Here is a 121,896-nt window from a genome sequence, read left to right as displayed (position 1 = left end):
TGAGTATAGGAATTTATGAATCACCTCCGATCTCTGCTGTTGTGGGCGCTTGCAGCCCGACGTAACGGACTTCCTTTCTCAGGTATCTGGGAGATTTCGCCCTGCGGCAGGTCTGTGCTTCCATGTCCAGGTGAATGTGGCCGTTGCTTCCTACTCACAGCGACCCGTGCAAGTTTAAGACAGGTGATGCTAATGAAGGAACGGGGCTGGACACCTGTCTGTGCAACTCTAAAACGTAGAAGTTTCAGCGCTCTGGAAATTAGCGGAGACCTCTGACCACAGCTAGGGCTGAGTGTTGGGGGTGAACAAGCCCGAAGGCCGGTGAGGGATGGACACTTGAGAGCCGGGCACCAACCGCAACAACACAGCAAGTAGCTAGCGCTGCCTTAGATCAGGTGAGGTCTTGGCAACCTCCGGCCTGGTGCCTCTGGGCCATGATCTACGAGTCCAGTAGGGTTGCCCAGTGAGACGTCTGCCATGGCTTTACTACAGAAGAGGCGCCGCCTTCAACTGTTCTCTAGAGCAGACCAACGTTTAGCGGTAACTGCTCTGCGGAGTTTAATAGCTATCAAAAGGACACCAAGCTTTCTTACGTACTCAAAGCGAGGGGGGGGGGGGGGGGGGGTCACAATACACAGTCTACATCATCCACTCAATTTGTGAAGATGACAAAACTATCACAAAATATTTTGATAGCTATTAAAGCTGGTGGGTGATATTCCACAAACACTCTGGCTCCATCAAATTGTACTTTGCAGAAGACAAGAATGATTTATCAATTCATTGTCACTCATTTTAACTCACCAATAAAACCCAATGCAGAGACTGCTACTCTATAAATATATTAAATACTTATAACAATAGAAGTTATAATGTTTCAGTTTCTAAAAAATACTACCGAAACCCATGTTTTAGTGCTGTAATAAAATAATTGTTAAAAGCAGATAGGGAGGAGTTTTGTCAGGTAGCTTCTCTTGCCGTCTCACTCTGGTCATTTAAAGGGAGTGTAGAGTTCCGAAGAAATGTCTGCTTCCAGGCCATGTGTGTCAGTCACCGTGATAAGTGACGGTGCTGACATCAGTGGCTCGGCATCCATGCGTGAGGCCTGGAAGTAGATGCTCAATACCCCAATAAAAACAGTCACTGCCCCCTTCAACGCCACCACATCCCATTATCCCCTGCAGTACGCCAAGCGCTCGGTCGCCTGCCTGTGGTCCTGTCCTCTTTCTGCTTTCTCAGGCCAGGAAGGCATGGTGGGGAGGGAACCCTCACTCCTGGAAAACTTGCTCGGGCTTTGATATCAAAAGATAGAAAATCTAAGACATTTTCTGAGTCACTGAAGTGAAGAGATCCTACCCGTCTCCCTGCCGGAGGACCCCGGGGCGCTGTGCCCCTGGATATCCCATTAGAAGGCCATTGCTCGTGCAGAGAGTAAAAGAGCACCAGTGAAAGGTTTGGAACAGCACAAGATGCCCACTGGGTGCTTTTTGTGAAATGCAGCAAACTGTTCCTCCTCATCTGAGGCAAAGTTCTCTGACCTGATCAACTGCCTGCTGCTACCTGGACCCACCCTGAAGACAATCTCCATACCTCGTTACAAACTGGTTCCACTTCTGATGAAAAATGTAAGACCCAGCACTTCTCTTTTCCACTTTAAATGTTTCAGTGTGGTGACAATACGCAAAGAGGGTGCCAATATCATGTGCTGAGAAAATAGTGATCAAACCATATACCAATGACATTTTATTGCTTAAAACAACTCCGGCCTCAAACCTGCAGCCCATAGGAGTCCACAGCACAGCAGGTGCACAGAACAAGCTTCTGTATTTCTGAAGCAACCTCTAAAAGTTCAAATATTTACAATATAAAAGCAGCTGTTTAAAATGGTGTGGCAACACCTCCATGTTCTGAACGAAGCAGAACGCTCCTTCACACCAAAGTTTGCATTTCAGCTCCACCTGTGGAGTCGGAATGGGCTACGGGTCACAGAAAGACACACTCACATGTACCACGGTTTACATGGCATCCACACCAGTGGCAAATGCAACTCTCTATGCAGGAAAGGCAGACTGATAATGTGAAGGAAGCGAGGTGAGTCAAAGCTGAGAAGCCTGGGAGCTGGAGAGACAGGATGAGTGATACCACCAACTGAGGCCTTGTCACCGAGCTCGGTGGCATCGCCCGTGTTAGGGTTAACCTCTCCTGGAGGACTTCCTCCGTAGTCTCCGCGCACAGCCAGCAAAGCCTGGCACCTGCACCTGGGATTAAACCAACAAGGACTCAGGTTAGGAAATTCGCCCTCAAATCTCAAACATGATCACCACATAAAACATCACATTTAAGAACAGGGCAGACAGTGAGCTGTACACACCGAAGGACTCTGACCTCTATTATTATATCCTACAGTAGTATGACTACACTGCTTGTGCTGCCCACCTGCTCTTCTGCCCCATGTGAGCAGAGTGTTCCTGGGTCACTGTGTTGTGAACGGGGGCACTGCATTGTTGGCACTGGCTGCAGTGGCACTGGCAATGGAAAAGCCTGTAGGGGGTGCCGTGGAGCTGTGGCTGGGCTGCACGTCCTTGGGGATGCCACTGTGCGAGGTCAGCTGGTGGCCAAAGGCAGCGCTGAACTGAGGGAGCTGAAGCTTGGGCTGGGTGGAGGTCAGGAGGTCGTGCTGAGAGGAAGAGGATGCAGCTGAAGAGGAGGAGGAGGAGGTAGGGGCAGGGGCAGTCAGACCTGTCAGGGCACTTGGGGGCAGTGCTGAGAGCACCACGGTGGGTTGGATGGTTACAGAGTGTGTGGTGGAAGGGGGTGTGGACAAGGAGGTGGACATGAGGTGGCCCTCAGGACCAATCAGGTTACCAAACTGAGCAGGGTCCGTCAGGGAGAGCGGGAGGCTGTTCCAGGGGGACCGTGGGGGGCACGGGACCCCGCTAAGGGGAACCTCCAGTAACATCTGAGGCTCTGTCTGGAAGGAGCTAGGGTGTGGTGAGGAGATGTGGTCGCTGTATGGCGACGGAACGTGCTCGCTGCCGTAGTGGCTGCTGTGTGGTGAGGAGTGGGCCGTCTCCACCTTGGCCAGGGGGTGGGGCCGAAACGTCCGCTCCGTCAGGGCACTCTGCGCGAGGAGGGTACTGGAGGAGGGTGGGGTGACTGAGGTCAGGTTAGTCCCTGAGGGGGCAGGAGGGGGTGGAGGGAAGGGCCCTCCTGTGGAGTGCAGCAGGTTGTCATCCAGATCCAGGCCAGAGAAATTCTCCGTGGGGATACGGCCATTCAGGAGGTCCCCCATGGCACCGCTCTGGACCCCAGGGCCAGAGAAGACAGCCATTGAACGGTGGTCTACGCCGTCGGGCTGAGGAAGCTCCCCCATGGTGCCCAGGCACGCCAGTGTGTCTGGGTATGAGCCCATGGCCTGAAGCGCTCGCACCAGTTCCTCTGCCTCCTCCGTGGTGGGCAGCAGGTCCCCGTTCTTACCTACACACATGTACGCGCACACGCACACACACACTTTAGATCACAGCCAATGACAAACCACATATTACTCCAGTACATAAAGTCGCATAACTACTGAAACACCCAATTATTTACACCCATGATGGGGGCATGGTGGCATAGCAAGTAGCACTGTTGTCTCACAGCACCTGGGTGGTGCGAAAGGACGTGGGCTCAATCCCCACTCAGTCTATGTGGAATTTGCAAGTTCTCCCCGTCTGCGCGGGTTTCCTCCAGGTGCTCCAGTTTCTTCCCACAGTCTAAAGACATGCTGTTCCCCGCATAGTGTGTGAGTGACAGAGAGAGTGTGTGTGTTCCACAGATGTACAGATGAGTGACCCAGTGTAAGTAGCGTATCTAGCATCGTAAGCCACCTTGGTGAATAAGGTGTGTGGGCTGATAACACTACATAGTTCGTTGGAAGTCACTTTGGAGAAAAGCGTCTGACAAATAATTGTAAATGTAAATTTATGAGACAAAGCAGACAAAAAAAGAAGAATCTTTCAGCTCACTTTACCAGCCTTGTAATTTAAACCAGGAGTCACATTAAATCAACAGAAAGTTCTCAGTTAAGACATTCATCTAATAGTTCAATCTGTGCAAAACATTGAATCAAAGTAATGAAGAGCTCTGCTAGTATAAAACTCTTGCTCTACATAGGCTACGGGAGCCAAGACCCCAGTCCCTAGGAATTTAAAGTGAGTAATTAAAACTTAATTTTGCTGCTGCCACGGAGGAAAACCACAAGTTACCTTCAAACAAGTCAAAGTCCTGCAAGTCGTCTGGAAGCCGAGGCAACACATCCGAGAAATCCTCCTGGTTCAGCTCAAGGTCATTTGGAATGTCTGAGATGTCATTGGTGATGTCATCAGGAAGCTCATCTGTGCTGAGGTCTGGAGTTGAAGGACTCCTACCAGAGACAAGGAACACCGTAGAACAAACCAAAGCAACTGAACCCAGCATGGCAAAACTAGTACTAAGAGACCTTGGAGACCACAACTCTGGGAAATGAAACAATAAACCACAAGCAGAAGACATGGCACACCTGATACTGGCAGAAGCAGTGGGCAGCACCAGACTGGAGGGCATGGCCAGGTTTCCCTGTGGCACCGCTGGGGGTATGGGCTTCTGGGGCCGCCGTGGACCCCTCCGCCGCTTCTTCTTGTGTTTCTTGGTGAGGGCCGGGGGCTTCGTCTTCCTCCGAGGCTTGCGCTGCTGCTGTTGGAGTTGGTGCTGCTGCTGCTGCACCCGCCGGTTACTGTCCCCCCGCAGGAAATTATCCTGGAACATGAGATCCCATAAACATGAGCAGAAACCACATTGAGCTGTGTACCATAATGAGGAGCTACTATGGAACACTGGGTACCAGGGTAATACCTCAGTACCATGGAAAAGCATCACACACCTAATAAGAAATAAGAAATTAGGCAACTAATTCTGCAACTTCGTCCTCCTTAGGGAAGGCAGGGGGGTGGCTTACCATCTTTTTGGCATGCTCTTCACAGAGCGGTGTCTGGTGCGTGATGTCAAACACGGGAATGGAACACTGCTGTCCGTCTGCAAACTTGGCCGTGCAGCTGGAGAAGAGCTGCTGAGAGCGATTTAGCAGGATGTCTGTAGTCAACCATTAAGGAAAGCTTTGGGAGCAGATCACAGGAACTAGAGAAATGCACTGGTGGACACTCATTTTCCAGCAGAAGCACCGCTGATCTTGGTGTGACCTTGTTGACAAAAGTTGGTTGTAGCAAAGTTTCACCATTTGTTTCTGCATCAACGTGCTCCCAGCAGAGATGACAAGTGCCCCAGTACACATACAGCGCAACAGAGTGGAAGAAAAGGATACGTTGGAAGCAGTAGCCGGTGTAGGGTAGTGCACGGCTGATGCAGGCCTGCCCGTTGCTGCTGCCCGTACAGCGTCCCGACTCCGTGTTCTTTGGCACCGGTGACTTTGCACTGCAGGCACACAGACAATCACTCAGCACACATGCACATTAATTGCCGTTCTGTCACAATAACTTCCTCACCTCTCTGCAAGAAACTGAAAAATCAAAGGCACGGCTACTCTGAAAATAGTCTCAACAGAACGCCTTACTCAAGGCGTGTCCGCGTCCGTTGGGGTTCATTCAGGCATACCTGGGAGACATGGTGGAGGCCATGCGTAACTCCTGCATCAAGTGTCCTGCGCAGTCAGGATCCTTGCTGGCTGCATGTAGCAGGGCTTTGCGGAAGGCATAGCGGTACTTCTTTTGACGCATGGCCGCCCGTTCCTGCCTGCACAGGTGCTTGTACTTCTGCCGGAGATAAGTGCACAGCCGGAGTAGCCTGGTGCTGCGTGGACAGTCTGCGTCTTCATCTGAGCTGTGGGCCACAGCAGGAGAGAAAGACTTCAGAACACAATGAAGTTGACATCCTGGGGATACTGAAACATGGCACGAACAATCATCTGCAGATCAGATGCTCTATACTAGGAGCAACACACCAAGGTGATAACAGATCAGTGCAACATACTTGTCCAGCTGGTGTCTTTCATGCAGCCTCCAGGCATAAGGATATGAAGGTATGCTCTCCGTCTCGTCGTCGTCATCATCATCTGCACTGTCCTCTGACCAGTCCAGCCCTATTCGGCACAACACACCACAGTCCATACTGGGCAAACACACAGTGAAACTGTACACATCAGGCTATTTCACGGTTTATTCTTTCACGATTATTTATATTAAAAATCGGTAACAACGCTCAGTCTGTCACCCACTGGGAGTTCTCTTTTTCACTGTTATGGAAAAACTTGCAATCACGATTTTCTATAATAGGTTTTGACGCAGCTGAGACTAATTCAACAGGGTTAAGCTACACAAAAGATAGCGAGGCGCTCTACTCATCATCTCTGAGTGTCACAGTACAGTTCTATACGCTGCATCTGAGCTGGCTGTCAGTTGTGAATCACAAAAGAATTTAATAATACCTCAGGTTACAACTGTAAAACAAAGTATTTCCTAGAAACTCTACGATAAAATGAAAATCTAGAAAAAGACAGTTGCTGTTTTAAACAGAGGAATCTTAGGTATGGTTAATAAAAATGAAATGGCAGTGAGATAGAAAAGTGGGAAAGTGGATGTCTTTACATACCTAGATGGGGAAAAAGGTCTCCATGCTGCTGGTGTCGCTGGGAGCAGAGCTGCACTAAACGCCGCAATCGCACCCGACACGTAGAGGGTGGGGAGAAAGCTGCCGGATGCATTATCACTACACAGCGCTGTGGGCTCTCCTGACTGCCAGAAGACAGGGGTGTAGCCATGGGTGGGACTTTCCTGGAGGGGGTGGGGCCAGAGGGATGTGCTGGGCTTGAGATGGCACTCAGAGGTGGACCAGGGGGTGGTGGGGCATTATTCTGAGGTGGTGCTGGCTTGCATAATAAACCCTGCGGCATGACAGGGAGACCTGGGGCAATTAGGAAGGGGTGTGGGAGCTGTGGAACGAGTCCTGGCTGCTGCGTAGGGAGGGCAGAACGAAGTGGGGAAGATGGCCGTTGGCTTGGGAGAGGAGAGGGGTTAAAGTGCTCTGGCAGGGGCTTGAGGAGGTCAGCGTCACCCAAACGCAGCCTCTGGTTCAGTGCCAGTCGGTTCTGTAGCTTCTTCTTGACGGCAGAAGCCTTTCGGAGTGTGCCTTCCTCCCCGTCCATTTCATCCTCATGGAAGGCAAATGGGTCGAGTAGCTCCACTTCAGGAGGGGGCAGCACCCTGGGGTGAGTGGGTGAGGGTGGAAGCTCATCCAGACCATTGGGTGTCTTCAAGGCAAGAGGTGGCACCATGATGTTGAGGGCCACTGACTCCAGGTGGGACCGAGCTCGCATCTCGTCTAGCACATCGTGCTTCTTCTTGCGCTCCTTCTTGGGGATGAAACCGAGAACCTGCAGGTGGCTGTTACAATACCTGTAGCAAAGCAGACCAAGCGTCACACAAAGCAGACCAAAACATGACTGACAGTCAGAATATTAGTGATGGGAAAGGCAGAGTGACAGTAGAAAAATTGCTTGCAAAGAGTAGTGTCCAAGTGTCCCGATTTTCACCTAATGTCAGTCCTAAGTGGTTTGACCAATGCCATTATTCAGAAATTGCAGGCAAAGCCCTAGATCAATAAAAGCTCTAAAGCTAACAAACCGTGACCATCGGGTACCAAAATGTTCTACCCCAGTGGAGTTTAGCAAAAATGCACACACACAGGATGAGGCAAATGACTTGTTGAATGACCCCAGACTAGATCAGATGGCCTCAGGATCATCCAACCTGTCACCCACCTGCGATCCTCTGACTTTGGGATGGGGTTGGTGCACCGCTGGCTGTTGTACTTGGCCACATATTCACATTGCTTGAAGGGAGCGGTCCTGTCCTCCAGGACATGGCGGATACAGAAGGCATAGCCGTTGAGCCTGCGCTGCTTGCAGAGCTTGGGGCTGTACGAGCACAACGGCTTGTTGTCCACCTCCGAGAAGTGTATGTGTTTGCCTTCATACATCACGTGACTCTGGTCCTTGAGAACATCAGCTGATGAAAAGAAAAGAAAAAGGTCAGCTCCTGACCATGCTGGCCAGGAAAACAAGCTGAACTCGGAACAATCAAAGTACAGGACATACGGTCGAGTATGTGAAAATCGAGTAGTCTCCTCGATTTTCAGAAGACTACATCATTACTGATTCACAAAGTTTTTCCCCTGCTTGGAAACTTATTATAAATTTGAAATTAATTTAAATACACTCCTGTCTAAAAGTCTTTATCTAGAGCCCAATTTTAGAAACCAGAAGGAAACTTCAAGATGAACAGTTATCAGGTCACATGTTGCTTTCCGAGAATGATTAATACTAAACTTGAAAGAGTCCTTAATGTTTAAGCAAAATCACAAGACACAGTAAATGTTTAGCTCTCTGCTAGGGGACTTTTTTGCATATTTCCTTTGCTGGACAGCAAGTCATTTTTTAGCTGGCCTGAAGTAAAATTTCAAATTTCCCTTTGAAACAGGACTAAGTTAAACCACATACTTAACTTAGCTAATATTTTTTTAGTCAACTCAAACTTCCTTCTAGGAGCACCAGCTAAGAAAAATACTTCCAACAATGCATAACTTTGATATCTAATGTTAACATGTTTATTTCACATCAGATTTTGCTTTTCAAAGTGTATTACTGTATTTGTAATCATTTACTTATTTTTCTGAGATGTATGTTGCTTTGGAGAAAAGCATCTGCTAAATGAATAAATGCAGATATTAAAAAAAACCCCACACACAAACCACAAAACTGATAACACTAACATTTCAAAATCAAAAACTTGCACAACTTTCCACACCACTGACACAATTGTAGCTCACACTACAATTACATTTTGATTCACTTCTGTAACTCAAACAGGAAAAAATGTTTCCAGAATTTTTAAAGAGTTTTAAGGAAACATGTGCCAGCTAAACAAGGCTCTTAAAAGCAATGTTAAATTCCTGAATAATTGTTTTTCACAAACGCTGTATATCAGAACACGGATGCACTTGAACAGAGGAACGTGAGGATAACCCACAGCTCGTCTACAGATGCATAAGTAATATAAGGTCATGAAAGAGGACTTGATTTTGCGGATGCTCACCATCACAAAGGAACAATAGCGCAAAATCTTTAGCTCATGAGTGGGCTTGTGTAAGGAATGTATGTAGACCTAAGACAAAATTAAAAATAGCATTAAAGTTGAAACTGGAAAACACAACAGTGTAAACCAGTTCATCACCAGTGGAACTGAACATTATGATATAATGCTTTAGAAAATAAGTAGGAAATTGAGTTCTGCTCTACTTTGTACGGTACATCTTACTTATTGTCACAACACACTCAATATACTTCAACACCGCAAATAAAGTGAAATAAGAAAGCAACCATTTCCAGCATCTTCAGCGCTCATCCACTGACACTGCTTACCGACCTGAACAGGCGGCTCATTTGCTTTCTCATCACGTCTTTCACCTTAGATTTGGTGCATCTGGAGAGAGTCTACTGTACATAACCATGGACAGAGCCCATACAGGGTGAATGGTGCCAATTCTTAAAGTCTGGATGAGTGAAAGTGTGCATAAAGAGGGAACAGTGTCTTCATACAAAACAGGAAAAGTTAGAAGTTGTCGAATTTCCTTTCAACCATTACCTTCTGAAAATTCGAACACCAAAACACTATGACCCAAGTCAAGCACCTTAACCACTAGGCCAAAGAGTCCCAACATACTAAAATGTAACTGTATAACCTTATTACTATTAGGTGACAGCTCACAAAAATGTTGATTTTTCTAATTAAAAAATTACAACAACTACTCTGTACTGCAACTCTGCACAAGCTTCCTATAGCTGCCCAGAACAAATTTAAGACCCTGATTATTGCCTACAAAAGCATCAACAGAACTGCTCCTAGCTATTTACAAGACTTGATCAAGCACTACACCCTAACCAGACCCCTTCGCTCATCTACTTCTGCTCGCTTGGTGGTCCCGCGCACCAAAGGTAAAGCGCGGAGGTTCTCTGTTCTGGCACCGCTGTGGCGGAATGACGTACCCCTCTCACTCAGAACTGCTGAAACTCTGTCCGCATTTAAGAAAGGTCTGAAAACTCACCTCTTCTGGACTCACTTAGCCCATCATCTCTCAAGCTCATGTATGGTGTAAATGTTCATGCACCATAACTTTATGATCATGCCCAGATAAGCCTTTATACAGCCACTACTCCTGAACTGTATTGTACGTAAATGTTTGTGTACCTGTAATAATAATTTTTTAAAAAATGTAGGAAGGTGATCTGGATTCGTCTATCCTGAGTTTTGCGCACCTACTCGTGCGATGAACATCGGTGAATAGAGTGGAAAGAAACAACCTAAGCTTACTTAAGAATCACATGTCTACAACTATGTTTATCTTTTTCCTAAAGTAATGTACGAATTTTGCTTTCTCTGAAATGTACGTCGCTTTGAAGAAAAGTGTCTGCTAAATGAATAAATGTCAATGTAAATGTAAACTTGAAGCAAAAGGAGATGCCACTAACACTCATAAGTATACTGGTTATGTCATGGACTAATGCAACCCTTACATCTAGCCCTATATTCCATCATTATTGTTATTTAACTGACACCTTTGCTTAGGCAGCTTAACAGGGATCCATGAATACTCGTGTTTGCATTTATTCATTAGCAGATGCTTTTCTCCAAAGAGATGTAAAATTACTAATATACAGCATTCAACTCCCACCTTTGTCCAAGGTGACCTACAAATGCCTTCATTAAACTCCCTACAATCATTTACCCACTTACTTAGCACAGAAATGTAACACATACACACTACAGGAAATCAAGAGTGACCAACTGACCAGAAGCACGCGTCTCTGAACCGTGGGAGGAGAAAGTGGAGCACCTGGAGGAAACCCACGCAGACTGAAGAGAACATGCAAACTCCACACAGATTGAGCAGGGATCGAACACACATCCCGTCACACTGTCCCAGTGCGGTGAGACACCACCACTGTTCGCTGCCTCACCCTGCTGCCCCAGGAACTATTATGTCACATCTACACATTACGCCAATTTTAACAACCGTCAACCAACTAATCATGAAGTCATACAGTTATTTAACTTAAAACCACATTATTGAAATAACTCAGATTGCACTAGCTGTGTATCCATGTTGCACAGACAGCACATGTTCCACGGCATCAGGCAGACTCTGGTGGACTGTGAAGATTAAACGCAACAGCGTAACCATCAATAAATCAATACAATCATCAATGCAACAAAATCCCAGTCTATCACGTGTCCATAACCAGGGTAACCACCACCACCTACCCCAATCCACCAGTGTAACAGTCAACGTTAGATTCAATAAGTAGTGTAACAATGTAAACACTAGTGTATCCATGAAGGCATCAGTGTATCATCTGTGTAACAGCCATGAGCGTATCAGTGTATCCATCAGTATCAGTGTATCCGTCAGTGTAAGAACCACCACAGTAACTACGAACATATCAGTGTGCACAACAGTGTAAATCATGTATCTATCAGATACACTGTACACTGTTGTGCACGCTGATATGTTGTATGTTGTACCGATATGTGTACATTGCTGTGACTCAGTGTAACGACCACCACTTAGTTTAACCATGAATGTATGAGTGTGTAAACAAGAAATCACCTTCAAATTAGGCATCACTGTATGAATGAGTTGTTAGTGAGGAGCAGCAGTGTAGGAAGAGCAGGGTATGCAGCCATATACTACTAGTATTACTAGTGTATGGGCACTGACTATTACACTTGTAGCTAGGGGGCCTGCAGGGCAGCCCAGCGAACACCGTTAACACTTTACACAGCACAACCGCGCTTTCCTGGCCTGTTTATTTCACACACGCGAATATTGTAACAATATTTAACGTCGAGTCGTTCTTCTTCGCTAACACGCTGTTTTGTCGCGGTGTTTAAAAGACACGAAAACACGAGCCCGTCGGGGAAACGGAAACGGGGGAATTCATCTCTTTTACCAGTTACATTCGTTTTTATTACATTTTATTAAGTCAAAATACAAGAAGTACTTCTTTAGCAATTTTAAAATCATGCCGGTTCTGCGTTCCCATAAGCATGTTTTATTCTTAAAAGCGTATCAAACAAAGGGAAATCGGAAGGCCCACGCATAGGGCCTTTAAGCATAACAAACGCGTTCCGTTTGTTATAAACTGTTCCTAAGTAATTGTAAAATGTACTTTGATATTTATAGAACACTCGTTGCACACAAAATCCGGAAGAGAAAGTAAAATAAACCCGAGAGAACGAACGCTGAAAACGGCCTACCACACCTTATAATCCCCGAGCCTCAGGTAGCAGCAGCGACGGCCTCGTCCTGCAAAACAGCCCGCGTTCGTTCTCCACTCGAGCCCGAGGCTTCGCGGCCGATCGGCTTACCTTGAGCTGGTATGCGCGGTACACAATATTCACTCCGGACGGAGCCTGCAAACGCCAATTATAAACAACCGGGCTCTGTACGTTCGGAATTTCGGTGTTTTTCCCTTAAATTAGCCTTTTCCTATCCGTACATATTTTTGTTAGAGTCCATGATACAAATAAATGTAGTTTATCTGGAATAAAAAAATAGCAGTATAGAGCTGTCGGGGGTTTTAGTTCAGTCATGGGCAGAGTCTCCTTACAGCACCACTACCGGCACTGCGGGGACATGACAAGAGCCCGCGCTCGACAACAACCTCTCCTACCATATTGGAAATGTAACTTTATATGCAGCCGATGAAGGAGGCTCCGTGTGCGGGGGAACAAAAGGGACCAAGGGAGCGGTGTGGAGCAGCTCGGAGCAGCTCAGCGCAGCTGCACCGCACTTACATCTGCGTAGGGATCGCGTCCCTACGCGGGAAGGTGCGCGCTGTCTTGTCTGTCACACAAGTTGTGTGAGGAGCTGGAGAGGACGTGTTCACTCTGCTCTCTGCTCTTCACTGATCCTCACTCCTCCTTCCTCCTTCCTCCTCCTCCTCCGCCTGCTGCCCTGTGCTCATCCCCAGCCGCCTCGCTACTCCACCTTTACTCATCACTTACAGGTCCAGAGCAGCGCTGGCTGCGCCTTGAGCCCTCGCACAAGTCAGATGTGATAATATTTCCAGTTGCCCACACAGAACCTCTTAGTTATCAAATATCAATACTGATTTTTCTTTTTTTTTTTTTTTTACGGTTTTAATCCCAAATTCCAAACTATTTTAAAATTTACTAACAATTTAACTTTGTCTGCTCATTCCCTCAGATTAAAGCACCTTTTCTCTCTGCACAGGATTTACTGTAGAACCACAAGTCAAAGCCTGAGGTTTTTAATTTTAAGTGGAATTTTGATCCCCCCCCAAAACAAAGTGTATTTTAACTTAGTGATTCACACAACAGCAAAACAGTAATCCAGCAATTGAAAACTTTGAAAAACCCTGCTTATGTTCAATTTTCTGTCATTTTCTTTCTTGACTATATGTTAAAATACAAAAAGAAAAATCTCTACTGTTACAAAGCAGGTAATTTGAGAGAGAGTGTTTGGTAATTTAGTTTTATATACCTGAAACATTTCTAAAGACAAAAATTTTGGAAAAGCAAAATACCTTGCAATACATTTTATTTTTATTCGTAGCCACATTTTAAGCTTTCAGTTACAAATATTCTCCCCAGTTTTCAATCTGAAAAGGTTGTCTTTACAGCAGTACACTAATCACATGAAGAAAATTCACGCGGTACAGATTTGTGCTACAGATTAGGTTTAAGGTACAATGCATGGCGATAAACCGTAATAAGCCTGTGTACAGTTTTCTAGAGGGCTCGGAGGTGGAGAGGTGTAACCCGTGCAGGAACACTAGTAAGTAACTCTCAGAGTACAAACAGGGTCTTCAACAGATGGATGGCTCCTCCACAGCCTGTGCTCCTTCTGTCACAGCTTTCACACACTTGGCCATGGTCTGGGAGGCCCTGCTGATGGGGTCTGAAGACAAGGGTTTAAGCACAGAGGTGAGAATGACATACAGAAGGAAGGAATTTCCAGCACTTAAGCCTAACATGAACTGGACAGTCCCCTCTGTTCTGTAATTACTTGCCATGTTCTCACATTTTTAAGGGTCTGGAATTTATCGGTGGTGATACTGTATTTACCTGTCATGTAGAAATCTCTCACTGTGAGCTGTGGAGGAACCAAAGGCTCAGAGAGGAGTGTCTGATTCACAGCCTGCGGATGATGGAGGAGACAGCATGAGGAAAAAATGGTCCTACTGACTTACTTTCTATACCCAAGAGAGTAAATACTTAGCCAAAACAAACTAGAGCTTAGATTAACCAAGAACCCTGTATTCTAGATTAACAAACAAAAATAAATAAACGGTAAGACTTTTAAAGTTGTAATTTATCTGCTCATTCTTGGTTTACACATTAAAAATCACTGCATATTATTAGGTCATTGCATAATATGTTGCAAAAATAAGAGGTTTCTATAACAGTAGCATAAGTGTTATTGCTCCAATTATGTGAAATTTACTAAAAGCTTAATTAAAGGGCCTATTAAGTCATGAGAAATACATTTAAAACCCGGACAAATTATAATGCTCTAAGGAGACAATGTTCGTGGTGGGGTACATGGTATAGCGCTGACCTTAGACAGTTCGTTCGCTTGTTTGAAGTAGTTGGCCTCCTCCACATCATCATAACGCACCAGGTTTGGTGCCACCTCCGCCAGCCGGTTTCGCACCTCATCCAACGTGTCATAGGGAAGTGTAATGCCAGCCAGCTAAAAATAGTAAAATCATTGTGAACTACAAGTGAAAAACTCGATCACACGTTGCAGAGAAGGGAAGGTACTTGAGGAAGTGGGCATACTTCAGAAATGGCTCTGATGATCTTCCAGTCCTCTCGAGCCATGCCTGGCGAAGTCACTGCCACTCTTGTCTGCTGAGCACGACCTTCCGTGTTCACGTAAGTGCCGCATTTCTCTGTATAAGCTGCCCCAGGCAGGATTATATCAGCCATGGGGGCACCGATGTCTCCATGGTGGCCTGGGAATAGAAACAAAGACAAGTCACATTTGCAACCTAGACTTCAGCCTGGGAAATGTGTAGATAGCTTCTTTGTATATTCCTGGACTGGATGTTTGGATGAGTGCGAGTAATACATCTCGCCAGAAAGTCAGCTGGGTGTGTCGATAATTTGAATTATCTAGATTTATTCCTTTACCTGATGCTTTTCTTCAAAGCAACTTACAACATTAAGGTTCTTACAATGATTTACTGCTTTTCTTCATAGCACTACACTATCTGCTGCCTTCATGATGAAATAAAATTAGGCTCTTATAATTCTGAAAAATATTCTGTGTGTATCTTCATTATGTGGTTGATGACAAATTAAGAGGGCCAACTGGTATAATTCTCTACTCCTGTTTAAGGTGTAAAAGTCAGAGAAACTCGGAAAAATAATATTTATTCTTCAGAAGTTTTTGTGTTGACACTTGGGAGTGATCAGTTTCTTTTAAACAAAACACAAGAAGATCCCTAAACAGGTCTCAAAAAATACAGTGCTTTGTAATTTGATAGCATTCAGAAATTTTCTAAGGTTAATCCTGAAATCCTCAGACTAAAGGAGAGTAGAGTCGGAGCATAACTGACCTTGATATATGATCAAGCTGTTCTTTGGCAGGTCTTGTCGGGTGACACAGCCTCCATCTGCCCCAAGTAGAAATAGCACCTTGGGTGGGTTATTCCTGATGGCCTCCACACCAGCTTTGTAGCCCAAGTCCAGAGCAGCCACCTGACTGGCCACCCTGCAGACACAGCCCAAGCAAACACAAACAAATCTTAAAGGTCTCATCCTACCAGAGGTCATGAGCAACGAGGAATTCTCTGGAACTGGATGCATAAACAGTATCCTCAGATACCATCCCTAAGAGATAATTTTTCCCTCTTCTTAAGACATAAAACCAGTTTAAAGTGTATTACCTGTGGAGGACATTGAGAACTTTCCAGCTGTCCTGCACACCACTGGTGACACGGACATTCTGGGCAATGGTGGACACCAGGGAGTGTACTGCAGCTCCATCGTCTCTCTGCAGACATGCACTGCCCAGCACCACCACTGGGTGCTTGGCCTGGGCCAAGTTCTGTTAAAGCACAAAAAAAAAAAACAGTTCCTACTTGAGAGTTCAGCTGTGGTTGCGTTGTATGGCACTGGTGATCCTTCGTAAAGTGACAATCCCCCCATGTAGCATCTGCACATTACCTTGCAGAACGGATGTGTCCCAGCTACAATCTCCTGGAGTACCTGGGCAGACTCCCCAAGGTGCTCATAGGTGTAGCTCAGGTCTACCTTCCGTCCTACTAGTGCCACCTGCAGGTCATTGTGGAGCCAGCTGTGACAATTTCAATTTTTTCATTAGACCCGCGTAAAGAAGTTGATACTTTTACTCATACGGCTGAAAGCATTCTGCATGAGGGCTTCGGGTAAAGTACTATTACAAAGGGTTGAGCACAGAGTCTCTCCTTGGCACATAGCTTGACAACATTCAAATCACAAGACTATTTCCTTAACCACCACAGCACCTGCTGTTTTAGTTAATCCTAATTATTCCCAATCCCCAAAAACCTGTGTGGTACCAATGCAATCTCTCATACAGGTGACCTACCCTTGTGTACCTTGCAATTGCAAATTATAATTGCAATCTGGTTTTATCAACACAAGCCCCCTTGAACAGACTATAATACACAGCAGCAATCCCACATATCTCATCTGAGAACTTTTACCTCTTCCTAACACGAGCACTGAAAAGAGGTGCCTCATAGCGTGGGTTGGTGCCCACCAGAAGAAGCAGATCAGCCTCTTCGATGCCACTGATGCGAGTGTTCAACAGGTAGTTTGAGCGAAGGTCAGTCCTGGTGATAGATTTGATACCTTGTTCAGTATTGTTGTAACTAAGCTTCTGCTCTCTCTAATTATAATGAAAGTCTCACTTAAATTTCCCATTACACCCTTGTAATTTTTTTTTTTTTTACCCAGCTCCAGCCATGGGGAAAACCTCCTCAGTGCACAGATTGTCACTGTTCAGCTGGTTCAGCAGGTCTTTCAAAGCAATCAGTGCCTCTGCATCCACCAGGCCGCCCACAATTGCTGCCACATCCTTCCCCTGCGCACCCTGGAGCTGTGGAAGAGAGAAAACACTGATGGCACACAAGTATGGCCAAGATATTCCCACAGAGCATGATGTCCTCACACAATGTAAAACCAGGGCATTCTTTATGGATTTTTATTTTATTTATTTATTTATTTATTTATTTATTTTTAAAAACAAAACTCAGTATGATGCCCAACACTGCTAAGATACATACTGCTCCAGCCACTCGTGTCAATACATCCTCCCAGGAGGTAGGCACCAGCTGCCCTGAGATATCCTTCACCATGGGCTGAGTTAACCGCTGTCGCTTCAGCCCATCATAAGCAAACCTGGAGTCAGGTAAAGATTGGCCTTTAGTGAGAGAATGGCAGAAGTGCAAACTAGCACCCCCCTCCCCAAAAAACACACTTACCTGGTCTTGTCTGAGATCCACTCCTCGTTGACATCCTCGTTGAGTCGTGGAAGGATCCTCATGACCTCACCCCCTCTTGTGCTCACCACAATGTTACTTCCCACAGCATCCAGTACATCAATGGATTCAGTCTTTCTGTGTGAACAGAAACCTTATCGTTAACCAACTGAAACCATAAAGGTAGCAGGAACACATATGGTCATGAAAACAGCTCATCTGAGACCCAGCTTGATCCCATCACAGAGTTCATTACCACAGCTAATCTGTTCTTTATTTTTTATCCCAGGAATCCATCTTTTTTGCCATTCAAGCAAGGTGTTGACTTACCTGGTTTCCCAGGGCCGGGCAGTAAAGGCATAGGGCTTGGATGTCAGTGCACCGACAGGACAGATGTCAATCACGTTCCCTGACAACTCGGACATGAACATCTTTTCCACATATGTGCCCACTTGCATCTCATTGCCCCTACCAGTGGTGCCCAGGTCATCCACTCCTGCAATTTCACTAGCGAACCTTCAACACAAAGACCAACTTAGTGAATGCTGGTTGTCTTCCTCTGGTAATATATGTATGTGGCACTTCCTGCTATCTCAGAAATTGGTGTTTACAGCATGAATTTTACTGGGAAACATTATAATTATTGCCTTTGTTTTTGTTTGCAAAAGCAGGATGCCTCAAATCTCTATTTCACTTGCCACTCCTATGAATATAAACATATAAAGCCCCACCAGGAGGCACCACCCACCGAATGCAACGTGTGCACTGGATACAGCGAGTCATGATGGTTTTAATAAGGGGTCCAATGTTCTTATCCTCAACAGCTCTCTTCCCTTCTGTGAAGCGGCTCCTATCACTGCCAAACATCATGGACTGGTCCTGGGCAACAGAAAGACTGAATAACATGATTTCAGAACACAAACAACCTTTGCAAAGACAGGACATGTGACTTCAACTTTATTCCACAAATTTACCAGACCCTAGCCTTCTATAGGAGGGAGGTCAGACAGTGAAGGTATTTGTTTGTTTTCAGTCTACATTTGCTGGAATTCTTAATTAAACTATTTTAATAGTACATAAACAAAGTGTTTTAGGTGGAAATAAGGAAGCAAGAATTTTTCTTCCTTCAGGTTTGCAGCCACACAGTGGCGCAGCGGGTTTGGCCAGGACCTGCTCTCTGACGGGTCTGGGGTTCGAGTCCTGCTCGGGGTGCCTTGTGACGGACTGGCATCCCGTCCAGGGTGTGTCCCCTCCCCCTTCCAGCCGTGCACCGTGTTGCTGGGTTAGGCTCCAGTTTGCCGCAACCCCGCTTGGGATGAGCGGTTTCAGACAGTGCGTGTGGTTTTGCAGCCACTCGTTTCTATATATTACAGTCCGGTCTCACTGTGGTCATGGGTACCTGAAGATCGCACTCCCCTCCCTGGTCACAGATGGGGCAGTCCAGGGGATGATTGGCCAGCAGGAACTCCATCACACCCTCTCTGACATCACAGACATAAAGCAAAATTTGGAATAAATAAATGTTGCATTCTTAATATAAAAAAAATTTCTAGAAATTGTTAAAAAATCTTAAATCATGGTTTGCTGTTTAGTTCAGGGGAAAAGGGAAAAAAAAAATAATAAAATCAGCTATTAGCATCAGGGATGGCACCTCTATAGGATGGCATCCCACTTTATCCCAGTGCACACCTGGCTTTCTTGGTTTTCTCCGAGTTGGTCAGAATGTTCCAGCCCTTCATGACAGGCATGGCACAGGCAGCCACTGGCTACAGGTGAAGAACATTCTCTCATGTCACCACATATATGGGAAATTACACTGTCCTGTCACCACACTTAAACATAACATTTTATACTTTTATTTTCTCCACTGCCATGCACAGTTAATGGTTAAATTAAGGCAAAATTATCAGAATCATTTCAACCTTTAAAACTGGAACCATCAGAGTGCATTTCGAAAAAAACTCAACAGCACAAAAATAAGAGAACTTATTACAAATGCACCACATGCACATGTGAATGTGTTTATTGAAGACCTTCCCACACTGGCTTTACTATATTTCTGCCACACTGGTCTTATATGAGGCCACAAGGAGAAACAAGGCTAATTAGATAACATACAACTCAACTATGTTCTGAAGGGCACAACAGGATTTAGATCTTCTAACACCATTACAGCAAGCCAAAGGAGCCAGTGTGTGCTCTTGCCAACTGAATTTATATTAAGTACCTTAGGAGCCTTCTCTATCTCCACCAAACACATGCGGCAGTTCCCTGCCACTGACAGACGTTCATGGTAACAGAACCGTGGGATCTGCACCCCCACCTTCTCACAAGCCTGTCAAAGGACAGGGGAGAGAGATCAATAAAGCACAAAATTTACGCCATTTAAATTCAAAGCATTTTTTCAGTTTTAATACATCCCATCAAACCTGGATTAAATGTATTTTTAATGTAGTAAAAATTGGCTATGTCTATATTTAAAAACTGAACAAGTTAGAAAATTCTTGCAGTAGACAAGATTACCTGTAACACTGTGGTTCCTGGTTCTACCAGGACTGGCTTCCCATCAACAAACACCTCCACAAGGTTGCTGGCTGTTGTGGCAGCTGTGCGAACTGCTGACACACAAGAAAAATTCTCAGTCTTTTACAAGTTTGCCACTGGTCTCCGCTTCCAGTCTAACACAGTACCATTACTGTGTAATGAAGTTACATATATAGATATAGATATATATATACACGCACATATATAAACATAACATGTACAAATATACACAGTATACTTTCACAACAAATGTACAGTATACTCCTTTCAAATTTCGTGCTAAGCACTTTCAGACATTGATCCAGCCAATGCCCATCTCCTAACCATAGCTGGTACCTGGCAACTTACTGTAATCCTGCACACAATACACAGCACAGCAGGGCCATAAGGACACCATTTAAAGCTCCTGTGACTGCTGTGCTTCATTGGGCTCCCTGGTACCTCATCGACAAGGATCAAGGAGGCACAAAATGTGAGACGCAAACATATGCAGAGGACACACAGGAGGACATACATACCATTCCCAGCGGCAGCTCCATATCCTTTGGTGTGGGCGACCCCGGAAAGCGCGCGGCTAACGACGGGCAATCGCAGCATGTCGCGGGCTGGGCAGAAAGGACACGACACTGAGCATCAGGCACTGGCGCAATCTCATTGCAAAATCACATCAAGGCTAAAAAGTCTCTCCTGTTTCTAGCCCTGTACGGCCACAGCATGCATCATATCCATACCAGCTCATGGATGTTGAGCGGGTATAGAAGAACGCGCTGTAGTGTTTTTCCAGCTTCGCTGTCGCCAGCCACCAGAGCTCTGCACTTGTGGATGTTCCTAACTGCCCCGTTTTTAGGGAATAAGCCGATTAGGTAACCAGCTTGCAAATGAACACCCTGCAGTAACAGGTCAATTATCCCTGTGACGACCTAAGAAGATAACACTAAGTGAGAAAACTTTTTACTTTCAAACAAAAACGAACCACACGTTCTCGAATCGTATGAACCCAACTTAGTTAAGTGCATCCGTTTCAAACTTTCCAGGTGCCTTTCGTCTACACACACACAGGTCCACATCCTCCATCAATAATAAATAAACTGGCCAGTTCTTCACACTAAAAGAACACAGGACAGCTCGGCATGATAAACAAGTCAGTCCGCTGTGTTTTAGACCACACAGACTATTGACTGAAAGTGTGCATTTCTTTGTTTTTTTTTTTTTTTTTTTTTTTTTTTTAATTAAAATTCACATTTAATTGGAAGCAAAAGCAAGCAGTGAGTGAGGGACAGGAGGAGAATGATTTTTTCTGTCAGGAGGAAGTACCCATGGCATCACTGTACACATGATGATGATACTACAACTCAGATCTCACACTGCCGCCTTACACATGTGTATTAAGTAAGTTAGGGACAAAATTATTTTTTATTCCCATTGGTAATAAAAATGAAGCTCCGTTTGCACATTTTCACTCTGACATCATTGTTACTCGTTAGCTTAGCCAGCTAGCATGTCAGTCAAGGACAGAGAGAGAGCGAACAATGATTGTCTATTATGTTCACTTCTTTTTGTGACCTTGCCAGTTAGAAAAACAAATAAAAAAATTCTATTAACGCTTAAAACAGGCACGAAAGCTACTGAAAATAAAACTAAGCTTTAACACAAAATAGATAAAGCCGAATGCAACACTACCTTGTCGCTACTTGGCCTTCCAGATTAGAGCAGCAACACGACGTCACACAGTAATGGCGGCTTCGGTTTTAGCCGTCAAGCGTACGGAAACGCACGAGCCGGTTGCCGATGTGACGTCACACAGTTACGGCAGCTTCGGTGAGTACAGTCTGAACGACGGAAAGAACTGAGAATATAAACGGCTTTCTCTACAAATTTAGAACAAAACAAAAGACGAAATACATATTAATTAAGTCGAATAAAATATACTGTACTACTTATGCATTTTTTTAAAATGTATCTTAAATACTTTTTCGCAATTGACCTTTAACCTTGTTTTTCGTAACTTCCTGCTGCCTTTGAAAAGATGCACGTGACGTGATGTGAGGCGTCCCTTGTAGTAACAGAAAAGTTGTGGTTTGTGTTTCTGTACGTGGTGAAGTCGACTAGTAAAAAAAAAAAAAAAAAAAAAAAAAAAACTCTTTCACATTTGTGTGATGCGTGAATGTTGCTTGTCTGATAATATAATTGCTGTATCACGGCCATTCCTTTGTCGGCTATTACATAGTGTGTGAGTGAGTGACACTCACCGCCGCGCATGGAAGTGAGTCGTAATTCAGTGTGAAAATGTTCGGTATAAATCATGATATTTTATTCCCAGGTTGTGCGCAACAAAACCATGACAGGCTGTTTGTTTCTTGGACGAGGAGGAGGTGGAGGTGGAGTCAGTCCTTAGTCCACAGTATAAATTCGCCACGTGTGGGAAAAGTCGCTCTCTTGCGTCACGTGCTGTTCCCGCCGGAGCGCACGAGGAGAGCCCGGCACGTGTGTCCACGATGGAGAATGATGTTCCGAAAATCATGTACTCGCTGCATTCAGAATCTGCCGCCTTTTCCTCGGTTATACAAAATAAATCAGACAGTTCAGTTGTGCCGGATGCTTCATTGGATTGGGTTCCTGTATTTCGACTAGTGTAACACCCTGATGTTCTCACTGCAGACGAAGTGCGCCAGAGAAAATAATATCCATGCTGTAGAGTGTTTTCAGAGCGCTTTTGAGGCCCCTGTTCACCACAACAAGGTGAGGTAAGTGCTGCCTAATTTTCCTGTGTGCCAGACTGCTTTGTTTGCACAACTTAAGTCTTTGGATTTGAAGGCTAAGTGATGATCCTTTTCACCATCTTTCGCCTGAGCGCATGATGCACAGCTTTGTAAACCCTGACTGGCCTAAACTGAGTACTTCTGAAGACACCAAAGTAGTGTGCATCTTTCTGACCACCTATTCTCTCCTTACAGCATCCAAGGTGCTTCTTGGACCAAGATCCATGATCTTCTGTCAATAGTGTAAAGTATCTCTTTCCTTACTGTAACCATGTTAGTCTTGTGGGGTTTAGTTAATTTTTTTTTTTTTTTTTTTTTTTTTAATTTTGTGAGACCCAAAGGTTGCAGGTTCAAATCCAAACTCTGGATGTACTACTTTTGAGCAAGGTACTTACTCTAAATTGCTCCAGTAAAAAATTACCCAGTTGTATGGATAAGTGTAGATAGATTAACACTGTAAGTTTCTTTGGGGGGGGGGGGTGTCAGCGAAACAAAGACATGTAAAGGTGTACAGATCTTGCACCCATAACAGATCAGCATGGCAGTGTTAACTGGTGCTGTGATTACATTTGCAGCGTTTTGGCTGAGCTGTGATCGACATGGTTTGATCTGATCGCTGCTAGCTCTGTATAACCACACAATATTCATTAAACAAAGTGATCTTACTGTTCTTGGTTCCAGAATCTACATTTATTTCTCAGTGGTCCAACAGTGGATGACTGTTGGAGATGTGTACAGTCTGAGTAGCTTGTCTATAACTGAAGGAGGTAGTGTGTGATAAATGCAATAATACAGTCCTTTTAACTTTACAATTTTATTTGGTGCATAGATGGATAACATTAATTTGACCATGCCTGCAATATTTGCAACCTGTTCATTTGATGAACCATCATGCTTATTATACTGTATTTTCAATAAAGTACCAACAACTTTAAGTTTTGCCTCTTTCTTCATGACTTCAGTTAATGCTTTGAAGGCACCATTACTAGTGCAGTGGTTGAGTGTCATATTTCAATGGCAAAATATCCAGTATCCAGATACTGCTCACAGCATCAGCATTGATGTCCGTTGCTGTCTTAGACGGAAGATTTGCTTTGCGTCCCCCCTACCACACTTCGGTCCTTCCCCTTTAAATCCTCGCGCTGGAAGCGGGCACGTCACGTCACCGCTGCTGTGCGCGAGAGCTGCCAGTGGAAACTTCCGACGCGGATGGCGGCGCGCGGGTGAGTGCGAGCGCGCGAGGGGGAGCGGCGTGAGCCAGCGGGACGATTCGCGTCGCCGTGTCGGTAGGTTTCCGTGCAGACGCGTTAATGCGATCAGTTCGCTTCTGCGGTGTTTACATTTCGTGGACTAGTAGTGGTGCAGGCGCGACGGACGGGCCTCGCGGGGCTCACTATACATAGTACTCGACAAGCAGCTCCGACACGAGCCCTCTCTCGTCTCGCCGTGACGGCCGTGCAGGTGCAGAGTTAGGACTTGCACCAAAGCTAGTGTACGTTGTGTCCGTACTTCTCTATGTCTGGGAAAGACTGTGTTCACGATGCTTGCGACAGTAGGTTGTGTTTGTGGCCCGCATTAGCCGTTAGCCTAGCTCACGCCGTGCGCCAGCCAATGAGCGCACTGGGCCCGATCACGTGCAGCAGGAGTTTGAAAGACAAACCGCCCTGTCAGGTGTTTCTGGTTCCTTAATCTCATCTAAAAAGAAAAAACTCATCTAATTATCTGATTTTACTAGTGTGTGGAACGGGTGCGCTATTCTATTGGTTTGCAGGTGAGTGAAGGTTAATAAATTGTGTGCCATGAACATATTTGGGATGGGATTGCGTTTGTTTGTGTGATATGCGTGATCATGAGGGGGTGTAGCGGGAAGCGCTCGTGTCGCAGTGCCTGGACGGTGCTCTTGGACATGGGTTCGATCTGCGCTCTGTCTCATTCAGTGTCTGTTTTCTCCGTGTACAGCCCTCAGATGTGTGTTTCAGGTGAACCTGTCACTGCCAGCAGCCCTTTGTGTGTGTGTGTGCTGAGCGGATACGTGTTGGATGGTTTTGAGCGCTCAGTCACATTCACTGGATCATGAAGGAATGTAGTGTGTAGCTTTGGAGAAAAGTGCCTGCTGAATGAGTAAATGTTGCCTGAATTAGTTGGAATTATTTAGTGCTATTGAGTCACTTCTCAATTCTGACATGTGAGTTAACTTTAAGAATTTCTTAAATCATTTTCCTTTCACTTTTGTCCAAGCCAACACCACCACAAATTACCCAATTTACAAAGCAGGTTATTCGTATTTGCTCATGGTAAGTGGTGTGATTCACAACTGTGGCAGCAGGAGTGGGATCTGAACCTGCAACCTTCTGATTGCATAGCTACAGCCTTAACCACTCCAGTGCCTGCTGCCTTGAAGTTTTTTTAAAAAGGGATGGAATACGTGTAACTTCTCTAGGACTAAACAGAAATTGACAGTTAAGTCTAATATAACACATTAGTTTGGAAAATTGTTGATTTGCTCTAGCTGACAGCATTAAACTATATTGGTATTACATACTACAGTGCAGAACAGTAAAGCATGCTTAATACCATTGTTTAAGATGTTTTCCTTTTTATAAGGATTGGTGTAGTGGTTAGAGCTACTGTCTTTAGACCCAAAGGTCACAGGTTTGAATCCTACCTCCAGCTGTAGTACCATTGAGCAATGCACTTATTCTAAATTGCTCTAGTAAAATTACCCTGCTTTATAAATGGGTAAATAATTGCTGTTGTCAGTCGATTTGCAGAATGTCAGCTAAATGAATAAATGTAATGGGGAATAAAAAAATGATGTAATCTTCTGTGGAGCTTTGTCCTGGTGGTCTGCTTCTTGTGTGGATATTATTGAAGAGCAGCTCAATGAAACTCTTTCTGAATTAAAAATTATAATTCAGCCAGGCAGCATTATTGCATGCAATAAAGAAGTTTAAATAGCTTCTGAAAAAGCGGTAAACATCTCAAGCCTATATACCAAAGCAGGAGGGAGATCTTCACGCACATGTACCATCATCCAATAATACTACAATATGGGTATGTGAAGACAGTGATGTACTGGTTGGCAGAATGTGGCCACCGAATTTGGCTGTTTGTCGATGTTCCACAAAAGCTGACGTATATTTAAAACCTGCATTTAAAGTTTAGCGCTTAAACAGGATAAAAATGGGAAAACTTTGTGTGTTCACAGGCTAGAACAGAACACCTCCGCCAAGTAAATGGATGTCGTGTCTTTAGATTGGGACGCTCTGAGAAGCATTTCGAAGTGGACGGCCGTGTCCTGAAATGACTTGTACCACTTGAGCTGGGCCTTAAGCAACTTAAGCTGGGACATAGAAGAGGTACATTTTCCATTATGCCACGTTTCCCCAATGAGCGTTTGCAGCATTCATGGACGACCTCTGTTGGATGAGGACCTCGAGCTGTTTTCTGCAGATTTATGTTAACGTGTAAATCCTGAGAGCACGTTTTCTGTTTTCGGTAGATGTGGCACCAACGCTGGCTGTGATGATGGCTGGTGACCGTGGATAGTTCACTGTCATGTCCCTGCATACGGTCACCTGACTTGTCTTGATTTCTGTACTGCTTCCGGGCATGTAAGTATTTGTCCCATACTGTCTTTATCTCAGTGTTACCCGGCTTGTAGAAAGTGTACCTTTTAGAAGACTTTTAGAGATATGCAGGATGTCTCCGGGGGAGTATAGCTTGCATTTGCAACCTTTAGTCTGATGTCTTAACATTGGTCAAGAACCCATCTTATCAACCCTGTTATTTTTGTTTATGGACATGCTGTTTTATTATTTGTTACCACTTGTTTTTTCTATGTGAGTTGTGTGTATGTGATGTGCACATCCGTACTACCGTGGTATTTGTCAGTTGTGTTATTTGTATATCCTTTCTTCCCCCCAGACATGCGATAAGACTATGCCTGCTGAGGAGCACTCTGCACCCTCTGCTCAAGGTGAGAGTTGGAACAGAATGGCAAATGGCAGCAACTTTGGGAAGTATGGATAAATTACTTTGGCTAAAGTTGCTGACTCCTGAGCAGGAAGCTTCCTTTTTTTTTCTGTTTCAGATCAATGTCAGAGTTCTTTCTAAATGTGCATTGTAAGAATTGAGTTGGCTGCTGATGAGATTAAAGGTCTGCTTACTCTCGATGTTACAGCAGATGCAGAACATGGGCAGACTGAGACTCCCAGTAAACTGGAACCGCTAAGCAGGTGAGTCCGAGCAGCGGCCGCCAAGCGGAGAGCATGAAACAACACATGGAACACTGATTTGGGAGTTGCACTGAGATTGAGTGGCTACTTCTTGGGCCTTGTGATGGTTTAACTCACACCAGTGCTGTATTCTCATGGTCCACAGGAGCAGTGTGACTGACCAGCCCATCCCAGGGCCATCCAGCACTCCTCAGAGGCAGGGCTTCTGCAGCTGCTGTCAGGTCATCTACAGCAGTGTGGAGCAGGTAATTTTAAAGAAACTGGCAAAGTAGTTTTCTTCAAGGATCCTTCATATCTGTGTGCAGAATAAAAACACGTTACAAATTCAGATACACTGGTTCTTCACCTTAACGCAACTGGTACTTGTTTGCAAATCCAGAGTCACTGACACAATCAGTAAAAAGTGAAGAATACAGACACTTTCAGGTTACATTTTATTGAAACCTTAGATAAAGCTGTAATTAAAAAAAAAAAAAAAAAAAAAACGTATAACTTTAAACATAAAGTAATCAAAAATACCTTTTATGTGGTTTTACTATCTACAATTTATTTGGGGTTGGTCGCTGACTGTTTACCATAAAATCTTCATAATAAAGGTGTACATCAGTTAATTTACATAAGTTCTGTAAAAGCCTTGAATGTTGCTATTATAGTCTAAAAATACTTTGTAAAACTCAAATATTTCTATTAAAAATGAATTTTAATTAAAAATGTTGTCTCCACAAACTCCAGTGCTGCTTGTTGACTAATTTGTCCTGTAAACGTGTCTTGTTATTGATCAACCGCATTCAGGAACACCAGGCGTGACATGTGAACACTGTGGAACTGAGCTGCATGCGTTTTATTGCCATTTGTCATCTAGGCATGAAAATACATTTATGCATTCATAACTTTATGAATATTCCATTATAAATGCATAAATGTATTTTTTCCAAACCGATAACTGGAGGAGCCGCTGTATCTAGTTGGTATGAAGGTACTCTGTGCAGGACATGAAGTGTTTAAGTAAATTAAATTTAGACCAAAAGATGATCAGACCAGTATGTAAGCAAAGTAATTTCTTGCTGCTTAATTAAACTTACCTGGAAAATATGCAAAAGCTTCTTATTACAGGGATTTAGAAGATACCTCACTGGCTTTGTGCGGATCTGACTTTTTTAATGGGTAACTGTCACCTCTTGTGGTCTTTTCTGTAGCATATCCTGAGCACCAGGCACCGGCAGGTGGTCAGCGGTGCTCGGACGCACACAACATCCGGCAGCCTTATGGAAAGATTCCTTCAGGATGTCATACAGCACCATCCGCACCGCTACAACGACACCAGGTGAGTATCCGGGCAATTATTAGCACCACTTGGAAGGAATCCATGTACTATTTAAGGGAACAATAACGACAAGCTGGGATCTGTAAGGTGACAGGCTCAAGTCCATACCATTCTACAGCACCAGTCATACTACCTCTCCCACGCAGCCACATTACACAAGTCCCCACTTGTATTACCACAACTAAAAGTGACATGAAATGATTTGAGGTGGCACAGCAGCTAGTTTCCGGTTTCTTCCCACAGTCCAAATATATGCATTTTTGGTGAACTGGCGACTATAAATTGCCCTTTGTATGTTTATGTATGTGTGTGGCCACCCTGCGAAGGCCTGGCGTCCCGTTCAGGGTGTACCTCCCTCAGCCTTGTACCCAGTGCCTCCAGGATAAGCTCCAGTTTGCCATGGCCCTGTTCAAAAATGGTTATTGAAATGGGATGGATCAACGAATTGGTGTAACCTTGTTTTTATTTATTGATTAATTTTAGGGAATTTGATTTTCACCGAGACATAAGGAACATTACACCGTGAGTTATGACAAAGGAAGATCTGACAATGGAGCCAAAGTCACACGTTTTGATTGACGCAGTATATGTGTCCATCTGTTTCAGGTGCCAAGGGAGACATTCAGTTCAGTTAGACTTGCTGTGAGTTTTGCCAGTCAAAAAATTGCCCCACGTCAGAAAGCACTTAATGATACTAGAACAACAAAGTCAGTCCTTTTAGTAATTTCTTTAGTAAATTCAGGAGAAGGACATATTAAAATTAAAGGCATTTTTGGGAAATTGGTAAGTTTTATTGTAAGGTGAGTATCTTAGTGGTGATGGCAGAAATTAACCTGAAATTAGAACTCCTCTGCTTAAGAAATACAGGGGTCAGGAGTAACTGTGAAGAATGTGCGACCTGCTGATGGTGACTGGTTGTTCTTACATGGTGAAATGTTACTGACGTCATTTGACTAACTTATTTATTTAGTTAAAAATTACTGACAATGTTCATCTATTTACATTCATTTACCCCTGTATCCAGCTAGGTTTTTTTTTTTTTTACTGGAGCATTTCCCAGCTAGTATCTTCTTTGAGGGTATCGCAGCAGCAGCAGAATTCAAACCAAGGCCTTTCAGGTGGAAGGTAATGGCTTAAACCACTATGCTGCTCACTGGTTGCTTCCAGACCATTAAGTAGTGCTGTGTCTCTGCCCTTACAGACCCACCCATGCTGACCTCCCTTCTCTGAGCACACCCTTAGTTCCAAAGGAAGTGCTCTCTGATGTGTGCTGCACAGAGGAGGATGATGGCGACACTGTGGGCACCCGGGAGGAGATGCTCGGCTCCGATGAGGGCTCCTGCCTCTCAGTCTTTGTGGAGGATGTAGGTGCTTCCCGCAGAGAAGGTCTTCAGGAATGCAGGACAGGAGGTGCTCAGGACGTTCGTTCAAAAACAAGTAGCTCATCAGATGGAAACAGGGTCAAGATGCGTAAGAACCAAACATTTGAGGATACAGACTCTCCGATGCAGGGCTTGTTTCACAGGACTAGTGGCAGGTATGCCTCAGCCCAAGTTCATCCTTGCAGCCCTCAAGGTTCATCCTCTGGCAAGCAGTTAAGGCCACCTGTCCAACTTCATCGAAAAGCTCACCGGAAGACAGATCGCCGGAGAAACAAAACTGACTCCGATTCCTCCAGTTCGATGGCTCTGAAGGATACGAACACAAGACCGGCTGCCCCTCTTGTGCGGCCTTCGCTGCAGGATGTTCACAGGGTCCAGGCTCCCTCCAGCAAACTCTCTGAAACAGTTGCAGATGTGATAGAGGAGGTTATCGAAAAATACTGTTACGGACCAATCTCTGCTGAGAGACAGGATGACGAGGACAGTTTCCATTTGAGCCTTGGCTCAATCACCAAGCCTTACTTCTCAGACTCTGGGCCAAGTCTACAACTGGACATTCCAGACCAAGATTTATCAGAAGGCCCTAAACCGGCAGTCAAAGATCTTGGTTGTCTCATGGAAGTGCATCTAAATCTAGAGGATCAGAAGTACAGAAGTCAACTACATAGTGCGCTGAACCTGACCCCTGGATTGGAGGAGAACTGTACTGTGGGAGCAGTGAGAGCAAGAGAAGAGGCCCATGAGGAGGTCCTGCCTGCACTGCCACATGTACCTCCATCTTTTGTTGGAAAGACATGGGCCCAGGTCATGCATGAAGATGACCTGAAGATTGAGGCAATGGTGCGGGAGTTTAGGGAAGGGCGCTTCCGATGCTACTTTGAAAGTGAGTCCCTGGCAGCGTTTGGAAAGAGGAGTGATAAACGAAAGAGGAAGGGTGGCTTGGCACAGAAGGAGGAGTGGGAAGGTGAGCATGTTCTGCCCCTAACAGATCACCCAGAGGATGACTCTGTTTGCGGTAGGGTGTTACGGAAGAGTGCAGGGCGCAGGACGTGGAGACTGGCCTCCCGCTGCCAGGTGGTAAAGGTTAGCCACAGCACCCAGACCACCTTGCTGACCAGCCCTGTTGTCAGGCCCAGGGCCCTGGAGAAGTCCTCCTTTCCCGCTGAAGATTTTGAACCTCAGCAAGACCCTGCCATGGAGAGAACACCTGACATGAAGACTAGGCTGTGCCCTCTGAAACTGCCTGAGGCATATTGGAAAATCATGACCCCTCTGCAACCAAAAACGGTGGTCTATGTGTTGTCCTCCCCTGACTCTGTAGAAGTTCCCTCGAAGCCCATCACCATCAGAAAGGCCGGAAGGAAACGAAAGTCCTCTGATGACAGTGTATTAAAATATAAGTACAAGAAAACCCCCCTTAAGTATTATGATCCACAGTCCAATAGGATCCTCAAGACTCCGCCCAAGGGAGTGGCAGTTGGCAAGCCCAGCTCGCTTCATCACGTCCGTCAGCTCTTCCGGAGTCTCAGTCCGGACATCAACAAGGAGAAGCAGTTTGTCGAGCAGAGGGATACACGGAGCTCTTCGAAGCGACGGGGAAGCAGCATCGCGGAGCTCTGTGCCTCCACTTCAGGCTCGTGCCTAGAGAGCGCAGGAGCTTCTGAGCTGGGCTCCTCGGTCTCCAGCAGGAAGGTGCTTTTCAGCCGCTCTTCCATTTCCAGCAGTGGTTGCTTCCTGCCAGGGTCCCGCACTCCCACCCCTTCCTGTACGGACAGCACCAAGAGGACTCTGCCCGCCGAGTCCAGCGACGTCGTCCGAACCAGGGCAAGGAGAAGCCCCAAGATTGGTAGGCAGGGCGCCCAGGTGGAGTGCCTGAAAGAGAAAGGACCCTCCCCTCCCTACAAGCCCAGGAAGATGCCTGCCAGGTTGACAGCTAAGAGAGGTCGGCACAGACTAGAATTCCCTGCGAAGTCCTGCGGTCGGGGTCGGCTGCCCAAAACGATGGACCACGGGAAAGATTCCACTCAGGGTTTCCTACCCAAAGTGAAGGCCAAGAGCACCCCCCCGCACCAGGCGGTGTCACAGAAATCTCCTGTTAGAATGTCCCCCAAGTCAAAAAGCTCTGTGAGGGCTTCCTCTCAACCTCCAAGTCTGCAGAAAAGGAGGTCAGGAGCACCAACCAGGTCGTCCAACAGACATGCCCCTGCTTCCCTGGTCACGCACAAACTGAGGAAGAGAGTGAAGAGATAGAGATGGAACCGTGACCAGTGGTCAGCTGTCATCTTTCCCCAAGGGGAACAGTACTACTTGATGCACTAATGTCCCGTGTTTTGCCCCCTTTTGGGGTACTGTGGAATCATTGTCTGAGCCAGGGAGGAAGGAAAAACATTAGAAGGTAGATGTTAAGCGCGGTAATGATTTGCACAGAATATGGCTCCAGAGGAAAACGTTTTGTTCTTTTTACAGTTTAATCAGGTTAATTTTTTTAAGTTTGTAATAAATATTTTTCTCCAAGATTTGTCTATTTAATTATTGTAAGTTTAATTAAAAGTTTTCCATGATGCAAATTGACTATCGTGTGTATTTATACCTGCAGGGTATTGTATATAAACTGTAATAGTTTATGTAAAGTAGATGGGAGAGTACAGCAGATAGCACTGGTGCCTCATCTCTAGCGGTTCCTTCCCACAGTTCAGAGATGTGTTTCGGCTTAATCAGTGATTCGAAATTTTGTGTGAGAGTGTGAGAGAGAGGAATTGCTCTTTTTACCTTGCCCTTATACCTTATGTTTCCAGGACAGGCCCTGAATCACTGCAGCCCTATGTTTAATAAATGGTTATTAATAATGAATGTATGGCTATAAAGTATATTATGGGCTCATATTTATTTCCCATCAGGGAACAAGAGGGCTTAGTTCGTACAGTTTTTCAGCTTTAGTTTGTTCCTTTAACTCTCAATTTCTGTTCACATAACTATTTGTTCCATTTTTCTTCATTTTACTATATTTTTCATGGACAGTGATTCAGTAACATTTATTCATTTAGCTGATGCTTTTCTCCTAAGTGACTTACAATTATTTACACATTTATACAGCTGGGTAATTTTTTACTGGAGCAATTTATGGTAACCTTGTTAACCTTAACCTTGTTCAAGGGTACTACAGCTGGAGGCAAGACTCAAACCTCTGACCTTTGGGTCCAAAGGCAGCAACAGCTCTAACCACTACTTTACCAGCTGCCCCTGTTCATGTCCTTTCCACGTTCTACCTTGACTCACCTTAGAGAAGCAGAGCCGGTTCATCAGCTCTTTTTCATCAGGGATCCCGTGTGTGTGTGTCTTGTAGAAATGTATTCAGGTGAACAGGGTGACTTGTTCCGGAAGCCGCAAGTATTATTTCTATTATATTAAAACTGAAGAAAAACATCCCTCAGCTGGTCAGTGCTGCAGAAAGGCAGTGCCACAGCACCTACGGTACGCGCTCTCGTCAACCTTTGCTTTTTAAAGCCCAGGCGCATTTGTCCCTTTATTCCAGGGATCAGAGCGCAGGTGTTTCACGCATGTATGTGTACACGCTACGAGGCCAGCGCTGCTGTGTGTGGCGATGAAGCGGTGTGGGGAAATGGAAGAGAGCCAAGAGTGAAGAGGTGAGGATGGGGATGGGAGCGGCGGGGTGACGGGTGTCTGCGCAGGGCTTTCTGCTATAGCGACAAAAGTGTCGGCGTGAGCAGGAAGCGCTGCCCACCGCTGTGGTTTTTGTGCTGAAGCAGGAGATGTGAGAATGCTGCTCTGGCACCTTGCTGGAAGCCAGAACGCATTGCTGACTCCCACGGCCCGAGTGTGCAAACGAGTCCAGGCAGACGTCTCCTGCATCCCCAGTGTGGCGCCCGCATGCCTGAGTGTTGTTAGCTTGTATTATTTTTATTGACCTTCATTTATCTGACACAAGGGGGTGTGGTGGCACGGTGGGTCTGGGGTTCAAGTCCCGCTCGGGGTGCACAGTGGTGGGCACTAACCCTCCAGCCTTACGCCCTGTGTTGCTGGGTTAGGCTCCGGTTCACCGCGACCCCGCTTGGGACAAGCAGCTTCAGACAACGTGTGTGTGTGTGTGTGTGTGTGTGTGTGTGTGTGTGTGTTATCTGACACGTTTGTTCAAGGAGACGCTGAGTGTTTGATCATCAGTTTGCAGAAGATCATTTTACCCATTGATTCTTGCTGTACCAGTTCAAGCCGGTAAGTACCTTGATCAAGGGTACAACAGCAGGAATGGGACTTGAACTGGGGACCTTAAGGCAGGCAAATCATAAGTTTATGATGAGCTCCATAACCATAATAATATAAAGCAGTGGGCAGAGCACAAATGTTACACTGTGCTTTGCACATACAGTTTACTTTGAGAAGTGAGCATTGGAGGTTCTCAAAAAGTACATTTACTCACTTGCAGATGCTTTTCTCCAAAGTGACTTCCAATGAGCTCTATGCAGTGTTATGAGCCCACACACCTTATTCACCGCGGTGACTTCACCTGCTAGATACACTACTTACACTGGGTCACTCATCCATACATCAGTGGAACACACACACTATGGGGGAACCTGAACAGCATATCTTTGGGAGGAAACCGGAGCACCGGGAAAACACGCGAACTCCACACAGACCGAGTGGGGATCGAACCCACATCCTCTTGCGCCACCCACGCGCTGGGAGACAGCAGCGCTACTTGCCGTGCCGCCGTACAGAGCTACAAATACACGCCTCTCCATTCGTGCGCCGAGCCACACGGTTTGGGGCGCAGCCGCAATTTCCACTTACGCTATAGCGTATCGGCACGCGCGCAGCGTGTGTTTGCGGGAGCCGCAGCTCAGCTGGGGGCGGAGCTGGTGGAGGAAGAGGAGGGCGGGGTCCCGGAGCGAGATGCAGCACGAGGACCGCGTTCGGTGATCGCGGTGACAAAGTCGCCTCCCCCACCCCGCCCGCCATCCTTCCCTCCCTCTTACGCGCCGAGGACGCGGGAGGACTTTCACATCCACAGCTTCTCTCTGCCTCCAAGATGGGCCTCTCGCTCTCGCCTGCGTGGACACGTTAACGCGGAGATTTTTCTAGCCGTCAAATATGAATCATGCTTCTGACCCTGCTTGCAAATCTGCTCGCGAGCTTCGTCGCGTGCCGGCTGCCTTCGTTCGCCTCCGCTTCCGCCGGTACGTGTAATGAGTGTATCGTTATGTGTGTGTGTGTGTGTGTGTGTGTGTGTGTGTGTGTGTGGCGCGTGCCTCCCCCCCCCCAACGGTTCTTCCCGTGTGATCGTTACATCCCTGCAAAGTTACATGTCGCATTTTTGGGCACGGGTGTGTCACACACCGTACCCAAACCATCACACAGGAGTATTACTGTGCTTTCCCACTCAGAGTGGGAAAGCACAGTAATACTCCTGTGTGAGACGAATCCTTTACCACGTTCTCAAAATTGCACCTGTGTCACGTACTTCGAAATGATGTGTATGTCTGTAACCTTCGCTTGAACGTGTCATTTCACTTTCCTTCCGACCTCCTTCGCTCGGCCGACTCGCCTGATTCACCCGATGCTCCGCTCGCGGTGTGACAGTAGGTGGAATAAGGGCTGTCAGGTGTTTGCGATGCGTGGCAAGGCGCCCTGCAGGCCTGGGGAAGCTGCAGCGGCTGGCAGAATATGATCCGCTGCCGTCGGAACGGAAGGGCTCTTTGAAGGAGATCTCCCTCCTTTCCTGCAGATCACGAGGTGCTGAGCGATGCTGTGCTGAGGGGCCCGGGTCGGAGTGCTGCGAGGGGCAGCGACGACAGCACGCGGCCCGAGGTCGCCTACCCCTCCCGGCTCATCTACTACCTGAACGAGGACACGGAGAGCACCTACCGCGACCTGGACACCAGGACGAGGCACCGCCCCGACGGGGGCAAGGTGAGCCGTCGGGGGAGGGCGCTCCGGAGCCGGAGGGCAGGGGGATGCGGCCGGGAAGACGACGCGTGGTTCGGTGGGGCTGCGGGTGCAGCGGTCGGAGGGTGAGGGCAGCAGAGGAGAAACTGCTGATTGGCTGTTTCCCCCAACATCCCAGCATTGTCGCACCTGTCGGATGAGAAATTAACGTAGGCGACGGTTTGCTTCAAGATGTACTGTGCCTTGCAATTTCACTAAAATACCTATTTGGGTAGTGAAATGAGGATGTACTGTATTTCACGTGGAAGCGTTACTCTACAGTGAGCCGACTCCAGGCCAGTGTTGTCCACTCATTCAGTCTTTAATAGATGAGCATATGGCGCGGAAGCCTTGTGTCTCGTGCCTGGCTGGGAGTTGCTCAGTGTTCCCTGATTGCACTTGGTTTGGGAAATAGTGGCCCTGTAGAATGGAAAAGATCACGAGGACAGTAAACGGACCCTGATGGACTGATTTGTGCTTGTATATACCGTGGTATCTCACACACACACACGCACGCACTGGCTGAAACCGCTTGTCCCATACAGGCTCGCAGGGAGCCGGAGCCTAACCCGGCAACACAGGGCGTGGGGCTTGCAGGGGGGGGGGACGCCAGTCCGTCACAAAGCACCCCAAGCGGGACTCGAACCCCAGACCCTCCAGACAGCGGGACCCGGCCAAACCTGCTGCGCCACTGTACCCCTCTATCTTGGTATCTTTAAGACCCAGTGTTAATCAGCACAGATGTTTCTCAACTTATGAAACTTTTGTGTAAAATAAGGTCAAGTTCCTTAAGTGTCCAAGAACGGAATCACTTGTTTTCACGATTACCTTCAGATGCTTCACTTCCCTTTCCAGGTGGTCCACCTCGCCCAGGCCAGCTTCCAGCTAGAGGCCTTTGGATCCAGATTCATTCTGGATCTGACGCTGAACAAGTAAGTTTGGTTTTGTGTTTGCGTCTAGTTGTGTGTTCGCATCTTTGTGCTTGGAGTTGGATATATTTGCATTTCTAGTAAGGGTCATGAATGTGTGCCCTTTTTACTGCTGCTCTCTAAAGGTGTTGCATTATGTTGCAGTGTTTTAAGGGAGGGGGGCGTGGTGGCGCAGTGGGTTGGACCGGGTCCTGCTCTCCAGTGGGTCTGGGGTTCGAGTCCTGCTTAGGGTGCCTTGCAGCGGACTGGTGTCCCATCCTGGATGTGTCCCCTCCCTCTCTGGCCTTACGCCCTGTGTTACCGGGTAGGCTCCGGTTCCCCGCGACCCCGTATGGGACAAGCGGTTCAGAAAGTGTGTGTGTGTGTGTGTGTGTGTGTGTGTGTGTGTGTGTGTGTGTGTGTTTTAAGGGACCGTCTTCGTTGTCTGCAATAGTGGGTTAGAGTAAAATCGCTGATGTAATTGGATGGAGTTAGAATGAGGACTATGGTGTACATATCTCCAGAGTAAACGGTGGATTTCACCCAAAACCAGCTGTTCCATGTACCCGTGTCTTTTAGTACACTTAGTACTCTGCATATTTTGAAGCAGTCCACCTAACCTAAAGTATGAATTTTCATATCGGTGAGAATTTTCTTCAGAACTGACAAAATCACACACACACCCACACACACTGGCTGAAGCCGCTTGTCCCGAGCGGGGTCGCGATGAGCCAGAGCCTAACCCGTCAACACAAGGCGTAAGGCTGGATGGGGAGGGGGCACACCCAGGGCGGGACGCCAGTCCATCACAAGGCACCCCAACCCACTAGAGAGCAGGACTTGGCCAAACCCGCTGCGCCACCGCACCCCCTGAGGGGTTAATGTATGGAGGTAATTCTGATTGTACAGTAATACCTCGCCCTACGTCGTTAATTGGTTCCAAAGGACGCGACTTAAGCCGAAAAACGGCGGAAAACGAAATAACCCCTATAAAACCGATTTAGACCCCCTATAAACCCCTAATAAGCATTCCCCTTAAGTGTATGCACTTCAATTAACGCTAAAGTAAAGAGGAAAAAAAAAAAAGGCAGGTAAATAAGACAATTTTTTTAAGCATTTAATTGATTTATAGATTACAATATATTTTATATATTTTAACGTTTATTTTTATTTGATTTTACACTTTTTTTATTGTTTTTAGGTGATTTTTAAGTTAACAATTTTTAGTATTTTCAGCCGACCGACGTAAAGTCGCGTCAGCCGACCGAAGACGAATTGTATTTTTCCATGTATATTTAACAGAAAACGGACGTAAAGTCGAAATCGACGCAACACGAAACGACGTAGGGCGAGGTATTACTGTACTTGTAAACAGTGAGATTCAGTAATCAGTACCTTCTCATCCAGTCATCACAACGATCTGGTGTCCATCATGGGACACACATGATGTAAGAAAAAGAGCACTAACAACAAGCCAGTCCTTCGCAGTGCACTCCCACAGTTACGCTAAAAGTGAGGAGGACTGAGTCAAACCGGGGAAGGAAAAAAAAATCACATCTGATGACCCGAGCCGCCCACTGTACTTAGTCCCACAGTGCAGATGGTTGGCACAGGCGAGAAGATTTCGACTGGTTTCGAAGCCCCGGGCGGGGCAGCGAACAGTGCTACCTGCTAGTGAAGAAAGCAGTTGTTCTCCTGGGCCCTGTAGGAGGTGTGGAAGTAAACATGTATGCTTTTCTATGTGTGTGTTCCAGCCCAACCCTGTCCACAGCACATCAACTATTGCAGCACCATTGAGTCAGTTTCTTTCGTAATTGTTGGGCTCAAATCGATCATCTTCATGTTTACCCAACTGTTTGTGTCCTGGGGGGGGGGGGCGCAGTGGCGCAGTGGATTGGACCGGACCGGGTCCTGCTCCCCGGTGGGTCTGGGGTTCGAGTCCTGCTTGGGGTGCCTTGCGATGGACTGGTGTCCCATCCTGGGTGTGCCCCCTCCCCCTCCAGCCTTGCACCCTGTGTTGCTGGGTTAGGTTTCAGCTCCCCGTGACCCCGTATGGGACAAGCGGTTCGGACAATGTGTGTGTGTGTGTGTGTGTGTGTGTGTGTGTGTGTGTGTGTGTGTGTCCGTCCGTCCATGTCCCGCAGCCGGAGTTACTTATTGCAGTTCGTTTCTGGATCTGCTGATAATCTTAAAGACCTGTGTGTTAATCCAGCAACAGAAGACTTGCACTAACAACAAACACAAGAGTTAATAAAAGGAGTGTTTATATTTTGCAGCACTAAAACATACATTCAGTGGAATTCTCTATTATATAGTCTATACTGGTCTCGAGGCAGTTTTCTGTAAAAAAAAAAAAAAAAAAAGTGTTCCCCTGTATAAGTGTAGGAAGTTTTTTGTTTGTTGTTTTTGTTTTTTTTTTTTTTTTTTTTTTTTTCCCCATGAGGATTTCTGAAATGGGAAATATAAAGGGTGATCCAGGAGACCCTTCCCACATCCTCCTACATGTATAGACAGGAATACTTCAATAAAGCATGAACCTCTAGTTTTTCGTATGGCACAAATGATCTGTTGCGCAAAGAAGAAACAGCTGTCCTAACCATAAGCCCAGTAAAAGTGAGAGCCTGAGAAATATGTTCATAGCCTCTTGGGCAGTATGAGACGCGGTTCTTCGGTCACGAACCCCCTGGAGCGAAAGCATGAACGACAGCCTATGGTTAAAGCAGCAGATGCACGTGCCGTAAGCGTTGACGCTCGGCCCAGGCAGAGGATGCCCTTAATCACCATCATTGCAGATGGAAGATGTGAATTAGTTGCAGCGTCAAAGGGGTGTTTTGTAACGGGGTTATAATCTGAACGACACCTGGACGCCATTGGACACATCAGCAAGATGGACACGTGAACAGGGTGATGCAACCACACAGACTCTCTTAAACCTGTCAACATGCATGAAGAAACACACTTATATACTATATGAAGGATCGGCTACTTTGCGTCTGAATTACATTTTCAAGTTGTGTTATTTAGATTTGAATGTCCCTCTTTCTCACACACACACACAGTGTCTGAAATTGCTTCTCCCATGTGGGGTCGCGGCGAACCGGAGCCTAACCCGGCAACACAGGGTGTAAAGCTGGAGGGGGAGGGGACACACCCAGGATGGGATGCCAGTCCATCACAAGGCACCCCAAGCAGGGATCGAACCCCAGACCCACCCAAGAGCAGGACCTGATCAAGCCAGCTGCTCCTCCGCGTCCCCTCATGTCTCTCTCTCTTGAATTGTGATTTCACAGTATGGTTGTACAGTAGGGTGACATCGTGGTGCAGCGTGTAGTGCTGGTGTCTCCTGGCCTCTAGGCTGTGGTTTGCATGAGTTTGAGTCTGGCTCCATCCCTCTGGAGTTTCCATGTTCTCTCCAGATGCAAAATATTTGCGCTACATATTGACTTTAACGCATTCACCTTGGAATTGTATTGTATACGTGCAAAATGTAGAATTTTGCAACACATTTTGTCATAAATTTTTAATGATACATTTAGCTGTCCCTTCTTCCAAAGCAACTTACAATTATTTACCCATTTATACAGCTGGGTAACGTTAGAGGAGCAACTTAGAATGAGTACCTTGCTCAAGGGAACGATAGCTAGAGGGGCGATTTGAACCTGTTACCTTTTGGATCCAAAAATTATCAGCTTTAGCCACTGTATTACCAGCTGCCCTATACAGTATTGCCTGCTGAGTAAATGACTTGGCACTGATATTGTTTAGGGGGGATGTGTCTATTAAAATGAAATTTTGGTACATCTGCTATTTTGTGAGTCCCATGATCCCAAGGCAGCGTGGAGGACTTGTGTTTTTTAAAATGCACAGCAGGCAGCATCTCTGGGGCAGCAGATGCTGTAATAGTTTGAAACGCCCCCTTGCAATCCAGGAACCCAGGTCTGAATCCCTATACCTGCTGTAGGACCCTTGAGTAAGGTACTTACCCTGAACTGATCATTTTTATAGTATCTGGCTCTATAAATGGGTAAATAATTGTAAGTACGCACACGCACATTTTCTGAAACGCTTGTCCCATATGGGGTCGCGGGGAACCGGAGCCTAACCCAGCAACACAGGGCGTAAGGCCGGAGGGGGATGGGACGCCGGGCCATCGCAAGGCACTCCAAGTGGGACTTGAACCCCAGACGCACCGGAGAGCAGGACCCGGTCCAACCCACTGCACCACCACGCCCCCTAATTGTAAGTAGCTTAGTGTAAAAAATGTAGAGTTGTAAATTGCTTTGGAGAAAAGCATAACCTAAATGAGTTCATAACTTAAAGATTTTTGCGGAGCAAATATGACCGTTGAGTCTTTTCCACTTGAAAGCAAGTGTATTTGGGTCAGATCCTGAACAAGAGTCTCTAAGAGTCCCCATCACCAAACCACCACAGGGGTTCATCATAAAATCGGGAGCTCTGAGGACCTGGATACACGACCAGAATTGTTTGAGTTCAAGCCTCATGGAGGGGGCTGCACGCCTTGTGCAGGGCAGTGAAGTCAAAATTTTTTTTTACCAAATACTTACATGTCAAACTGAGTATTTTGTACATTATGTCACTCACTATGATTTACATCATATGGAAAGAAATAAACTGGCTGACAGCGGACTTCAGTTGCAGATTACATCGTCTTCACACCCTTCAAACATTGTGAAAATGCACTGCTGCAATTTTTGACAATTCTACAAAAACGCACGTGAACACGCACCGCAATGCTTCTGTCTCCACCTCCCTTTGCCCTGGAGGAACATCCGTCTCAATACACACATGCACTTTCATACTGCAGTACGATGTTCTCCACCTCGCTGCCCCTTACATCCTCACATCCCCCCCCCCCCCCACTCCCCTCGTCTTCCCTGCCTCAACCACGATGCTAAAAATAGCTGCTTTCCCAGGAGCCTCTTCCAGACAGTGCGCAGCTCCTCAGACTCCCCTTGCTGCACTTGGCTTTCAGCGTTTAGCGCTTCAGCCCCACTCTAGCGAGACGCTTAATGCCGTGCCATATTTCCAGGATCGTGGCTTTCCGCGTCAGCCGCGTGGCTCGCTCAGGCTGCGGTGATCCCTGGGAGTCGGGACTGCGGGGTTACACCGCTGCCTGATGAGAAGCCGCTCGCTATGTGGTGAATACCGCCCTGTAGGGCGTAATTTTCCCCAACGAGTGGCCCGATGGAGAACCCGGCTGGATCGCATGCAGAACTCCTGCAGATGAGGGTCGCATCCCTTCCCTCCATCCGTCAGGCACAATTGACTTTGATCTGTGCTTTGTGGAGGACATCCTTCTCCAACCCTGAGGGTGTGTGTGTGTGTGTGTCTCTTTGTGTTCAGTTCTATTTTTATCCTGTTCCTACCTCTGCCAGCTGTTCTCCATCTCCCCCCTCTCCCCTCAGCTCTCTCTCGCTATCCTTTCCTTGGTCTCTTTATCTCCTCCCCTCCTTCCCCCTCATCCACATCTACCTACTTCTTTGTCTTCGCCAAAGTCTGTCCCATGGTGCCAGATGCAGCGGCTGTATTTTTGTATCCTTGTTCTTCTGCGTACCGTTCATCTCCCTGCTTTATCTTACGAATGTGGGATTGTGTCGCGACCTGACTCTGGGCTGAGGGTGATACCGCTAGAACATTGTTTTTTGTGTCCCGGGTATCGTTGTGGTGAAGGACACAAGCTTTTTTTTTAACCTGAAGGTTGCATATTCGGTTCCGTGGAGGCGCCCTCTTGTCCTGTATCCCTGAGCAAGTACTTAACCTGAATAGCTCCAGCTGAATAAAGGGGTCAAACTGAGTTGCTTTGAATAGCAGTTGTTCAGCTGCCCGCTTTAGTAAAGGCTCACAGTAGCAACTGTGATATGAGTCCATGAAGAGAGTCCTTTCTGTTTCTCTCCCTTTGTCATCAAACATCTGTCCAATCCAGGGTCCCGTAGTCCCTATCAGGGAAACGTGGTATGTGAAGCAGGGTACACACTGTATTGGACCAGTCCATCACAGGACAGAAACACAGACTCGTACACATAGTCTGAAACTGCTTGTCCCAAGTGGGGTTGCAGCAGGCCGGAGCCTAACCTGACAACACAGGGCATAAGGCTGGAGGTGGAGGGGAAGGGGACATACCCAGGACAGGATGCCAGTCCATCACAAGGCATCCCAAGCAAGACTCGAACCCCAGACCCACCAGAAAGCAGGCACAGGCCAAACCCACTGCACCACCACAGCCCTTCTGACTGACTCACTCAGCTGCTGTATTCACACTAAGGACAATTAAGAGTCACCAGATCATCTGAAACACGTCTTTGGGAGGAAACTGGAACGCCTGGAAGGAACACAGAGAAAATACGGAAACTCCATACAGACTGAGCCAGATTCAGATCTGCACCTGAACCCAGAGCCGAGGAGTTGTGAGGCACCAGCCCTACCCCTACGCCAACCCCAAGTTTGATCTTCTACATTGAAAAACCAGATGTCATTAGGAGTGATTTTTCTGTTTTCTTTTGCCTTCCAGTGACTTGCTGTCTTCTAATTATGTGGAGATCCACTATGAGGATGGCAAACCTGTTCAATCAAAGGTAGGGTGTTCATAACTCTTTACAGCGCTGGCTCTCAACCCCGGTCCTGATGGGACTGACTGTGTTCAGAATTTTTGGCTCCCTGATCCTTTAAATATTGGACTGAACAACATATTACCGTGAGTGAAGTAATGTAACATCTGCTGAGTTTGTTAGCGATTCTGTGGTCTGCCTGCACCAGGGTTGAAAACCCTTGCTTTGTGATGAACATACTCTGTAATGGTTTGCATTAAATTCCAGTGTCATTTTGTTATATGAAGGTGTAAGTATGGGCACGAAAGGCCGCGAAAGTGTATTTGTGCACGTTTGTGAATAATGTCTGCAAATAGGATGATGTGTGTCTGTGCTCTTTCTTCTGGTTTGGATGAAGGTGGAGTTGCATGTACTCATTATGGAATTAAATTAAGGAATGCTTTCTTGAGTTGTGACACTTTGTTGGTGGATCTCTCTCGTATGATTACGTACACAGTTCAGCGCTGTATGACAGCCTCGTGGATTTTGTCTGGTCTTTTCTAGACTACTCTAGAATGATGGGCCATCATACCAAGTGCCAGGCAAGGTTAAGACAGGATGAGCTCTGAATTGGTTTAACAGGCTTTCTGCAGCCTTGTATCAGCTCTCATCACAATAGTCCTCACATCATCAGCTGAGCTGCACCCACTACATCTTGTGGTTTGTCTTTTGGACCATGCACTTTTTCTACTCTTTAAGAACATTATATGCATAATATTAATTTTTGTTATATTTTATATTTATTTTTCTTTTTATGTTTCATGATAAGGGGGTGTTATTTGCCACTAGTAAGCTCTTAGGGGTTACGTAAAGGTTTCATAACCTTGCTCTGTGCCACAATAACCTATAATAAAAGTTTTCAGTGTCCACAAGTGTATTTCCAGGTATTGTGAATCCAGTGAGGGGGGTGTGGTGGCACAGCAGGTTTGGCCTGTGTCTGCTCTCTAGCAGGTCTGGGGTTCGTGTCCCGCTTGGGGTGCCTTCCGACAGACAGGCGTCCCGTCCTGGATGTGTCCTCTTCCCCCCAGCCCTGCGCCCTCTGTTGCTGCGTTAGGCTCCTGCTTGCTGCGACCCTGCTTGGGACAAGTGGCTTCATCCAGTTTGTGTGTGAGATGAAACCAGTGACATAGCCATTTAAAGCCATTGTAATGATGGTAATAGTAAGATAGAGATGGTGATATTAATAGCTCTGTGATGAAACCACTGGCTGGTGGAGAGTTGTACAGGGAAGCTCAAGATCTTGCTGCTGCTGTTTAATCAGGAAAGTGGCAGCTGGGTGCTGACTCAGCAGGGCTCTGCTCTTGGGACACCTGTCACATGACCAGAGGGAGATGGTTTTGCTAATCTGCACACAGCAGTGCACCATGGGATGGTGGAACATTGTGGGAGAGGGAGAAGGAGCCCGGGAGGAGCTCTCACATTACACAGCTGCAGGGAGCTCTGGATCCTCTCACAGTGCAGGAAATCGAGGTGGCGCTGGGACTAGTTCGGTCGGCGGTAAGGAATAGCTGGTAGCATAGTGATTAGAGCTGCTGCCGTGGGACTCAGTAGTGGCAGGTTTAAATCTCACCTCCTGCTGTAGTACCCTTGAGCAAGGCATTTACTCTGAAAATTACTCCAGCTGTATAAATAACTGTAGGTAGATTAACACTGTAAGTTGCTTTGGAGAAAACCAACCAAGGTCTACAACTGCTTCTCCCAGGCGGGGTTGTGGCGAGTCTAACCCGGCAACACAGGGTGCAAGGCCAAGGGGACTCACCCAGGATGGGATGCCCGTCCACTGCAAGGCACCCTATGCAGGGCTTGAACCTAAGCCCCACCACACAGCAGGCACTGGTCAAACCTGCTACACCACCACACCCCCTTGCTTTGGAGAAAAGCTCCAGATAAATGTAGTTAAGTGTAACCATACAGCCAATAAATACATATGTTTTTGTTAAACTGGGTTTCTTCGGCTGGCTCATGGGACTCCTGAAGCAGCTGACGGGTACCGACGGGCCAAACGGAGCGCGGCTCTGGCAGTCGCCGCGGCAAAAACTCGGGCTTGGGAGGAGTTCGGTGAGGCCATGGAGGAAGACTTTCGGTCGGCCTCAAAGAGATTCTGGCAAACCGTCCGGCGACTCAGAGGGGGGAAGCGGTGTTCCACGAACACTGTTTACAGTGGAAGTGGTGCGCTGCTGACCTCAGCTGAGGATGTTCTCGGGCGGTGGAAGGAGTACTTTGAGGATCTCCTCAATCCCTCCGACACGCCTTCCGTAGAGGAAGCTGAGGCTGGGGACTCGGAGGGGGACTCGTCCATTACCCTGGCTGAAGTTGCTGAGGTAGTCAAAAAACTCCTCGGTGGCAAGGCTCCGGGGGTGGATGAGATCCGCCCCGAGTTTCTCAAGTCTCTGGATGTTGTGGGGCTGTCTTGGCTGACACGCCTCTGCAGCATCGCGTGGAGTTCGGGAACGGTGCCTCTGGACTGGCAGACCGGGGTGGTGGTCCCTCTTTTTAAGAAGGGGGACCGGAGATTGTGTTCCAACTACAGGGGGATCACACTCCTTAGCCTCCCTGGGAAAGTCTATGCCAGGGTACTGGAAAGGAGAATCCGACCGATAGTCGAACCTCGGATTCAGGAGGAGCAATGCGGTTTTCGCCCTGGCCGTGGAACACTGGACCAGCTCTATACCCTCACTAGGGTGTTGGAGGGTTCGTGGGAGTTTGCCCAACCAGTCCATATGTGTTTTGTGGACCTGGAGAAGGCATTCGACCGTGTCCCTCGTGGCATCCTGTGGGGGGTGCTTCGGGATTATGGGGTTCGGGGCTCGTTGCTACGGGCTGTTCGTTCCCTGTATGACCGGAGCAGGAGCTTGGTTCGCATTGCCGGCAGTAAGTCAGACCTGTTCCCGGTGCATGTTGGACTCCGCCAGGGCTGCCCTTTGTCACCGATTCTGTTCATTATTTTTATGGACAGAATTTCTAGGCGCAGTCAGGGAACGGAGGGTGTCTGTTTTGGTGGCCGCGAGATCTCGTCTCTGCTTTTTGCGGACGATGTGGTCCTGTTGGCTTCATCAAGTCAAGACTTGCAGCGTGCACTGGGGAGGTTTGCAGCCGAGTGCGAAGCGGCGGGGATGAGAATCAGCACCTCCAAATCCGAGGCCATGGTTCTCAGTCGGAAAAAGGTGGATTGCTCCCTCCGGGTTAGGGGGGAGTTGCTCCCTCAAGTGGAGGAGTTTAAGTATCTTGGGGTCTTGTTCACGAGTGAGGGAAAAATGGAGCGGCAGGTCGACAGACGGATCGGTGCGGCGTCTGCAGTAATGCGGTCATTGTACCGGTCTGTTGTGGTGAAGAGGGAGCTGAGTCGTAAGGCGAAGCTCTCAATTTACCGGTCGATCTACGTTCCTACCCTCACCTATGGTCATGAACTCTGGATCATGACCGAAAGAATGAGATCGCGGATACAAGCGGCAGAAATGAGTTTCCTCCGCAGAGTGGCTGGGCGCACCCTTAGGGATAGGGTGAGGAGCTCAGTCACCCGGGAGGGGCTCGGAGTAGAGCCGCTGCTCCTCCGCATCGAGAGGAGCCAGTTGAGGTGGCTCGGGCATCTGTTCCGGATGCCTCCTGGACGCCTCCCTGGGGAGGTGCTCCGGGCTTGCCCCACTGGGAGGAGGCCTCGGGGCAGACCCAGGACACGTTGGAGAGACTATGTCTCCCGGCTGGCCTGGGAACGCCTTGGGGTTCCCCCAGAGGAACTGGAGGAGGTGTGCGGGGAGAGGGAGGTCTGGAGTACTCTGCTCGGACTGCTGCCCCCGCGACCCGGCCCCGGATAAAAGCGGAGGAAGATGGATGGATGGATGGATGGGTTTCTTCGGTAGCGTGAGCGGCACAATTAGCACAGTCATGTAAACAACATTAAAAAGAGTACTAGTAGGTATAGCATATTTGCCCACAGCAGAACAAACCCAACACACCAAGCAGTGTAATAGATGGCAAGGGGTTGATTGCGCCACTCCATCCATCCATCCATCCATCAATCAATCAATCAATCAATCAATTAATCAATCATTTATCAAATGCACAACAATACAGCGTACAGCAGTGGTTGCTGGCAATGAAATGTCTTTTTCTGCAAGCTTGTGGGGGGGGGATAAAAAACAGTAACAACATACATTAAGATTACAAATAATATAAAAACATTTGCAAAATACAACACAATAGGAATTGGGCAACACTAGTAACTATTAAGTAAAACTATAACAAAAAGCAGATGAGTTGAATTTGGATGCTGCTTGACCATTCAGGAGTGTAACAGGCTGGAGGTAGAAGCCACTGTATCCTGCAGTCTGTTTGATTTTGATTTGATACACTGGTAACGTTTACTGGACAACAGCAGACAAAATAGTGTATGACCAGGATGACTGGGGTCCTTAGGAATGGCCCCGGCCTTCTTAAGGCATCTGGCTGTGTAGATGTCCTGGATGATGGAAGCTCACAGCCAGCGATGAGCTGTGCCCACTTCACCACCCTCTGCAGTTCTTTACAATGCTGGGCTCAGCAGCTCCCATAGCAGGCAGTGATGCAGCCAGTCAGGACATTCATACCATAAGAACTGTAAGACCTTACTGTTGTAAGGTATTAAGTATCTTACATGATATTATTGTAAGACATTATGTAAGACATATTGTAAGAACTTATTAGTGGTAACTAGACCCCCCCCCCTTCTAATAAAACATAAAAAGACAAATAAATATAAAATATAACAAAAAGTAAAGTGATACATATTCATACAGAATTTTCAGAATATTCATGCTGTACTCTGTCCTGTCTCGCACATTTATTAGTGATTTTCAACTTGTTGAGAATGAAAACAAAGTTCAAATACTTACTATTCCCCCATCAGTGGTCTTTCTTCTAAATTTGATCAAATTCTTACTCGTCCAGTTTGAAGTGCAACACCTGCTTCAACTGGGGAATGGTTACGACAGACCCGTACCTTCTCTTTTCATTCTTGAGGCTTCATTCGATCATTACGATGGCAAGCAGGGAACAATTCTCCAGACCTTTGTCACAGAGTGTCTCATAATCTACTGATGGGCTGCTAGAGAGGATCCTCCTCATTTAGTGCTGTATTTCATTAGAATACAGCTATAATTCTAATACCTGTTGCAACCTAATGAATAGTATTGTTATCCTGGATGAATTTCAGTGGAAATTCCAGAGGACGCTTAGAGATATGAGGTATTTTGGTAAATGTTGATATGATTGGTTTTGGTTGCTGATGATTCTCCATGTATGAGTGCAGGGTGGGGAGCACTGCTACTACCATGGCCAGGTGAGAGGCAACAAACACTCCTATGTGGCCCTGTCTACCTGCAACGGTCTGCAGTAAGTGCACTTACTTGTTATATTTGCTTCAGTGTTGTGTGTGTGTGTGTGTGTGTGTGTGTGTGTGAGGTGCATTTGTACATAATGAAATGCTTTGCGAGTCTGAACACACCAGTAGGATGCATTGTGCCTGTGGTCTTCCATCGGGTTTCGAAAAAGATTGAGGTTCCAATTCTGGTTTCGGTATTTTAGTGGGCAAACTGAACATTAAACCTGACAGTTGACTTCAGTTCAGCCTTCAACACAGTCATCCCCAACGTACTGGTGTCCAAACTCTCTGTAGTTGGACTCTGGACTTCCTGAAACAAACACCGTTGTGAAGTTCGCAGATGATACGACAGTCATTGGTTTGATTACAGACTATTCGATTCAATTCAATTCAGTTTATTTTTAGAGGACGCCATCAGTGTGCCACCCACCCTCTGCAACTGGGTTCTGGGCTTTCTAACGGGGAGACCCCAGTCCATTAGAATTGGGAACCACACGTTCAGGTCAATTACCATAAACACAGGAACTCCGCAGGGCTGCATGCTGAGCCCCACGCTCTATGCACTCTTCACCCATGATTGTGTGGCCTCCCAGAACAACATCAGCATCATCAAATTTGCCGATGACACAACAGTCATCGGACTGATAACGGGAGGCGATGAGTCAGCATACGGGAAGGAAGTGCTTGACCTAGTGAAGTGGTGCCGGGACAACAATCTCTCCCTGAATGTCAACAAAACAAAGGAGATGATTGTCTCCACCGAGGAGGAGGGAGCAGCACTTATCACTTCATATTGGTGAAACAGGGGTGGAGAGAGTGAGCAGCTTCAGATTCCTGGGTGTTCACATTACTGAAGATCTCACCTGGTCTCATAACACTACACATCTGGTCAAGAAATCATGTCAGCGTCTGCACTTCTTGAGAAGGCTGAGGAAATTTGGCATGCCAAGCCGAATCCTCAGAAGCTTCTATGGGTGTGCAGTTGAGAGCCTCCTCACCAGCTCCATCACAGTCTGGTCTGGAAGCTGCACAGCACAACATCGTAAGGCTCTACAGCGGGTGGTGAGAGCTGCCCAAACCATCTCTGGAACGGCCTTACCAACATTGGAGAGCCTCTACCAGGCCAGAGCCATCAGGAGAGCCATCAACATCATCAAGGACATTTAGTTACCCCCAGCACAGCCTTTTTACACCCTTACTATCAGGCAGATGCTACAGGAGTGTTAAAGCCAGAACTTCAAGGCTGAAAACAGTTTTTTCCCACAGGCCATCAGGCTTGTGAATGACACCCATCCACTGCCTCTCCCCCCATCACTGCAGACACAGATTACCCTCTGATCCTGAGAGGTGTCAACTACCCCATCCTTCCCACACCCACACCCACAATGCTAATAACATCAGACACTACAGACTACCGTTGCATTCTTTGCGCGCTCATACACACCCCTTTTCAGATTGCGAACAACAACAGGACCCAATCTACCTCTGCAGTACTTTGCACATACATGTCTTCCATGTTTGCACTGCACACTGTACACTTTATATATGCACATATTTTGTTTCTTGCATTTGCACTAATTGTAATTTTGTAAATTTGTAACTTACGCCTTGTGTTTTCTTTCTTTATGTCCTTATAATTTAGAATTTATGTCTTAGGCTGCTGGGAGGATTCACAGAGTAAGAATTTCATTGTATGGTGTAACACACTGTTTACTGTACATATGATAATAAACTCTTGAATCTTTTGTAGAGCACTCTTCTCACGCAGTGACACAGAGCTCTTTAACGCATGCATAAGGCAAGAAAAACAGATACAAACAAAGAAGACAGTCGACTAATGACTACCATAATAAAGAACTTATTATAGAGCTATAAGTATGCCTACTGGCCACCGGGGAAAGGAACAAAAACTCCCAATTGAAGGTTGAGGGAGAAAAAAACCTCTGCGGGTCCACGGGCCAGTGGTTGCCCACCCCTCATGGGCATTCTAGAAAGTAACAATTGTAAGCCAGTTTAACAAGTAATAATGATTTGATATTTTTGCTATATGGACAATCATGAGACTGCACACAGGGACGAGGTACGAAACCTGACAGCCTGGTGCTCCACCAACAATCTCATTCTTAACACCTGGAAGACGAAGGAGATTGTGGTGGACTTCAGGAAGAAAAGGAGAACTGACCCTAGTTCTGTGCTCATGAATGGCGAGGCTGTGGAAAGAGTCCCCAGTTTCAAATTCTTGGGGGGTGAACATCGCAGAAGACTTCTCTCGGGCCACACACCTCTACTGTCATTGGAAAGACTCAACAATCTTCTTGAAACAATCTGTTTCTTTAGAAGAGTGAGGAGCGCAAGACCGCCCCAGGATCTTCTTGTGAATTTCTACTGATGTACAGGGGAGAGTGTGGTACAGCATGGTACGCCAGCCGCACAAGAGAAGAACAGAAGGCTCTGCAACGGGTCATCCGGACGGCTCAAAGCATCGTCGGCACACAGCTACCAGCAGTCAAAGACATTTATCTGTCCAGATGCCAGAGCAGAGCTTCCAAAATGATCAGGGACTCCACTCACCCTGCACACCACCTCTTTAAACTGCTCCCCTCTGGCAGGCGATACAGGACATACAAGTCACACGCTCACCACAAGAATGAAAAACTGCTTCTTCCCCAGAGCTGTGAAAGAGCTGAACGCTGCCTGATTTTTACCCCTGAAATACGCACACAATACATTCACCTACACACGCACTTCATTGTCCGTCTTTTATTTATTTGTAACACTTTTATTGTCTCTCCTAGTGCCTTACTGGTATACTGTATTATTTTGTTTAAATTGTTTAATTTTAAGTTTTTGTGTTTTATATTGTTGTCTAAAGAACTCAGTGAATACCGCTATAATTTTGTTGTATTGCCCCACAGTACAATGACAATAAAGACTTCAGTTCAGTTCAATTCAATTAATTTGACACCTTCTTTCCTCTGCCAAAACTATGCAAAGAACTGACTGAAAGTATCCAGATAAATGCTTGATCAGAAGTTTTTATATGAATGTAAATGCAGGTATGGTTGTAGTTTTAAAGTGTATTTTAAAGGTTATTGTAAATAGGATGGGATAGCTGGAAGTGTACTGGTTAGAGCTCCTGCCTTTGGACCCACAGGTTCAATTCCCACCTCCAGCTGTAGTACCCTTGAGCAAGGAACTTACCCTGATTTTCTCCAGTAAAATTACCCAGCTGTCTAATGGGTAAATAATTGTAAGCACCTTACCTGCATTGTGAGTTGCTTTGGCGAGAAGCGTCAAGTAAACATTACAGTTTATATGATCTTCTTCCTAATATTTCAACTTTTTGAAAGTAAGTCAATAATAAGTTTGAGTTTCCAGACATAGAATGCGGTGAGAATTCCTAAAATCATTATTCTGCACGATAACGGCTATGAGATTAAACTTCGAGTGATTCCGTTATCTTCCGCTAATACACTGCATACGTTCATGTAGGTGATACTAAATCTTTCTCAGATCATCCTCCAGTCAGTGTAAAGGAAGGTTTTGTTTCTGTGTTAAATAGGACTCCAAAAGTGTTCCCTTGGGAACCCTAATTAGACTGGGTTCCTTCAGTAAAACTATGTAAATCTAAGCTTATTCTGCGAGTGTTTTCTAGAAACTTATAATAATCATGGTGAAAGCGATCAGTGCAAGTAAGCATCATAACCTCTTCTTCTGTCTTTTCTCCCTTTGACTTTTATGGACTGTTTTGTCCGTCTCCCTCTTCTGTGTTCTCGGCGGACAGCGGATTCTTTGACGATGGACTCTACGTGTACCTGATTGAGCCTCTGCAACAGACTCAATTTATAGTAAGTGCTTCTCAGTGAGACAGACAAGGATTTGAGGGTGAGTGAGTGTGTGCAGGTATGGCTATGCTGGAATGGACTCGCGTCCCATCCAGGGTCTTGCGTTCGTCCTCCCAGCCTTGTGGCCAGTGCTTTCAGGATAGGCTCCGGTTCACCGCGACCCTGTTCAGGACAAGCAGCTATTGAATTTGGGTTGGTGGGTGCGTGTTTGTATCTTTGAAAATTCGTACCTTAAATATTCATAACATGCGGTGCCAATGTATTCGGTTTTCTCTGGATTTTGTATTCTGTCTGGACTTTACTGATGTTTGACGTCTAATCGTGTCAGGCCACAGCAGCACGGCCCCACACGCTGCGCAGGGCGCACAGTCTGCAGTGGAAAAATGGCCTGAACACTCCAAGTAAGCGCTGATTAATCGCAGTAATGTCAAGTTATGACCTTCATGCTATATGACTGCATGACTACATCATTTCGGTCCGGCATGTTTTTCATTCTATGGTCACAGGACATAACAAGAAAAGTCAGTGTCCTGTCAGGCACTGAGGCCTTTTGGTGTTCTGTCCTAAGCTTATAGCAACTTCAGTGTGAGATCACACCATTTCCAGGTTACCATGGTAACATGAGAGTGTTTATGTTTGTGCCTTCACAGTCGAAGAGGAGAAGATGCTCTCTGAGCTAGGAGACCTGCCTTGGTTCTGGCGTAGGAAAAAGCGTGCTGTGAGTATATTACCTGCCTTTACATTACACCAATTAACATTATGTTTAATTAGAGGATTTTCTTGTCTTTGAACCAGGAAGATACTTGCTGATGTAATTCAGGTGTATATAACAGCTTCTGTCCCCCTCTTTGGGGTGTGAAGCCATAATTTTATGGCCACAAGTCCAGTACTTTAACAACTGCACCACTTGTTTGGCTGTGCTTACCATTCTACGTTGTTTCCTACAAAAGAGTTCGCAGCAGCCCTACACCACCCAGCATCTCAGTCCTCTGCAACCTCCTTTGCACCAGAAGTGTGCCGCTGAAGCTGTCTTCCACCTCTGTCACTTCAAAGATTGCTCTTCTCAGTACCTGTGATGCTTTCACACACAGCGTTAGAAGCGTTATAGCTCGTATTTGTGTTCCTTCCTCTTCCCCTTGTAGACTGCTGACTTGAGGGTGTTGTGAACAATGTTTGACTCCTTACAGGTGCAGCGTAATGTATTTGAAGAGATGAAGTACCTGGAAATTATGATTGTCAGTGACCACAACATGGTGCGTACCTCACCCATCCTAACATTTCGTTAAATGAGCTTTCACTCACAAAGTTGAACTGAAAGATGTGGAGGAAGCATACATTTCACATCTACATTTATTTATTTCGCAGACACTTTTCTCCAAAGCAACTTCAGCTTCCAACGAACTCTGTGTAATGTTATCAACCCACACACCTTATTCACCAGGGTAACTTACACTGCTAGATACACTACTTGCAATGAACCCACTCATCCATTCATCGGTTGAACACACTCTCTCTGTACAGACTGATGTGAGACAATATCTCATTTTGTTACACGAGAGTCGGACATGTTAAATTGGGGAGATGAGTATTTATACACATAATTCATATTTCGGCACTGTCTCAAATCCACAAACAGGTGGCATCATCTCACTATATTGGTGTCTGCCCCAACTGTCAGTGCAAAGACTATATTTCCCCCTAGAGGGTGCACAATCACAGTAGGAGCTTACTGAATGGATTACTGACATTATATTCAGTATCACATGGGATTTCATCCACTACCCTTGTCATATTGCAATAACTCAGCTGTGTTTCAACTCAGTGATTTTGCCAGTGGTTGTTTTACTGAGGCAGTGAGAAGGTTGAAGCCCTCGCTGAATACATGTCTTATATATGCTCCGTCCCTTACAGTTTAAGAGACTGAAGACCAAGCAGCACACCAAGAACTTTGCCAAGTCGGTGGTCAACTTGGTGGATGCGGTAAATATCTGCAGCTGTTCCCCAGAAACTGTTCTCTTTTGTCTGAACCACTCACGCTCATGATTACTGCTGTCTTTAGGAGGGAGCAGCACTTGCTATTCCAAGTTGAGGGTGTGAAACACTGTTATGGCCTGAATTGTCCCTCATATTTTCATGTGTTTGTTTATGAATCTCTGTCTCCACTTCATCCATGGGCAAGGATGCTGACTTACCACACTTCTGCTGTCCATCGTCCCTTCCTGCTTCGCCCCAGGTTTTTAAAGAGCAGCTGAACACACGAGTGGTTCTGGTTGCAGTGGAGATCTGGACAGACGAAGACCAGATTCCCATCAGCGTGAACCCCCTTGAAATGCTCCGTGACTTCTCCAAGTACCGGCAGCACAACATCAAGCAACACGCGGATGCGGTGCACCTGTTCTCGTAGGTCACTTCAGCATCACTGAAACCTAAAGCGAATAGTACATATCTTATGAACATTTAAATTCATTACCATATCTCAGGCATACAGCACTCCAGTTTCCCTAGTGAGTAAACGGGTGGCATGGTGGTGCAGCAGAGAGCACTGGTGTCTCACGGCTTGTGGGCTGTGATCTCAGACCTTGGTTCGAATGTGACTCGGTCCATGCCGAGTTTTCGTGAAGTAGGTTCTCTACAGGTGCTTTGGTTTCTTCCTACAGTCCAAAGACAAGCAAACTGTTGACTCTGAATTGCCCTTTTTGTGTATGCACATCTGAATGTGTTTGATTGCCCTGCAGTAGACTGGTGTCCTTCTATGGTACACCCTGCATCATACCCTATGCTTCTGGCATAGGCTGCAGACCACCACGACCCTGCATTGCACAAGTAAATATTGATAATGGATAAATTCCTGAATGAAGAGTTAATAATTTCTCAACCATTGTGTGGGTTTGCTTAAAAACACTGTTCTAGTTAATTCTCTTGTGTTTTGCAGAACATCCTGAAAAGGAGCCTTGCTTTATCATTACTTTGCACATTTCCCTCTTTAAGTAATTTAATGAACATTCTTCCTGTGTTCTCACTCTGTCCTTAGAATATCCTTCTGGTAATTTTGGTTTTTGATATGATTATTTTGTACTAAAGCACTTGCATGTTGCCATTTTAATATGAGCTACCACCTTCATGAAGATGTGTTTACACAAACAAGGGATATCATTCCTCAATCTAGTAGGAATTAAGTATCCTGAATAAATTATTTATATTTAACTGCTTGGAAATAACATCAAATGTTACAGTATCACAATGACTTTGTGTTTCCATGTTGTCTAGGTCAGTACTTTTCACTCTGGTAAAGTACCATGTCCTTACTGACAGACAAGTATATTTATCATTTACACTTATTCATTTAGAGGGGGTGCAGTGGGTTGGACCACTGTCCTGCTTTCCAGTGGGTCTGGGGTTCAAGTCCTGCTTGGGGTGCCTTGCGACGGACTGGCATCCCGTCCTGGGTGTGTCCCCTCCCCCTCCAGCCTTACGCCCTGTGTTGCCGGGTTAGGCTCTGGCTCCCTGTGACCCCGTATGGGACAAGCGGTTCTGAAAATGTGTGTGTATTCATTTAGCAGATGCTTTTCTCTAAAGGGACGTACATTTTTTTTTTTTTTCCCCCAGAAGCACTAGTCCCATACAGGGTCACGGGGAACCGGAGCCTACCCGGTAACACAGGGCATAAGGCCGGAGGGGGAGGGGACACACCCAGGACGGGACGCCAGTCCGCCACAAGGCACCCCAAGCAGGACTTGAACCCCAGACCCACTGGAGAGCAGGACCCAGTCCAACCCACCGCACCACCACACCCCCTAGGGACATACATCTCAGCAAAAAAATACAGTTTGAGCATTACATTAAGACAAAGAGATATGGCTGCAGACATGTGATTCTTAAGTAAACCTAGTTTATTACTTTCCACTTGATGCACTGATGTTCATCGCTCAAGTAGGTGCATAAAATGCATGATAGATGAATCCTGATAACCTTCCTACAATTTTTTTAAGTTAATAAGAGGGGTAGCTGGTAGCCTAGTGGTTAGAGCTATTGCCTCTGGACCCAAAGGTTGCAGGTTCAATCCCTACCTCTGGTTGTAGTACCCTTGAGTAAGGTACCTCCCCTAAATTGCTTCAGTAAAATTAGCCAGCTGTATAAATGGGTAAGCATGTAATAATTGTGACCTTAATGGTGCTTTGGGGAAACATGCCAGCCAAATGAGCTGATGCTTTCCTCCAAAGCAACTTAGTTATTTACACCTTCCATCAATTAGATTAGTTCACTGGTGTACTTTAGGATAAGTACCTCTCTCAAGGGTATTAGAGCTAGAAGTGGGATTCAAACCTGCAACCTTTTGGTTCAAGGGCAGCAGCTCTAACCACTAGGCTACCAGCTTGTCTTGTTTTTGTTGAATTTTAATATCCAAATAACATAATTCTTGATGCATGTTTCATGTAAAAGGACTTTTAAATATTTTTTTCTGTATGATCTGAAAACTTGTTCCTGAATCAGAACATGACTAACTTAAATATGCATTTAGTTAAAAACTGGACTTTGCATGCTGAAAAAGGAATTAGCAATGGAGACACTTTTCCACTAAGTATAATAAATTGGCATTATCTTCTTAGATTTTGCACCTGGCTTTGTCTGACTATGACTGATGTCCTGTGGTCTGTCAAGATACTGTAGCTGATTTCATTTAGTGGGAGAAAGCTGGTGTATCTTGATTTCATTAAATACTTTTCTTAAAATGTCTAGTATTTTTCATGCCACCTTTACCCAATTTAATTGTAGCACTGCAGCCCATTCTTGTGGTGCTACAGTGGGTTGGACTGGGTCTTGCTTTCCCGTGTCTCTGGGGTTTGAGTCCTGCTTGGGGTGCCTTGCAATGGACTGGTCTCCCATCCTGGGTGTGTCCCTCTCACTCCAGCCTTTTGCCCTGTGTTGCTGGGTTAGGCTCCAGCTGTCTGTGACCCTGTATGGGGCAAGCAGTTTCAGATGGTATATGTATCTGTATCCCATTCTTACAACATCACCTTGAAACATGAAACCCATGTCAGTGCAGGGGGGCCTGAACACAATATAGAGTTCCTCCAACATGCGTATTGTGAGGCATCCACTTTTTTCCTCTATACAGACTGCAGGCTTCATAAGGCAATGTTACACACATGGAAGAGGGTGCTATTCGCTAAGATCAGCTTACCATACGTGTTTCTCTGAACAACACTGAGTAGAGAACCCAGATGATCATATCCACCTAAGAAAGCACAAAGCTTACCACAAATGGCTTAATTCCCATTGTTGAGTGCACAGCATTTTACCATTTGCCACTGGGAAATTTTTTGGTGACCGTGTTAATAAAACTCTGTTTAATAAAAGTGATTTCCCCATTAGCTTAGCATGCATCCGCTGAGCATTTTCTCTGGTAGATATGATTTGTGCTGTCTCAAGGGAAACTACAGTTTGAAATATCCTGTTCTTGCTGGTCTTTTTTGCAGAAATGTGACCTTTCACTATCGCTGGAGCAGTGCTTCGTACTTTGGGGGTGTGTGCTCTCTAAGTCGTGGAGTCGGGGTCAACGAGGTAAAACCGTATCCATCTTACAGTTGCATGCTCCAAGTGAATGCCTGGTCTATAAGCAAACCCGCAAGCACTCATGTTGTGTGGACACTCCTTTTGCAGTTTGGAAGCACGTGGACGATGGCTGCAGCGCTTTCTCAGAGCCTGGCACAAAACCTTGGAATCCAGTGGGACCCAGCGACCAAGAGAAGTACACAGAAACATGCACACTATTGCACTCTCACATTCACAACTCATGCATTAAGATATTCTATTCTACTGTGTGCTTTTGTTGCCATCTTCCAAAACTTGATTCAGTTCCTCTTAGAAAATATGTCACTAACAGTAATATATTCCTATATATAGGATACTATTCAAAAGCTTTTGCAACCTGGGTGATACTTACAGTATATGGAACAAACTGGAGAAAAGTGTGAAAGCAAAGCAACCTATAAGTGCTCTGTATTTCTGGGGACTGCTGCAGAAGAGCTGGGAAAACATCCCATCTCATTTCTTGGTGAAACTTAACCAAATGTCTCATTTCCAGCAATTGTACTCAAACTTTTGACGGGTACTATACATACAAATTCCTCCAAACCAAGTCTTTTATATCAAAACCAGCAAAAATGCATGCAACCATCAAAGATAATTCAGATCTGAATAAAAAGAGAGTAGGCAAATGTTTACGTGCAGTTATTATTGTCAATTGTGCCTGTTTGTTGTACTCAAATTGGGTTTTTCGTGGGTCAATGTGGGCAAATGTGTTCAGTTCATTCATTCATAAATATGAATACCTTTTGTCTCATTCTTTCTCACAGAAGAGTGTGGCTGTATGGAGTCGTGGTTTGGATGCATCATGGAGGATACTGGGTAATGTTCTTTTAAATCAGACCAGCATCAAACACAAACACACACCATGTAATGAAAACGCTGTAATGGCAGGGTAAAGGAAAAGAGAGGGAGAGCGTTCCAGCTTCTCTTCCTCTGTGCAAATAATAAGAGAGCAATAGCATTAGTAATAACATGCTTTATGACCCCTCCCCTACCTTCTCGCTGTGATAACAGGGTTTGAGGCCTTTGGGTTGTAATGACAGAGGGTCCAGAACTCACAAGGCCACAAGCAGCAGTGATCAGATGCCATCACTCAGCTGTTTCTGCAAAGGGGTCATGACCACAATTTGCATGTGAAAGTCCTTCTGACGTCATTCTAACATCACAAGCATTTCCTTCAGAGAACGAGCCTCAACACTGAGTGGCTCGGCATCTCCCGGCACCTCTGCTACAAATGTCCCTGACGGTGTTGAGCATGATTACACATATAGCACTGTTACTATCCTGATCTGTTAAAAATGATTGCAAAACTCACCATTGCAATCTTTATAAAGCCTTGCTCTGATGTCATGGAAACAGCTTATTATAAAGTAGCTGGCAGTATGATCCTCTTGTTTTTAGAGAATCAGCTAGTAGTCCCATCATCTTGATTTTCTAGAGGCGACTGGAAGTGGTATCATTTTGCAGGCAGACTTGTAGCGTTAAGATTGTTGGTTCATGTTCCAGGAGGGCCCTGCTGTTATAACCATTGTAAATATACATAACTTAAGAGGTTATGTATACGTAAGAGGGCATCTGGTAGCTTAGTGGCTAGAAGTGCTGTCTTTAGACCCAAAGGTCATAGATTCAAATTATAGTCATAGTACCCTTAAGCAGGGTACTTACCCTGAATTGCTCCAGTAAAATTTATCCAGCGGTATAAATGGGTAAATAATCATAAGTTGCTTTGGAGAAAAGTGTCAGATGAATGAGTGAATGTAAACATGAAGTGTGCCAGTAGAAATGTTTAAAATTAAATGTACAAGGGTAAAATCCAGAGTTGTTTGCCTAAGAACTTTTTATGATAGTGTTTGGTGATGGCACCTTGGGCAAATGTCATTTAGTAATACCCTGCCTTTTGTCCTCCACTTGCCTAGAGTACAGCACCCCCGCAAATTCTCCAAGTGCAGCATCTCTGACTACAAGGAATTCCTGCTGAAGGGTGGGGGATCCTGCCTCTTCAACAGACCGACAAAGGTATCTCCACAGTATGTGCCAGAACACAGCTGAACGACACACTAATGAACACACGTAGAAGACACACTCCAAAATAGAGAGGATCATAGCCCAAAGACATTCTCCATAATACATATAATGAACACACTCTTAAAAACGGTACAGTACGTTGAAAAAAATGGCTGAACACATTTAACGTTGAGACTGACATTATACTGAACTACTGTTCTGTCCTATACTGGCAGCTTTTCGAGGCCACCGAGTGTGGGAATGGGTATGTGGAGGTAGGGGAAGAGTGCGACTGTGGTCCTAGAGCGGTGAGTACCTGCACTGAACCATCACAGAGGGCTCACTGGGATTCATTTCTCACAAGAACTTAGGGGACCTAACCTGTTTGTGTGTATGCTTGCACATGTACATGTACCTGTATGTTTCAGGAGTGCTATAAGGAGTGCTGTAAGAAGTGCTCTTTGTCTAATGGAGCTCACTGCAGTGATGGTCCTTGTTGTAATAACACCTGTCTGGTAAGTGATTTGTGGTGTGTCTGTAGATCCTTTGTAACTTAAATATTAGTGTGCTGCCATGTTACTGAGGAGGTGCGGTGACACAGTGGGTTAGAACAGGTCCTGCTGTCTGGTGGGTCTGGGGTTCGAGTCCTGCTTGGGGTGCCTTGCGATGGACTGGCATCCTGTCCTGGGGTTGTTCTCTCTCCCTCTAGCCTTATACCCTCTCTTGCTGTGTTAGGCTCCAGCTCCCTGTGACCCTATATGGGACAATTGGTTTCAGATGGTGTGTGTGTGTGTTATTTTACTGTAAGATCCTGAAGTTTATGTAATGGCGATTTCTCATACTTTCGTTTCTCAGTTCTACCCTCGCGGCTATAGCTGTCGCTACGCAGTGAACGACTGTGATATTTCTGAGACTTGCTCTGGTGACTCTGGGCAGGTGGGTGAGGTGACAGAAAACCACTCAAGTTGTTCTTTCACTCTTTAGCTATATTTGTCATGGAGCAATGAAATTATGAATCAGAAACCACAGGTAGATTTTAAGAACTCATTGTGTGTGCCATCTGTTTACAGTGTCCCCCAAATCTGCACAAGCAAGATGGATACCAGTGTCAACTCAACCAGGTGGGCAAAGAGTGAGGTTCAAATCATTCCAGCACTATCTGTAGTCTAAATTGGTAGTTTCTTGGTTAACGTAAGGTCAAAGGTCAGTTGCTTGTGAGCCATCGCTAGCACTGAGGAAGGCTTGAGCACGTGCCGTTTGTCTTGTCACCATCACAGGGTCGCTGCTATGGTGGAGAGTGCAAGACCAGGGAGAGCCAATGCAAGTACATCTGGGGCCCAAGTGAGTACACTGTGGTCATAGCTTCACTGACCTGAGTGTCCCTGTTGCCTAGGTAAAATGACTGCTCAAAAAGCAGAAATAAACATACTGCTATCATTGGTCAATTGAGAGGACTGCTGTTACTGTATAGTGATAGGTGCAATGTCTGGCCGTATCGTGAACGATCTCTATAAAGCTGATGGACAGTATCTAAAAAGTTAACACCTAGTAAATAATTCTAACAATTTAATTGGTGCAGATATAGACCATGTTCTAGGAGAAATGTCTTTTACAATGCTTAAATTATGATAAAAGATTAGTGGTAGTCATCCCCTGCCTCATTCTGTCTCTTCACCATGTTTCCTTACGCAGAGGCTGGAGCATCTGAAAAGTTCTGCTACGAGAAGCTCAACACTGAGGGGTCAGAGAAGGGCAACTGTGGGAAAGATGGAGAAACCTGGCTCCAATGTGGCAAGCAGTGAGTGTAGCTTCCACCAGCAGGGCTGCATCCACATGACTCAATGGTCCTACCCGGCAGGAGCCAGAAAGCAAACTATAACCCTCAAAAATATCAATAACAGTAAAATAATCTATCATAATGGGGGGCGCGGTGGCGCAGTGGGTTGGACCGGGTCCTGCTCTCCAGTGGGTCTGGGGTTTGAATCCCGCTTGGGGTGCCTTGCGATGGACTGGCGTCCCGTCCTGGGTGTGTCCCCTCCCCCTCCGGCCTTACGCCCTGTGTTGCTGGGTTAGGTTCCGGTTCCCCGTGACCCCGTATAGGACAAGCGGTTCAGAAAGTGTGTGTGTAATCTATCATAATAACACTATGAATATATGACCAACAATTCGAAAAGGTTGCAAGAGATATTTATGGACTCTACAGTGACCTCAGACATTCCATTGTCCAGAAGGCTCCAAAGTATCCCCACAGATTCTTCTGGGTCCTTATAATCACTGCAATGTCCTAGCAATTTTTGACAGACTTCATTGTGTTTTGACAGACTATTCCCCCCAAAACTGGTGGCATATCCTATAGCAGGTAGTGTTAAGGTTGTGGTAAAAGCCTTTACTTTTGGATTCAAAGGACTCTCATTCAAATCCCATTCATTTGGAACCCCTGAGTAAGGTATTTCAAGGGACCCAGTTGTTCGTCAAAACTGCACAGCTGCATGAATGGGTAAATTATTGTAGGTAGCTGAACATTGTAAAAGGAAGGAATTTTTTCCTATTAAATTCATGGGCCATAGCGTCTCCACAGTCATGAAATGTCTCCATAAAATTGTGTGAAAAAACATTAAGTACAATCCATTCTGGGATGTGTGCTTGCTGACATTTTTTTCTTTTGAAATCAATTTCACAAAATTACAGGTCACACAATTACTGGAAAAGTCACTGTGGAGGAAATATGACTGTGGAAAGGCTGATGGATCGAAAAAACAAAGAAAACACAGTGACATTACCAGTTTTGGTAATGGTGTTCTGTAGGGGCTGGACCAAGGGGTGGGAAGTGTAACATTTCTTTTTAGCTTGTTTTTCTGATGTAATTTCTGGCTCCACCCTCCCTCTCTCTCCCTCACTTTCTTTGTAGTGACATATTTTGTGGGTATCTACTTTGTGCCAATATTGGCCACACTCCTCGCATTGGCTTCTTGAAAGGTGACATCACGTCCACTTCTTTCAACCACCAGGGCAGGCTTGTGGATTGCAGGTGAGATCAGACCACCTTCACCCCCAAACACTAATCCATCCATTCATCCATCCATCATCACTAACTGCTTGTCCAATGCTGGATGGTAGACTGCAGGCATTGGAAACATTGGGCATATTCTGGTAGAATATGGCCTGGAGCCCATCAAGGAGCTAACATAATCAGATACTAAAGGAAATTTAGATTTGCCAATCTTCCTAAACATAGGTGTGTGAAAGGAAACTGTAGCACCCAGAGGAAACCCTCACAAACATGAGGGAAAACATGCAAACTTGAAACACACTGAAGCAAATTCAAACCCATGTCCAAGTCCACAGCCAAGGAGTGGTGAGACATTACCATGACCCCTTACGCTACCATGGTGCCCCACAAATGCTTGTACACACTCCAGTTTTTTCCACAACCCTTACTGTTCTCCTCTAACTCTAAATTTTTCTTCCACATCTCCAATCATCATTCCTTCTGACCCCTTGGCAACAGTGGGGGCCACGTGCTCCTGGATGACGAGACTGACTTGGGTTATGTGGAGGACGGGACACCGTGTGGGCCTTCCATGATGTGCCTTGACCGCAAGTGTCTGCCCATCCAGTCTTTCAACATGAGTGCCTGTCCCACTGGTTCCAATGGCCAAGTTTGCTCCAACCATGGGGTGAGCTGGCTTGTCCTGCTAATCGCACATCTTGCCTAAGTGATTATATGATAGGTGAAGTATTATTTTACCCATAATTCTCTGTCTCCAAGTGTGCTGCAGCCATAAGACAAGCTTTTTTGTTTTAGTTTTTTGTGTCTAGGTATACTCAGATCACAGTCATTTCTCTGTTTGCTCTTGTAGGTTTGCAATAATGAGGCTACCTGCACCTGTGATGCCACCTGGGCAGGAACAGACTGCAGCATGCCTGACCCCCCAAAAGAGCCCCCACCCACAGAGGATGAGGGACCCAAGGGTTTGTCACCTTTGTTTGCACCTAACACTCAAAGCTACAGATACCACCTTCACTGCTGCATTATTTGGAGCCATAGATGCAGTGTCTTAAATTACTCTCTAGCAATCTAAACTGAACTTACTCTGTTTATAGTCACTGCAAAATCATTCTTAAAGTTTTTTTTCAGATGCTGAGGCTGATAGTTAAATACATAAAGGGAAATAAAAATGAAAGAGTTCTTATAAATTAGAGGAGTTAAGGAAAAGAAATTTGGAAAAATCCACAACTGTTTCCATATAGTATGTAGGATCATAGCTATGAATCAAGTGTTTTTGTGCGTGAGAACAGGGAAGTAGTGTACGTAGTATAACCGTTGAGGATACGCGCTTCAGTATACCTGTATTATTAAAATTTCTAGTGTAAAATATATGTGAAATTCTGGAAAATACTGTAATACTAGCAAACTATTATTATTATTATTATTATATAAAAATTCACAGTATGTGTCTCATTTGAGTGATGGACGCTATTATACATAGCAATGAGTTCTGAACGTACGGCTCAGCTTTAGCAGAGCTATAGTATTCTAGGGATTAAAGAAATGTTTCCTTGGAGTTGAGGGATACCAACCTCAATACAGTACTTGTGACTTGGGTTGTGACTGAAGTGTAAGTGGGAGGAGTCAGAGGAATAAGGGAGAATTATCAGTTATCTTTTAAATTTCCCAAAAGTAAGGAACCCCATCAACTTGCAAATGGGGAACAGTGTTGGCCTTTGTTGGGTGGTTATAATGTTCTTTGCTGAATGATCCTTCTCCCTCTGTACAGTGAGCTTGGCCACTAACAGGCTGATAGGGGCAGTAGCAGGGACAGTTCTGGCCCTGGGGGTGATTTTTGGAGGCACAGGGTGGGGAATAGAGTAAGCATTTTCCTCCTTTTCACAGCTCTACTTCTTGTAGTGGTGCTACGGTGTGGGGAGGGCCGCATAATCCAGCCTGACCCATCTGAGCCCTTTCTGTGTATGTTTATGTGTGATGTGTGTGTCCCAGTGGCTTTGCCTTATGTGGTGACCCTGTTCATGTTATGTGATCGGCTCTGTTTGTGTCATATGAGTGATTGATTTATTATTACTTGTGCAGTTTTAACCCTCTTCTTTCTGGGGCATGTGGGGCATATAAACAGAACATAGGTTAAAAAAAGACAAGATCCATCAGTGTGGCTTTGTCTTTATGGAGTTTTCCAAATGTTACATATTTACATAGATGCTGTGATTTCAGTTGATGATACTGTAAAATATCTTCAGCAGTATTGAGCGTGAATACTATCACTTGTTAGTCAACAATGTGAGAGCACATAAAATAATAGAGGTGCTGTGTGAGATCTTCTACTGACTGTCCTACCTACTGTAAAACTCTTGCTACCTGTCTCTGGGGTTTTAGTAGCAGCTGGCCTAATTTTTTTTTAATACATCCATTACCTTTGGATTGAGGTGAACATTGACTTTACATTGCAGGTTGTTCAACATATACAGACTCTCAGTACTCTCTTAAGCATCTAGGACTCGGGCACCACAAACAAGTTGTCATTCCCTGTGCAGGGTAGCCATAACATAGCATTGCAGATGTGCCAATATTGTGCCAGACTTTGGTCAGCAACATCAGTGCATATTATGAAGATGCTGAAGTACCTTATATGCAATTCTGAATAGGCACAATACACAAAATCCACTGTTTACATTTATTCACTTTATGCACTCATGGCTTCTTTCTTTCAAACTGATTAGACTATCTCTGGACAGTCTGTATGAAATCAATCAACATTGCTAGCTGGACTCTTATGTCTCTCTCCCCATGACCCTTCACAGGTCCTAGTGCCACCAACCTTATAATAGGCTCCATTGCGGGGGCCATCCTGGTGGCAGCCATTGTGCTAGGGGGGACAGGATGGGGCTTTAAGTAAGCAAAATGCCGCATGCATTCTTTGTCTCTGGCATCTCCTGCTTTTATGCTCCTGGAGTTTGAGCTGCTGCTACAGAAATTGCATATGCTGAGGACAGACAAGAGCAAGTGGAAAGAACACACATAGACCGCAGGATGGCAGAAAAACAAGTTGAAGCGCATGCTGACCACTTATAAAACGATTCTTCAATACATGGTGTCGTGTGTATCAAAGATAATAGAACATGGTTTAGCTTAAATCCACCAGATAGAGACTGAACACACCTCCTAATACTGACCACAGGCTACGCATACCCGAAACACACAGCCAGTTAGCCTTTAGTTGAATCACCCAGCAGCAGTTTTAGGAACTGGGACAGCAAAACACACTACAAACTAGGAAAATTTTACAGGTTTTAGGAGCAAGATGAGTCCTTTGGTTTAAAAATATTTACTGATCTGTAGCAGAACCTCAAACTAACAGCTGATCCAGCTCCAAGCTTTACATGCATGTACCTTAGTTGATTCCTTTATGAGAACGGATAAAATTAACATCTACACGCTTTAAAAATTAAATAACTTCAAGGTATCACTCAGAGTAAACTGGTGCTGAGAAGACAATTTGATTATATGATTTTAAACATATGTTTGATTTTAAATAATTTCTGTTGAATTTGTCTTAGTAAAGTGCAGAAACATCCAAACCGAACTCTTCTTTTGATGACATAATACTGGGCATCTCCCCATGAAAACAAATCTTTTTGCAGAAATAACATGTGGTGTAAAGAGTTAAGAATCGACAGGTGAAGAGATTAAGTGAAAAACCAATCAAACATAAAAGTGATATAGTGGTGCTATGTCCATTGATCTCTGCTTGCCGTCAGATCCAGACACCTCAACGACTCTTCTTGGATCAGAGAAAGGCATTTTAAACTTTGCCCTCTGGTATAAACAAAACCTCATATAGCCAATCTAACATTCTGTGCCTATAGTGGTGTTGGCAGATTACAACAATGAATTGAAACTTTAAATAAATGTCAACAAAAAGTTATAGCAATATAGGATAACTCTGCAGTCACCAAAGCCTGCAGTTCAGTACAGGATCTTGACTCATACTCATGATTTCCTTTTGCATGCTGACTGAACCAAGCAGACACTAAATAGAGGAAGGTCAGTGCATTGCACAAAGGCTGAGCTCCACTGGAAGAAAACACTGGGTTGGCTTACATACTGCCATCACTACCATAATCTTTTTCTCAATCTGATAGTGGTAGAGGGTGAGCATTTATGCGGCGTTGCAAGGGAAGTCGTGCCCAGTTTATTGACGGCAGCCTTTGTGTCATGGCTGGCCAAACCACGCCCACCTGGATGCCTGGGCTGTTCCCTAGTGCAGAGCAGGACTCCCGGATCTGCCCACGAGCTGCCATTGCTGCCTGCTTCATGACCTGGTACAGACACGGCGCACTGCACTGCACTGCATGCCCCTTTCCCCAAACACAGCCATAGTGGCATCTCACGCTTACCTTTTACTGGGAAAGGTGCATGACTGAACGCTGAATGCCCCACATCAAGCCACATTACGAGGAGGATGCCCCCAACCCCTCTTGTTGTCACTGTTGTTGTTACGGTCATACAGTAATGTTACATTCTCTTGCTTTCACCTTTTTAGATTTTGCTTTGTTGTCCCACTAGAGTGGGTGGAGATCTTTTTCTTGGTTTGATTTTACTACTCTTTAATTAAAAAGACATGCTTTTGCCCCTCCTGTTATATATCATAAAAAAACAAGCCAGTGGATTAATGCCACCCATGCCCTAGTAAACTCAGAACAAACAAATGTGCTTTATTTTGATGACGAGCAAATATGTGACTTTTTTTTCTGAAATGCTGAATGAATTCGTGGTGGACTTTCTCTTCTCTTTGATTATTTTATCACAACCTCTAAGGCAAATGTGCATCATTACACTTGTAAAACCTGTCCTGTATCTTCAATATCAAGCCAAGCTTAGCAAAGTTTCATCAAAAAGGGAAAAAGAATGGACAATTGTCTGATCCATTTTCATGACCTATGATTCTTAGAATACAGCCAACAGGTCATGTGAGTTGTGCATTTTGTGTCCCATGGATTTCTGGGGTCCAATAGGGCAAGTGTGGCATTTTCCTGGTGAATCTTGTGACCTTTGAAAATTGACTAGAAGTGACCCCATTATCCTATGTTTCCCTATTTTTTTCGCAATTGCAAGAAATGTGAAGAAACGGCGGTTCGACCCCAATGCCAGCGCCATTTAAAGAAGGCAGTGAGGCCACAAGTGCAAGGTGGATTCTCCTGGGTTTCACTGGCAGTCTTACAGCTGGACTGGGTTAACTGCTGCTGATTTTGGTATTTGTTTTACTTGAAAAACAAAAGAAACAGGTGACACATTTAAACTCCATTTTAAGTCATTGAAATCAAGAATTACAGCCCCTTTAATCCTTCTCTCAAGTTACAACTCTGCTGTTCCCTCTAAACATCACCTCACTCTCTCAGACACCAGAATTATCCCATGAGGCCTACCATACAGAGATGCCAAGTAGGGAGTTCTCTATGTGTCCCACACAGGCATGACTTGTGGTTACATGGCAATGTGGCATAAAGAGCTCATGCTGAAGGATCCTGCATGGCTAAGAAAGCAACCATTACACATAAAATAAAACAAAAAGACAAGAAAGCCTTTTAAAACAGGAAATAGTGCCCTGTGATATTTTCACTCTGCTCCTCATCCTCAGCTCCTCGTTCTGGAGATGAGTAGGGCTACAACTAGGTGCTTGTCTGGGCCTCAGGTGCCCACGATACTACAAAAGAATAAAAAAAGAAACTGTATATAAATAAAAAAAAATATTAACATATCTTAAACTGACATCAATTGTTATCTTTTTACTGTTTAGCATGTTGTATTGCAACTGTTTCTCGCAACGTTAATGATAAACAAGCAATAGTGATCCTGGCCAAATGATAATGGATAACTAACAACTCTATAACATGCAGCCTTCTAGGTTTTCAGTAAAGAAAAACCACACTGCAAGTATGACACACTTTCAGGAAAAAAGCGATCAGGTAAGCTACAGGAAGTCAGAATGACAGGTCTGATCCATATCATATGGTATGTCAGAAGATCAGAGGTAAATGGGAGATGCATGAGGCCATGTACAGTCTCTGAATGACAGTCACGTGGGTCCTTAAAGGCCTCATAGTCGAAACAAAAGCCAAAGAATCTGCCAAGCAAATGTTTGGTATTGATGTACACAGAGCACTTTCTCCTTCACGCTGCACTCTGTGGTCCTCCCAGTGATACTGACACAGGCTCAGGGCAGGCACAGCCTGTGTTTTGGGTTTGCTAGTCAATCACACCCTTGTCTCTGTGGGTCTCAATAACATCTGTACTGGCTTGGCCTTGTGTACTCACAAACTGAATTGAAAAGCAAGGTCAGGCTCAGGTTCTCCTAGTGCTGTGCATGTATACAACTACACTTGGCTTACAAACTTATTAACAGAGCCCCAAATATGCAAAAATAATATGCTACAAAAGGTATGTGCATGTCAACAATGAATTATTTCACTTTTATGTACTATGCAATGAAAGGAATTGCACAATCTTAAGGGTCGATAAACATGATAATAGCGACTATATTACATTTTAAAATTATTATTGATAAGGCAATATTTTATATGCATTGCCACTCCCACATCTTTTTAGCCTCTAAATGGAAAAAACTACAATAGAATTCATATTTCTTAAGTGAAAAGAAATTGACATCTGTCTGAAAGATATAAAATAAAATATTGTTTATGTGTCAGTTAAACCAGGGGAATTTTTCTACTCAACATTTCATCTGAGCTATGAACAGATGACTTTTCCAAACTTTACAGCAAAGCTGACAACTTATTTGTTCTGTGTCAACTCTTGTACTAACCATAATCTCCTGTGTCCTCAACTCATGCTCAAATGGAAGACAATGATGAATAAATTACTTAAGTATTTTACTCTGGAGACCTCACTGTTTCTTACTGGCATCAACAATAATGTCATTAAAGGTTATTCCCATTTTTCACATGTTTTTTTCTATTGCCAGACTGACCTGTTGTACCTGCTAAATACAAAAACACAAAAAATAATGCAGTGATTCATCACTGGAGTCTGAGTGAAAAGGTCATGTGATTCTAAACAATTACAAGGAAGGGTGGAATCATTCAACATAGTGACTTAAAAACTAATGACTGCAAATAATCTACCTTTACAGAGAGCCTGGTGTCTTTCATTCAGTCATTTGTGTGAAGCTTTCCTCCATACCCTGCCTTCTCAGTTCCAGTACTACATGACAGCTGTATTCTTTGGGCTTTTCTTTCAGTCAAGAACTGTGCCATCTGTTTTCAGTAATGTTTGCGATAAGAGAATCAGTTTCACCACTCCAGAGATCACAGTTAGCGATTACTAAAAGATGCAACTCAACTGATATGCAGCCCCCAAGATCACAGTTAATTAGCTCTAACTCTCTCACAGTCAGAATGGCATGCTACAGTAAGTGAGGATGACAAGGTAAATCAGTCTTCTTTTTGGCTTATATCCTTTGCAGAAGTCAATAGGAAATTCTGATGTTAATGAAGAGCTCTTAATTTTTTTTTTTTTTTTTTTTATTTCTGATCTCCACTGCCTCCTAAGCTCAGTTTATAAGTTTCTGTATCTGTATGACAAACTTGTGCTGGTCTAACGCTAGTTTCGAATTTTTATTACAAAAGTTAAGATTTCCCCAGATGACTGTAGTAACCCCGTTTGATACTACAATCTAAACTCCTGATGTAACAGTCTAAATAACGCAACATTTTTAACAAATAATACATTATCCATACTGACCCTCAAGATCACTTTGCAGAACAAATGTAAAGGATAATATTTTTAAAATATGTGGGAGTTTTAAGTTGTAAACCCCAGTATCAGAGATTGTAAACTTCCTTCCAGCCCCTCATCCTCCCTTTATGGGCCATTAGAGGGAGCTGAACACCTTGACAACTCATTACATACGGCCGGGACACACTCAGCCATGGTCTCTGCTTGAGGCTGCAATTAACTGACTGATCACCGGCTCAAGTGGCATTTCACTAAAAGCCTAATGCTGCAAACACCTTTGAACATACTTCAATGTATGAGGCCAGGATCACGTGACAGAAAAATGAAACAAAGAAGCTGCAAGGTGCCAGCTTGTCTGTCTTGGGGTTTTAGGGATATTTTCTAACCCACCGTTGCACAAAGTGAGACCATGTTCCCTGACAGAGGGAAAGACACGTAAATCCACTCCATCCATCATCAATAACCCATCACAACCCATCCAGGGTCATGGTGACTGGATCTCATCTCTTATGCAAAGGGTATGAACTAGGGCACGCTCTCAGGATATTAGTAAATCACAGAACAACTACACACACAACAGCCACCAGTTAATCTGAAAGACATTTTTGGATTGTGGGAAGAAAGTAGAGGACCTGCAGGAAACCCATGCAAACTCCTGCGAGAGTGAATGAGATTTGAACCCCCACCCCAACAGGAGCCAAGGAGCTCTAATTTGCCTTTATGATGCTAACAAGTGGTGTACTAAGTGTGGGTGTTAGCGAAGTTATCTGTTCCAGGCAGTGTGTTCAAGCAAACCTTAATTTGTCAGTCCAGTTTCAGTGTATAACTCGGTTAAGTACTGCGGCTAACATTTTTTTGTCCTCTGAATACCTGCCACATTGTAAATGTTTACATACTGTATCTTAATACTGTATTGTGTCAACAGCTTATTTAATGGAATCAGAAAGATTTTTGTTCCAAAACTGTTCTGAACATGATGCCTCTAATTTTCTCTCTCGTTAGTAGTTTTTGCTAATAATCAATATGTGGAAGATTTACGATTTTCAATTAGTCTGTAGTGCATTTTGTAATCGAACTGCATTATAAATACCCCTATTAAGATTTATACATCGTAAAGGCAAACAAAGTCGAGGTTAGTGGAATTTTATTTCACGCAAGTGGGTGGCCACTGGTTTTATATTCGTTCTTTACTACTTTGATTCCGTAAAAACCTATTTTATTGTCGAAATACGACTTGTAACACGAGTAATGTCAGACAAATGCCTCGACGAAAATGTTATTATTATTATTATTATTATTATTATTATAACAATTATATTATATAACAAATATATAACAATTATTATAACAATATAAACAATCTGAAGGAAAAAAATGACACCTGAATATAATAAGTGGGTGTGAAATTTGTGAGGGGGAAATTGACAGGTTGTGTGAAGAAAGTTTTTTGTTTTAAATCAATTTGATATATTGGTAAATACTTGTATTTCGCCAGCAGCAAGTCAGTCTTGAGGTAAATGTGTCTCTTTTAGAGCGGGAACTCTTCACCCTCAGGTGCAGGCGCGTGGCAGGAGAACAGCTCGCGCACGCGAGGCTCGGCGGGAGACTGACGTCCTTGGGCGCGCGCACCTCTCTCACAGTGTACTCTGCGCTCGCGCCGTCACACGCTTCAACTACACAGCAGCGCGAGCCAACAGCAGCCCGAGAGCGCACGAGGTAAGACCGTTACTGCGCGCGCCCAACACATTTTTTTAAAACTAAAGTTCTTAGCTGGGCCGAAATTAATCAACTTTTAATAAATTCAGATTTAGGCATGGGTTCGACATACACAAACTACTTCAGACATAACATTTTAATGCTAAGTCTAGTATGTTGCGTTTGTAACAGTTCCAAACTTATATATATATTATTGTGATCCGCAGTGTTACACAAATAAACATGTACGTGTCGTTATTTTAATTAAATCGCAGTTTGTCCGTAGGATAAAATCTAATTTGCTTGTCATCAGTTGTAAGTATTGATGCTCCAGTCCAGACTCTGGACCAGAGGTGATAAATAATCGGTAACATAATGATAATAAATGATAATATTTAAAAAATAATAATAATAAAAATATTAATAAATAATAATATTTTTTAAAAATCTTTTAAATTGAGTTAATTAGATCTTGTTTACTGTAGTATGTGTAGCCTAAGTACAACGCAGCTTTATCAAAGTATGAATAAAATTACACACGTGACGTTATTAAACCCTTGTGTAAAAGATGGAACATTTTGCAGTTAATTTTTGCAGTCAATACAAACTTTGTTACTTCTGTGTTGGGAAGTGCATGATTGCCCACTATGTATGGCATGATTAGATGAGTATAAAGGTGTAAGAGAAATGTTAAACGCTGGGGCAGATTACTAGTTACCTGTGTATGTAAAGTCCATGAGCTTCTCTCCTGCAGATGGACAGTAATGGATTCATGGTGCGCTTGGCCAGGGTCGTACTCCTGGGTCTTGCATGTGTGGTTCCGCTGCAAGGGCAGGGCCTGGGTCAGGTGGACCCCCTCACGCTGAGCCGGGTCGACCCGCAGTGCTGGGAGTCATCCACCGCCCTGCTGCTGGAGCTACGAACCCCTCGTATTGCAGACAGCGTGCCGGCTTTCTGGGACCTGATGCTCCTTCTCAAGTCCTCAGACAACCTGAAGCACGGGGCTCTGTTCTGGGACCTGGCACGGCTTTTCTGGGACATCTACGTGGACTGCGTTCTGTCCCGGACCCACGGACTGGGACGCCGGCAGCTGACCACGTCGCAGCAGCGGATCACTGCAATGTACTCGCTCGTCACTGACCGTCAGTATCGCTCTCTTCAGCACTGAGTCAGTGTGTCACCTCTCACCAGTTTTCTCTGACATGATTGTCTGCTTCCACATTCAGTAGTATGGGTATCCTTTTCCTTCTAGGTTACAAGAAACACCAATTCCATTTTCAAAAGATTTTTAATTTCAGGTTTCACAGAATACTGCTCTGTTTCAGTGTATATGGTGCGCTGTAGAACAATGCTATTTCTGTTTCAACCTCACATTTAAAGACTACTTCAGATAATTTTTAGAAAGGTTTGGAACAGATTTGGTCATAAACGGTTTTCTCTGGATTTACTTCTGTAGAGTCCTACGTGCATGTTTCACAAAGTAACTTCCATGACGTCCCTGATCAAGATCCAAGTACCTCAAGTCACACTGAACTTCTTGGAATCCATCAGCAGCGCCATGGTACCAAGAGGAATTCCGCTTCTTAACTCAAAAGTGATCATAAGTCCACTCACTTTTCTACACTTTTTGGTTAATAAAAATGCAGATCCTTCTCCAGTCTCCTGTGCTCTATATGGAACAGAGTGCTGATAATGACATGTTTGCATTATGCAGCCTAGAATCCTGTCCATGGACCCTATTACATTGTTGACAGTTTGAGCCTTGACATGTATGACTGACTGTGGGTGGCTGTTGTGATTTCACAGAGTTTGGATGCAGGGGGGACTGCACAGGCTGACAGCACTGACGAGTTGAGAAATGGAGCTTCTGACAACTTCAGCAGCCACCAGTAGCTCCCCTTGGGGTACAGAGATTGACCCTGAAAAGGCAGACAGAGCTTTATAGGTACAGCATCAAAGCTCAAGTTAATATAGCTTCCATAGACTAACACCAAGCTAAGATGAAACTGCTGGTAAAAGACCGAATCTGCTGATAATATGGTTTGTAAGCAGGCCAGCTGACTTTAACAGGTTAATGCATGTATTTAGGCCTATTTTAATCACTCTATAGGGGATCAACAATCCTCTTATTTCTTGAAGATACTTCCATTCCATGATTGACTCTTCACAACCTACTTTAGCCAAGCTACTCACAAATCTTCATCTAGCTCAGCTTTTTTGTCTATTTTTTCATCCCTTTATATCATTGGTTATTCTCTGTAGCCTCTTTATCAATATCTTGATGATGAAAATATATTTAGTCAATGTGCTTCATAGTTTAGTAAAGACTTTGTAGTATAAACTTTGTTCTTCTTAGTATATGTTAGCAACACACATTTTACATTTGATTGAACTTGTCTAAAAATTAGCATTACTGACTTCTATAATGTAAGTTCTTACTTTCTGATAATATAGTATGCAGTTTACCAATTGCAGCAAAAATGACAAATTCATACATAAACATGCACACACCTCTTTGCTGGTTTAGAGTAAGGGAACTCTTCAGCCGCTGCACTAAATCAAACAATTGTGCCTCTTGCTCAACAAAGGAGTCTGAGCTGTTCTGGTTTTCTCTCCCAGGGTGTGAGTCCTGCCAGAGGGTGCTGTCTTCATATGGCTTTAATTCCTGGTTCTCATCAAGGGGGTGCCATTCAGACAGTCTGCTGGGCTTCTGAGCAACAACATTTTCAGTAGACTGGCCAGAGACTTTGTGGCTCGTCTGAGCTGTTCCTTCTTCATGAGAAAAGGCTGATGCTGTTTTAATCTCTGTCTGGCTGGGATTATATACCATTTTCTCTGCTTTTGGATGCTTAATGTCAGATACATAATTGTCTTCCTCTTCTTTGGTTAATGCCTGATGTGTGAGTTAGGTGAATATCAGAGAGAGTGATGGCAGAATACACACCTTAAAGTGCACTGGACATCCTGAATAATATTTTCTTTGGAAATAATAAAGTGCGCAACAAAGGAATCCACATATGCAGTACTGATAGCTGTTCCTCTTACCTCCAGCATCTGCTGAACTCTTAAGAGTTCTTCCTGCAGATTCTGGTTGTGGTGGACCAGGACTTCTACAGCAGCTTCCATCTGGCAGCATTTGTTCTTTAGTGTGTTATGCTCTGACTGGGCAGAAGATGTCCAAACCTGGAACTGTTTCTGCAACTGCCTGAGAATCACAACACACAACAGTAAGCCTGACAAAGATGGCTGGTAACCAAACACATAATCACACAGGTCAAACACACATTTTCCACTTAAACCAATATAAACCTTATTAACATGTAATTCCAGGAGAATTCCTGCAGAATCCGCTCTCAGGAGCACAAGCAGGCTCACCTCTTCTCCCTCTGCAGGTCTCTAAGAGCCATTTGTGTTTGATACAGATCTTGTTTGAAAAGCAAAGTCTTCTCCTGCAGGATAAAAAAAGTGAAGATATATAACCTCCAGTTCAGGACTGCTGAGCCGAGCCGGTTTTCACAAAAACACCAGGGGAAAGAGCCGGGGAAAGAGCCAGGAAAACACCTGGGTCTGTAGAGATGTGTCTGTCTGCATGGCTTTGGACTCTACCCTGGGCCGTGATGTCGTGGTCTCGAAATTTGCCTTGGGCTCTGTACTGTTGTCTTGGGTCAAGGCAGGAGTGCTGGACCTGGAAAAGCCAATGACAAACCTCCAGTCATTCTGAAATAAAGTTTCTCCACACAAGGTGGCTGGTTTAATTGATTTGTGAAATGTGTGCTACGCAGTCCCTTTTCTGGTTATCTAACCAGTATAATATCACTGTGAAAACCTGAGTTGAGCTCCATTAAGTGTTTCCGGTATGCAAACGGCACTCCTCGTCTCTGCCTCCCTCCTGCCAAAGCGCCTCTTTTTGAACTTCTCTTGTACGTGGTGTGCCAGTGATGCCAGTGATTCCCTCAGAGATGGCTAAACACACACAGCACATGAGACTGTTACTCACCAAAATAAAAGCAACACTGCACAGCTCACACTGCAAAATACACTGTGCAGATTAATTTCAAATAGCCATTAGAGGCACAACAAATTATACAGTCAAACTACCAAAGTGTTGCAGAACATTAATTTCCCATCACACAAATGAAACAATTACAGAAGTACTTTATTATAAAGCTACAAAAACAGCTGACAGACAATGACATGTGCAACACGGGCAGAATTAATTCTCTCTTTTGCCCATAAGCCTCTGAAAGGCATGTTTCTACAGGCACGGCAGTATATCACAGCTGATCTAAATGCTCGTACAATGGACAGCATAACTGCAGTGCTTGGAGACAGAATTAGATTTCAAAATATATCAGAAAGGAGCACAGAATTACACTGTGTGGCAAATCACCTGAGTACAATATTCCAGTACAGGATGGGAGGGCTTGTGTTTCCTGGTACCCCTCTGAGCCAGGAAGCATGTCTGGCAGAGATGCAGGTTGAGACACTTGAGGCAGCGATACCTGGAATGAAGATCTCTCTCTGTGGACGTCCCCAAACTGCACGAATATACTGTAGACGTAGGTGATGTAAACACAGGCACACCTGAGCCCAATAATGGGGAACGCCTTGCATGTGTGGCAGCGAACTCGATGGACCACAGCCTCGCTGGCAGAGACCTTGGAAAGCGTGGACAGCCAGAGCAGCAGCTGTGGTTCTGTCCTCAGCCAACACAAAAAGTGCTCCTCAGGAACACGACCATCCAGGATCTGGGAATGAAGGATACAAAGCAAAATAAATCACATTCTCTAAAACTTTCTCTTCTCCAGCCAGAACTCCTCTGTCACCATGGGACCCCAAGGTGCCATTGCTGTGCCCGTGCACACAGAGCTTTAACTTACAAATGCAAGGTCAGGATGTCTCTGCTAAGGAACACAACACTTCAGTAACAAGGGTTTGTTGTTATTGCTACGACATAATATTATACTGTATGATGTCTAGTTGAAGGTTACATGGACCTACCTCTTGGAAGCAGGACTGCACTGCAGTGTCCACTCGACCAAACACATGACTCTCCTGAACCACCACTGGGACCTGCAGGGTCCAGAAGGGCACATGTTTCATATGGAGTGTTTCCTCTCACAAACAGATGATCACCTCTGTCACCTGTTCACCATCATCTCGCTACTCTACTGGGTATCACCCGACCTGGCTCAGGTCCTCCAGCACTGTCCTCAGACCACTCTGGCTCACTGTGCTACTGTCCTGCTCTTCGCTGCAGCTCATCGCCAGCTGGAACAGCGCTGGGACAGGACGTTAGTCAACCCAACAATTAATTGTTATCCGGTACATTGCATTTCCATAAATTTTGTCAATGATTTTCAGAAATTAACATTTTCCTTGCCTCCCTGAAAAAGGGAAACAGACTTCAGGAAAATAAAACAATGCACAAATGATAAGTCAAAGTTGTAAAGAAGTGACAATAAGGTTTGTGAATCACAAGTCATAGTGGATGGAATTTGGGCATAGTGCAACACTCAGTACATAAGGGTTCTACTACCCAAGAAAGAAGCACACGTTGGTTTTGAGGGGCAAGGGTGACGCCTACCTGCGTGCTTCGCTGAAAGTGAGTCTCCTGACAGGGCAATAAGTACTACCTCCATAGACCGCAGCGACACAAAGCCAGACTGCTCCCTGCATGAGAATCGAACACAACACAAGTCTTTCTTTGTTTACACCGGTGGGGGGGAGTCCTTAGCAGAAAGGGAAAAGATACACAACCGGTAACAGAGGGAGCAAAACAAATACACACACACACACATATTTTCGGAACCACTTGTCCCATACAGGGTCACGGGGAACCGGAGCCTACCCAGCAACACGGGGCGTAAGGCTGGAGGGGGAGGGGACACACCCAGGACGGTACGCCAGTCCGTCGCAAGGCACCCCAAGCGGGACTCAAACCCCAGACCCACTGGAGAGCAGGACCCGGTCCAACCCACTGCGCCACCGCGCCCCCCACAAAACAAATACATTATAGAAAAAGAAATTAAAAACTATGGGACAGCTGGTAGTATAATGGTTAGTGCTGTTGCCTTTGGACCTGAAGGTTATAGGTTTGATTCTCACTTCTGGGTGTACTATCCTTCAGCAATGCATTTACCCTGCTCCAGGAAAACTTAACCAGATGTATAAATACCTTAATGTTGTAAGTTGCTTTGGAGAACAGTGCTGGTTAAATGAATAAATGTAATTGAAAAATCACCTATCAAACAGTTTGAACAGCAGCCTGGTGGTGTGCTCTATGGCTTCTGGTGTCATCTGATATGGTGGATCCTGGGACACACCCTGAAACAGCCTTTGCAGACAGGCTCCCACCTCCTCTTTGCTGATCTTGCCACCAGGGCCCACGTTCCTGCCATGGGACTGCAGGGCACTGCTGAGGGAACAGGTGCGGACCCCATCCACTAGAAGAACCGGTGTATAAAGTGTCGCTCGGAGCCAGAGATGGGAGAATGTGACAGTGCAGGTGTCACGTTCGACCAGCAGAATGCAGGTTACTCACTTTGACACAGTTTCTGCAAGGAGCGCAGCTTGAGAGCGGCACGGTACACGGCCGACAGCGCCCCCTCCAGGCCGTCTGCGGAAAGGACGCAGAACACTGAATAAAGGCCATCCAAGCTCATCTCAAAATATTGACTCATACTGTGTGCGCTTGCTATATTTTCACAGCTGCCAAAGCTTTTTCTATTCAGTTAAAAATTGAAAGGAAATATATATGGTTCTTTTAAAAGCAGTCACTGAATAAAAGACACGTTCGCCTCATAGAAAGTCCAGCAGATTCAAGGTTGGAAAAACACACAGCTCATTTTATTAATAAAATATTTTTAAGACTGAAAAGTAAAAAAAAAAAAAAAAAACACAAATTGACATAAATATATAGTTCATTAAAAGACTAACACTGGCTTAAATTATTTAGTCAATATTGTCTGCACGGTAGCATCACTAAATTTTAATGTAGGTGATTTTAAAAAAACCTGACTTACTGATTTTATTTGGATCCATGAGGTACGAGAGCCAAGCGCGCCGTGTTAAGCTAGAAAAACAGGGACGTTAACACGAACGCGCGGTGAAAAAACAGGTAGTACAGTAGAGTACAGTAATGAAAGTGCCGTAGAAACAGGTAACCTGAGACAGGTGCGCCGGTCACATGGCTGCACCTGCGGCTCCACGCAACGCTGTGTGCACTTGAGTGTCGCCACCCACCTATCGTTTCACTGTCAGTACAATTGAGTTTTTGTCTCCACCGTTTCGCCCGAGGAGGACTCAACAGCGACACCGAGACGCTCCCGCTCGCACTGCAGGGGGTGAAAATCGGAAGCCCCGCGCGGAGACTCGGACCCGCAGCCCGGCTGTCCTCGCTGGCTTCTCGGAGGGACGGGTCACGGTGAGTGAGTGTCCGATCGCCCCTCATCCACGGCGAACGGTTCGATTCTTCGCTAAGGGCTGGGCTGCGGCGCGGTGTCTGTCCGTATATTGCGTTGCTCTGCACCGTGTTGTAATTGTGCGCCAGGGGGTGCAGGATTTGCCGCGAGTCGGACGGTGTCCTGCTCAAGTCACCAGCTCTGTCTCGCGTGGAACCTCCGCGCTGCTGTTATGCTAATTGCTAATGGTAACGTTTCCATCCTGGTTACCCACTCGGCGGCTGCGGACTGCGGAATGAACTAGCGCCGTCCATTGTATCGTGCTCTTGCAGGGCCACGCACGATGTTTAAACGTATTTTAACGTTGCTGACAGAAATTGTGACACAAAAGTGGTCTCGAATGTCACACAGCTACTTTTCAGCACGGGGAAGAGCTGTTCATAGCGCCGAGAAGAAGGGGCATAGGATGCTTCCCGTTTCTACCTCAAGTCATTAAATTCGATTTTACATCGTAGTGACGGTTAAAAATACTTAACGCTGCTAGCTATTATTAGGACGTTGAGGATTCTGAGAATTCTCTGTTCATAAAGACCGAGATCTGTAACACTCCACACTCGAGCCGTTTATAAGTGAAGCTGTAATTAAACTGCAAGCACTGACTGCTGCAATAATAAATAAAGGTGTGATCAAATATCTGCGCCCAACACGTTTAATCTCTGTGTGTCACAGATGTATGGTGAGAGCGCGGCCTCGGCGGTGAAAGTAGATGAAACGTGCAGTTCGAGCGCCGTGTCGTCACTCGCCGCGCGTTCGCGGGCTACTATTGTTGTCGTTCTCGCGCAGACTGGCGGGCTCGTGGCGAGTCGCCGTGGAAACGGGTTCAGTCGGACCCGGGTTTGTGGCGCTACTGCGGGGAAAAACTCTAAGCATTTGGGGTTACCTTCGCGGTATTTTTACAGTAAATCACGCTGTGCTCAAACTGTGGCGATAGTAGTTGTTTTTATTTCAACCTGGAAACAAAAGAAAGCGAAAGTGAAACGTAATACACCCTTATTTTATGTGCACTTTACTGTCTTTACAAGTCGTCAAAAGTTCAGATTAAATAAAAATTAGCATTTATATACACACACGTGTGTTACATTTAATATATATATATATATAATATAATGTAACTTATTTGTGTGTACATACATGATAGGATTGGGAACTTCATCTTTGCAAGTGTCAAAGGCCTAATTTTTTCACAACTTTGGCTTCCAAATACTTTTTAAACATCTTGAGCTGTCGTTATTTTATTATATATGTCATATTATCACTCATATCATGTAACTCGGTCACGTGCTGATTACTTTTTGTCCGCTGTCCAGGTTTCTTTTGCAGGGAGTGAAGGCCACCATGAATGACATTCGGAAGAGAAAACTCAGTCTAATAGAAGTTCTGATGTCAGACCCGGGTTACCTCCTGCAGCACTTGCAGGCCGACTCCCTCATCACTCAGCGCGAGTATCACAACATCCGCAGCGTGCAGCAGTCCAGCGAGAAGACAGTCATCGACATACTGGACAAGATTATGAATAAAGGCGAGGACATTTGCCGCCGTTTCCTAGCCCTTCTGCAGAAAGCAGACATCCTGGAAACCTTTCCTGGCTTGAAGGAACTTTCTACTTACCCAGATAATCAGTACCAGCAGCCAGGAAGCACTGAGGTAAGCTTAGCTTATTCTGTATCGTTTCGTACAGACCACAGCTGACTTTTTTTAGAATCCCTAACGCACAAGCTGAAAGAACAATACCACTTCAATCACTGCCACTTCATTCAACTTCTGACAGAAGTCTCCACATCACGTTTTCTATCCTCTACCCATACAGATCGCTGAGTACCAGATGAAAAGCCTTCCCCGAGGGTTCTGTGTCATCTTCAACAACGAGAACTTTGACACAAGGAGTCTGAAAGAACGAAAAGGTTCCAGAAAAGATGCTGGTTAGTCTAAGTCGAGCTTTTAGCTGAAACTTTTTGGTCATGTACTTACAGTAAAGAGATTTGGTTTTTGATGGTGCACCAAAATTTCCTACCTTTATAAACCCGAAAATACTGGCTAGCCGTGTTTTTAAAAGGTCCCTTTATTACATGACTTTGCTCCCCATGTTTACCAGAAAAACATCTTTGGTCCAACCTTGAATTTTTTTTTCTTCTCTGGTAGATGACTTACGAAAGGTTTTCCACTGGTTGGGTTTTGAGGTGAAGACATTTGTGAACCAGTCAGCGGATGAGATGCGGTCCAGGCTACAGGAGTATGCGCAGAAACCACACAATGACTGCTTTGTGTGCTGTGTGCTAAGCCACGGGACACAGCGGGCTGTCTACGGCCGCGACGGGAATACCATCAGCCTGCAAGAGATCCTGCAACCGTTCAATGGGGAGAACTGCCGTGCCCTAGTCAGCAAGCCTAAGGTGTTCTTCATCCAGGCGTGCCAGGGGGAGCGCTTGCAGGGGGGCGTGGCTGTCCAGGCAGACTGTGCTGGGGAAATGGTCTGTGATCTGGATGCCAACACAGCATGTGGTACTACCATCCCCATAGATGCTGACTTCCTTGTTGGCATGGCAACTGTGCAGGACTGCTACTCTATCCGAAACTGTAAGACTGGAAGCTGGTACATCCAGTCTCTGTGTCAGGCACTGTCAGCGTACTGCCCCAGGTGAGGTCTGCCTTGCCCCAACACTCAAACTGCCTTTACTCATAACTGCAAATTAAGTAATATTGGTTGATGTCTTCCCAGAGAAACAAACCATGAGAATCTGTGATAGCACTTAATAAATGAACCTTTAAAATTTATTAAAGGATGAAAAGTACAGTGCTAAAAAATGTGAAATAATGAAACTATTCTAAATTCAAAATCAAAGTATAAAAATGCACAGAATTTCACAGAACCCTGTTATTTACATTAATTTAGCTGATGCTTTTTTCCAAAGTAACTTACAATGTTAGCCTACCTACAACTACTTATCCATTTATACAGCTGGGTAATTTTTACTGGAGCAATTTGGGTAAGCACCTTAATCAAGGCTACTAGAGTCAGGAGGTAAGATTCAAACCTGTGACCTATGGCTCCAAAGGCAGCAGCTCTAATCGCTATGCTACCTGCTGTTGCTAGGATTTTTTTTACATGGCTAATACAAGTTTATAATAAAAGGTGTTTTAATGCATTACATAAAACTGAGAAATAATTCTGCTGTTCAGTGTAATACATACAATCTTTATGGATAAATATTTTTGTACTGTATTGATTCTTTACAGGGGTGAAGACATCCTTACCATCCTCACCAGAGTTAACGAAGTAGTGAGCAGGGAAGAGGGCAAAATGGTGTGCAACAACAGATTCCAGGTGGCCAAGCAGATCCCAGAACCTGCATTCACCTTCACAAAACGGCTAGTATTTCGGGTGCCTGGTCTGGACACAACCTGACCAGGAGGTTGCTCTAGTAAATCACGAAATCAGTGTGGTCACCACTTTGCTGCTTGACCCTTTCGTGATGTAAAGTAATCACCTTAAGACTTATCCCCCCTCCCTCATTAATTCTGGAGGCAGAGGGTGTGAGACAGTTTACACTCTGGCCAGAATGGTAGTCCCTCATAGAACAGACACAGTGGGAAATTTAGTCACCAGTTCACCTGAAACACATCTCTTTGGAGAATACCCGTTCTCTTGTTTTGCACAGGTTAATAAAATATTTTAAAAAAAGTCAATATACCTATAAGCTATCTGAACCCAGCACTATACAGCAACTCACCCTCTTACTCTGTTTAAGATTATTCTTCTTTGGTCTCAGTAATTGTGGAATTCTTGTACTGTTTTTATAAACAAACACTGAATTTACCAATATTTTCATGAATGTGTTACTCCTCCACTATCTACTAGAAGGCTAGACATGAATAGGTTTAGCAAAGGCTCCAGCGCTGAAAATGTTACTCCTAAATTGGAAATCTGTACCCAAACTAGGGCAATATGAGTATGCCTATAACTGTACACTGAGGCAGGGGGTAGTGTAGTGGGTGGAGCTACTGCCTTTTGGTTCAAAGGGTGCAGGTTCAACCTTCACTTCTGCTGTAGTGCCCCAGCACAAGGTATTTACCCCAAGCTGCTTCAGAAGAAGGAGTGCCCAGTTGTCTAAGTAGGTAAATTAACAATTTGCTTTGGAGAAAAGCATCAGTTAAATGAATAAATATAAATGTAGTTTCAGCCTTGACATCAGAGGCTCTACTCGCATGTTAGAGAACACAATATTACAAGTTCAAAGCATGTCAGTTAAGGACAAAATCAATAACAGTACACTGCATATATATCTCACATTAGCAGATTGCAGTGTTCCATTGTCAATATATCTGATGTATTTGTTTCTTTGCCTTATGTCTGTGTTCAAGTGCTCTGTGTCACTGCGTGAGAAGAGCGCTTTATAAAAATAGAGCTGAATATACCTGAAGTACTGTCAGAAAAGAGAAGTATGGTATATAAGAACAGGCCAACTTGCAACCAGAAATGTATGGTAAACATTCCTTTTTACATAACGGAGGACAGTTTGAAGGACTGGAAACCCACTGCAAGTGGAATGGTGAAACTTGAGCACCAACTTAGAAATAAATTGATGCTGGTTAAGATGCATCACACCTGCTACACCAGAGAACTGCCAGTACTCTAAACATGTGACTGCCGTTTCATCAAGCCCTGTTAAAAGGGTTTTATAAAATAAAAAAAAAACCCTCACCCTACAAACTTTTAGTAAAGAACTAATTCTTTAATATTTATACATCTTACGCACTTACACCAATCCACACTTCCTATTATTGACACAATAAGCACTAATTTTACAAAAAAGAAACAAAGGCTAAACCAACATTCATCTGTCTTGCTACCTGAATTGAGAAAGGCTGCTATTTTAAGAGGCTCTGTTCAGACAAAGCAGGTTCACCAATGGGGGGGGGGGGGGGTCAGGGTTATTCTTTTGAGTAAGCTGTTCCTGCTCTGTCCAAGGGAAGGTTCTCTCCAAGAGCAGCCAGAAGCCCACAGAACATCTTTCAGTCCAAGGGTAGCACCAGCTTCTTAGTCAACGTGTACCTGGGCTCTGGCATCTGTTTGCTGTTTAGGTAGACGCCAATGCTTACGTTTCGGTTCACCCTGGTCAGGATTGTCAAGATATCCATGTTCCTGCAATAGCATATAATTGAATGTAATCTCCTTATAAAGAGGATACAAAAAAAAAAAAAAAAAAAGTTCTGCATTAAAACAAAACCACCTTCACACTGATGCATTAACTAGTAATAGATAACCAGCTTACAACTGATGAACTAACCTGGCACAGCCGGTCTTCAGCTGACGGCAAAGCTCCTGGATAAAAATCGAGCCCTCTTTGATGCTGCGAAAGGACTTGTAATCCTCCACTGTAGCCATAGCGAGAAGGAAGTCTGAATCGTCGGGAATTGTTTCAGAGGCCAATTCAGGTACGACACATCTCGCGTCTGTATCATATAGCTCCTCCGCCTCCTGTTCATCTCCTTCCCCATCTGCTTGGATGCTTACTCCACACTGCTTGGCCTTGCCTTGACATGCCTGGATGAAGAAGAGCTTGGGTTTTTTGGCCAAGGAGGTGCACTGGCTGCAGGTGAAGGGGAGGGTGACATCGCGAATTAAGACCAGCTGCCCATCTGTGCCATATACTGACCCCTTTTCACCATGGGACAGGACACAGCATACAAAGGCATCCCTTGTACTGTGGTCCATCTGGCCAAACTTTTTCACTACTTTCAATATCTCACTGGCAGTCAGGTCCTCTTTTAAATGTACTTCAAAGTGAAGGCTGCGGAAGACATCAGTCAGGTCCTCTGAGAAGAGATACCAAAGGAAAACAAACACTTTACAGGGTAAGTATATTTGAATATGCAAGGAATTGGATATGTTGGACATTTAACATATAGTAACACACTAAGTATAAAGTTGTAAGAAAGCACAGTAATAACTATACAAATAGCATGTGCGTTTGTATGCAAGTCCAAGTAATATGACCAAAGAAATGGTAAGTGTAGCGGTACTAAATATAGATCAGTATAAGCAGCAAGTTTTTTTGATGTGTGTGTTCAGGCCACCAGTAGTAAGGTACAGGCACAACATTTTACATTTTCAGCTACCTACAGAGGAGCAGAATAAAATGGCCAACCTGCATCTCGGTGTGTTCCTCTGCGATTCCGCAGTCCAATTATATTTTTACTTTCCTCCTCAAAGTTAAAGTTGTTGATAATGAGACAGTAACCACGTGGCCGGTGGGTCATGCTGTAAACTTCCTCCTGCAATATTAAAAAGCCACAGAATCAATGTGTTTGTTCACACTGTACAGTACGAGTATGCAAGAACAGTAATGAAATCGAGTAACCATCAATTTTGCTTTTAAATTGAGTACATTTACATACCGCATCATATGAGCTACTTTGCTGTGCATCCAGCGATAAGGCTGGTTGTTCATGTTGATCTGAAAGGCAAAGGCACTGGTCATAAGTATGATGCAGAACAACTGGAGTAACAGTGTAGTGCAGAAATATGCAAGGAAATTGTTACATGCAGGAAAAGGGTGAGGGAAAGTTAGTAATGGCTGGTTATAAGTACACCTGAGGAAAAGGTGTGTACACACCTGTGAAAGGGTTGTAAAAAAAGCATAAGAATAAGGCTTTTTGCCCAAAAATAAACCAGATGTTAAGCAATTAAAAGAAGATTAATTAGACCCATTTGTACCTGCTGAGCAGAATACTTAAAATTTAAAACTTTTAGGCTTCCCCAATTAGCTTGTATTCCAAACACCAAACTTACTGCTGGGAAACACTTCTGGAAGAGGGTTCTGGACTTGGTGAGAACGATTAATCTTCTGCAGATGAATAGGTACATAATTAAAGTTCTTAGCCGAAATGAAATAAGAATCTGCTCACAACTGCAATAACTTAAATCAGTTGAGTGTAGCCATGTTTTCAAGTGTGTATATTTTCCCCACAATTGGCTAGATCTAGTTTAGGCAGAGAAATTGAGTCTGATGGTTCATCCATCTGTCTTGTGGAAAAGACTCCATATGGATATAAAAATAGTAAGGAAAAGGGCATCTCAGTAGAAAATATTTTTAAATTTAACAAAGACAGGAAGTACATATGTGGAGAACTCACATTTGTTTCAGCATCCCTATACTGGTACCCAGGCACAGGGAAAGGTTCTGCAATTCTGTACCCTGTGAGAAACAGAACATCTTTTGAGCAAAACAGACTGTATAAACATTCATATAGGCACTGGAGTGGGGATGGCAGAGAGATGTAGTGTTAAAGTGGTTCAACAATACTTGCAGCATAGTTGCAACTTATGTTGGGATTTACATAATATACAAAGTTAAGTTACGTACAAAGAGTTCGCTACACAAACAAATGCCATAAGCTTGAACGTACCAAAAATACAAACTTGTTTATGTAATATATAATGCAATCAAAATATTAAAACTATAAAAAAAAGCACCAATCTGCAACACTGTCAGACATGTGAGGGGCTATCTGTGGGTATCATGAGTAGCCTCGGAGAAGGCTGATGTTGCACACCATTAGCTCAGCTGGCATACAATAAAATCAAAAACATCACTGATGCATGGAAAATTAGTTTAAAAAAAGATGCCCATGTAAATCAAATGTTAGCTAGATGTGACTACTGTATAATAATATCTTTACACATTATTTCAAATTCTCATCTCACCTGAAATATATTGTTGCAATTTCATAGCAAGCTGTTTATTGCAGTGGGAAAACACACGCTTTAACTCGGTGAGAGAGTCCTCACTGAGAAGTTCCTGTTTCTCCATCTCCACTAGCACATCCAGGAAGGTCTGATTGAGACATACAAAGAAAACAAAGGGTGGGGGAACCTTGTCGTCACAAAATCACACTCCAGAATGCGATGCACATAAAACACCGATGGCTCTTCTTTTGAAAATGGTTTAAAAAAATTACACTGAAATGTTTTCTAGTGTATGAATTTCCTAATTTTAAAACCATATGTTGCATGTATTCTGGTTCTGTTCCGAATTTTCAAAGACACCTTCCAGTTTATTTTTAAACTGCACCTTATCTTTCTATTCCATAACATTTTTTGTCTGTTGCAAAATAATCCATCTATGTTTCCACTTTCCACTTGAGGGACCAATTCACCTTGCTGTAACAGCATTTACAACTTGTGGCTGATATTCCCAAGTATCAGTGATAACTAACCAGACTAGGAGTGTTGTACATATCTATGGGATGAAACAATGAACAAATGGTACTAAATCAGAGTTTGTAAAGAGAATGAATTTTTGTCAATTCAAAATAGTTCATATTTTAACATAGTGCACCACCACCACCATCTTCTGAAACCGCTTGTCCCATACAGGGTTGTGGGGAGCCGGACCCTAACCTGGCAACACAGGGCGTAAGGCTGGAGGGGGAGGGGACACACCCAGGACGGGACACCAGTCTGTCACAAGGCACCCCCAGTGGGACTCGAACCCCAGACCCACCAGAAAGTAGGACCTGGTCAAACCCACTGCGCCACCATAGTGCAATATTACTAAAAAATGTTCAAAAGGAAAACTCTTTTGGAGGTATATCTGAGAATGTGCCAGAACCTAACCCGTGAATAAATGGAAGCAGATCTGTATTATGTAGCATTTAATGTTTATCACTTGGTTTTAAATGTGACTCTATAGCTATGAACAAACTTCTGAAAAAGGCAGTGTACTTTGGTACATTTTTCAAAGGCAACATAATTTAAAATGTATATTTTACTTGTACATGGTACATCTCGGATATCGGTATTCACCGTGCAAAGCTCCAGTCTACCACGTGGGATATTGAGGAGGAACTTGATGGAATCCAGATCGTCTTCAGTCACATCTTCGGACAGCTCATACAGCATTTTCCTGAGGAGGAGGACATTATTAACCAAGATAAGGGCAGGCAGGGAGTGAAATACAAATCAGCACAATAACTTGCAGTTTTCATGGTAAAGGTGAGAAGAAATGGTTTAAGTTACCTTTTCTGCATACTCAATCTGATGTGAATTCAGGTCAGACATTTTGAGGCACAAGCCTTACCCACTAATAATAGTATAAATGTTTAAACAGGAATTGATTCTTTAGAAAGTATTCATAGTTACCGGTAGGAAGATATTCCTGAAGTTGTATGACTAGAGAGCTGCAGCAGATTCTGTACTTGGTTTGGGCTGGTCCCTAAAACCCGGAGCAGGTCAAAGCGTCGGATCGTGAGCAGCAACTCTTTTACAATCAAGTCATCGTCTCCCAACAGCCCCTGGTCCTCCAGCCTCAAGAACAGGTCACGTGCATCCTGCACAGCCTCCAGCTTTTTTAAGGGGATATGATCTCTGCACAGGAATTTAAGCGCTGCGACATCTTCAGAGTCCAGATCCTCATCAATTCTGAGAAGCAGTTCGTTATTCATAGTGCCAGAGGGTTCCCCGCTACCTCAGCATCGAAAATTTAGACGTGTCCTTTTCTCAGCTGCAAAAAGCAGGAAAAATAACACTGATTATCATCCAACAACAACAAATGTCTCAAATCAATTCATTTGTTCTAATTGAGTATTAACTCAACTAAAGTAGTGGCCAAAATACTGAAACCAAATTAGAGAAATCTAATGTGCTCACATGAGACCAGTGCAGGAAAAAGAAGGAAAAAAAAAGTCCAGCTCATATGTCTAAAACTGCAACAGACCTATTAAATAAAGCTATTTACACACACAGTCTGAGGCCACACGTCCCAAGCGGGGTCACGGTGAGCAGGAGCCTAACCCGGCAACAAAGGCCGTAAGGCTGGAGGGGACACACCCAGGGTGGGACGTCAGTCCATCACAAGGCACCCCAAGTGGGATTTGAACCCCAGACCCAATAGAGAGCATGACCCGGCCAAACCCGCTGCACCACCGCACCCCCTTAAGGCTATTTAGAGCATCCCAAACACTTGAACAAATTAATGAGGATAGAAATTGCACAAAATTAACACTGAAAGAGAGAGACACACTAATGAGGAAGATAGTGGCACAATTTTTCCCCCAACTCCAAACTTCACTAAACTATTTACTTGGAGGGGTCATAAAAATATCTATTAAAATTTTGTTTTGGGAAGAAAGTTGTACATAGCAGCTACTTCACTATTTACATCCTAGAAACCAATTCCAAGCCTTGGCCTCAAAATGAAAATATCTTTAGTTTAAAAACACAATCAATCGGTCAGTCTAAACTTTCAACTGCTAGTAGTATTGTATAAACACACACATAAACGTATTTATTTATTTATATATATATATATATATATTTATATATATATATATGCACGCAGATTCAGCTATACGAAGTGTTTCAATACTACTGTTCAACCTAGGCTAGTAGTGGCTCGAAGAAAAAACTAACAAAAACACTAGTCTACTACTAGACAGACTTCAGTCTTGCATTAATTTACGTGAGTAGTGCCAACTCGACTCGTCCCAGTAAATTTTCTACTTAAAATTTAACGATTTCTACTTAAAATACCGATTTTGTGAATAAATTACGTACAATTTAACGCAAATATTTTGTGACACGTTAAAATTACCTCGCGCATACAGCCACGAAATCGCCCTTCTTCTACTGCGACACAATCGATCGCCTCAACCGACTACCTTGAAGTTCCGTACTTTCCAGTTCTCTGTAATAAGAACCGAACGTCATGTGACGCAGCACGTCGACGTACACGCCTTTGCCACGCGCCGGACGGTAACCAATAGAATAGAAGGGTCACGAATTGGAAAAAACGTTTCGGGGACGGAGCTGCGTCATCTCTTTCAGCCGTTACTATATAAAACAAATAACGAGCATAAGTTGTGGACGTTACGCAGGAGAAAGCTGTTGATTATGGATTTTAAAATTAAAAAATACTCGAGTTTCATTTAGAAAATAACTTAAGCGATGGAAAAATATTATTTTTGATACAGTATCTTTCTGTAGAAATCAGAACTTGCAAGGCAAACTGTGAAATGAGAATATTATATATTAACATATGTTTGAAATTGGCAGTTTGAGTTTCACTTTTCCCCGCTCTTCCTGGAAGTCATTACATTCAGCGCTATAAAACGATGACACGATATATTTGCTGGTGTCTTTTAGAACAGGCACTTGATACAACGACTGTTAAAATTTTAATTGATACACCAATATAAATATATGTTAACTAACCGTAACTAATCTCAATATTTTTAGTGCAATATTGTTTGCTTTACAAATGGTAGAAGAAAAAATAGGTCATTCTCGCTAAGTGTTCATGCCGGGAATTTACCTGTGTAATGTACAAGTCACTACATGCTCAGTTTAAAATAAAACCCATCACACGTTCCAAGATGGCTGCCTCGAGCAGGACTAGTCCAAGCCTTCTGATACAAGTATCCAGCACTACAGTGTATCCACAAAGTATTCAGACCCCTTTACTATTTCACATTTATTTATTTAGGAGATACTTTTCTCCAAAGTGGCTTCCAATAAACTCTATGTAGTGTTATCAGCCGACACACCTTAGTCACCGTGGTGACTTAACTGCTAAATACACCACTGGGTCACTCATTTATACATCAGTAACACCTTTGGACTGTAAGAGGAAACCAAGAGAGACTGAGCAGGGATCAAACCCACATCCTCTCACACCACCCAGGTGATGTGAGACAGCAGCACTACTAACTGTGCCACCGTATGTCCCCCCTTGCAGTTAATGTTTTATGTTGCAGCCTTATGTTAAATCCTTTAAATTCATTTCCCCCCTCAATCTACACTCAATACCTCATAACAATGAAGCAAAAACAGGATTTTAGACATGCTTGCACATTTACTGTGGGACAGCTGGAAGCATAGTGGTTAGCGCTCCTGCCTCTGGATCTAAAGGTCACAGATTTTATTGCCACCTCCAGCTGTAGTACCCTTGAGCAAGGTACTTACCCTAAATTGCTCCAGTAAAATTACCCAGCTGTGTAAACAGGAAATAATTGTAAGCTTGTAGTACATGTAACATTGTAAGTTGCTTTGGAGAAAAGCATCAGCTAAATGAATAAATGTATTCACTAAAAAGCTGTGATGCCACAGGAGTAGACGGAGTCCTCAAGTGTCTATGGCCAGGGGGTAGCATGAATCTGGCAGGGTTTGCACCTGAGTGGAGTAGTGTTCTGATCTAGTATGTGGATGACCTGTAACTGTGTTCAGAAACTCATCCCTACCTTGAATGTGTGAAATACAGTCATGAAGTTGAGCTCTTTTCCAGCAAGGCTGTGAGGAAGGGAGAAAAGGCTGAGTACCATAGGACGTTTTGAATGGACAAGCACTATTGGCCCGTCTGTGTTTGCCGTTAATATTGTTAGGTTACAGGTATTGCGAAATTTGTGCATGAAGTACTCTAGAAAGTCTAAAATAGATGAAAACCCAGCCCACAACTGAAAATCTATATAACTACATGAATATCTCAAGATGTTTTATCACTACACACTTCGCTGTACAACTGGGTCCTTTACAATGAAAAGGTGTTGCAATAGTTTGTGAAAATATATACCATTATTTCATACATCCTTACTCAGAATGCCTCTGTAAAGTCAACTGCCCATTATGTACAAAAGCAGCTATAGTTTAACTGTAGATTAAAGACCAAGAGACACTTTTTCCCTTTAGGTTTGCTTTATTGGAAAAACAAGAATGACTTTCACTGGGATTCAGAGAGACTGGAAGCAGGATGACAGGTGTTTGTGGGAGCCTAATACTACATTAATCCAGAGTAACAACAGCTCAACACATGGAGCCCTCTCTTAGCCTCTGATGTAGAAAATCTATCCTTAAAATATCTGCCATGTTTTAACATCAATGACAAGAAATCACAGGGTGTGCCAATTTCACAAAAAAGAAGCCTCTATGAAATCTCGTCCAGCTCCTCAGAGATGGTGGCTGTATGAATTTATGGTCAGGATGACCTGGCAGCCAGAGTCTCCCATTTAGGATTCTAATGTTTAATAATGAGACTTATCAATCTACTGTTCTCTGCTATCAGTGTCTGGAGAGGGTTCCGAACCCAGTCACGGTCCCATCCCCAGCTGAAATCCCAGCTGCTGTACTCACGGCTTCAAGTGGTACCAAAAAGTACTCTTTCAAAAAGAGAATAAAGTTTTGGTTCATGTATATTTACATTTTTATGAAACGGTCAAATTCCCTCATATGATTGTACAATGATGAACAAAGTACACATTAAAATTCTTAGTCAAACAAATTACTATATATTACTTTCTCATACATTGTATTAATGATACTTTAATATGACAGTTAAATACTACATGGTACTTCTGGTCAATAATGGCATTGATTAAAATGAGTAAATAAAAATGCCGTCGATGATCAAAATGAGCAGGTACAGTCAGAGCACTTCTGGGTTTCCACAGAACACCTTGCACGCAAATCTGGTGCCCCTCTAGGCAACGTCAGCTAGAAGTCCCCCCCACTCCATTTAACATTCATTAATATTGCTTTGCTCAGTCATATCATCCATGTCAAATGTGCTATCAAACCCTCAAAACTCAGACCTCTGTAATCGAATGACTGACTATCAGTGCAATATTTATTAACCACTAACCCACTCAGCCCCTTATGGGCTGCTCTTATCTAAACCCTTAACCATTACTGGGGCCACCCTGGTTCAGAGCTGCAGAGCTGGATCTTCCCACAGCTTGGAGTTCCACTCTCCCAGTACTCAACGTAATCTTTAAAACCCCTTCTAGCTGACGATGTACAGAGGTAGATTTCAAAGACTCCTCAGGATTTGAAAACTCACACGGCACATTCGGCACAGCATGCTGGGAGACAATAGAAGCGGACTCATATGTAAACGATTATATAATGCGCTGCGAGGATTTCCCACATGAGTCGTTGCACAAAATAAGAGCCACCTGATTACCGAAACAATAGAGGAAACAAGAGAAATAATACTGTTCACCCTCATGGCACAAAGTACACTACGTTGCTCCACAGGACAACTGCAGGTCTCTGGGGATCAGCAGTACAAACACCTCCCATGCTCCACAAGGCATTGAGTCCTAGCGATTATTTACACACACACCATATCTTTCAGGTTCTGATTGCCTTTGCCTTTCCCTTCGTATTTGTCAAACCTCATCTAATTCCACTAAAATACCCTTCAATACCTTTTCTCTATTTTCTTCTAATTCTCCTTTTCCTTCTCTCTCTTTCCATTCCACGCGTACCCTCAGCACAACATTCTCATACCTTCAGCAACGTACATATTCCCATCTATGTGTCCCAGAGCCTCCAGAATATTACAAGAAAGTAATAAACCCTTAGCTGCGGAGCGACACACTCCAACGTTAGCCGGGAGAACTTGGTTCCCTTCCTTCTAGCAGAGTCTCATGGTGAGGCCATGAGCTCATCAGACAGCCATGCTCTTGCTTTACAAAAGATACAGGTGCTTACAGCTCTCTTAAAATAAAACAAGATGGTTTTACGTTGGGGGGGAAAAAAAAAAAAAAAACAGGGGTGCTTTCCCTTTTTCCTGGCTTCTGCAAATTCCTTAAATCAGGCTTCAATTGCTTAGGGGAAAAAGGTTGGAGCTGCCCTCAGTTGAGCTGGATCTTCTTAGCAGCCAATCCTGTCCACCCGGATCTCTCTTCACCACCCAGTCTGAACCCAGCTCTCAGGGCCTGGAGGTTGAAATCTCTACTGGGGAGCAAGATGGATGAGTGGTGCTTGGATCCTTCAAGTTGCCCCAGGGAGTTACGGGAAGGGTGAGGGTAGTGGGGTGGGGCAGGGGCTGCAGGTGCGAGGGGCTGCTAACTGGTGGACCCCGGCCACCTATCATGGCTGGGAGGCTGTGGTTCCTACGCAGCCCATCGAGGAGGCTCCCCCGGCCAGTGGCCAGGATGGTGGCGGACTCTTGTCGCCGCAGCCCCTCTGGATCTGCAGCCTGCAGCACCTCGGTGAGGCCCAGCCGCCGCAGGCGCTCCACCAGACTCACACTAGCACCCCCAGGTGCCTCCGCGTTCGGGCTCGGCAGATGAGGGCGTGCACGGCCCGGTTTTAGCCCATATACATCCTGGAGGAAAAACTCAGCGGGGCGTGAGGCCAGGAAGTTGTCAGAGGAGGATGGATGCGTTTCGAAGGTCACTGGGGAGCACGGGGTGGAGGGGCAGGGAGAGTTGGGGGGTGTGATGGGGAGCAGGCTTGGTCTAGGTTTCGGAAGTCCACCTCTAGTGTTGACCTGGGCAGAGATGCCCTTCTCCAGCAACAGCTTGGCCAAGCCGCGAGGGGCAGCCCGGTGTCGAGGGGGGAAAGAGTCGCCCAGGCTCAGCCGACAGGGCGTGACTGGAGTACTGGGACCTGGGCGCAAGGAACTGGGTATATTCTCACGCACTGACACCGCAGGGCCTCCGAGGGAGCTGGTGTGGGGGGGGGGAAAGAGAAAAGACATTCTACTGGACTGAAACAAGACCAACACTGATGCTCCAAATCAGCCCAAAGTGATGGTCCTCATTCGAGAGCCATACCAACACACAGGCCATTATACCTGCATGAGTTAATTCTCAATATTGTGCTTAAAATTTCTGAACAGAAAGGTTTTTTCACCAACACGTTCCATTCGGAGAAGCTGCAGTCAGAGGTCAACGGCTAGGGCAGAATGAGGGCTGTACCTTGATGTGACCTGGGTGACGTCGCAGGGGTGCAGGATCCGGCAGGTGGTGAACGTGTAGGTGGAGAAGGTGGAGCTCAAGCACTTTCCGGGGTTGTGAGCTAATGTGGTAAACAGCAATTGCATGACTTGAAACTAATGTACACGTGTTGCACTGGATGATGATGCAAAGGAATCGAAGCAACAAACGTTACCTGAGGAGGGCGCTGGCATGCTGGGAATCTGTCTTTTGGAGTGGACAGGAGCGTGGGGTGCAGGAAGACCTGAGAGGATAGAAGCCTCAGGGACAGCAGGTGACATGTGATGGGGAGTGGATGGTGGGTGGACAGGAGACAGAGCGAAGGGCCTCTCACTCTTGCGCCTTTTCTCTTCCGGTGTGGAGGAGCACTGAACCTGGAAGGTGATCCCTCCTTCTTCCTCCTCTTCCTCTTCATCTAACTTCCTCTTCTCCTCCTCCTGCCTCTTGCTCTTATACCTTTCTCGGACTCCTCTGAAGCTGCCCTGCTCCTCGTCTCCGTCCTCCTCCAGGTCCGCCAGATGGTACACGGTGTCCTGCGGCAGAGGACGGAAGCCCTTGGTGACAACACCCGGGTGCGGGTCCAGAATTGTGGCGAGGTGAGGCTGGGCCAGCTGCTGCCAGTGGTGCAGAGTTAGGGAACCTGCAAATCACAGGGTCAAAGGGTCATGTCAGCCCACAAAAGCAAAACTATAAATACAAACTATACTTCCATTCTGTTTTTGGTTTCAGACCCCTCCTCTAAAGAGAGCTCACTTACTATGAGATTATCCTGATAGATGGCTGTCAAATTCTCCCGAACAGAATCACACTGTAGGGCAGTGTGATAATCCTAATTTCGGTGTATCTTGAAGTTAATTATTTTAAAATAAAGTCTGACTCAGCATTTTGTTTCTGTTAAAGCTATATCCAAAAATTTTGAGAAACCAACACAAATGACGGCGCAAAAGGGACGCCTGTTTTGTTAAGCTTTTGCTGACTGGAATATAGCAGTAAGGGTGACATCTATGGCCCGAAGCAGCAATCCCTGCTATTCTCTCAGATTTCCCATGAGCCACCCTGTATCTCAGCAATCCAGGGCTGCTTCACAGGGTCACCACAGCACCGTTCTGTACCTTCCATGGGCTTGACGATCTGCAGCTTCTCCGGAAGGAACGTCCTGAAGCAGACGGAGGCAGCCGAGAAGTCCGACAGGCTGGTAACAGACGAGACGATGCTGCCGTCGAGCGAGCCGCAGCCGCTCCTGCTGCTGTCCTCCCCCGGTCCCTCTGGATCCAGGGCCTGCGGCTTCCTACCGCGCTCCGCCTCGATGAACTGACGCTCACAGAGGAAGTTCTGGCGCCGCAGCGAGAGACGGTGCAGTGCCGAGGCAAGGTCGCTCCCGCTTGGAGATCCCGGTGGCCCGGTCTGCGGTCCTTCTCTGTCACCCCAGAGACAAACAACGATTCTAAAAATCTTACAGGAGCTGGTCCCGGGAACTGTCGAGCACGGTACCATTTCAGCAAGCACGACGCCAGTAAAAAGCGTTCACCTGGACAGCACTCGTAAGGGACGATGTGGTCCGAAGACTGAAAGCACGGCGACACGCAAGTGTCCTACATCATTACTTTCCAGCAAGCGTACTCAAACTTCTGACTGGTGCTGTACGTGTTCATACAGATGGAGTCTGGGTGCCACCGCCAGCACGACACCCCAAAAAGACCAACAGTGGTCTCACCCAGTGCTCTCTGTGGGGTCCTTCGCGCCACAGCTCGTGTCCACCGAGCGAAGGCTGGAAAGGAAGGGCTGCGCGGTCATGACCACGCTGCTGCGGCCGGAGCCTGGGATGGGGGCGGGGGTGGGGTGGGCGCACACCGACTCGTTGATGGAGCGCACGGTCTGGAACACGCGCTTCTGGGTGCTCCTGGGAACAACACACATCATCGGGGGCATCAGAGGTAAAGAGAGGGCTTTGCTAGGTGGTGGTGGGGCGATATAGTAAAACCAGCAGGACTGTGGGTCACGTAACTTAGAACACACAACGTATCCGCTCTTCTACACCACGTACGTGTGGTACGGCACGTATTTCACACTTCAAATGCATTTTTCTTCTCTTTCGGACCCACGTCTCTCCTGACGTTCTTGCACCTGCGTACATCTGCATCACATCGTCTCCCACAATACGATTTGTTTTTCCTATCAGGCTCAACTACGCAGAGTCCAATGCCGTCCTTGTGCTGTGAAACACGCTTCAACCCGGAGTTCGACTTTCTCGCTTTGGAGCAAACGGACGAATGTACAAGTAGCACTCTTTTCAATAATGTTCCAAAAAGTGTGAGGAAAACGGACTGTACCGTGGTAACTAAGGGCACAGCATAAGGGATGTCATTTCTGGGGCCCACACCATTTTTTTGGGATAAAAGCAGGGAATGGAGGGAGGGAAGGAAGGAGGGAGAGTGTTCTAGGCCCTAAAACTGGGGCATCCAACCTGTTTAATGAAAAGCCACAGTCAGGACTGCGAACTGGTGTGAGGGCTGCGCACACACACATTTTCTGAACCGCTTGTCCCATACGGGGTCGCGGGGAGCCGGAGCCTAACCTGGCAACACAGGGCATAAGGCCGGAGGGGGGGGGGACACACCCAGGATGGGATGCCAAGCCGTCGCAAGGCACCCCAAACGGGATTCGAACCCCAGACCCACCGGAGAGCAGGACCCAGTCTAACCCACTGTGCCCCGTTGTGAGGGCTGCATGTGTTAAAAAAAAAATATAGTAAGTGATGTAGTGAACATAGTACAGGGGGCAGATGATAGCAGGGTGGTTAGTGCTGCTGTCTTTGGTTCTAAAGGTTGCCAGTTCAAATCACACTTACTGTTGTAAAACCCTTGACCAGGGTACCTACCTACTCCAATAACATTACCCAGCTGTATAAAGGAGTAAATAATTAGAAATACTTTAACATTACAAGTCACTTTGGGGGGAAAAAGCATCAGATAAAGGAATAAATTTAAAACATCTGAACTGAAAAATTATTTATTTTATTTAGGTTTGGTGTAACTACAGCTCTATTGCTGTGTGATTCAACAGTATTTACAGTATATATTAATAATTTTACAGGTGTTCTTGGTGGCTGCGTTACGTTGCGCAGTGGGTCTGGTTCACCTTTGGTCCTGAACGGAACGTTCTTCCTCCACGCTGAGCTCTCGGCGCATGGTCCCTTCAATCTCCGCTGCTATCGAGTCCTGAAACACACACACACACACACACACACACACACACACACACACACACCTTAGCATAAAACATTCAATGGGAAATATGACAGCATGAATCAGCAGAAGTGCTGCTGCAGTATTTTATTGGTCCATTATACAATACACAGGTCACCGAGATACGATCGCACCCACAGGTGGAGTTCAAGAAGGTCAGAGGTTACCCTTCGACCCTCATGGAGATGCCCCCTCCCCATCTGCTTTGCAACGTTACGGCTCAGCAGCGCAACCACGCTGAATTTCGACGCAGCTGCTACAGGTTTCCCAAAGCTCACCAGAGGTAAGAGACCATAGGGCAGGTGTCTGCGCATTCCCGCTGAAGGTGCGCTCTTGTTGCGCAACTCCCGGATCTCCTCCTGCGACTCCTGCAGCATCCCCATACACTCGGCGTTCCTGTCCTGCAGCTCTTTCAGCTGGAGGGATGAAAACAAAAAAAAAAACTCGTTCACGCTGCAGGTAACGTGGCTCCTTGGCCGCGGTTTGGGTTTGAATCTGGCTGTATCTGCACGTTCTCGCTGCGTTTGCCTGGGATTCCTCTCAAAGTCCAAAGACACCCAGAAGAAGGTATCAGTGAACCATTTCCTCAGCCTCCCATGTCTCCTTACCCTCCCCTACTGTGAATGGCATGTAAGTCGTTGCAAGCAGTGGAACTTGACTCAATGGCACTTTACTGCCCTGCCTTTCCTACCCAGACCCCACATTGCACCCTGGGCCACTGGTAAAACCTCCCATCAGTCGAGCACTACACACCCACTCCTCCAAGCTGTCCACCACAGATAACAGAGTCCAGTCACACTACACACTGATCAAACATCCCGCCTGAGCTCGGCCACAAACCCCATACACACTGATCGTCTGGAAGGGCGACGCGGTGACGAGACCGCTGGACTCACCTCCTCAGTGAGCTGTCTCTGGGCGTCTTTGGAGGCCTGCAGATGAACGCGCAGCTCCTCCTTCTCCAAGGCCAGCTGCATGGACACACACGCAGACACGAAACTAAGCATCCTGGTCCTCCACACGTCCACCGGGAAGGAACGCCTGCTTCCTCACCTCCTTCACCCTGTGCTGCAGCTCCACGATCTGCGAGAGCAGCTGAGCGATCTCCTCCTGGTGCCGCAGCAGCTCCTCGTTCTTGTGCGAGAGCTCTTCCGTCAGCGTCACCATCTGGCTGTTGGACTCGCCTGCAGCACAGAGGAAAGGGCATCAGGGGCGGGAGACACAGAATGCCTTTTGCCAGAATCAGGACCCATTGTTAGAACTACAGGCTACCTTTAGTCTCCAAATAAAAGCTGGTAGCGTAATGGTTAGAGTTACTGCTTTTAGACCCAAAGGTCGCAGGTTCGAATCTCTTCCCGGGCCGTATTGTCTGTAGGCAAGGTACTTACCCGAAATTACCCGGCTGTATAAATGAATAAATAATTGTAAGGACCTTAACGTTGTGAATTGCTTTGGAGAAAAGAGTCAGCTAAGTGTAAAACTTTAACTTGTGCGATCTCCCTATCTTCGGTCCTCAGCGGCAACAGGGTGGAGCACATATATAAGTTAGTTTTCACTGATTGATCAGCAGTTCGAGAGATTCTCCGATGACGCTGGAGGTGGACAGGACACACCCTTCGCAGACCAACATCTAGCATTACTAGACAGGCCCTCACATGGAACCCCCAGGGGACGAGGAAAAGAGGCCGTCCAAGAAACACGTGGCACCGTGACCTGGAGGCAGATGTCAAGAGGATGGGCAGCTGCAGAGACTGGCTCAGGACAGAGATGCCTGAAGAGCTCTGATTGGCAGCCCATGCCCCAGGAGGGGTAACAGGCACAACTAACTAACTAACTCCGATTGACTGAGAATCTCTCTGGCAAAATAATTTACTCCAAGAATAAACTCAAACTGCTTATAGAAAGTGGGCCACATGGTGGCGCAGCAGGTAGCACTGCTCTTTCACAGTGCCAGGTCTGTAAATGTGTAAGTTTGAATTCAGCTCAGCGCACGTGGAGTTGGCACGTTCTCCCCGTGTCTGCAGGAGTTTCCTCTGGGCGCTCTGGTTTCCTTCCACACTGCAAACACATGACTGTGCAGCGCCAAGTGGGTTTATGACTTACGGAGCTCTTTCACGCAGTCGCTGACCAGCTTCTGCTCCTTCTCCTCGTACGTGACCGTCTCCTTCTTTAGGTGGCACGCCTGAGGAACAGCCGAGGTAGGGGCAGGGATCAGCGGGACGGTTAAAACAGAGTGAGGCGGGGAAGCAGGACACGGGGTGGCGCGCACCTCAGACCGCAGCGTCAGGTTCTCCTCCTCCAGCTCCTGCAGCTTGCTCTGCAGTGCCTCCAGATGGCCGAGATGGAGGGGCGTGCTGAGGGCGTGGCGCAGCGGGGTCGAGCAGCTGGAGTCGGTCTCGCTCTCCTCCGAGGCGCTGGCCACCATGCGCAGGAGCTCGTCCTTCTTACCCAGCTCGTGTTGCAGCTGGTGCACCTGAGCCAGAGGGGGAGTCGAACAGGAGGAGATTGAAACGAGGCCGCTATGCACTCCATGACAGCATGCGCGTGTGTGTGCGAGTGTGTGTGAGAGAGAGAGAGAGAAATGGAAACTGTTGCGCCCACCTGATCCAAGGCCTGTGCCAGCTGCTCTTCCACAGCATCGTTGCGCTCCTGTAGCACATGGTTTCTCTGCAGCAGCGACTGGCCAATTCGTGCCGCCAGTTCCAGGTCCCGGTCCCTCTGCGCGCAAACACACATGCACAGCTGATCCGAGAGCGGACGTGCCGAAACACCACCCCCGGAACCTTTTTTTTTTGGACTTTTTTAAGACCCTACCTCCGTGAGCAGGTGCGTCACCACGTCGATGTCGTTGAAGCTCTTGGTCATGTGCTCCACCCTGTTGCCACTGAGGACTGAGGAGAGGGAGATCACGTCGGAAAAGAGGGAGATCGGATCGGAAAAACAGCGCCGCTTTGCCGCTCACTCTCACGCACACACATTATTCTCCAATGTGTGACGCCACAGCCTCAGTGGTGCCCGCTACTTCACGGTGCTTTCTAGAAGCCCACTATAGCAGATGCAGGTGGAACTAAAGGGGCTCATGCTGTCTCAGCTGTCCTACAGAGGGGGGTAAGGGAAGCTCGAGCAGCGCACACGGGATGAGCGGCAGATCATTCGCAGGGAGCGCCGGCACCTTCCCAGCATGCATCAGGGATGGAGAACAAGAGAGCAAGTGAAGAGAAAGACACGGGGATGAGAGGAGTGGACATGGACATGGAGAAGCTCACATTACCTTGGGAGAGGCTGCGGGAGCCAGGGTGCGAGAAGGAGGAAGGTTCCAGAGCAAGGAAAGCTGGAGAAAGAGAGAGTGAGAGGAAGAGAAAGGTAAGGAAGTGAAGAAGAACAGAAGGAGAGGAAGGCAGGTGAGAGAAGGGGCGGGGTGGTAAGAAAGAGTCGATCACGATGACGACTTTGGGAAGCTTTACCGCCCGAAAACTGCCCCAGGCGCTTGCAGGGCTGCCCCTCTACCACCGACGAAACCTACACGTGGAGAGAAACGGTTCCTTCATCAGTTCGAGCCCCACGAGCACAGATGATAAACCCATGCACCACCCCCCCAGCGAGAAAAACACATTAAATAATGTTTATTACAGTTTATGGACACATGACCCTAGGGCAAATGCGATAAAAAGGAGCGAAGGAGCCGACGGAGCGGCTCGTTTCATGTGCCGCACCAAGCGCACAGCCTCCCCTCAAAGCGCCAGGCGTGTATCTAGTCTCGAACCCAAATTCCTGGGCAACTGCGCGTCCAAAAGCATTTTATTGTTCGCCGAAGAGAGAACAATGAACCGCTGGAACGCCGCTGCACGTTCTAACAACAAGAGGCATTCAAGGGTGGCCAGGGGCCCACAAGAGACAACCTGCGGAAGCTCGACTGACTTACTGCATGCATAAACAAACCCTGCGATCAGGAGTGGATAAAGGTTTGACAGCTGGTAGTGCAGTGGTTACACCTGCTCCCTTTAGGGTCACAGGTTCAAATCCCACCTCTAACTGCTGCGTCCTTGAGCAAGGTACTTACCATAAAAATTGCTCTAGTAAAATTTCCTAGCTGTATAAATAGGCAGATCAACATTGTAAGTTGCTTTTGGGGGGAGTGTCAGATAAACATAAATAAATGAGAGGCTGTGGGCCTTCTGGTTGTACGTAGGAAGTGCAACCCCTTTGATGGGGCGCCAGTATTCATACTGCAGTGTAAACGTGAGACAGAGCGAAACCACACGGACCGGTGCGGTTTGCGAGATGAACTGGCCTCCAGCCCGGCCGGCTATATTTACATTTACATTTATTCATTTAGCAGACACTTTTGTCCAAAGCGACGTACATCTCAGCAAAAGTACAATTTATGCATTACATTAAGAGAAAGAGACATAGCTGCAGACAAATGACTCAAGCAAACCTAGTTTGTTGCCTACCACTTGCTGCACCGAGGTTCATCGTTCAAGTAGGTGCCTAAAACACGGGACAGACAAATCCTGATACCCTCCTACCAATTTTTTTTTTTAATATTATAAAATACACAAATAATCACATACAATGCTGGAGTGGCGGCTGAATAAAGGCTTATCTGGGGATGCTCATGAAGTTACGGTGCATGAACATTTACACCGTACGTGAGCTGGAGAGATCTTGGGCGAAACAGGTCCGGAAAAGTGAGGTAAGGACTGACCCTACAAATATAATGCAGGATGTATCTGCAGGACCGGGTTGCGGCTTCGATGTTTTGAGAGAAAAAGACAGATTCCGGTCAATCGTTACTCTCAGACTCTTAGCCGAGGAGGTAGGCAAGATGAGTGAATTGTCTAGTTGGATCGATAGATCGTGACAGGAGGACGGGCCAGCTGGGCGGTAAAGAATCTCTGTTTTGGAGAGGTTGAGTTGGAGGTGGTGATCAGACATCCATGAAGAGATGTCCACAGATGTTCGACCATATCCTCTATCCTCAGCCCAGGAAACCCCACTGTGGAGCTCAGCCCAACCCTGCATACCCCTCCATGGCAGCAAAAAGAACTGTCCCCCGCATGCCAAGTGCACCCCCGCAACACCCCTCCCCTTGTCCACGCCGTGTCGGCAAGGTGGGTATTTATAGAGGCGGAGCCTTGATTCATCCCGCAGAAGTGGAGCAGCCGTCACATGGTCCCCGCAAGACCTGCGGCAGCGTCCCTGTTCCTCATTTCGGAGATCGCAACGTCACACTTTACAGCAGGCCCACTGCCGTGCAGAACGGGGTCGCGGTCAAGTATCGTGGTAACCGCCCCAGGAAACGACTGCAAGGCAACGGCACTGACAGGCCTAGAGAACAGTGGAGGACAGAACGGCATCATGCTGCGTTTCGCAGCATTTCCCCTTTCTGTGCCTGCAGAGCACCCGCCCTCGCCTCGCCGCGCTGCCTGCGCTCGTGTCCCGAGTCACCTTGCAACGGCGCGAGACACACTCGGGCAGAAAAAGGGAACAAATGCAAACGGGCGCATGTGTATATATGTACACACACACACACACACACACACACACACACACACACACACACACAGGTGCATGGGGTGACCTTGCTGAGACTTGAGAGCTACATATGCAAAGCTGACATTCACACACACGGACATACTGTCAGTCACAGAAAGAGAAACAGAAACAGAAACACACACGCACAAACGACACACCCCGATTAAACCCCAACCACAGTTCACCTTGAGGAGCACAGCTGTCGTAGAGCTCCTCTCCTCCGCCAACGGTGGTGTCTAACAGCGGCATGGCGCAGCCCTCGCCCTCCGTCCCCACACACCCTCAGCTCTGTCCCATCGGCCCCTCTGCGACACACCAGCAGCGGCTCTGCCCTCCACTGCCGCACGGCTCTGATCCCAGCGCGCGGGGTTCTTCCATCACCTGACCCTGGCGGCCGCTGCATGAACGTCTGTACACAAAGGCAGCCTCGCACACACCGGAAGTGACCGCACCGTACACACACGGTTTCGAAACACACACGGAGGAAGTGAGAGAATGAGACACATGTGGCTTCAGAACACCACCACACCCAATGACAGCGTGCATGCACACACACACACACACACACACACACACACACGCACACACACTACTACTCCATAGAAGTAGCGGGAGGATGAGGAGATGATGCTTCCCACGAACTCTCTCCAAGGACCCAGTACGGCCCAGTCGGCGTGAACGCAATCAAACGAACACACACCTACAAAGAAACACCAGCATCACACAGAACGTTCGGGTCTCCTTAACCGTCTCTGCTACGTGTGCAAATCGACCGCTGGGTCCTTACGGCCCGCAGTCCACACCCACAGTCCAGCATCTAACCTCTGATCTGTCCCTATCTGACCAATCAGTAATCCAGCAAAGATGTGCCACCAGCAGACTCAGAATCAGTTGAGCGTCCGCATAAATTTGTCATCACAACATAAAAACTTCTCATTTTTACTAATGTGGGTTTCAACATGATGCAGTGTCTCTTATGCGAACCGCTGTGGTAAAATACCGTCTTATTTGTAGGTTTGGAGCAGCCAATAACACCACACATGACTCTTCAATCCAGTGCCCACCACCCAACCAACAGCACCAAGCACTAGCATCCCAACTCAACCCCCTTCAGCTCGCACACAGCCCTCGAATCGAACCCGCACTCACTCATGTAGCGGAGGGTCTCCTCGGCCAGCATCGGCGAGATGGTGCCGGCCTCCTCCGGCGAACCGCTGGGCGTCACCACCCAGTCCTGGCTGTCGTACAGGTAGAGGGACTCGCAGCCCATCCCAGGCGACTCAAAGTGGACCGCTCTCGGTCCACGGTCCACCCCACCTCCGTCTGAAGACACAGCGAAGGGAGAGACTCACTGACTGGACTGAGCCACAACCTCTAACCGCAGGAGGCCGAACGCCCTGCGGCAAAGCAGCGGTGTCACGTTATCTCCTTTTACATAACGGGCGCGGTGTCAAATCACACTCCATCTCCATGCCCCTGTGCGTGTGTGTGTGTGCTTCCACTGAAAGTACACACCAAAGTGTTACATAACAGATAGGATCCACTGAAGTACAAGTGTCACACTCTGATAAATCTCTACAGAAGCACTGGTGAAACTGTGTGTGTGTGTGTGTGTGTGTGTGTGTGTGTGTGAGACAGAGAAGGGAGGGGACGATGATGCAGCAGTGTGTGTGCGCGTCCTCTACTAAGCCTCTACACCGTACATCATTCCAGCTGGGTGGTCATGTGGTTCAGTGGGACAAAGGCCAACAGCAGCCGGCGCCCTTCTCTCGAGGCTGGCAGCAGGCGAGGAAGTGATCGCGGTTCGCTCTCTCGTACCACGGTGATCGCCTCGCTGTCCCCAGACTGTGATGTCAGCACCCCAGCCCTCCTCCTGGGAACTCACCGGGACCATTGCTGGAGTCCTTTTCCATACTTATGGGCTTCACCTCAAACATCTTCTGAGCCAAAGCGTGGAGCACAGAATTTCCCGCTCAGATCCGGACCAAGGGAGGAGAGGAAGGGGCCGCTGCCATGGCACTGCGTCCTTCCCTCTCTGGGACAGGAGAGCTGGCGCGGTGGGGGGGAGTCGGCCAGGGCGCTGCGGACGGGGAGACGTCCTTGGAGAAAAACCGAGTCCCTGAGAGTCGAATCGCGAGGTTCGAAGACCCTCATGTAACCTGAGGACAGAGAGGAGGAGCCATAAGAGTAGGAAACGAAAGAGAGGAAGAGCAGCACGGGTACATCGCAGAAACAAAAAGACAATCCACAATTCTGTTGAATTTTTCAAAATGTCTGAGTGGGAGAGCAGGGGTTCCATCGCTACTCGAGCCTGAAGATGAACCCTCCTGGTCTCACGTCTCAAAGCACTAACAGCAGCCGCCAGCCCTCCGGTGACCCGGAAACGTCAGGGGAAATTAGATTCTCCCACTCCGCCTCTGTACGCCACCTTAGTTCCCCTCTGCTCCAAATGTGGGTCCTCACCTCTCCGGAAACACTTCACAATCACTACGTAACAAACGCGTCAGAAGCAGCTGCGTGGCCAGTAGGCGGCGCAGTGGTTCGAGCTGCAGCCTTCCAACCAAAGAACCCAGTTTTGAACCCCACCTCCTGCTGCCGTAGTAACCCTTGAACGAGCTACTAATCCTGAATTTATACACTAAAAATTACCCCGCTGTGTAAACGGGCAAATCACGGCAAGTACACTACAGTACAAAACCCAGCACTGTACATTTACATTTATTCATTTATCAGACGCTTTTCTCCAAAGCGACGTACATCTCATAGAAAATACAATGTGCGCATTACATTAGGCGGAAGAGTAAACCTCTGAATAAATTCCAAGTCTACTTAGAATAAATCACATAATAAATAACAGCCGTGTTTTACTACTAATAAAACACGGGTCGAAAACTAAAAGCGATATAAACAAAACTAACATTAATTTCTTAAAAAAAAAAAAAAAACTCATCCTGACCCTTTTGCATTGGGAAGGGCACAGCAGTGCGGTACAGCTCATCTCTTTATGGTAACACTACTGAGGAGGAAGCAGTGTCTCGACACCACGCGTGTGCCGTACCCCAGCGCTGCGCTCGTTTTTACATTTATTCATTTAGCTGACGCTTAAGGTAGTTATAATTACCTAGCTATTGATAGAGCTGGGTAATGTTACTAGAGCAATTTGGGATAAGCACGTCGCTCAGGGATGGTACAGCCGGAGGTGGGGACCAAGCCGGTGACCTTTGGGTCCACAGGCAGGAGCTCTACTACACTGCAAGCGGTCCCCAACTAGGGCTTTTACACTGGAGAATGTGTCTAGAGTAAACGGACTTAGACAAGAGCTACAAGACACCTGAGATGGTATTTTATGGTATCGAAGATGCACCTTTCACTAACAGCTCCAGCACAGAGAAACAAGTCTTTAAAATTTACAGCACATGTAAGGGGGACGAACTTGGCGTGGTCATAGAGGAGCCGCTGACACAGGGTGACTCAACCCTGATGCAATGCAACGAGTGACAGCAGACATACACTGGAACGGAGAAGAATACCATGCTGGCAGTACCTAGTGGAAGCGCAATGACACACCTGCATGTTTGTCCTGCATACAAGCCAGACCAAAACAAGCAGGATCTCCAAACTCACCTCTTTGCACCCGTGACCCTCCCGAGCCCCTGAAACCTTTCTAAGTTAATGCTTCACCGCCTGTTACTTGCATCTATGGATTTTACCGTTCCGGTACCACTTCTATAGGCCATTTATTAACCCTTTTTTTCCCTGTCTGTTTACTCCAAATTGTATGCTGCTTAGGAAAAGAGCGTGTGCCAAATGCATGAACGGCAATGTGAAATACTGACGCCCCAATCAAGGACCCCTGTCAAAAAGCCATGCGAATAAGAAAGAAAAAAAAGTGAGACTCCCTCACAGCAGCCAATGTGAAGCGTCAACAGGCAGCGAGAAAAGCAGTTCTGCATAAGGCTTGCAATACACACCTTACGTAATTCCATTGGACTACAGCTTGAATTTATCACATAACCACCAACACAGCCTGATTTTAAAAAAAAAAAAAAAATCTGAATACAACAAATAAAACTGGTTCTTTTAGTCTACTCTTTCCCTTTGTCACATGACTTTTCATCAGCGGTACCACGCCAACAACTTCTCATCTCAGACCTACAGAGTTCACCAAGTCTCTCCCAGTCATCTACCCAACACTGCCCCCCACACCTGTCCCCAAGAAAAAAAAAAATAAAAAATCATATGCACAGCAGGTAACACGACTTGCTCAACTGCTATTGTCAGTTCGTAAAACAGGACGTGGTTATACAGGTGTGGTGGCCGCAGGCATGAGAACCAGGAGACTGCAGTCATGGACGTCTCACATTCACATTCATTGCGTAGACTCTTCTCTCCAAAGACAAAAGTGCATTTAACAACAGAGCAAGAGCTTTAGATACAAACACTTGATTATTGAAGGTCAGCTTGTTTGTCTCCATGTTGCAGATACAGGTAGCTGCTTATAGACGTGACATTCAAATGGCAAATGCATAACAGCAGATTGCATCCAACTTATGTTAATATATGAGGAAAGGGGAAAAATTTACTTTTATTCATTTAGCTGATGCCCTCCAGAGCAACTTACAACATTAAGACTCACAGATAGATATTTAGCCATTTGTACTGCCAGGGTAATTTTACCAGAGCCATTTTGGGTAAGTACCTTGCTCAAAGGTACTAGAGCTCAAAAGAGGATTTGAACCTACAACCTGCGGATCCGAAGGCATCATGTCTACCCACTAAGCTACACCAGCTGCTGAGTAGTTTGCACAAGGGCACTACAGCTGGAGGTGGGACTGAAACCTGGGTTCTTGAGGTAGAACAATGCAGCGCTTAACCACTACACCACCTGCTGTCCGTGTAATTTAAATACACCAAAGCTAATATGATCCAACCTCTTCATACACATTATTAAGAGCCTCGGTTTGCACAACTAACATTATGGCAGAGGAACTGATCTGAAAATGTCCAAAATCAATGGAGGAACGTGTAAACAAATGAACACCCAGAGGTTAAGCAAACAAGACGCATCAGGGTAAGAGAAAGACACTGATTTATTAATCATTTTCCAAAGGTAGGTACTGACACACCGCACACTCGCGCAGATTAAATTAATGTCGATCAATATGTTGTCGACCCCCCCCCCAAATCTCTAGGGTGCGTGCAGCTAATCTGTAATCCCCACTGGGAAGCCACCAGAAGGGCTCAAACAGCGCATCTGCAAGTCTTTCGGGATCAGACCGATCGAAAAACTCAGACTCCAGTGTAAAATAAATTAAATAGATGATGATGAAACACGCCGCCTCCATTACCCGGTCACACCCCGGTACCCCCGCGGACAGCTTCAGTGCGCCCCATCCCATTCCGAAAAAAAGATGCAAATCTCGATCCGTGGTCGTGGATTTAAACCCCGATCCGTGGATCGCGCGCTCGGCACAAGCGCGATACCCGTTGCATAACACGCGCGCGCTCACCGATTATGGCGCATAAATAGCAACGATGTATATCCGCATGGAGCTGCGTGCACATCTAGTAGATCTACTGCAACGCACTCAATCGGACAGATTTCTCTTTTCATTAAAGTTATGCTTACAATTCACCGCAGGAACCTTTACTGAATCACGCATCATAAAATAATAAACACTCTGTGAGACACTGACTGTTGTCAAAAACAGTCAAATGAGTGACAAGACAGACAGCAAAGCACGTCGGGACTTTCATTTTCCTCGCTGATTATTACAGTCAGAGGATATTGTGTTCCAGCAATCAGTACCGCGCGCGCACACACACTGAAATACAACACATACCTGCCTGTTCGATACGATGTTTGCGCGATTCGCACCAAACCCAGGCAGCAGCGCGGAGGAATCAGTTCAAACACGAGGGACAAACAGACGCCTTGAGTGGAGGAGCTGGAGGCGGGGCTAAGGGGGAGGAGTTAGGGGAGGAGCTACGGGGAAGAGCGAGACCGAGAGCAGGCGGCTGGACGGGGTTGCCAGATTTAAATTTACAGGACATTCATTTACTTAGCTAACCCTTCGCTGTTTCACATTTATTTACTTAGCAAATACTTTTCTCCAAAGTGGCTTCCAATGAGCTCTATGTAGTGTTATCAGCCCACAAACCCTATTCACCAAGGTGACTTACACTGCAAGATACACTACTTACAAATGGGTCACTCATCCATACATCAGTGGAACACACACACACACACACACACACACACACACTATCACTCACACACTATGGGGGAACCTGAACAGCCTGTCTTTGGACTGTGGGAGGAAACCAGAGCACCCAGAATAAACCCATGCAGACAACATGCAAACTCCAGATAAACTGAGTGGGAATCGAACCAATATCCTCTCGCACCACCCAGGTGCTGTGAGGCAGCAGCACTACTCAGGTTTCTTGATGTGTCAGGTTTGGCCAGTGCCCGTTGTGTGGCGGGTCTGGGGCTCGATCCCCGCTGTGGGTGCCCTGTGATGGACTGGCGATCTGTCTGGGTGTGTCCCTTCCCCCTTCGGCCTCGCGCCCTACGTTGCCAGGTAAGGCTCCAGCTCGCTGCGACCCGCCACTTGGGACAAGTGGTTGTTGCTGATGGATGGATGTTATAACAGAAAAAAGTCAAAGAGAGGAAATAAAACAACCAGTGCATCAAGGAACCAAGAATGTGGATTAGAATTACAACATGTGCAATTAAAATATTTTAAAATCAGTTGAAATCAAATGGACTGATCAGCATGGGGGTGCGGTGGCGCAGTGGGTTGGACCGCAGTCCTACTCTCCGGTGGGTCTGGGGTTCGAGTCCCGCTTGGGGTGCCTTGTGACGGACTGGCGTCCCGTCCTGGGTGTGTCCCCTTCCCCCTCCGGCCTTACGCCCTGTGTTGCCGGGTAGGCTCCGGTTCCCCGTGACCCCGTAAGGGACAGGCGGTTCTGAAAATGTGTGTGTGTGTGTGGACTGATCTCTGCCAGTTGGTCTTCCACTCTCACGGTGCGGAGATGAGGGCAGCAACTCGGCTCGTACTTCGAAGGTCACCTCTGGCATCCCGGGGCCCGGGGCAGGTCTGGGTAATTAACAGTCCTGTTTGTCATTCAAAGAGGCCTTATCTGAAATGTTTTATTTGAGAGAGCTTCTGTCTGCTACTTACCTTTTATTAAAAATAAACTTAAAAAAACTTTATTAAAGGGTTTTCTAGACTTTAAAGTCGCATGAAGAAACATTGTGAACAATGTTATTGAAGTTAAAACCATGGACATACATCCTCATCATCATTGCATCACCACACAATCACTATTAGCCCATCCTTTATTTGTATTCAGGAATGATTAGTTCTGTAATTCTGTTATTTATTGTGTTCCTCCATGTCCTGGCCTGTATCTTGGTGGTAAAGCCCCAAACGCCTGTTCTTACTGACTTGGTACAGTCACAGTTACAGATCAGGTATACTGCATGAACCATAGGTGGTCACGATCACACTGTGTCCTAATATGTCAAGAATCTCCCAGCAATCACTAATGTGTCACACCCCCCAGCCGTTGTTGAAGGTCTCCGTTTCACCTTATTCTTTTTAAAGGTAAAGGTGCCAGATGTAGTCACAACAGAAGGTCACTTTGGGGCATTCCAGCTCTTCTCTCGCAGCCTTCAGCACTTTCGCTCCCCACATGGCACCAGATCATGCCTTCAGTTTACAGCCCTTTTTTGTCCTGTGTTTTTACTGTCCTGTACTCTTGTCCTGTGTTGCACCATGGTCTCCGGAGAGGCAACATTTTGTTCCACTGTGTACAAGCTATACAGAGGAATGAAAATAAATACAACTTGAACAGGTCACCTGCATAGCGACAGGAAAGCCATCACTTTATGAGGTCCCACACAGTGACACCCTGGTGCATCTTGGCAGGATTGGTCTGCAGTTTCGCACTGCTGCACCTGCTACAGTTCTGGAAAATATCTTAGATGACCTGAAAAGGAAGGATACCCATTGTCAGCTCTCCTATATTTAGATCAGGACTAGAAAAATGATCATGAGAGAGGCAGTATTGCCCTCCACTGGTCGTTTCTGCTTATTACAATTTCCTTATGGTGCCGCCATAGGCTGCTTACTTTCATCAGTGCAGTGATTTGCCCTGTTATATATTATGTATTTTTATGGACAGATCTCGCTGTAACTCCCCACACTGGACCCACAGGAGGCGTATTTTAACTCGAAAATTGAAATTCACAGACAAAAGTGCGACCTTAAATATTTCATTATTATGAAAGGTGCTTTTAAAAAAATACTGTAGTAATACCTGTATTTTACAGTGAGGTACTGTAATGCGTTCTCTACAGCAGTGAGAAGCCATGACTAGTATTGCCTCCTACTACTACCTACTCCCTTCAAGTCACTGCTCTGCCATAATGTACTCAGATTCTGAAATATTTCTCTCCATTTATGTCCCCGTTTCTGTACTCGGTCCACAGGCTATATCTGTTTTCGTCTTTGAAACTTGAAGGAAAAAATAAAACACAAGTAAAAGATGCACAATTTTCTTTACAAAATCCTTGTAAAGGAAATGAACCCATCTCCTCCCAACTCCTAAAATTTTTTCACCTATAAAATCACTCAGATTCTACATATGATCAGATTCTGAATGATTTTATAGATTAAAAAATTTTAGGAGTGGGGAGGAGATGAGTTTATTTCCTTTCCAATTCGGCTACATCTCAGTTTACTTTTATGGAGTGACATAGAACACCAAAACAATGGATGAAGCAGGACAATTAGAGAACCACGATGATGTACAGTTGAGTTGCTCAAGTAGGCCGACTGGCACTTGAGAGAGGAGAACAAAAGCTCCCTGTAACAACCAATGGAGGAAAAATAAACCCTGGGGATCCAAGTGCCAGGGGCAACCCACCCTTTCTGGGCATTCTGCTGGGGTTACAATGTACTTGTAGAGAAATGTCTATGACTAAAAGGATAAGAAGTAGCGCAGACTGCATACAGTCCATGGTCCAGTGGCTGCCTGGCTGACCAGTGGCCGACCCTCCCTGGTTTTACGTGAATTCCAGAGGACCTTGGAACACTGGTTTGACCCCTGGCTCCTGGGTAGCTCCAACATTCCCAAGGCTGCTCTGATGCTCCTAGAGACCTGGAAAGGAAAACAACAAAGTATTCACAGTCAAGTACTGAAAAGCTAGCAATGATGAAGATACTAATACTAATGCACCACACACTAATTTGTACCTCAATATGTTCCCTAAGGTCTCTTAGGCATCAGTACTTAAGCATCATAATTTCATGTATATACTGGAGTGTGCTGTGCTTTGGATGGGGCAAAGGAAAACACACAGACACTGTTTGTTACAAATGTCTTTCAGAACCCCACTACACAGACAAGGATAGTGGCAGGAACATAACAAAATAATTGTCTCAGTCCAAGAGCCCATTTTCCCTCAGGGACCTACAGCTTACTCTTTTCAACATACTTAGCATCGCTAAAACTTTTTCTTTTTTTTCTCCCCTTACTCACCACACACTCATCTGCTTATATTCCCTGTGAGTCCCAGCAGCGGTTGAACAACTAATTCACATTTTACCCATAATTCTCATGTACTTAAAGGAACCCATTTCCCGCTCAAACACGGCACTCCCCAGTAACGCGGTCGTTAGAATGTTTTCTCATTTTAATAGCCTATACACTCATGCATAACTGTGTGAAAGTAATCAAAACGGACAAAAATTTAAATAAATATTTAGAACGAATAATAATTGAGAGCACATAGGTTTAAGAAAAGTCTTGGAGAGCAATTAATTGCATAACGTAAAGGACACCGTGAAACAGGAAAAGGCAGCTCGCGACACCCATTCCAGACCCGTGCCGAAACCCGGGATCGAACCAGGGACCTTTAGATCTTCAGTCTAACGCTCTCCCAACTGAGCTATTTCGGCAGTATACAGGCCCCCTCTTCACACCTCGTATTACACATCAACAGATATAACTCAGCTGGACCCGGAAATACGGACGTTGACTATCAAATGTGGGACGTGGCGATAAATCAGTTAAACTGTTATAAAGTGTTATAAAGTGTGACAGCGTGCAGCGGGTCGGAACAATGAGCACTGGCCTGCATGGTAGGGCCACAGGGCCACCACCGAATGTACCCCGACTGAGTATCACGACACTCTTTGACGACTTTGGATGATTGAAACGCGCTCAACGTTCCGCCGCGTGCGCGCGCACAAGTGCCCCGCCCACAGGGCGGAGTCCTGCCCGGCAGGGGGTCCCCGTGTCACAGCCCGCCGGGATCGTGGGCTCTAAACCCCCGCGACCCTGCATTCCACAAGTGTTCATAAATAACGGCTGGAGGAGCAAAAGGACATATTAAAAAATCCGTGTAAAGCACCGGTAGGACTTGCAGATTATTACAAAGGTTACCACTGGAAACATTTTAGATTCATTCTGAGAAAATCAAAAATAAATGTTTTTAAACGTTCGTTCAAAGAAAATGTTAGAATTTTCCTTTTTACTACGTTTTGGTTTTTTTTTTCAGGTAATATTGTTCAACTGTAAATAACTTAATGCAATTTACCAGCTGTAGTTTACACAGTGTAGGGGGTGGAATACTGTGATTTTGGACAACTCAACTGGGGTTGTTTCTTTTCCAGTCAATGGGTACAAAGTAAAACAATGTATTTTACGGGTTACAATACACAGAATGAGCACAGTATAATTACCCAGCACACATAAATACCTGGGTGCTGTGTCACTATTCGGAGTTGCGAGCAACTTTCTCTTGTAAACCGAGTAGAAGCACAGCAATTTATTCCTAGCGCACACACTTTGGCACTGGGTTCACTGGGTTGTGGGTCATAGCAGAAACCTGTGACAGAGTCCTTTAACCACATTACACAGTCCGGTACATGGGGGTAAAAATTATTCACATAAATCTTACAGTATCTGCCAATTCTTTAACATTAATTTTATTAATGTAAAGCATAAAAATTGAAATAAAAAATTTTCTTAAAATGTAATAATCAGTCATTTTTAATTTATTAATTCCATTTTCTTCCTCAAGCAACGTTTAAATATCTGTCTTAAAATGAGTTTATTTGCTTGGTCTGTTTATTTTACTGTGCTTACTGCTGTATAACAGAAGCAATGGAGGCATCAAAGCATCAATGAAATTGGTAAGACACACATACCCTATTTCTCAAGTATCAGTGTAAATATTGTGCAGAAGTAGGGAACACATGGGTCATCTTCAGTGGGAGCCGCTGCGATGTTGGCTTTTAGCAGCCTGTTAGAAGCTGAAATGGCATTTAAGGTTTTTACTGGTGGTTTCTACACATCCAACCTAGTTATTTAACACTTCAATTATAGTTTTCCATACGTTTTCTTGATTCAGTTGGCATTTTTGAGAAAAAAAAATATCTGTGGAGCTTCAATCCTTAATGTCACCATAAACTGTTTCTTCATTTCAATATACAGAATGATGCATAAATAATTTTAAAGATTTTTTAAATGGAGTCGTTTTTTCAGAGGCTGATGTAGTAGCACCGTATCTTTTGCTGCCTTCAGGGAATATTTTAAATAAGATCCGTGTTAAAAAGTTTACATTTTCATTCTTTTGGACAAGAATTTAGTTCACATTGCGTATCGTTTTTCTAGAACTTTCTCCCACACAGTAGTTGGCTCTCCATGTCCCCTTGTTACAGCTGCGTGGTATTTAACAGGAGTGGCCTTATGTGAAGCCAGGGCTACTTCTGTAAACACGGACAGTGTGGCATGACACAAAGTGCTGAAAACGCCAGTATTTCACCTGTCGTAAAAGCAGGCCCTTGTGAAACCAACACAAATTTCTGTGTTTTTAGGTGACCTGATCAGGCCTGGAGGGTGTGGTGGTGCAGCAGGTTTGGCCTGTATCTGCTCTCTGGTTGGTCTGGGGTTCGAGTCCCGCTTGGAGTGCCTTGTGATGGACTAGTGTCCCCTCTAGCCTTATGCCCTGCATTGCTGGATTAGGCTCTGGCTTGCTGTGACCCTGCTTGGGACAAGCAATTTCAAACAATATGTGATCCGCATTGATAAACATTCAGAACTATGATTCTTTATAGTGCTGATCAGTGTAATCTAACAGCAGCTATATGGTAAACCAGTTCCAGAACAGGTAGATCCATACCATGGAAATGTGCACTGCTTTATCTCGCCATTATTCTACATTTTCTCCATTGTTCTAGAATTTTCCTTTCATTATGTCTTTTGGTATGGAGATCTTCGCTTTCAGCCCTGAGCAAACCAACAGGAATGTGTACCATAACTTTTTGTACTGGACATTCAGCTCCGTGGAGTTTTGTTTTAGTCCTCAAAATTCTGGGCATTTCATAATACATGCCCGGTTTTAGTCTCTGCCCCTGAGGTAGGGTACCCTTGCTTGACCCACAGTTGCTGTTTGTCACTCTGTTGCCAGGGCTTGGATTTTGTTGACCATTATATTCATTGGCAGTCCATGTATGATTATTTAATTCCATGCAATACCCTGTGCCTTGAACGCTGACTACCGTGGTAGAAACTAAATTACATCTACTGCGCCAAAATATCAACAGAACACCATCCTTTCTTCTCACAGGTGAGAAGCTCACGTTTCTTGTGACTTTTTACACCGAATTGAGTCCAGGGATGGTTTGCCCTCTTGTCCGAGTTGATTCCCATCAGCCCATCTCCTTGCCTGTCATTTTTCTTTTTTAATACTTTTCACGAAAGGGGTTTCTGTGAGGATTACAGCGAGTGAATGGAGGGTAGAGCAACGTGCTGTTCCTCTCCAAAGCAGGAGAAACCAGGTCTTTACTGCACTTTTTCATTCGCCACACTGTGGGAGCAGCGGGGGTGTTGGGGGTGGCGTCACGTTGATATACGCCGTTACTCTCTTGGGTGGAGTAGGGCTCAGTTAGGGAACATTTTATAGTCGAAATGGTTAGGGAGAGGAGGAAAGGGAGAGAGAGGGAGATGGATGGAGGGATGGAGAGATGTGGTCTGGACAGCAGTGGTTCAGAAAACCCAACGCCCGCAGTGCGACCAGCACCACAGTGGCAGCATACTTCCAATTCTTCCTCCTAACCGCAGACTGGCCACGCCCACCCGACTCCTCCACCGAGGACCAAGGGCCGGTCCAAGGACCTCTGCCTGTCATATGAGCGTGGAGGACTGTACAGGTCCACAGCGCTGCAGTCCGCTGCTGTTGGGATCAGCGGGAGCGATGCTGACAGGTGTGAGATTAGCTTGTTCATCTTCCCTACCTTCGTCCTGCCAGGTCAAGAGCATGTACCTCATCTTAAAACACTTAAGGTGCAAGGTCTTGCTTATGCACCTCTTTTTATAACCCTCTTCATGCGTGTGAGAGAGTTAGAATATTTCTGTTAGCATGTGCACGTGCGGCTGTTCTCTCTGCATACGCGTGCGCGTGTGTAATGTTTAGTGATTAGTCATGTTGGGACCAAGGTGTTCCGAGGTAGTCCCTCAACTGTTGCGCCCTCTGGTGGCAGGCATGATGTTGCTAGTGCGTCCTGCAGATGGTGGTCAGGGAGCGTTAGGTACTCATTAAAGCGCAGTGGTCCACATCTTCTAGTAAAAGTTCACAAAAGTTCACAACACTGAGATAAATAAAGCTGAGGATTTATTTGCACAAAAATATGTGGGACAGCAGGTTATGTGGTGGTTTGGGTTGCCGCCATGCGATTTGAAGGATCTTGGTTTCAATCCTGCTCCTGCTGTAGTGCCCTAAATTGACACAGTACCAATACCTTCCTGTTTCAGTGGATAAGGAATTGTACAAACAAATTATGAATTATTTAAGTCAAAGGCATCATCTGCATAATGAATAATACCAATAGTAAGAGTGAACTTCTCACCGCTACAGACACTTGTCACACCGGCCCATTGAATCTGCAGAATACGAGTCTATAGTACCAGGGGAAGTGCCACTTAGGGCACCAGTAATGTTTCTTGTTTTTCTAGACTGTTTTACCTTCTTTTCACCTTTGTCCTACCAGCAGTTCCTCTGATAACATGGACTCCCCACCAGCCGCGTTGCACAACTTTTATGAGGCAGTTGACCAAACTCCATCTCATCGCAGTGAGACTGGATCGGTGCGGACCTGTGGATCACGCTCATTTAGAGGAAGGTTCAGTGGCGTGTGGCTGTGTGTTCTGTGCACGGCGGGCCTGCCCCGGACCTGCAGAATCCTCTCGCTCAGCATCGGGTGCAACTCGAGCGCTTGGCCAGTAGAGAGCGCTCTTGTCACCCAGACGCATCCGTGACCTACACCTGTCGGTCCATCATTCCAGAAACCTTGAGTCCGGACACCACTTGAAAAGATAGTGGAAGAATATTTTGGATCCTTTCGTCAGACCGTCCTTCGGAGACGTGGAAGTGCTTCTCCTGCCGAGTGTCACTTCCTGCTGAAAGAAATGTCCTCCTTTCCGTTTCAGTAGCGAAATGAATTGAGGTTTACCAGAAGGGATGGCATAGCCAGGCCTCGTGCCCTGTGTGTGTATGGGTGTGTGTGTGTGAGTGGCAGGCAAACACTCCCGGGACAGTTCGCACGCCGGCGTCTGTCTGGTCTCTCGCCGCTGCGTGCTCCTCCCACGCGAGCTGCCCAGCGTCCTGGCGTCCTGTGTTTTTCCTGGCCGCATGCGCCAGGCCCACGATGGCCATGATGAGGAAATGATAAAGGGCAGCAGTGGGAGCTGCGCTTGCTGTCAGACTCATTTAGAGAAATGTCATTCCCTTCATCCTTCCATTTCCTTCCTCCTCTCCGTTGCTTTGGCCATATGAAAGCCTCAGACATTGCGCTGCAGGGGTGTAATGGGCCCTTTGGGTTTGTAGGCTTGTATTTTTGTCCTCTTGTTTCATCTGCCATGTTTCTCTTCGGAGAACAGCCGTGAGGTTCGAGAGGCTCGCTCAGAGCCCGTACGCATGTACGCTGACGCTTTGTACGCCGACCTGACGTCCTCCTCAGGGAAAATTACACGTCCGGTCTGCGAAGAAAGACACACTCGCTGTGCCACTGTACATGAATGCGTGCGTGTGTATGTGCGCCACCATACAAGTGTGCTTATAACTGATGACGGGGGACAGAGGGATGCATATAGATTCATTTTTGTCCACTGTTGAGAATGTATTTTTCAGCTGTCACCTAAATTGTGCTGATCCCTCATGCACTTATAGAGGACATTCTTGGGTGACTTCATAGGTGCACTAGAAATGTAACTAAAAACCTTTTTTGCTGGATCTTGGGGGGGTCTAAGTGTGTAAAGATTGTAGAGACAGAAAAATTCTCTCTCCACAGTGACTGGACTGGAGCACCGTGAAACCAGAGAACCCACCATACCTCTTCGCTGGACCTGGAAGTCCTCACCGAGCACCACGGATCGAAAACCCTGCCCCAGCGGACCCACGATTCCTCACTGATGGTCACCAGAGGATCCGTATCCTCGGCAGAGGGGTCGGGTGGTTCTTGATCCAAGGGGCAGGGTGGAGGAGAAGACAAGGAGAGGTGTGAGAGATTGAAGGGAGCGGTCTGAGCGCCAGGGTGACGCAGCCGGCCACAAGGGAAGGCTTATAAAATGTGAATCATCTGGCACCCTGCTTTTAACCAAACCATGAAATGCTGGGAATGAGAGGGCACTTAATTTAGACTCCTCTTTTTTCACTTCCCTGTGGCTGGCAAGCCATGCATGGCAGAGCGCGGGAGCGAGGGCGATGGGCACAGCCTGGCCGAGGCCGAGGGGGTGGAGGAAGGCTAGTGGTTCACGCAGAGCTGCTCTCCAATGTCCACCAAGCCTGGCGCCACAGTGGTTTGGAGACTGTGATGCCATGGGTGAAGGTGCAGGTAAGGGCAGACGGGGGGTGACTTGTAACCTAGAGGTTGTGACTTTTTTCCAAGCAGTCGACCTGCGGGAGCGCTGGAGTGGGGCAGCTGGCAGTGTAGTGGTTAGAGCTGCTGCTGTTAGACCCCAAGGTTGCAGGTTCAGATCCCACCTCTAGCTGTAGTACCCTTGAAGAAAGTGCTTATCCTCAATTGCTCCAGTATAATCACCCAGCTGGGTAAATAGTTGTCAGTCATTCCACTGTATAAGTCTCTTAGAGAATAGTGTCACCCTGAACCGCTCCTCTCCCAAGAGTCCCTCTGCATCAAGAGATAAAATTTGAAGTGATCTTATTATCTTAACAACTAACATGATAGGGTTTGGGGTACAATGGTGGGTGGGGGGAAGGTTGTGGACCTCAGTGGGGGACGTGAGGGACGTGACCTATCCCTGAATCTGGGCTTAGTCCGAGGTCCTCGCCCCTCCTGCTGGAACAAAAGGGTTTGTTTGCATCGTGAGAAATCCCACTTGTTCCCGGAAGAAAAAGTTTTCACGAGAGCTAAAGGTGTTGCCTTCAGGTTGAAGGACTTTTGCAGTTCTCCGAATGGTGGGTGTTCAGAGGTGGGGTGGGCTGAAGGGACATTCATACAGGTCACATGCCAGTGAAAGAGCTGATAGTGTAGTGGTCAGAGCTGCTGTCTTTAGACCTGACGGTTGCAGCTTTGAATCTCACCTCTGGCTGTAGTATCCCCGAGCGAGGTACTCACCCTAAAAACTGCTTTAGCAGAAGTACTCAGAGATGTATACAGCTGAATGCCTTTTACCAGAGCAATTTAGCCTAAGTGTCTTGATCAAGGCTCCTATGCAGGTATGTGGGATTTGAACCTGCTACCTTCAGAAGCAAAAAGAGCAGTTGTAACCGCTGCATCACCAGCTACCGTAGCAGACAGCTCTTGTGAAACTGTTAGAAGCTCAAGTGAGACAAGAGTATTCTTCCGTACCTGAACAGCACCACCAAAACAGCTCAGTGCTCAGATCCTCAGGGCTGTGCCTCCGCGCGATCAGTGTTTTACACGGTGTGTAAAAGAGCTGGTTTTCGGAGGCAGAATTCTGGTGGAATTCATCATTTCAGCACCAATCAGCAGACACCCTAGAGGTATAGAAGTACGACTTGTGAAGCACAGGATCTGGGAACAGGTTGAATGGGGAGAACTGCTGTATGTCGCCCTGAGAAACCGAGGAACCGTAAATGTGATAAGTTACGCAGTCTCCTGTTCAAATGCTAAACTGAAGAGTCTCACACACCTGCTGGACAGCAGACCTCTGGATCTCAGCCTGTGACGGGCCTCTTGAATACAGCCATCATGGTGCTCTACTGACGTTACCTGTATTCTACGTTTGTGATGACATATAACAATACAAATGATGCCCCACTGCAGCCTTCTCCTTCTGGACTTTTTTGCTGGATGTTGTGATGCTCGAAAGCCAGGAATACCCAGCTGAG

General features: G+C 45.7%; 9 protein-coding genes and 1 non-coding gene across 21 annotated transcripts; 4 read left to right on the top strand and 6 right to left on the bottom strand.

Moving 5' to 3' along the window:
- Positions 1 to 619: 619 nt before the first annotated feature.
- On the bottom strand, positions 620 to 12,979 carry ino80db (INO80 complex subunit Db). 4 transcript variants are annotated; one of them, XM_018724949.2, is made up of 11 exons: positions 12,885 to 12,979; positions 7,790 to 8,036; positions 6,622 to 7,424; positions 6,004 to 6,112; positions 5,629 to 5,853; positions 5,339 to 5,448; positions 4,976 to 5,109; positions 4,541 to 4,776; positions 4,248 to 4,405; positions 2,437 to 3,477; positions 620 to 2,258 (listed from the first exon to the last, which is right to left on the bottom strand). In XM_018724949.2, exons 2-10 carry the CDS (start codon positions 8,005 to 8,007, stop codon positions 2,474 to 2,476), a joined length of 2,997 nt encoding a protein of 998 aa, XP_018580465.1. In that variant the 5' UTR covers positions 8,008 to 8,036; positions 12,885 to 12,979; the 3' UTR covers positions 620 to 2,258; positions 2,437 to 2,473. The 4 variants fall into 4 exon arrangements, with proteins under 4 accessions (XP_018580465.1, XP_018580454.1, XP_018580446.1 ...); XM_018724938.2 differs by lacking the exon at positions 12,885 to 12,979 and adding an exon at positions 12,761 to 12,873; XM_018724930.2 differs by lacking the exon at positions 12,885 to 12,979 and adding an exon at positions 12,456 to 12,744.
- Positions 12,980 to 13,633: 654 nt separating this feature from the next.
- On the bottom strand, positions 13,634 to 21,903 carry ndufs1 (NADH:ubiquinone oxidoreductase core subunit S1). Of its 2 annotated transcripts, none has more exons than XM_018765325.2 (19): positions 21,809 to 21,903; positions 20,647 to 20,733; positions 20,108 to 20,202; positions 19,812 to 19,919; positions 19,274 to 19,350; positions 18,984 to 19,065; positions 18,333 to 18,463; positions 17,915 to 18,100; positions 17,588 to 17,722; positions 17,390 to 17,504; positions 17,057 to 17,202; positions 16,808 to 16,936; positions 16,287 to 16,416; positions 16,007 to 16,167; positions 15,677 to 15,831; positions 14,895 to 15,070; positions 14,671 to 14,805; positions 14,178 to 14,250; positions 13,634 to 14,010 (listed from the first exon to the last, which is right to left on the bottom strand). In XM_018765325.2, the coding sequence occupies exons 2-19, from the start codon at positions 20,723 to 20,725 to the stop codon at positions 13,919 to 13,921; spliced, it is 2,205 nt and encodes a 734-aa protein (XP_018620841.2). In that variant the 5' UTR covers positions 20,726 to 20,733; positions 21,809 to 21,903; the 3' UTR covers positions 13,634 to 13,918. The 2 variants fall into 2 exon arrangements, with proteins under 2 accessions (XP_018620841.2, XP_018620857.2); XM_018765341.2 differs by having other exon boundaries at positions 20,108 to 20,199.
- A 343-nt stretch (positions 21,904 to 22,246) lies between these two features.
- On the top strand, positions 22,247 to 32,340 carry zdbf2 (zinc finger, DBF-type containing 2). 7 transcript variants are annotated; one of them, XM_018765284.2, is made up of 10 exons: positions 22,247 to 22,649; positions 22,787 to 22,872; positions 23,083 to 23,130; positions 26,096 to 26,246; positions 26,390 to 26,501; positions 26,815 to 26,866; positions 27,071 to 27,125; positions 27,271 to 27,370; positions 28,322 to 28,449; positions 29,651 to 32,340. In XM_018765284.2, exons 6-10 carry the CDS (start codon positions 26,830 to 26,832, stop codon positions 32,079 to 32,081), a joined length of 2,751 nt encoding a protein of 916 aa, XP_018620800.2. In that variant the 5' UTR covers positions 22,247 to 22,649; positions 22,787 to 22,872; positions 23,083 to 23,130; positions 26,096 to 26,246; positions 26,390 to 26,501; positions 26,815 to 26,829; the 3' UTR covers positions 32,082 to 32,340. The 7 variants fall into 7 exon arrangements, with proteins under 7 accessions (XP_018620800.2, XP_018620792.2, XP_018620807.2 ...); XM_018765276.2 differs by having other exon boundaries at positions 22,247 to 22,686; XM_018765291.2 differs by having other exon boundaries at positions 22,247 to 22,872; positions 26,143 to 26,246.
- Positions 32,341 to 34,759: 2,419 nt separating this feature from the next.
- adam23a (ADAM metallopeptidase domain 23a) lies at positions 34,760 to 68,683 on the top strand. Its single transcript, XM_029257739.1, has 26 exons — positions 34,760 to 35,026; positions 35,575 to 35,759; positions 36,630 to 36,706; positions 43,212 to 43,275; positions 48,572 to 48,654; positions 52,428 to 52,491; positions 52,817 to 52,889; positions 53,139 to 53,206; positions 53,676 to 53,741; positions 54,400 to 54,468; positions 54,722 to 54,888; positions 57,966 to 58,050; positions 58,150 to 58,237; positions 58,845 to 58,896; positions 59,994 to 60,093; positions 60,318 to 60,389; positions 60,510 to 60,596; positions 60,937 to 61,017; positions 61,152 to 61,202; positions 61,359 to 61,422; positions 61,774 to 61,879; positions 62,990 to 63,109; positions 63,590 to 63,758; positions 63,942 to 64,053; positions 65,896 to 65,986; positions 68,210 to 68,683. The coding sequence occupies exons 1-26, from the start codon at positions 34,948 to 34,950 to the stop codon at positions 68,253 to 68,255; spliced, it is 2,319 nt and encodes a 772-aa protein (XP_029113572.1). The 5' UTR covers positions 34,760 to 34,947; the 3' UTR covers positions 68,256 to 68,683.
- A 3,826-nt stretch (positions 68,684 to 72,509) lies between these two features.
- LOC108942660 (protein FAM237A-like) lies at positions 72,510 to 74,289 on the top strand. Its single transcript, XM_018766122.2, has 3 exons — positions 72,510 to 72,565; positions 73,299 to 73,686; positions 74,001 to 74,289. Exons 2-3 carry the CDS (start codon positions 73,299 to 73,301, stop codon positions 74,129 to 74,131), a joined length of 519 nt encoding a protein of 172 aa, XP_018621638.1. The 5' UTR covers positions 72,510 to 72,565; the 3' UTR covers positions 74,132 to 74,289.
- A 25-nt stretch (positions 74,290 to 74,314) lies between these two features.
- dytn (dystrotelin) lies at positions 74,315 to 79,765 on the bottom strand. The gene is made up of 14 exons (XM_029257995.1): positions 79,570 to 79,765; positions 79,089 to 79,163; positions 78,789 to 78,990; positions 78,132 to 78,217; positions 77,732 to 77,826; positions 77,546 to 77,617; positions 77,129 to 77,292; positions 76,935 to 77,046; positions 76,371 to 76,507; positions 76,106 to 76,229; positions 75,920 to 75,993; positions 75,590 to 75,749; positions 75,056 to 75,437; positions 74,315 to 74,463 (listed from the first exon to the last, which is right to left on the bottom strand). The coding sequence occupies exons 1-14, from the start codon at positions 79,586 to 79,588 to the stop codon at positions 74,345 to 74,347; spliced, it is 1,821 nt and encodes a 606-aa protein (XP_029113828.1). The 5' UTR covers positions 79,589 to 79,765; the 3' UTR covers positions 74,315 to 74,344.
- A 112-nt stretch (positions 79,766 to 79,877) lies between these two features.
- LOC108918555 (caspase-8-like) lies at positions 79,878 to 84,700 on the top strand. Of its 2 annotated transcripts, none has more exons than XM_018725950.2 (5): positions 79,878 to 79,970; positions 81,315 to 81,651; positions 81,815 to 81,926; positions 82,147 to 82,642; positions 83,242 to 84,700. In XM_018725950.2, exons 2-5 carry the CDS (start codon positions 81,343 to 81,345, stop codon positions 83,408 to 83,410), a joined length of 1,086 nt encoding a protein of 361 aa, XP_018581466.1. In that variant the 5' UTR covers positions 79,878 to 79,970; positions 81,315 to 81,342; the 3' UTR covers positions 83,411 to 84,700. The 2 variants fall into 2 exon arrangements, with proteins under 2 accessions (XP_018581466.1, XP_018581475.1); XM_018725959.2 differs by lacking the exon at positions 79,878 to 79,970 and adding an exon at positions 80,791 to 80,986.
- On the bottom strand, positions 84,669 to 90,687 carry casp8 (caspase 8, apoptosis-related cysteine peptidase). Its single transcript, XM_018725935.2, has 10 exons — positions 90,600 to 90,687; positions 89,150 to 89,510; positions 88,814 to 88,913; positions 87,713 to 87,842; positions 87,142 to 87,203; positions 86,798 to 86,852; positions 86,404 to 86,462; positions 86,154 to 86,280; positions 85,293 to 85,821; positions 84,669 to 85,147 (listed from the first exon to the last, which is right to left on the bottom strand). The coding sequence occupies exons 2-10, from the start codon at positions 89,449 to 89,451 to the stop codon at positions 85,018 to 85,020; spliced, it is 1,494 nt and encodes a 497-aa protein (XP_018581451.1). The 5' UTR covers positions 89,452 to 89,510; positions 90,600 to 90,687; the 3' UTR covers positions 84,669 to 85,017.
- A 2,004-nt stretch (positions 90,688 to 92,691) lies between these two features.
- On the bottom strand, positions 92,692 to 110,601 carry LOC108918538 (trafficking kinesin-binding protein 2-like). Its single transcript, XM_018725909.2, has 17 exons — positions 110,351 to 110,601; positions 106,393 to 106,666; positions 105,657 to 105,830; positions 102,241 to 102,300; positions 101,784 to 101,860; positions 101,571 to 101,687; positions 101,239 to 101,442; positions 101,073 to 101,151; positions 100,023 to 100,153; positions 99,866 to 99,940; positions 99,248 to 99,385; positions 98,863 to 98,942; positions 97,439 to 97,624; positions 96,837 to 97,141; positions 95,900 to 96,364; positions 95,707 to 95,806; positions 92,692 to 95,454 (listed from the first exon to the last, which is right to left on the bottom strand). The coding sequence occupies exons 2-17, from the start codon at positions 106,442 to 106,444 to the stop codon at positions 94,713 to 94,715; spliced, it is 2,985 nt and encodes a 994-aa protein (XP_018581425.2). The 5' UTR covers positions 106,445 to 106,666; positions 110,351 to 110,601; the 3' UTR covers positions 92,692 to 94,712.
- A 3,804-nt stretch (positions 110,602 to 114,405) lies between these two features.
- Positions 114,406 to 114,478, bottom strand: trnaf-gaa (transfer RNA phenylalanine (anticodon GAA)). The gene has a single exon. It is a non-coding gene; the product is annotated as a tRNA-Phe (tRNA).
- Positions 114,479 to 121,896: the final 7,418 nt, after the last annotated feature.

Source organism: Scleropages formosus, chromosome 14 (genome assembly GCF_900964775.1).
Source record: "Scleropages formosus chromosome 14, fSclFor1.1, whole genome shotgun sequence".
In the NCBI taxonomy this organism is placed as follows: domain Eukaryota; kingdom Metazoa; phylum Chordata; class Actinopteri; order Osteoglossiformes; family Osteoglossidae; genus Scleropages; species Scleropages formosus.
The sequence above is the reverse complement of the archived record's forward strand: the minus strand, read 5'-3'. Positions and strand labels throughout refer to the sequence as shown.

Coding starts and splice junctions, on each gene's coding strand:
- adam23a (XM_029257739.1), top strand. CDS start 34,948: ATGCTTCTGACCCTGCTTGCAAATCTGCTCGCGAGCTTCGTCGCGTGC. Junction 63,110..63,589: donor GGCAGGCTTGTGGATTGCAG/GTGAGATCAGAC, acceptor CCTTGGCAACAG/TGGGGGCCACGTGCTCCTGG. Junction 63,759..63,941: donor AAGTTTGCTCCAACCATGGG/GTGAGCTGGCTT, acceptor TTGCTCTTGTAG/GTTTGCAATAATGAGGCTAC.
- casp8 (XM_018725935.2), bottom strand. CDS start 89,451: ATGAATAACGAACTGCTTCTCAGAATTGATGAGGATCTGGACTCTGAA. Junction 87,204..87,712: donor ATTGCAACAATATATTTCAG/GTGAGATGAGAA, acceptor TGTTTCTCACAG/GGTACAGAATTGCAGAACCT. Junction 85,148..85,292: donor CTGAAGACCGGCTGTGCCAG/GTTAGTTCATCA, acceptor ATGCTATTGCAG/GAACATGGATATCTTGACAA.
- LOC108942660 (XM_018766122.2), top strand. CDS start 73,299: ATGGACAGTAATGGATTCATGGTGCGCTTGGCCAGGGTCGTACTCCTG. Junction 73,687..74,000: donor GTACTCGCTCGTCACTGACC/GTCAGTATCGCT, acceptor TTACTTCTGTAG/AGTCCTACGTGCATGTTTCA.
- ino80db (XM_018724949.2), bottom strand. CDS start 8,007: ATGTATGAAGGCAAACACATACACTTCTCGGAGGTGGACAACAAGCCG. Junction 7,425..7,789: donor CCAAAGTCAGAGGATCGCAG/GTGGGTGACAGG, acceptor GCTTTGCTACAG/GTATTGTAACAGCCACCTGC. Junction 3,478..4,247: donor GGACTTTGACTTGTTTGAAG/GTAACTTGTGGT, acceptor ACATGTGTGTAG/GTAAGAACGGGGACCTGCTG.
- LOC108918538 (XM_018725909.2), bottom strand. CDS start 106,444: ATGTTTGAGGTGAAGCCCATAAGTATGGAAAAGGACTCCAGCAATGGT. Junction 105,831..106,392: donor GGACTCCAGCAATGGTCCCG/GTGAGTTCCCAG, acceptor CTGTGTCTTCAG/ACGGAGGTGGGGTGGACCGT. Junction 101,861..102,240: donor CTCCCGCAGCCTCTCCCAAG/GTAATGTGAGCT, acceptor CCCTCTCCTCAG/TCCTCAGTGGCAACAGGGTG.
- LOC108918555 (XM_018725950.2), top strand. CDS start 81,343: ATGAATGACATTCGGAAGAGAAAACTCAGTCTAATAGAAGTTCTGATG. Junction 81,652..81,814: donor AGCAGCCAGGAAGCACTGAG/GTAAGCTTAGCT, acceptor CTACCCATACAG/ATCGCTGAGTACCAGATGAA. Junction 82,643..83,241: donor CTGTCAGCGTACTGCCCCAG/GTGAGGTCTGCC, acceptor GATTCTTTACAG/GGGTGAAGACATCCTTACCA.
- zdbf2 (XM_018765284.2), top strand. CDS start 26,830: ATGCCTGCTGAGGAGCACTCTGCACCCTCTGCTCAAG. Junction 26,867..27,070: donor CTCTGCACCCTCTGCTCAAG/GTGAGAGTTGGA, acceptor TCGATGTTACAG/CAGATGCAGAACATGGGCAG. Junction 28,450..29,650: donor CACCGCTACAACGACACCAG/GTGAGTATCCGG, acceptor CTGCCCTTACAG/ACCCACCCATGCTGACCTCC.
- ndufs1 (XM_018765325.2), bottom strand. CDS start 20,725: ATGCTGCGATTGCCCGTCGTTAGCCGCGCGCTTTCCGGGGTCGCCCAC. Junction 19,351..19,811: donor AGATAGAGAAGGCTCCTAAG/GTACTTAATATA, acceptor CTTCACCTGTAG/CCAGTGGCTGCCTGTGCCAT. Junction 16,417..16,807: donor AGTGCTCGTGTTAGGAAGAG/GTAAAAGTTCTC, acceptor AAATTGTCACAG/CTGGCTCCACAATGACCTGC.
- dytn (XM_029257995.1), bottom strand. Junction 77,293..77,545: donor TGCAGTCCTGCTTCCAAGAG/GTAGGTCCATGT, acceptor CTTCATTCCCAG/ATCCTGGATGGTCGTGTTCC. Junction 76,508..76,934: donor TACTGGAATATTGTACTCAG/GTGATTTGCCAC, acceptor GTGTGTGTTTAG/CCATCTCTGAGGGAATCACT.